At 45.1% G+C, this 123,045-nt stretch overlaps 2 protein-coding genes across 3 annotated transcripts; one reads left to right on the top strand and one right to left on the bottom strand.

Moving 5' to 3' along the window:
- Window positions 1-19,010: 19,010 nt before the first annotated feature.
- Window positions 19,011-70,350, bottom strand: RPRD1B (regulation of nuclear pre-mRNA domain containing 1B). Its single transcript, XM_082746317.1, has 7 exons — window positions 69,753-70,350; window positions 65,037-65,166; window positions 57,693-57,826; window positions 48,909-49,021; window positions 47,006-47,132; window positions 41,347-41,522; window positions 19,011-21,663 (listed from the first exon to the last, which is right to left on the bottom strand). Exons 1-7 carry the CDS (start codon window positions 69,901-69,903, stop codon window positions 21,514-21,516), a joined length of 981 nt encoding a protein of 326 aa, XP_082602443.1. The 5' UTR covers window positions 69,904-70,350; the 3' UTR covers window positions 19,011-21,513.
- A 14-nt stretch (window positions 70,351-70,364) lies between these two features.
- TTI1 (TELO2 interacting protein 1) lies at window positions 70,365-118,287 on the top strand. Of its 2 annotated transcripts, none has more exons than XM_082746314.1 (8): window positions 70,365-70,440; window positions 87,661-89,984; window positions 94,988-95,185; window positions 99,323-99,471; window positions 102,130-102,270; window positions 104,637-104,841; window positions 105,134-105,221; window positions 106,490-106,799. In XM_082746314.1, exons 2-8 carry the CDS (start codon window positions 87,695-87,697, stop codon window positions 106,503-106,505), a joined length of 3,087 nt encoding a protein of 1,028 aa, XP_082602440.1. In that variant the 5' UTR covers window positions 70,365-70,440; window positions 87,661-87,694; the 3' UTR covers window positions 106,506-106,799. The 2 variants fall into 2 exon arrangements, with proteins under 2 accessions (XP_082602440.1, XP_082602439.1); XM_082746313.1 differs by lacking the exon at window positions 106,490-106,799 and adding an exon at window positions 117,571-118,287 and having other exon boundaries at window positions 70,366-70,440.
- The last annotated feature ends 4,758 nt before the right edge of the window (window positions 118,288-123,045 follow it).

Here is a 123,045-nt window from a genome sequence, read left to right as displayed (position 1 = left end):
TTCTATTTTATATTTTTTTCTCTTAAAGATAGTCCCCTAGGGGCGCCTGGGTGGCTCAGTCAGTTAGGTGTCTGCCTTCGGCTCAGGTCCTGGTCCCAGGGTCCTGGGATGAAACCCCAGGTCAGGCTTCCTGCTCAGCGGGGAGCCTGCTTCCCCCTCTCCCTCTGCTCTGCTCCTGCCCTCTCTCACTCTCCCTCTCTCTCAAATAAATAAATAAAAATCTTTTTTTTTAAATTAATTTATTTATTTATTTGACAGAGAGAGAGATCACAAGTAGGCAGAGAGGCAGGCAGAGGGAGAGGAGAAAGCAGGCTCCCCGCCTAGCAGAGAGCCCGATGAGGGGCTCGATCCCAGGACCCTGAGATCATGACCTGAGCCGAAGGCATAGTCTTAACCCACTGAGCCATCCAGGCGCCCCAATAAATAAAAATCTTAAAGAAAAAAAAAAGATAGTCCCCTCAAATCAAAATTAAGACCACAATGTGATAATACAGTCTACTCACCAGAATGGCTAAAATGAAAGGAGTTACAGATACACAATCCCTCCTTCTGTCTATATTACACACACACACATGCACACACAAAGTGTCCATGAAGATCTGGAACAAAAACTCTGCTGTGTGGCCGGGAGAGGGGTGTAAATTGGTAGGACCACTTCGGAAAACAATATACAGAGTCTCCTGAAGCCAAACATTTCATTTGTTCCAGTGAGGTGGCAGTTCTTCTGACGGATATTTACCCAACAGAAACGAGTCCACGCGTCCTCCAAAAGACATGTGCGAGAATGGCTTTTTCTCATCAGACCCCAAAGCCGAAAACAACCTAAAGGCCCAGCCCCGGCGGCACAGACATCTAAAAGGTGGCTCAGGGGCTCTGAGCCCTCACAGAGGGATGAGAAAAGAGAATGTCTGGCCACAGGCAACAGCTTGGTTGACTCTCGTAGACGTATTAAGCCAAAGATGCCAGACACAACGTACGCACTGAATGATTTCATTCATCTGAAGCGCAATGCTGGGCAAAACTCCGCTATAATCTAAGAAGTGGTTGCCATTAGCGGGTCCAAACTAGAAGGGGCCTGGGGGGCAAGTGTCTGGGTGCCAGTAACGGTCTGATTCTTGAGTTTGGTGTCAGCGTACCCGGATGTGCTCAGCTTGGGGGAATTCATCGAGTTATACGCTGATATGTGTAACTTTCCTATGTGTACGTTATATTTAATGACACAATGGCAAAAGCTTCAAGGCCCTTAAAACTTGTATCTGCCCTTGAGACCAGAGAAGGAATTTATCCTCTAGCAGTCACTGGCCCTGCAGGGCTGTGAGCAGCGGGTGACAGTGACCTCCTCAGTGTTTCAGGAAGCTCTCTCCAGCCACACGGCAGGGAGCGGGAGCACCAGGGTAGAGACGTAATCGGGGATGCAGAGTGGCTCAGGGCAGGTGGAAGGGCGGAGGAGTCTTGCTTGGTGGGACTTCAAGGGCAAGGCAGGCATCGGGGAGGTGGAGGCGGGTGGAGGGATTGTTGGGGCGAAGAGGAAACTGGACTGGAACAGGGACAACCGTTGTGAGGGGCTGAGGGGTAGAAAGAGGTCTGGGCTCCGATGATTTCACAAAGAAGGGGGTATCCTGGCACCGCCAGGCCAGGCTCCACCTGGAAGCCAACTCCCCCTTCATTCCTTCCCAGGCCTGGCCAGCCCTGATCACACAAGCTCTAAGGGCCCAGAGCCAGCTCTTGGCAGCCACTCAGACCACCTGCACCTCCCAACCCCGCCGAGTCCTGACAGTTTGTCTCTCTTCAGTTATGACTCTGGGTTTTCCTTTTTTTTTTTTTTTTTTTTTTCCTGTTTTATTGATCCAAGCTTTCACGAGGGCCTTCTCGGGGCAGACCTCAAGCTTGACGGTACTGTATCTTGTGTCATTGAGGCCTCTGCTGGCCCTGGTGAAGTGGGTGGCCCTGACCCATTTTATGGATGAGGACAGTGAGGCTTAATGAGGTGAAGTGACTTGGGGGCAAGATCACCTACCCAAAAAGGAGCAGAGCTAGATTTTACAATGATGCCAACAGCAGCTGCTATCTCTTGGCGCTAAGAGGGGCCAGGCCTCTGCCAAGCACCATGCCTACATTTACTCCTCCAGTCCTCACAATGACACAGTGAAGGAAACTGCAATTATGATCAGCCCCTCAAAAAACCTGTTTACGGAATTCTTGCGTACGGGTGCAGAAACGTACACAAATCCTAACAGCCCGATGGGTTTCCACAAAATGAACCACCCAGGAGACCAGCACCTAGGTGAACAAAATAGAACAAGAGATACAACACCAAAAACACAAGTGCTAAAAGAAAACCGATAAATTGGACTTCAAAAACATGTAAGACTTTTGGGTTTCAAAGGATACCAGCAAGAAGGTGAAAAGACAACACTAAGTTGAGGGAAATATTTGAAATCATATAATTCACGAGAGTCTCATAGCCAGAATATATACAGAACTCTTATAACCTACGAATAAAAAGCCAAAGAACACAATGTAAGAATAGGCAAAGGATTTAAATAGGCATTTCTCAGAAGATCTACAAATGGCCAAGAAGCACATGGAGAGAGGCTCGAAACCATCAGCCACTAGGAATCGCAAATTGAAATCATAGAGAGGCCCATCTCACACCCACCAGAGGACTGGGATCAACAAGACGGGTGTGAGAGAGGATGCAGAGAAATTGGAGCTCTCGTAGGCGGCTGCTGGAAATGAGGTGGTGCAGCTCCCTTGGAAAACAGTTTGACAGCTCCTCCAAAGGTTAAACATAGCTGCCCTTTGACTCAACCATTCCACTCCTAGTGGGATCAGAAAATAAAAACATACCTGCATGCAAAAGTTGAACACAGATACTCATGGTGACACTATTCACAGTAGCTCAAAAGTAGAAATAACCTAAATGTCCATCAGCTGACGAATGGATAATAAAATGTGGGGCATTCATATAATGGAATATTATTCAGCAACCAAAGGGAAAATGGTGCTGATACACGCTATGACATGGATGAACTTGGAAAACTTTATGCCTACATGAAAGAAGCCAGTCATAAGAGATTATATATTGGATAATCCCATTATACAAAATGTCCAGAATAGACAAATAGACAGAAAGTAGATCAGTGGTTGTCTAGGGTCACGGAGTAGACCAGGGAGGGGGTGGGGTCAAGAGGATAGGGAGTGACTGGTAATGAGTACTTTCTTTTTTGGAGATGATGAAAATGTTCTAAAATTAGGTGATGGGGATGGTTGCCCATCTCTTAGATAGACTTTCAAACCACACTTTAAGTGGATGAACTTTCTGGTATATAAATTATATCTCAATAATGTTGTTCAAATATAAAAAGATATTCCATACCTTTATTCATGCTGCTCCCGTGCCTGAATTTTTCTTACCCTCTTCTGTTTCTCTGAATGTCCAAAAATAACTAGTTTCCAAGGTCTAGTTCAGTGCCATTCCAAAGATTGCCTGGATCCATTCCCATCAGACGTAATTTCTCTCTCCTCAGAACTCTTGTGACAATTCACATCATTCACTCGGCAATGATTTACAAAGGCACGTATCTGGTGTCTGGCACTTATTACATTTCACGTGATTATTTAAGTACCCATGTCATCCCGCTATTATACTATAACCTTTCGGAGAGAAGAGACTGTGTCTGGTTCCCTTCTATGAACTCAGCACTCAGCCATGTGACTGGCACACATGGAAGTATGTGGAATTCATTCTAAATTTCCTTTTCTTCCCATTACCTCTTCCACTAGGAAACATAAGGATATAAAATGGTGGAAAGTAAAAGGACGGAATAAAATATAGCTTGCAATTGTGCCGTGACTATAGTCATATAAAACAAAAGAAGCTTTGTCATTGAAAGTCTTACGAGATACGAAGGGCACTGTATGACAAATGTTCTAGTAAACTATTTTAATTTTATAAACACCTAATGACATAGTTCAAAATGGACGAAAGAGAAATGGACAGACCTACTAGAAATATTCACATCCAAATCAGAATGGAAGATTCCAATATCTCTCTCTCAGAATTTGGCCAGACATGGAGGCAAAAGGTCAGTGTAGAGATAGTTTATGCAATGGTGACAAAAAAAATATTAATACAACAAAGGTTTAATTCTTACACAAAGTGTGGTGGTCAGGTAATTCTTAGGGCAGTTTTCCCCCATGAAGTGACCTAGGAATCTGAGCATCTCTTACCACATGCCTCTATCTTCTCAGTGTGCTTCTAAAGAAGCAAAAAATGTGGAGACAGCGCAGTGGTTCTTAAGTGCCTTGGCTCAGGTTAAACATATCACTTCCGTTCACTTCTCTTTAGCTAGAACTGGTCACATGGCCTCTCTTGTCTCTAAGGGTATGGAAAAGTGTAGTATGCCTATATCCATCCCCAAAAGAGAAGAATCAGATAGGGATGAGCATGAATAATCTTTACTCAAAGGACTTAAATAAATGATACATACAGATAACTGTATCCAACACCTTATTTTCAAACACATAAGACAATTTACAAAATTTGACTATGATCTAAGCTATACAGCCAGTCTCACCAGATTTCAAAGAACCAAAACCACATAGAGCATATTATCTAAACTGCTGTTTCTTACAATGAAGTTATAAATCAATAATGAGATAATTAGAAATTTTCCATAGAAATTTAAAAATATACTTCTAAATAACCCATGGGTTAAAAAAAGAACTGATCAAGGAAGCTAGAAAATATTTATATAGAGTCATAATGAAGAAAATTCATATCCAAATTTGTAGGTGTGGGTAAATCAGTATGTGGAGAGAAATGTATAGTCTTAAGCACATATGTCAGAAAGGAAGCTGAAGACTGAGAAACACTGATGCCAAGATACTTGAATAGTATCTTGAGAAAGAATATCGAAAGAAATCTAATAAAAGTAGGAAAATGTAAATGTTAAAGGCAAGAACAGAAATAAATAAAATAAGAAAGCAAAGATTAAAACAGAGCTAACCCAACAAAGACAAAGTTGGTTCTTTGAAAAGACAGACAAATTGATGAACCCCTGAATGAAACTGGTCTAGAGAAAGACATAAATGGTGCCCCAAAACCCCAATATTAGGGATAAAAAGTGAGACATCACTACAGATACTGCCACCATTAAAGGAAAAAAGAGGATGTTTTCAGCAACTTTGAGTCGGTATGTTTGAAAATGTAAATGAAATGGGCAACATCCTGGAAAGGCAAAATATACCAATTTTGACTTGAGACAAAATAGAAAACCTACATAATCCTTTAACAATTAAGGATATTGAATCAGTTGTTCAAACCCTTTTCCATACAGAAAACTTCAGCTCTAGATGGCTTCACTGACAAGTTTTACCTGACATTCAAAGAAACTATTTCTGTCTTTGACAATCTCTTCCAGAGAGTAGATAAAGGGAGTGAGTAATCGCCAGTTCACTTTATGAGGCTAACATAACCTGCATACCAAAACAGGACAAAGATATGGCAATGAAGGAAAATTACAGGCCAATTTTACTTGTAAATAGAAATGAAAAATCAGGGCACCTGCGTGGCTCAGTGGGTCAAACCTCTGCCTTTGGCTCAGGTCATGATCTCAGGGTCCTGGGATTGAGCCTTGCATAGGGCTCTCTGCTCAGCAGGGAGCCTGCTTCCCCCACCCCCTCTCTGCCTGCCTCTCTGCCTACTTGCCATCTCTCTCTTTCTCTCTGTCAAATAAATAAATAAAATCTTAAAAAAAAAAAAAAAGAAATGAAAAATCATGGATAAAGTGTTAGCCACAAAAATCCATCAATACACAAAAGGATATCACAATTGAAATGGACTAATCCCAGGAATACAAGGTTGGTTTAACACTAGAAAATCCGTTAAAGTTGGGGCACTTGATGGCTCAGTCGGTTAGGTGGTTGACTCTTGATTTCAGCTCAGGTCATGATCTCAGGGTGGTGAGATTCTCTCTTCCTCTGCCTCTGCCCCTCCCCTTCCCATTTGTGCTTGCTCTCTCTTAGAAAAGAAAAGAAAAGAATAAGAAAATCCATTAAATGAAATGGAATTCAGGTTAATTCAGCACATCAACTGATTAAAGGACAAAACCTGCATGCAGAAAACCATTTGATAAAAACTTGACACTTATTCATGATTTAAAACTAATAAAAAATAATCTAGGAAATTATGAACAGAAGGAATTTCCATAATTTGATAAAGATATGTCTGCAGCTAACACGGTAAAATATTACAAGTGTTCCCTTTAGAGATCAGAGACACGGCACCCATTTACTCAGCATTTACTGGTGGTCTTAGCCAATGGAGTAAGGCAAGAAAAAGAAATGAAAGAAGTAAGATTTGGAGAAAAAACAAAACCATCATCATCCCAAAGTAACATAAGTATGCATAAAAGAAACCTCAAAATATGCAACTATGTCATTTAAATTGATAAGAAAATTAAGAATTTTTATTGGAATAAAAAAATATATATTAAAAGTATGTTTTTATATAACAACCCACTGAATTACTGAATGAAGTTGTTGGGGGCAGAAAGCTCTTTTGGGCATTAAGAGCTGACCCTGTGCGAACAGGGTACACTGTATGGGCGTGAGCTCCCTGTTACTGGAAGGGTTCAAGCAGGAAGAGGAAGGGCTTTGTCCAGGGGGGCTGGGGAAAGAACCTGGGCTCAGGGTGAGAGATTTGTCCCCTGCCAGGCTGAGCCTCAGCTGTCTAAACAGTCCTGGAAAACAGCCTGTCTTCTTTCTTTTGGTTCCTCCCTCTGTCAGCTTAATCCCTTTGGTAAACCCAGTAAAATGAGCCAGGATTTACAGCTCCGGGAAATATATGCTCGGCAGTTTCTAATCTTATCACTGTCCACTCCCTCCTTCCTAGGCTCTACTTTCAGAGAAAACCCACAACAGCTACATCTCATCCTCTTCCCCTTGCCCCTGCCATACCAGACTTATCTTCCTACTTCAAGTTCTCTGTTCAGATCACACATTCTGAAAACACCCCGCTCCCTGGTTTGTGAAACAGAATTTTACATGGTCCCTTAATTGGCACAACCTGGGAGAGGAGAGCTGCTCTGGGGGGGGAGTCCGATGGGGCCCTGCCTCCGTGGTCCTCCCGCCTTATTCCCTGAAGCAGCTCCCCCAGCCACTGAGGCACCAGATTCCTCCTCACCACAGAGCCCCGCCCCCGCTCCTCACCCCGAGGAGACAGTGGGTAAGCACACACTTGGAATCAGACAGACTTGTGCTTTCCAGCTCTGTGACCTTGGACCTGGGTTCTCCCCCTTGCAAAGGGGTGGAGCTCATAGGCATTCCCACTTCAGCAAAGGGTGAAACCAGGCAATGAATATAAGGGTTCATCACCCAGGGGGGTGCTCCATGCACCTGTGTGGTTATTGGCAGTCTCTGGGGTCTGGGGGAGCCCCTCAGCACCTCTGTCTGGACTCATAAGGCCCCATTGGCTCTACCTACAGCTGGCAGGTCACGGACAGAGGCAGGAAAACAAGGCTGTTAATAAATCTGTCCCCGCCAGGGGCCCCTGCTCTGACAGGAGCTCCGCAGGAGGCGTGAGGCCCAGCTGCCTACAGACCCAAATGTTGGCTGAGCCACTAGATAAGTCTGTAATGACCTGTCCCTCATGCTGGAGGCATTAACCTTGCTGCTGGCCTGGACGCCCGGGCTCTGCCGTTAACCCTACCCTTCCCAGCCCTAGGGAAGCCGAGGGCGCAGCCTCGATCAGGGAGAGCTGTTATCGATTACCCACGGCCACCTAACGAATGACCCCGTGATTCAGCAGCTGGAAATAACACCCGATTATTAAGTCTCAGCTTCTGTGGGTCAGGAATCTGCAAGAGGCTACACGGCGTGGATCTGACTCAAGGTTCTCCGTGAGGCTGCCATCAGCCTCAGTGGTGGTCATCTCAAGGCTTGACTGCGGGGGGGATCAGATTCCAAACTCACTTCGGCAGCTGCTGGCAGGCCTTCGAAGACCCTCGTTGCCTGGGCCTCTCTCCCCAGCGCCAGCCATGGAGAGACGGAGAGAGCGCACCCAACAGAGGTCACCGTACTTTTATAACCCAGCCTCTTCGCCTGTTACGTCTGACATAGTCTTTTAGCTGAAAGTCACGAAGTGTAATCCCCAGTCAAGAGGGAAAAGTACAAAGTTGTGAAAACCCAGAAGCGGGGGGCAGGGGGGCAGTGGGAGCCGTCTCCGAGGCTGCCTACGTCAGGGGCTGCTGCTGGGACGTGCACGTAGGTCCGAGGCCCGCTCTCCTTCAGGTGCACCTGCTCGGACCCCCAAATCCTTCTTCCATCTTACACCAAGCCTGGAGGACTCAAAATCCTAAAGCACTCTCAAGCCTGACCTCTCCCTCTCTCTCTCAGCTTTCATGGTCCCAGGCGGGTCCCCAGCACGTCTCCCCAGGCTGTTGTCACTCGTCACTACCTCCTCGCTGGTCCCTTGAATCTCTTCCGCTCCGCTCAGTCCCCACCCATCCCTTCCACCCACCCCCTGTCTCTTCCCAACAGTACTCAGAGAAGTCTTTTCAGAACGCAGATCGGACCCTGTGTTTCCTTGCTGGAAATCCTCCAGAGGCTTCCCACATGCTCGGCACCGGGATCCAAGTCTTCTTGAAGAAGGACAAGACTCTGTGGGGTCTGGCTCGCTCCGAGCCTCGAGAGCCTCAGCTCCAAGCAGAGCTGGCTCCTTTCGGGGCCTCTGGTCACAGGCTTTGCTCATGCTGTTCCCCTTCCGGCTGTGCTTTTCCTGTCTCCTTCACCATGTTCGTCCCTCAGCACCCTTTGGGTCTTGGCTCGAGTCACTTCCCCGAAGAAGCTGTCCCCATCCCACCCTGACCGGGTTCTGGTCTCCTTCTGCAAACTTGTGCCCTTCTCAAGGAGCTCTGCTGGGCACACTGTTCCCTTCCCCGACTGGTCGTTGTCTGGCCCCCAATATGGGAGGCAGCACGAGGGCAGGCTTTGCTGTCTCCTTCCCTTGTGCCCGTCACCACTGGGTGCTTAAGAAAAAGCTGTTGAATTAAAAGAAAAAATTAAAGTATTTGTGTTAATGATAAAACTACAACTTTGGACATAATTCACTAGAATCATACAACTCCAAGGCTCAATTGGGCTCAGAAACCGGCCAGCCTACCATTTTGAAAGAGGAAACTGAGGCTCGGAGACAGGGACATCTTCTCAGGTCAGAGTGGGTGAGAGCAGAGAGCAGAAGCCGGGCCTCTGGTGTCACCCTCCACCTGCCGTTCTCCGTCTGTCATGGAAACGCCCCTTGCCTTCTATCACCACCTAAATTCACCACTGGTGCCTCAGGAGTGCCAACCCATCATCCCCATCAACCCTAAGCCCTTGGCACAAAGACTCAGGAATGCGCTGGCAAAGCCTCTTTCCGGTAAACTCTTTTCTTAGCTTTGGAACTCCTCTCCTCCGAGATGCACACCCAGGCCCGAGGATAACCATTTCACCCCAAATGAACCGCAAGCCCTACTTTTAAACATTCTCCTTCTGGTTCCTCCCAGGAACCTGAGACCATGTGAACTATCAGGGACCTGAGATGTTCTGGGTCTATTCCAGAAGGGGAAACCAAGGCCAGAGAAGGCCCAAGACTTTCCCAAGGTCACACAGGACAGCAGCAGGGCTGGGACCAGAACTTGGGCCTCCTCACCCTCAGGCCCTCGCTTCCTTCCATCTCCAGAGCAGGATCAAGGTAGCGGCGCCTGCAGGCTTGGATCTCACGCCTACAGATGCCTCTTAGAACAAGGATTCTTTCTCGGCCTGTGGTCGGCTCTGCGGTCCTGTCACCCCTTGTTAGCAGAGAAGAACTCTCTACTTGCAAAAGCGGAAAACACACTGGCATTCTGAAACAAACATTCTAAAACAAGTGATGTTGCAAACCTGTATGGCAAACACGAAACACGCTGGCAAAAAACAAACAAACAAAACCCTCCAACTGGTATTCAAATTAATTGCCAACCTTTAAACATGGAGAGATTTTTACAAACAAATCCAGGTTTCCACCTTCTCTTAGAAAAATCAGACAATCTGGCCATCGTGGTGCTGCCCCCCGCCCCCAGCCTGCTGACGCTCGGCTCAGCGGCCTAGCGGTTATCACACACACGTCTGGCCATGGCTGGCCACATCTTCCCTTCCACGGCCCTCCCCGGCCTTGAAGGCATTCAAGTTTACTGCCTTTCTGCTGCTGGGTTGGAGAACCCCTTCTGTGAGCATGGCCCAAGTAAGTGGTCACATAGTCACTGTTGGATGCCTCCAGGGACAGAGGGGTCACTACCGGTCTGTTGCACAGCTGGTCAAAGAGCCCCAGTGGGAACGAGAACCGTGGCTTATTTGAATCCATGTTTAACAGGTCACGCTATGATTTAATAAACTTTGAAGCACCTGCTAACCAGGCTTCTCCATGCTTGTTTTGGCCAAGGCACATACGAAAGCTGCTCTTCGGAATGACTTCACAGACTTCCAGGCCACTGAAATGAAGTGCAGATGCCACGGGATTATGGGCAAATGCGGGGCCAGGTCTGGATGTCCCTTTTGACGTTTCAAGGGCAGCCACCGGCAATATCAAAAGAGGGTTTGAAGGTCCATCCTTGGGTTCTTGAGCAACGACAGCTCTCAGACAAAATGCCTCTCCATGACCTTGCCAGGGGCTGAAACCACCACCTCCATGTTTCATAATCCACGGAGACAGAGGGGGGCTTCCTACAGCAATGTCAGCACCCTGAACACTTCATCAGGAGGCAGCCCGGCAAATCTGGGCAGACGCTCTTTGGAGAGATCTTGGCAAGCTTCAAATGTTGGACCTTTAGAAGAGCACCACTTATCAGCCGTCAAATCTCAAAGCCAACAGAAATACTAGAGTCCGGGACTACTAGCTCGGGGAGGGGCCATGCCTGGATCATCTCTAACCACTCTCTAACCTTTCGCTGAGAAGCGCCTGACAGGACCCCAGACAAGAAGGGTCAGCCAGCCTTGGCGGGGCCACCAGTCTTCCTGATGATGGGTCAGAAGTTCTCTCCACTGAAACATCCTTCTCTTGTCGCCAGTTTTATCCCCAGAGTAAGAACCATTTTTAAGCCTGTATTCATCCACAGCCCCTCAAGGACCACCACACTTGCCCTCCCCCATCTGCAAGCTAAATTGTCCCAGGTCACCCACTCCTCCCTGGGAGCGGGGGGGTCTGCCCGCCCTCCTGCAGCTACCAGGGCCGCCCCCCAACCCTGCCCACCAACTCTTAGCATATTTTCACAACAGCTGTGGCTTTAAGAGGGCGCAGTTCTTGCCCCAGGACCTCTGGGGAGAAGAAAGGCCAAGTCCAGCTGTGCCATATCCCAGGCTCGCCCGCCCAGAGTTTGTCCAGATGGTTTCATATCAGCACACAGCTTTTGTTTATTTAGCACATACTCATGTCGCTCAGCTGACTTTAGCAATATTGATTCATTAAACCGCCCTAAACATCTGAGATGGAGTCTGTTATCGTCTATACAATACAGATGATGAAATCAAGAGATCAAGACATAGGGAAGTGGAGTCCCTCGCTCAGGGTGCCAGTGAGGTGGGGGAGACTGGAGCCTGGGCCTCGAACTCAGGTCGCCGGAGCCTGGAGCTAGGGCTCGCTGCCACCGCGTGCTGCCTTCCTTCCTTGAGGCTGTCATGTTGAGCTTTGGGGTGAAGGCCTCCGGGGAGAACTGGAAGTACTGTCTTCCTGATCGGTCAGACTCATCCCGAGATTGGAAGGGACTTGTCTCAGGTCATTCCGCTCTGCAGTGATGGAGCTGGGGCTTGAACCGGGTTCGGAATTCGGGGCTCTTGGCTCCAGCCGATGCTGGATGCTGGATGGACTCATCAGGTTTAACCGAAGTGGAATCTGCCAGGGTCGGGGCGCCTGGGTGGCTCAGTGGGTTAAGCTTCTGCCTTCAGCTCAGGTCATGATCTCAGGGTCCTGGGATCAAGCCCTGCATCGGGCTCTCTGCTCAGCAGGGAGCCTGTTTCCCTTCATCTCTCTCTCTCTGCCTGCCTCTCTGCCTACTTGTGATTTCTGTCAAATAAATAGATAAAATCTTAAAAAAATTAAAAATTTATAAAAAAGTAAAAAGAAGCCGCCAGGGTAACAATAGTACAAAGAACCTGTCGAGGGAAGTGAAATGCGTTCTAATCTGGCTTTGAGTCCACATAGATCTCCCCAACGAGCCCCTGGGCCAGGGACAAGAGGAGGAGTACCTAACGCAGGCAGCTGATATTCTGAACGAGCATATTTCAGGAACTAGATGGAGACTTCATGAATTCATAACCCAGCAACCCGGAAGTCATCACGCTCTATCACGTGCACGTTACACCAGTCCCGATGTGGCACGAAGAGCCCTCATAGCCAGTGCTGGGCAGCGCACCTTGTCTGGAAGGATCTTTCCTGTCCAGTGGACTTGATGCATACTTGTTTGTTCTGCTGAAACATGTGCACCATAGGATGGGCACCTGGCTGCTCTCTGCTCCCTCCCTGGGAGGGAGCAGGGTCCCCTGCCTGCCGCACAAGAGAGTCCTCTGCCTGCCCTACAGACTCTGGGGTGAGAACCGCAGGCTGGGGGCAGGGGGGAACTGATGGTCACTATCATCAGATGTTGTTGCTTTGTTGTACGTTATGAACCCCAAATACATTCTTATCTCTGTTTCAAAAATTCTCTTTTGGAGATATTTAAACAAAAAGAAAACATGATCTATTTCCCCAGGCGGTTTTCAGTGTTCTTCCCTCCTTTCTGGGGATCTGGATTTCCATCGGTTATCATTTGTCTTCTGTCTGACGTTGCCCAGGTCTAGCGGTGATTAATTCTTTCACCTTTTGTTGCACTGAAAACGTTTTTTATCTAGCTTTTATTTTTGTTTATTTATTTATTGTTTATTATTTTGAAAGACGTTTTTTGCTAGGTCGATAGCAGGCCCCCCCACCCCCCAACACCTGTGGGATGGCGTGGGTGGTTCTCTTCTGGCTTGCGGGCTGTCTGAGAATTCACTGTCGCTCTGATCTTTGTTACTCTGTGTGTCTGTCTTTCTTCTTCTTCCTTTTTTTTTTTTAATCACTGGCCCGGCACCTTGACTATGATGTGTGTTAGCCTGTGCAGCTCGTTCAGGGTTGTTTTTCTCGAGGTGCTGAGCTCCATAGAACAATGGCTTTACAATTTTCATCCTAGTTGGGGAATGGCCATTAGTTCTTTCCTCTTTGCCTCTTTCCTTTCCTTCTGGTACGTATCTTGGGCAGTCAGTGCTGTCCCGCAGGCAGCTCTGTTTCTTTCTTTTTCTGGTATTTTCTCTCTGTGCTTCATTCTGAATAATTTCCATTACTGTGCCTTTAATTTCACTTTTTAAATTTCTTTTTTTTTTTTTTAATCTTATTTATTTGACACACAGAGAGAGATCACGAGTAGGCAGAGAGGCAGGCAGAGAGAGGTGGGGAAGCAGGCTCCCTGCTGAGCAGAGAGCCCCACATGGACCCTGGACCATGGACCCTGGATTGGTGGGACTCGATCCCAGGACCCTGAGATCACGACCTGAGCCGAAGGCAGTGACTTAACCCACTGAGCCACCTAGGCACCCCACTTTTTAAATTTCTTAATTAATTTCTTAATTTCTTTAATTTCACTCTTCAACTCCACATTTTTCTTCTGCGGTGTCCCATCTGAGGTTATTGCCACTCTGGTCAGTTGAATTTCAGATACTGTATTTTTCAACTCTGGAAATTTGATTTGGATTTTAAATATATATGTCGGGTGCCTGGGTGGCTCAGTTGGTTGAGAGACTGTCTTCGGCTCAGGTCCTGCTCCCGGAGTCCGGGGATCGAGTCCCACCCACATCAGGCTCCCAGCTCAGCAGGGGAGTCTGCTTCTCCCTCTGACCTCTCCCCTCTCATGCTCTCTCTCTCTCTCAAAAAAGTAAATAAAATCTTTAAAATAAAAAATATATATATGTCCTCTGTCTTTCCTCATTATGTTCATATTCTCCTTTATATCCTTGAGCATTTATCATGTTAACAACAGCTGTTTCAGCTCTTTGTCAACCAATTCCATCATCTGTGCCATTCTGGATCTATTGGTTTATTTTTCTTCGGACTCCGGTCATATTTCTTCTGCTTCTTTGCATGTGTGCTGATTTTTTTTTTTTCTTTTTTTTTTGGATGCCAAAGAGTGAATTTTACACTGTGGCGTGCTAGGTTTTGTTGTATTTCTTTAAACAGAGCTGGACTTCGTTTTTGCCAAGCCGTTCAGTTACAGACCAGCTTGAAGCTCACTACCAAGCTTTATTTATGGCTGTCTGAAAGCAGCTTTTACTCTAGTACTAATTTAGTCCAACTACAAAGGCATGACCTTAGTGCAGATTCTGGCCAGTGCTCTGGGTTATGATGAGGCCTCTCTGCTCTGCCTTGCAGAAACTTCAACTACTCCCAGACCCCTGTGAGTGGCAGGAACTAGCTGGGCCATTGCTTTCTGTTTGTTCTTCCCTTGGTCACACCAACTTTCATCCCACACATCCTGCTCAGAACTCCCCAAGGGGTCCAGGAAACCCTCTGCAGATTTTCGGAGCACAGTGTCTGTACAGCTAACTCCTGTTAGTCCTCCCCCCCAGATTCTAGCCACCGCAACCTTCCTGAACTCTGATGTGTGCCTCCTCATCTCAGTGATACAGGGGGCCTCTGGCTCCCAGCAGACTGGGAACACCCTCCATAAGATGGGGGCACTCACCTCTGCTTATCTGTTTCCCTTGTCTCGGGAACTCACAGTTCTGTGCTTCCTGATAGCCGATGTCTGAAAACATTTGTTTTACATATTTGAATGGTTTTCCAGTAGTTACCATGAGGGCAATTCCCATAGCACTTACTTCTTCATAGGTGGAACTGAAAATCTCTACCCTAGTTGTTTTCATTTGGGGTTGAACTCCAAAATATCATTTAACGAATAGACGGTGACTTCATTAAAGGTCACTAGAGAACTTTAACAACATTGTGTTTGGAATTCCTGAGTATTCTTGAGTTTTACAACTCTACCAGGAAGCCGGTCTCTGTCAGGAATTTATGAAAGGTTGAGCTGGGGGGGTATCTGGGTGGCTCGGTTGGTTAGGCATCTGCCTTTGGCTCAGGTTATGATCCCTGGGTCCTGGGATCAAGTCCCACATGAGGGTTAGGGTTAGGGTTAGGGTTAGGGTTAGGGTTAGGGTTAGGATTAGGCTCAGCTGGAAGACTGCTTCTCCCTCTCCCTCTGCCTGCCACTCTGCCTGCTTGTGCTGTCAAATAAATAAGTAAAATCTTAAAAAAAAAAAAAAATGGGCAAAGGACGTGAATAGACACTTCTCCAAAGAAGACAACAAGCACAGGAAAAGACGCTCGCTGCCATTAGCCAATGGAAAATGCAAATCACTTCATACCCACCAGGATGGCTACTATTATGGGTTGAATTATGTTCCCTCCTTAAAAAGATAGGTTGAAAGCCTAAGTCCCAGGATCTGTGACTGTGACCTCATTTAAAAATAAAGGCTTGCACGTTTAATCAAGTTGAGGTCATCAGGGTGGGCCCTAAAAAGAGGTAAATTTGGACAAAGTCATAGGGGGGATATGGCCATGTGAAGACAGAAGCAGGGATAAGAGTTATGTTGCCACAAACCAAGGAATGCCTGGAGCTACCAGAAGCTGGAAGAGGCAAGGAAGGAGCCTCTCCCAGAGGATTTGGAAGGAGCACCGGCCTGCAAACATCTCACAACTGTTAGACAATAAATTTGTTGTTTTAAGCCACCTGGTTTCTGCTACTTTCTTGTGGAGCCCCAGGACAGATACATAGGTATCATTTTAAAAATGGAAAATAAAGTGTCGGAAAGGGTGATGGTTAATTTTATGTATCAACTGGGCTAGCCCACAAAGCCCAGCTCTTTGGTCAAGCATTATCCTGGGTATTTTCATGAAGGTGCGTTTAGGATGAGATTAACACTTAAATGGAAGGATCGGAGGATCCTCTATACGGGTGGGCCTCATCCAATCAGTTGCATGACTTAATAAATAAAACAGACAGACATTCCCCTTGAGCAAGAAGTGCTGCCAGCAGACAGCCTTTGGACTCATATGCCGATCTTTCTTGGGTCTCCAGCTGCTGGCCTGCCCTACAGATTTGGGACTTACCAAGCCCCACAACTGCATGTACCCATTCCTTAACATTTCTTTCTCTCTATAGGCATACCCCCAGCCCTCAGCTTTCTCCTCCTCAGCACTACACCTGAGCAAGGACTGTCGCTCTTGGTTAGGATCTGAGATGACCCCTTGTCAGTTCTCTTGCATACAGAGCCCACATCTGGTCCTTGAGAGACAGACAGGCATCCCTTGCCCAACAAATTCTAGAAGGGGCTGCACACAACCCAGGCACCTCTCCCTTGCTCCATCATCAAAGCACCTTCCTACTGACATCCTGTCCTTTAGTTTTTTTTCCAGGCAGGGGTCTGTCCTGTGCACTGGATTGTCACCCTAGAGGAAACACATTATTAAGCTCCACTGAAGCCCTCTTCCCTAGCCTGAAGGTAAGTAAGGGGCAGCTGGCAGCCCTCTCCCTTGGGGGACTCAGAACAGCAATGGCTCTCTTCCAAGAAATCCACACCCCAAGTCCCCCACCTTCAACTCTAACTCCTGACTCTTTTATACCCTCCACGTGAGTGAGAAAGTTTAGTGGGCTACAGGTGTTTTACCATCTCCACTGTAAACACAGAATATGGTACAGGCATGTGGGATTCCTCGCCGCCTTCCAAAACCCATCTATTTTAACATCTTGTTGTATGAGCGTTTAAATACCTACATTATTCTTGAACATAGTACAGCTACTATTGAACCCCTAATTTATTATCCCAGACGTGGCACTAGGCCCTTTAAAAAAAAACTCCTCATTTGAAGTTACGAATAGGTATGTTCGTAACCATTTTACAATTCTACAACTAAGAGTTCACACAGATAACTGGCGTTCCAAAAATTTGCGGAGCGCATTGTGTGAGCTTTAGTGAGACTCTCGGGAGGAGGCAATGCTCTCAAAACCTGGGTGGAAAGGACTTCAGAGGTTACTCAAGTCAACTCCTCCCACCCCCATTCGTTCCCTTTAAGCAGCAGCTAAGGTTAAAGCTAAAGGTTAAGGTAAAGGCTGGGGGACTCAGCCAAGGTCATCACAGTGAGAGATCAGATGCAGGCCATCACTTGTCACAGCAGCCTCTGATTTGTATTAAAAAAAAAAAATTGGATAAATTCTGATTCATACTGCTAATTTTAATGTTTATCCAACCAGTGGTAGAAATTAAATTTTAATGCAAAATAACTATTTCAGAGTCTAAAAAATTGAACCAACTGGGCTTTCAACACTACGTGAAGCTACGCGAATCCCAATCTACTATACAGGAGAATAATGGATTCTTAATTGAATCTGTGCCTTAGAGTGGAAGAATGATTTTTAAATGAAAAACCCCACGGAGGTGGTGATGAGAAATGAGTTTAGCCAGATGAATGATTCTGGCAGAAAATAAGACAGCAAACTAGGCTGGAAAATAGCTTTTTCTTAAAGATCTTGACTACACCAAATGCAGATTAATTTGTGTCCAGTCAACAGTGTTTTATTCCCATCTTCCTAGTCCCGGTCCTGTCTTATGTTCTGATCCTTATAGACGGCAGTCTCCAGGGTTCCGCATATGCACCCCTCTTTTTTTAAAGCAACTGTATATAGCAGAGTGGTGGTATTATTATCCTATCTAACGAATGCTCCTGGGAACCTAGGATTTGCCATTCAGTGTTCTCAGACTTCGGTCCTGCGCTTTTCTCCTGCAACACAACCACCCCAAGATTTTAGGGCTGGCAGAGAACCCAGAAATAATTTAGTGCAATACCGTGTTTCAGAGATAAGAAAACGGAGACCCAGGGAGGGAAGCACGTGGCCCAGGAAGGTCACGGGGAGAGTTAACGACTCTAATCACAAAAGTTAAGCATTTTGACAGATTCATGAACTCTTAGGCAGTTCCATCTTCAGCTGAGAATCTTTCAGTCATATTTTGTAGCCTGAAGTGCTAATTAAACCCGAGGAATTATGGACTTACTATTTATAGGTAGGAGTGGAGGCATTAAGTAGGCCATGAAACCTGCGGACACAGGAGATTCTGTCTCCTGAGACTCATGTGTCACAGTCAACCTTTACATTTTAAGGCAGAACTTCAGCAATGCACGGTTTCAACTCCCCTGATTCTGGACTTGGCCTTGAACCGCACTTTAGTCTTGAAGGACCACAGCTACTGCAGCCTTCTTGCATTCCCAGACGGGGAACCCCACTTTTTCTGGCCAATATTGCCATCACCCAGTGGAGAGGTTAAAATCAGCCTTTCAAACCGATCAGTTATTTAGAAAGGCTGTATTTTCAAACTGTTTTTCATTATTTCAAGTTCTTGCCAACGATGCTCAGCCAATGTGCTTTCACTGAGATGAAAGGAAAAGAGAAAGGAACATACCACCTGGATTAATGATTACCTCACATTTCTTCTTCTTTTTTTAACTGTTCAGAGCAGCTTTCATTGGATTGCCAAAATCAAATCTCTCTCTGGAGGCCCAGCAGTGTGAACAAAAGTGCTGAAATCAAAGAACTTCCAAGTCTGAATCTGTCAGAGACTCTGGTACTGGGGAAAAAGTCATTTAACCTCTCTCCATCGGTTCCCACTTCTGTACAATGAGGATAAAACTATGGAGGTACCTCTCCGGGGCACTGTGTGGATTGGCTAATTAAAGCTAATTAAGCCCCTGGAAAGAACTAGAAAATACTATGTAAGTGCCGAGTATTTATGGGCCACTAACAGTCACAAAACTCCTAAGGGACAAGATTCTGTGCAGACGGCGCGATCCCTATTGGTGGATCCTAATTACTGGCTGCTTAGGAGGAAAGCAGCGGGTGTTCTATAACAAGGCAGGGAAAAGAAACATCACACAATGTCGTTCAACAACACCATCTTTATTCAAAAATATATATCTATGAGACATTTCAGAATATACTGCTGCCGCCAATGACAGCCTATACTTCTAAATAAAGTCCTAAATTAATATACAAATTTAAGCTTTAAAAATATTCTTTAAGAAAACAAAACAAAACAAAGAAGAATGAAGACTTTCTGAGGAATATGACCTAAAGGAAAGGTCCTTTGAGGCCTAGGGATGCCCTAAAGAAAGAAAAAACACAAAACAAAACCACCCACCCCACCCCACCAGATCACCTCATACATACAAGGAGAAGAAAGGTTCATTTAAATTAAAAGAAGTAATAAGCACAGTTGGGGAGGATAAGGGGAGAATTAAGATTTAAAAAACAAAAGTATTTCATTAAAAAACAAAACAAAGCCCCAAACTAACTTCCTCATAGGAAGTCCACTAGTAACAGGTGTTAGGAGGCCAACACATTCATTTACATAATTGCTACAGTTTCATTTTTTGCTCTTGCTGTATTCATTATGCACCAATTGCTGGTCAAACTCAATCAGATAAACATAGCAGTGGGTGAAATCCATCACGTTACAACACTTTCATCTAGCTGATCAGAGCAAATATCTACTATACCCTTTTGATTCATGGCTAGTAAAATTTCGCTTCCTCGGCGAAAGCCAGAGAATGTCCGAGATGGGTCCGTTCCAAAGCAAGCTCACACGCGGGACTAAAGAGCGCACCAGATGGGGAGTGGGGCGCATGTGCACACACAGCGAAGACTAGACTTGATCTTGCGATTTTAGTAAGGTCACCTACTGCCCTATGGCCTCTGGGAAGAAAAACTTTATAGTTACAGAGACTCATTAATTTAATAATGACAGGACAACAGGCAGTGTCAATAAGCAAACAACACACAGTCCATATTCAAATCCAAAACACAGCTCAAATGCTACTATGTTCTACACAGAGTTAAACTGAACACCTGCTACGACTTTCCGTTTCCGTCGTTCTCACTTCATGGCAGGTGGGAGAGCTTCTTAGAGGAAAGCCTGCCACATGTTTAAAACACAGGCTATGTTTCAACATGTTTAACATGTAAAACCACAAGTAATTGGCTTTTTGGTAATCCTGAAAATAGCAACTCAAAATAATGGAGATTCTGCGGCCCCCACCACTGAATTCCTTCTTACAGCTTCTGGATTTCAGCCTCTGGGCTCTACTCCTATTATACTACTGGGGCAAATTGTTTTCTGCCCTTTCCAATGTCAAAAATAAGCCTGCCAAATCAGAATGATTTACAGCTAGCAGGCCTAACCTTCACTAAAAGCAAGGTAAAAATACTCTCTGACTACGATATATAGTCATAATGTCAGCTGGCATGATAATGGAATTAAAACCCCAAATTAAAAATCCCTGACTTGCCCCCTTCCTCTGCCCGAGATGAGCTATCCTGTGACGGCCCATCAGAGGACCCCTCCCTCTTCCGGGCACAGGGGCGTGCGGTGGCCAGGGGCGCGCGCACACACACACACAAACAGGCACAGTGTCGTATTCGCAAGGGACATACTCAAGTTTACTCACCATACTGCAGACACGCGCGCAGCGAAGTAAATGTTAGTGTGAGCCCTGCTCCCCGAAAGACATGGGTTGAAAAAGCAACACCACCTGTGCAGAGCCCAGACTCTTAGTAAGTCTTAAGCTTTTGGGGCCCACCAGTGCCATTTCTAATAATTGCCTTCACAACCAATCAGGGCCAAAAGATCAGGTTTTTAGGAACGTTTTCTCTGACAGTGGGTGGCTGGGCAGGTTGTTTGTAGGAACCTGGAGCAAATAACTTATTTTTAACTCATGCTTGTGATCCCTGTTACTCTTGTTTCTGAACTGTGGCTGTGTTCCAGATCAGCTTTAACTCTTACCGCTAGATGCCCTAGTCTGCTCACAAAACAAGCGCACCTCACTTCTGACTACCCATCACTAGAAGGAAGGGAAAGGAAGGATGAGATTTGGCAAACTCTTTATGGCAAAGCTGCTTGACGGTTGTGCCTCCAACCTTTGGGGTAGATGGTAGCCAGGAAAAGTCCATGAGTCCAGCGCGAGTCCTTCAGTGGAGGCCCGGACTGAACTTGAACAAGTCCAGCTCAGAAAAGAGAAGTTGCTTTCATGACACAATGCTGTCATGAGCGACAAGATTCTTCTGAACGCTTCCAGAAGGACACATGATTTTCGTAACTTCTTGGGTGTAAAGAGAGAGCTAAGAATGGAAACCCAACAGGGGCATGAAAACATGAAGTGGGAGAGCTTGTACTCCTTGCCCATACGAATCTAAACTGGACTCCACTCGCCACTGTTCTGAATTGTGCTCGAGAGAGGACGGAGAGGAGGATCAGAGTCTGTGGTTCTTGAGGCTGCGGGAGCGGGATGGAGGGACAGAACCAGGGGCCACAAGGTTATTTCCAGCCATGATTTGCCCTCTTCTTTCTGCTGGTCGAGATGGGATCTGGGGCATGACACCTGTCCTAGTCAGTTGAAAACAGGTCACCAGCAGAGGGCAGCGGGGCCAAGCCTCCCGTGACGTTGGGCAGCAATGAGAGGTCTGGCAAACTCTGAATATGGGACTTCAGTTCCTTGCGGACCTGGGTGACCCGAGCAAGCTTCTGTTTATATTCCTAAGGAGGCAAAGAGAAACAATGCAGTTAAGTCCGTGTGTGCTGACGGCCCGGCTTAGGGAGCCAATAGAGATACTCTCAGCTTCTTGCTCTACGTTCCTCCCAGCAGACCACCCCTCCCCACTTCAGCCAAACTACAGTGTTTGGGTTCTAAAAAGGAAAAAAACTCGACATAAAAAAGGAAAGCAGAGTTCAATACCGGCAACAGTGAATTAAATGGTATTTAGCTTCACACTTGATATTTGGAAGGAAAAACAGTGACACTTCGTATTTGCATTCTCTTAATTGGTTCTTATCTATTTCAAAACACCTTATAAAATAAAATACAGATTCTCAGGCTTTCCAATTATCTTGAGTGCTCCACCTAGACATCCCTAGAAAACTCGATATAAAGCAATACTTAGCGTTAAACTGAGAGAGTAATCCAGTATCAGCGAGCACCACAGAAGCTCGAATCCCCACTGCCACTGCCTGCGTCCAGGACTTCGTCATTCCACGCCTGAGCAACTGCAGCGAGGCCCAGAGGAGGCCTTCTGCGAGGCTCCCCCAAACATGCCAGGCTTATCTTCTGGAAGGCCAGCTTTCATCAAGCTACTTCCGTAAGAAAGAGAAGTGGGGCACCATACTCTCTCTGTGACTGCTCAGAGCTCCAGATCTGCTAAGAATAGCTCCCGCCTGCATGTATTTCCTGGAGCTTCCCAATCCCCTGTGCACAGGCCACTGCCTGCGTGCGCCATTGGTTTGGGGTTCTCCTCAAGCCTGGAGGGGGATCTTTCTTCTCCTGGTCTCAGGGAAGTTCTGCCTCCCTGTCTCCCCAGGAAAAGCTTTCCTCCTCATCCAGAAGACCGGTCCTGGAGCCCTCCCGCGCGCAGCGGTGCGTCTGAGCCCCGAACAGGCTGCTCTGAGGTGCTCTCTTCACACAGGTTAGACTCCTCGGCTCCTCTAAAACAGGACTTCCCTGATGACAGGAACCTGGTGCACTATTTTCTTTCCTCCCAGGGAAAGGCACCCTTGGTAAATCTGGCTGCAGTAACAACTCTGAGCCTTGTGAGGTGTTTATGGCCCCTCTTGGGGCTGGTTTTTTCCCTTAAGAACAGCTGTGTCACCCTCCTCAGTCTTTCCACAGAGACAGAAAGTTCCTGAGAATGGATCCCTGTGGACTAAAGCCTCTCCTGCAGGCATGTAACAAAAGCCCACAGAACAGGCTATGAGGCAAAGACTGGGTTAGTTTTGGCTCTGGCTGTAACTTGCTCTGTGATTGTAGGTGTGGCCTTCCGCTTCCTTTGTCCTCACCTTCCTTATCTGAAAGTGAAGGAACTGGCCCACTCACAAGATTGTTCTTCAAGTTCTAGATTCCTTTGTACCAGATATGTTCTACACACTTACAGAGGCAGAGAGTTTGAGGGCATATGCTTAAGCACTCCTGGGAAGAGTGATAAGACAGGAAACAGGTTAAATGAAGAGGTCAATCTGTAGACAAAGTCCAGGCGAGGACGGGGAGAAGAGATATGGAAGCACAGGCAGGGAGGCTCTGTGGCTACATTAGTGCCAGCAGTCAAGAGAGCTGCTCACACAGCCATGGGATGAAGAGACAGGGGCAGAAAGTGAGCTCTCCTGGCATCCCATTTCTTTCCTTTGTAGACCTAACGCAACTAAAATAATGGCTGACATAAATTATGATGATACCCCCATCAAATTAGTGAGCTTCAGGAGGCTAAGACCAAACCCATCTGCTTTACCCATCATCCACCATGACCAGCAGTACCCTGGAAAAAGTAGGTGTCCAACAGTTGCCCAATAATTTAACAATACATGAAACATAACATTCCAAGCACGTCACATTAAGTAATCAGCTTTCATTCTTGAAACTGGTAACCACTTTCAGGTCTGAGGATCTAAAATGTCAAGATTTCCTTGCTCTTCCCTCTGCAAACATTTTTTTCCTTTGGTTTTTTATACTTCAAGGGAAATTAACAGAGAAGACTAATTCTCTATTACTGAACATGGATTCACTTAATAAACTTCTCCTGATTCTATGTACAAAAAAGGAAAAATAGTTACTAAATAGTTATCCCTTGCTCTCTACCCAAATCCTCTGACCAAATGTGAGAGACAAAAACCACCCTGACTTGGAGCCATCACTCCTGGCAGCTACACAGGACTTCAAGTGAAGGCATTCCTTAAGAACAGTCTGAAGATCATGAACGGACCGGGGATCAGAATCCAAGGCTCTGGACTCTGGAGTTACGCTCACACTAACTTAGCAAGTCCATCTGAGTTTAAAAGGGAAGGCAGGTGATCTCATTAGATACCACCTTAAGTTCAAATAATCTTCTCCTAGGCAATCTTTTAAAAACATACAAACAAACAAACAAACACCATTTGTTCCTGTCTGGAGGTCGGGAGGTTGGGAAGAGGGAGGCTGCAATTATATCCTAAATATCATCAAAGAAACTTCATTTTAATTTTAAAGGAAACATGTTCCCCATCAAAGTCCCCTCTCTGGGCCAGTCTAAACGCTGATAAATCCCGTACACACCTCCTCATGCACTGGGCTACTCTTTCCACAGGGATTTCTACTTTCAGAGCAGGTGCATGAGCCTAGGAGGAGGACATCACTACAGAAAGGACAAAAGTAGGACTGTCAATGAAAAAGATTAAAAAGCAGGGAGTTTACATTAGCAGACAAGACAATGAAATACTAATCAGGTGTAAATCTAACAAAATATGTACAAGACCCATATGAGGAAAACTACAAGACTCTGACACAAACAAGAACTAAATAAATGGGAGATATTCCATGTTCATGAATAGGAAGCCTCAATATTATAAAGACGTCAGTTCTTCCCAATTTGATCTACAGATTCAGTATAGTCACAGTCAAAAGCACAGCAAGCCATTTTGTGAATACAGACAAAGTGCTTCTGAAATTTACATGGAGAGGCAAAAGACTCAAAATTGTCAACACAATATTGAAAGAGAAGAACAAAGTCTGACAACATTCAACTCCAAGACTTACTATGACGCTACAGTAATCAAGACAATGTGATACTGCCCAGAGAACAAATAGATCAATGCAACAGAACACAGAGTCCAGAAATGCACCCACATCAATACAGTCAACTGATCTCTGACAAAGGAGACAAAGGCAATACAGCAGAGTGTTTTCAACAAAAAAGTTGGAACAACTGGACACTCACATGCAAAACACCAAATCTAGACACAAATCTTATACCTTTACAAAAATTAACTCAAAATGAATCACTGGCCTAAATGGAAAACACAAAACTATAAAACTCCTAGAGAACAGGAGAAGTCAATCTAGATGATCTTTGGTCTGGTGATGACTTTTAAGATACAACACCAAAGGCCTGACCCATGAAGGAACACACCAAAGCTAGACAGTACTAAAATTTTCTGCTTTGCAAAAGACACTGTCAACAGAATGAAAATGACAAGACACAAACCAGGAGAGAATGTTTTTATAAAAGACAACATGTGTTATCAGAGGAATGCAAATTAAAACCAGATACCACCACACATCTATTAGGATGACCAAAACCCGAACACTGATGCCACCAAATGCCAACAAGAAGTGGTGCAAGAGGGACTCTCATACATTCTGGTGGGGATACGAAATGGTACAACTGTTCTGGAAGACAGTCTGGTGGTTTCTTACAAAACTAAACCTACTCTTACCATACAATCCAGCAATCATGCTCATTGGTGTTTAACTCCAAAGGAGTTAAAAACCTGCACCACACAAAAACCACCACTTAAATGTTTGTAGCGACATTTTCCATAATTGCCAAAACTAAGAAGCACCCAAAGCTCTTTAGTAGGTGAACCGATTAATAAACTCCAGTACATCCAAATAACAATTTTGTGGCATTAAAAAGGAGGGCTTTATCAAGTCATGAAAAGACATGGATAAATGTTAAATGCATATTCCTAAGCAAAAGAGGCTAATCTGAGAAGGCCACATACTGTATGAGCCCAACTATATGACATTCTGCAGAAGGCAAAACTATGGAGATAGGGGTTGTGGGGACGCACAGGCCAAGCATACAGAATTTTTAGGGTAGTGAAAATACTATAATGATGGACACATACTGTCATACATTTGTCCAAACCCACAGAACATATGACACCAAGAGTGAGCCCTACAGTATGGACACTGGGTGATTAGGACGTATCAGCAGAGGTTCATCAATGGCAGCAAATGCACCACACTGGTGCGGGGCTGTGGGGATGGGGGGGAGTATATGGGAAATCTCTGTACCTTCCTCTTATTTTGCTGTGAACCTAAAAATGCCCTAAAATATAAGCCAAGAGGTCTAAATGCATCAGCAAGGGTAATTCTGAACATCCAAATACAGGTGAAGATGGGCTTGAAAACTGTTAAAACATGCAGCTGGCTTAGCTGAGATAGCTGAATGACCTAGTTTAATGCTTTGAGGAGAAACAAGTAGGTAAGAATTCATGGCAAACTCTGACTAGGTCAAACTGAATAATGATAGTAATTTTAAAGTCCCCCAAATAGATCAGGTAGTAACGGACTCTGATCTCCAACCCATCTTTTTTTTTTTAAATATATTAATTTAATATATTAATATTTTTTTTCCCAAAGTCATCTATAAACGTCACCACAGACAAACAAGAAAAATCAAGATTGAATCCAAACAAAACTATCCCCCAACACAATTCCAGCTCTCACTCGCCTTCCACCTCTCCCGCTCCCAGACCCTCACTGGTCAGGCAGTGGCACTTCCTTCCCCACAAGCTGCCTTCCCAGTTTTTCTCTTTGGTTCAGGACAGGCAGGGGAGAGAGATCATGAGAACCCAAGAATCTTTCTTCTCAACCTACCAGTCTGTCTTCTAACAAAAGTTTGGTCCACAAGCTCTGCTGGTACAAGGTTATAAACTGTGCCCTCAGCAGAAATCCAGCTTCTTTTCATGGTATCACTAAAATCAACGTGATGAGACCTGTTCAAAGTCTTCTGACTCATTTAAGTACACTATATCCCACAACCTCTTTAGTACATCGAGTACCACTCAGCCTGAGAAATGATGTGGCAAGGCGGTCACATGCTCCTTGTTTAAAATACCTGACACTTGTGTGCAATAGAGGACTAAGCCTTTACTCTAACAGTCAACGCTACCCCGCCTGGGAGAGGAATGCGCAAGATCGGGACCTGCACGATTTCTATCAGTAGGATGGCAGGGCTGCCTGGCCTTCTCCCTCTCTCTTTCTTCCTCTCCATCACAATTCACCATGGCTCCTCTTTGTACTCTTGTCTTCAGATACTTGCCGTTCCCCCACTACCTATCTTCAGCAAGAGAAGAGAAGGCAAATCCAAGTGGTCCTGTGGCTAGTCTTTTCCTGCTCATGCATAATCTATACGAGGCTGGTGGCAGAGACGAGGGGCCGGGCTACCACTCGGCTGCACGCACCTACCGCAGCAAACCCTACCTCTCCCACGAGACTGCAGGGAGCCGTGAAACAGGCGAGAGTTCTATCAGACTTGCTGCTGCTACCTTCTGTGTCAGGATCCTTGAGAAGGGGAGAGGGAAGTGGGCACCTGTGATAAACTGCCTGGGTTTATGTGACTGCCAAGAAATGTTTAAAACGCAGAGGGTGAGGCCCAGTGTGCAGTTCTGAGATAATGCCTAGGATTTATGGTCCTGGCAAAGCTCTGGAATCCTGCCCCACAGACTCTTGAACTTGCAGCAGAAAACGCGTCCAACACCCCCTGCTTCCTGTGGATCCAGCTGACACTGTGCGAACACAGACCATCATGGAGCGCTGAGACAACCGGCTGAAGGGAGCAAGCCCTCCACATTCTTTGCCTTTTTTGGTTAAGAGCAGCAGGCCAGACCTGACATGCTGCAGATGAGCTCTGAGATAAGAGGGTTAGAAATGACAGGGACTGACACTGTGGTGACCTTTCTACAGGAATTTCATTTTCAAAACAAAATTATAAGCTTCTCCTCTAACCAACTCCTATAAGAAATACTGATCAAAATGTAAACATTGTCAGATCTATTTTTTTTTCTGGCCAGGAAGTATTTATGTAAGAAAAATTAAGTTAGAAAGAACATCACAGGCAAGGGCTTGATTTGATGAGACAAGATTTCCAGTATCAAGACCAATGTTTTCCTTTATCTGGCCCTGTTGAGCTATAGGACATATGGTATATAAAAACCACCCACTGCTCAGCTACTCCCAATTAAGAGTCATAAAGGGTTATTATGCACGAAGAAGTTTATGAAGGGCCCTGTTTTAAAGGTGACCCGCCATACCGAATTTAAGTCAAAGAACTGCTTCATCACATGAAGACTGAGAGCCATGCAGAAAGGGGAAGCTGCCCCTCACCCTAAAATGATTTCACACCCTGAAGTCAGACCTCTTCATCCAGCCAGGAGGCTTATTACTTCTCGCCAATAAAGCTCAGAGGAGCTACACTTAGAAATCACAGCCTCTACTTAAACTACAACACTTCTCTTTCTTTCCGTCGTTTTTTTAGGGAAAACACAGACATCTTCAGACTGAAATGAGAATGCCGCTCTTAACCTCTCTTCAAGAATCTACGCAGGAAGAAAAAGCCGTAAGTGATGGGCACCTCTCCCCCAGCCAGCTCCCTGCTCCCACATGACTCAGTGGCAGCTGCAACATTTCAAAATGATACATTCTAGGGTGTCACAGCAGGGTTGGAGCTGCTGAGTAAGATGCTGGGGAAGACAGAAGAAAAGGAGGAAGTTGTGGCTCCAGCTCCAGTGCTCACGGCCTCTCGTCTCCATTACTAAACCCATAAAAAAGGTAAACACAAAGTATTTCCCAGAAGGGAAAATGACAAAATGGCTACAATTAGAGGAATGTTCTCTGAGCGATCCAACCCATCCATTGGAGAAGTCAAATGGGAAGGAGCTTCAAAAACTTGCAACTATACCACAATGTGTCTTCGGGGTATTTCTTTCTCCCCAGCAGACCCTCTACACAAAAGGTTCAAGGGAGCTTCTACTGCTACAGCAAAATCTCCCTTTTTTTTTTCTTTAAAGATTTTATCTATTTATTTGAGAGAGAGAGAGAGAGCATGAGAAAGGGGAGGGTCAAAGGGAGAAGCAGACTCCTGCCGAGCAAGGGGCGTGATGCAGGACTCCATCCTGGGACTCCAGGCTTATGACCTGAGCCAAAGGCAGTTGCTTAACCAACTGAGCCACCCATGTGCCCCAGAAACTCCCTTCTGGCAGGGATTTGCAGAAGCAAGAGAAGAAGAATAAAAAGACAGTGTCCATATATAATTAAAATTAATAAAAATGAAACAAAAAAAGTGAATTTTAGGACTGGGCAAATTTCCCAACTTTAATGTAATCATAAAGCTAAATATTTACGGTTTAACGGATGTCCATAAAATGCTTTAAAAAGGATTTATTTTGGGGCATCTGGGTGGCTCAGTCAGTTTAGTGTCCGACTCTTTTTTTTTTTAAGATTTTTATTTATTTATTTGATAGAGATCACAAGTAGGCAGAGAGGCAGGCAGAGAGAGGGGGGGGAAGCAGGCTCCCCGCTGAGCGGAGAGCCCGAAGTGGGGCTCGATCCCAGGACCTTGAGATCATGACCTGAGCTGAAGACAGAGGCTTAAACCACTGAGCCACCCAGGCGCCCCTAGTGTCCGACTCTTGATCTCGGCTCAGTTCTTGATCTCAGTCATGAGTCTGAGCCCCGCAAGGGAAAGATTTAAGAATGCACCTGGGTCCTCCAAAGAGAGAGAGAGAGATTTATTTTAAAAATGTACCTGGGTTCTCCAAAAATGCTTACATGCATACCATGGGTCCCTCATTACATAAAACCAGGTAAAACCATGATACTAGTACAAGAAGAACTATTTACTATTTATAGTTAAGTATTTCTCTTTGGGGCGCCTTGGTGGCTCAGCTAGTTAAGCGCCCGGCTTTTGATTTCAGCTCAGGTCATGATCTCAGGGTTGTGCGACTGAGCCCCACATCTGGCTCCAAATGGAACGTGGAGTCTGCTTAGGATTCTTTCTCTCCCTCTCCCTCGGCCCCTCCCCTCCATTCGTGCTCTCTTTCAAAAAAGTAAATGAGTTTTGGGGTTTTTTTTTTAAGTCAAATGTCAAAAAATCTAAGTTTTATGCAAATAACAAAGCCCCCACAAGCTGGCCTCCTTAACAACCATTTTTATGGAAAACCAGGTTACCGATGTTTGCACAACATCAGATATGCAGGCCTTCCGATCGTTTCTCCTTCTGAGCCAAATGCTGACAGCATCAGTCTTCCTGGAGGGCAGCTAAGAAGCAAAGGGTAGAAAGGCAAAGGACAGTTCCCACATGGAATAATTTTAGGCAATTTTTATTATAATTTTAAGTGCTAGTGGGTCTGCCTGGGGCAAGGCAGCGTGTAGATTACTGTACTGCAACTAGATATAGTTTTCTCTACGAGGAATGAAAAGAGCAATTTCTTTCCATAAGCAAAAAAGAAAGAAAGAAAGAAAGAAAGAAAAACAGGAGGGAAATAACGTTTCCTGGCTCCTCCAAAAGACTAAGGGTATATCGCCTCTCTCCCACCAGGAGGTTGCTGTGATGGAAAATATGGAATCAGAAAATCCAAGTTCAAATCCTATTCTACCACTTGCCTGTGGTGCACCACAGAACACCTTGCTGAACGAGGCATCCTTACATTTAGGATGGGAACGGACACCCTGCCTGCACCAGAGGTGATGCCAGATCTGAATGAGACCAGGTACACGCTAAACTGTTCAGTGTGAATCAGCACATCTCAGGCGGAAAAGAACCACCACCACTCCCACGTTTTTGTGTTATAAGCAGTCCTTAGTCTTCCTGACCTACATATTCAGAAAAGCCATGCAGAACGGAAGAAAAAGAAAAGTGCCAATGGGATACAAAGATCCATACTCTTACAAGCCATGTCCTGAAAATTTAGCACCTTTACTAGAAGTTGGTTTGAGCCAATGAAAGAGCCTCTGGGGGCACCTGGGTAGCTCAGTCTGTTAAGCATCTGACTTCGGCTCAGGCCATCCTCTTGCGGAGCCCCACACTGGGCTGCTCTGTGCTCAGCAGGACCCTCTCTTCCTCACCGTGCTCTAATAAAATCTTAAAATAAAAAAAAAAAAAATAGAGCCTTCAACCTCCAAGCCCATGGGTAGAAAAGTAACATACTGGGGCGCCTGGGTGGCTCAGTGGGTTAAGCCGCTGCCTTCGGCTCAGGTCATGATCTCAGGGTCCTGGGATCGAGTCCCGCATCGGGCTCTCTGCTCAGCAGGGAGCCTGCTTCCTCCTCTCTCTCTCTCTCTCTCTCTCTCTGCCTGCCTCTATGCCTACTTGTGATCTTTCTCTGTCAAATAAATAAATAAAATCTTTAAAAAAAAAAAAAAAAAAAAAAAGAAAAGTAACATACTTTTCTGTCTGGGTAATACTGAAGTCCAGTCCCATCACTCTAAAGGCCGAGAGAGAGGAAGAAATATGTCTAAGCAATAAAATCTAGATCTCACAGGAGCATCATCAATGTGAAAGGAATCCCCCTAGCAAAGACACAGCGTCTGACCTAGCCTAGAGATAAACTCAGTCGCAACCGTACCTGCCACCTGAGATGAAGACACTGTGTCGAGCATGAGAGGGATGGGGATGACACAGTGACAATCCAGACAGGATTTTATGGTCTGGTCAGGGAAATAACGAAATCATCCATAAACAGAGTAACAAACCATGTGGTGCTCTGTAGGAAGAAGACAGGGAGAAAGGACAGTATTCATGGGAGGAGGGAGGGAGAAACCTGGTGTTACAGGGTAGGGTCTCGGGGAAATATCGTTTGACATGGAATATAAATGATGAAACAGGAATCAACAAGGTAAAGAGCAGGAAGGAAAGCGGGCAGAGTGTTCTAAACAGGGGGAGCAGTACATATAAAGTCGGAGACCGGATAGGCCAGCACAGACAAAACGCAGTGGAATGTTAAGAGATCGAGCTGATGAGGTCAGCAGGGGCAAACCATGCGGGGCGGGGGGCGGGGGGGGGCATGGAACATGCGGCAGGAACGGGCAAGGATTTGAGCTTATATTCCCGGAGCCAGGGGCAGCCATTTAAATGTCTATACAGGGGAATGACCTGCTCAGAGCTCCATTTTGGAAAAGAATCACAGGGCTGCCATGTGAAGAATGAGTCACAGAACACAGAACAAACACAGGCAGGTCTGCAACGAGGCTACTACAGGTGAGCAGGGGAGGAGTGGTGGCAGTGGGGGCTAAGGTGGTGGGTGTGGAGACACACAGGAAGAGAAGGGGACAGATTCAAGAAAAACAGAAGTGAAAATCAAAGAGGCTGTCAGGCAGCGGTGCAGCACAGGGGCTGAGGGAAAGACTGGGACAAGAAGAGGCTGAACTGACCCATCTTGGAGGCCGGATGGACAGGGAGTGACACTGGATGAGCTCCGGTGTCCACTTTTGACAAATGGCCATGCCATTCTCCAAGAAAGGGAAAGAGAAGGAAAGGAAAGGTTAGAAGAAGAGGACAGTCTGTCTTGGCCATATGACATCTGAGATGTCTGTGGAAGTAAGATATATGGGTCTGAAGCACAAGGCAGGGTCTGGGCTAAAGATCTAGATTTAAGCCATCAGCACGCAGGTGGGAGCTGAAGCCACTTTGTGTGTCACGCAAGGACAGAATGAGAAAAAGGCTAAAGGAATACCAACATATATAGGGCGGGGTTGGAGAAAAGCTTACTAACACACAAAAAAATAAAGACTGGAACAGAACCCAGAGAAGGAAAACACATAAAGGGTAATGAACAGTTCCAGAGCTCCAGAGAGGCCCCAAAAGAGCAAAGGAAACAAAAGACAGTGGGGGGTGGGGATAGGTATCTTGGCATCTGAGTCTGGACCCAGTGGTGGCAGACTCTGAAGATGGCCACTTGAGCAGAATATAGATATGCATGCCAAGCTGCAGTGGGTTCAGAAGTAAAGGCAGCGAGGGAAAATCAGCTACGTGGAAAGGGACAGTAAGAGTGTGCCCATGTGAACGTTGCTGTTCTGTTTAATATTAGAGAAGCAAAGCATGCTACCTGTGGAGAAGAGCACCTGTAGCCAGTCTACTGGAGAATTCTTTGCCAGAAAGGAAAATAAAGTGCCCCTGAAGGCTCCATGTGATAAGGAAAGGCAGGTTCCAACATTTTCAGGGTAGACAAGTATTAGTAGAGCCCATCTGCCGCAGGTGAGGGTAACGTCGCTGTTTTATAAATGACAAACCACCCCAAAGATTAAAGGCTTCGAGGACCACTGGCCTCAACAGAGAATGCCAGAGAAAGCCTGGAATGTTGACTACAGATCCTCATCACTGCTCTGTAACTGGGGTAAAGGATACCCACGGGAATAACTCCCAGCAAGTCTATGCAAGTCTATGCCTCACAGAACAGAAACATGATGAGCAAAATAAAAGGACCCAGAAAAGCACAAATACATCATCCCAGACATTTTGAAGAAAAAGTGGACCGAGTCCATTAATCACATCCAAACCCCAAGAATGCTCAGAAGGCTGCTGGTAAATTTTTGTTGAGTGTAAAATTGCAAAGTTACCCTGCTTAAAGTTCTCCAAGTACTTAATGAATGGATTAAGCAAGAGAGTTGTCCACACTTTTTCCTGAAGGTATTTAAGGAATCTGAATAAGGGCAAAAACAAGGAGGCTTGCGAAGTCGTAATGACAGCTGGTATCTTCCCCTCTTCACAGGAAGCACGTCACACCTTTGGGAGCTCATGGGCTTCATTTGCAAAGGTTTCATTCTGCCTCCTGATTACAACCACGAACACTTTTAGCTGTAATCGTAGGAAAAGACTTTCTAATCTTAATTCAAACCCTGTATCTTATAGAGGATAAAAACAGAAGTCAGAAATGGAACTTCCAAGATTGCAAAGTATGACACAATCCAATTTTATTTTCTACAAAAATTGCGAATTGAAGTGGGTAAAGGCCTACCTTACAGTAGTAGGAACATTCCTAAAGACTAAAATAGATCTCTGCTCAAAATGATACGCATCCATTGAGTCAGACATTTAGACACTAGGGCTCAAATTTCTGTAATCTGAACCTGCTCTCAAAACGATGCTCCCTCAAGTCAGTGTTATAATAAGAAGTAGCTGCTATTTCTCACGGCTGTTTCATATGTAAACATAACTTAAAACCCAGAAGAGAGCCCCATTTGTCTAACTAAACTATTCAATGCTCATTTCTTCACAAAACAATGATTAATGCTTAACTTGGGGATGGATATCTGTACGTCCTATCTATCTAGCTCTACAGCTCTATGAAGTGCCAGGCTGCCTCAGATGCTTTGGAAGAGCAAGAACTCCTAAGGTAGGAAAGCATATTAGTGGCAAAGACCTTGAAATATATAAACTTAAGCATACTTAAAAGACAAGCAGGCATCTACACATACACACATAATCCATTTTTTGAAACTTACAGGAAGCAAATACTCCCATACTGGAAGTTAGCCCAAAGTAAAAACAAAAACAAAAACAAAAAACCAGAAAACCAAAAAACATACTCAATAAAAATAATAATCACTGATTATCTAACTATAGTGTTCAAGCAACCATTTAAAATGTTTACACAAGTTTCTGTTAATAAGTTAAAAAAAAAAAAAAGCATGACAGAAAATTGTCCATGTATTATGATCACTTTAATTTTAAAATTGTAGAAAAAGGGTGCCAGGAGGGCTCAGTTGGTTGAGCATCTGGCTCTTGGTCTTGGTTTGGGGGGTACTGGGTCATGGTCTCAGGGTTGTGGGATCAGGTCCCGTGTCAGGCTCTACACTTAGCTCGGAGTCTGCTTGGCCCTCTCCCTCTGCTCCTCTCTTGGCTCACTCTCTCTTCCTCTCAAATAAATAAATACGATCTTTAAAAATATATATAAATATATATATATGGAAAAATAAAGGAAATATACCAAAATCAAAAGTTCTCTGGGTAGTGAGATTATAATTTTTTTATACTTATTTTCTAAGCTTCTCTGTGATGTGCTTGTAATAAGAAAAACAGAAATAAAGAACCAATAGTTGAATAAGAATGAATGTTCTAGCAGGCAGCAGTGACTAGGGGCCCAGATGCTGTTTTGACTTAACATGTATATGCACTTTGTAAATACAAAGAAGTAGTGCTACACACACCAGCTGAAACTCAGCAGAGCTATTTTGGAAAACAGGAGGAATCGCCAAAAGTTGGGCTATAAGTATGGAAATGATGCTATGACTAAACGTATGGAATTCCAGCTGGGAGAGCTTTGAAATCATGTCACTTCTTTAATGTGAAGCCTCAAGTGTTGGCGAACCATGCCCTTAGGTCGCCAAGTAGAGTGAAGTACATTAGAACGGTTATAATGAGGCATTCTCCGCCCCACTTCACAAGATAACATTTAAAAAAAATACACACATGAGCACCTACCCACTCCCCTACCCATGTGAGTGCGTGGGTGCATGCAACCTCACAGATAAAAGCTCCAGCTACAAATCTAACCTGAGTGCAAGGGTTGGCAGCAACTGAAAAGAACGGAAGGACTTCGAGGACACAGCCTCTAAACTCCAAATTACTTGCAGAACCACAAAATTCAAGAAAAGTCCCCACTTGTTGGAAGGAAACTTTGTAGGGGGAGGCTCCCATCTCAAAGCAGGGGTGAAAAAGCAGGGGGCGAGCCACGAGCTGCTGTGTGGGGAAGGATGTGAGCGCGAACCCTCTGTGGGGGTCCCTGGAGCAGCGTAAGCAGACTGACCTTTTCAACAATGGCTGGAACAGCCCCTGGTGTTGACAGCACTGCGACTCTAGGGAGGAAAAGAATCATCTGCTAAAGAAGGGCAGCGAGTGTAGAGGGCTGCGAGCAGGTGGGGCCAGGCTAGGCAGGGCTGTGGGAGGCAGTCTAGGTGGGGGCCTCTCGGCTCCCAGGGGAACACTGCAGGTGATGACTAGGGTCAGGAGTCAGGAGATTAGGGTTTTGGTTCTCACTGACTTCCTTTGTGACCCTGAACTCCTCATAGACATTCTGAGCTTTGTTTTCTCATCTAAAATGAGGATTAGAGGGGCGCCTGGGTGGCTCAGTGGGTTAAAGCCTCTGCTTTCGGCTCGGGTCATGATTCCAGGGTCCTGGGATCGAGCCCCACATCGGGCTCCCTGCTCAGCAGGGAGCCTGCTTTCTCCTCTCTCTCTGTCTGCCTCTCTGCCTACTTGTGATCTCTGTCTGTCAAATAAATAAATAAATCTTAAAAATAAATAAATAAATAAATAAAATAAAATGAGGATTAGATCACCGGCTCCCATCTGCCCTTACTGGAATGGACAATGAGACACTGCCTTTGAATATCGTGAGAAAAAGAATTTACTCCAAAGTTGACAAAAAATGGATTTATCTCCACCTATTGCCTATCCCATTATTGAAATAAATGCTTTTAACCATATGTACCCTGCAGGGAGGGGGCCGATGCTGCCAAAAACAACAGATGGCCATCAGTTTGGTTTAGTACCTTCTCAGCTGCAGCCAAAGAATTTCTCAAGTTGTTATAACCAAACTGCAAACAGAAATACGAAGAGTCACAAGGCAATGTTAGATCCTGGGCCATTTCCCCCTTCCCAGCTGTGCTGCCTGAAGTAGAAGGCTCTACTCCCGAGTATTCGTTATGGCCAAGGGGGAGGTGCCAAGCTGGGGAGAAGCAGCAGCTCCAAGTTCAATGAGCCAATCACCCTCACGCCTCCACAGCATGTACAGTCAGTCACAGCCAGAAGGGTATGTAGAACCTTGGTGGCAGAGCTGGCTCTCTCAAACCTTGAAAAGGTCTTCTCAGAGGCCATTCGGAAATGCTTCATTCAACTATTTTAATCCCCCTACAGAAGATGGCATTCTTCTAAAACAAGGTTCTTGGGGATTATTGCAATGATTCAACTTTGGCTGCTCTTCTGTGTAGGATGCCTTCCAGTTGCTGGCCTGATGGAATCAAATTTAAAATAAACAAAACAACAACAAAGGAAAACACAAACCTGGTGGAAAGTTACCAGATGTCTGCCTTGGATTCTATTCCTGGTCTGTGGCAAACTCCCTTCTCTGAGTCTGAATTTCTTCAGAAGTCAGATTCCACGATGTCTAAGGTTCCATCCAGCTCAACAGTTCTGTTAACGACTTATATCCAGGCCTCAATGTGCCACTTCATTTTGAGCAAAGAGTGAGGCTGTCTGTCATGGCTGTGCCTTGGTGGCTTTGCTGAGCACACATCCATCTGTATGCACGCTCCGTAATACACAAAGCTACTAAAAGGCGGCACACACTAATGCCCTCTCCTGTGGTCCCTGGTATTCATGGCACCTAAATGGAGCCTTTGTATTGGCAAATGCACCAGTTAGCGGGCCTCCTGCATGCTTTCTTAAATTCTGCAGCAGAAATTTTAAAAGATCTAAGTAAACAGAAAGAAATCTTGTGTTCATGGATTGGAAGTTAAAAATGTTAAAATGGCAATAGTTCCCAAAACAATCTAGAGATACAGTGCGATTCCTATGAAAGTTCCAATGACTTTTTTTTTCCCCCAGAAATGACAACCAAACACTAAAATGTGAATGAAAATAGCCGATATATTATGGTAGTAAAACAGCGAGTACCTGCTCCTTTTCGATTATTTCCTCCATTGTTTGTACAAATAGATCTCTGTTCCCTCCCTCTGTTCATTCCCCTTCTCCCCACATGCCCTGATCACTCAGACGAACACACCCACATCGTGCTTTTATCCAAACTGACAAGACAGGAAGTCCATCTGACCCATTCTGACATGGTTTATGAGCTTCTAAACACAACTGGAGTAACAGTCACCTCTGTCTACCAGAAACAAACTTTCCCTTTACTCTAAGATCTGAAGTCTGAAGGCTTTTCTGGTGCCTTTGGCCTCACCTTTTTGATTTAGCTTTCTTCTGTACCCTCCAAACTTCTCAACCACTTCGAGGCGACCATTGTGCTTCCTTCCACATGCCCTCCTTCCCATTTCTAGATTTTCCCACATTCGTGACAAAAGTGTTGCAATAGATGTGAAGCGGCCCCCTTCTAACCCTGCCTGGAGTTTAAGGGGAAGGCTGAAGGCCAACGTCACTATATGTCCAGAAACAGAGGCAAAAAAACCCAAAAGAATGGGTAAAAAACAAAACCCCGTCATCTCAAAATGAACCATGGCTCTACTTAAAGGGGGAAAAAGCACAAACGAGAAAAGCCATAGGAGTTTCTATCAAAAAGTCACCTTTCTTTACCACAAATTAAATCAGACTTGTCAAACCTTTTCACCCAACCACAATAAATAAATAAATAACCACCAAAAACAAAGAAAAAGAGTACATTGGCTGATGGAAATTCCACACACAAATATTTATTGAGAAAAATTCTGTTCCTGGCACTCCAAGAGCCTAAGACCACAAAGGCCAGCAGACTTCAGAAGATCTGCTGAAGGGTATTACAGGGTTCAGAAACTGCCCATGTGTTTAATAATTCTCTCATATTGTAAATAAACTTCTGACCAAATTAGTGTTGTTATTACTCAGACAGTGAGCTATGATATTCCCCTTACTTCTCACATTCTAACTCTCCATTCACTGCTGTTTCTCCCCCAGTAGAGTGTGAGCTCCTTGAGGGAAGACAGCACACCTTGCTCATCTTTGGACATCTGGCTGGCGCCGGCTGTGTGGACTTTATTCAGGAATAAGCAGCTCCTTAAATAGTACAGAGCCTGGTTCCCATTGGAGCACTGGGGCACTTCCCTCCCACTGCTTCTGGTTTTTTGTTTTTTGGTTTTTTTCTTCACACATTTGTCTGCTCCGGTCTGGCTTTCCCATTTATAAACATATTTCTCTTCTTCACTTGCGATATTTCCTTTTACGAAAAGCCTTTTATTACCTTCCAGGAAGTTAGGATTTGACCTTAAACCACAATCAGAGTGGCCCACTGCCTCCTTAATCTACATTATGTATAATCCCCTGGATCGCTTTTATGTTCACTGAAGCTGTTCATGACTTCCTTGAGGGCAGAAACACAATCTCTCTCTGTGAGCCGTAACTGCCCCCTCCTACATGCCAGCACCTAAATCATCCTTGGCTCCAAATCATCACATTCCCTATTCCAAAGCTTAGGAGCCACCCAGAAATCAAACATAAGATTCTTAAGTGAAAGACAAAAGGGTATGCTTGTTACATGAAGGAAGAGATGAACTTAAAAAGGGGAGTGAAGAGGGGGAGGAGGCAAACTTATCTGTTAACAAATTAGAACTTTGGGAAGAAAACAAGCTCTCAAGCAAATCATTACATTTCCAGAGTTCTAAGAATTCCATGTTCATACATTAAAGGTAATGACAGGATTAAAAAAACAAAAGATTTGATTTACATTCTGATATGGCAATTTTAAAACAAGGACTACGAGTGTTATAGTGAATGTTAAAAGGACAAGCATACTTGAGGACAGCCCTCCTCAACAAGAGACTGCGAGACCTGAAAATGATTCATAGTGGTAACGCATCACCTTCCAAGCGGCACATACTTTTCAAGTTTTGCCTTCGCCATAAGGGTATGGTAGAGTGAGACCAGTCTGTTCCCAAATAGGAGAGAAAAATCATAAATTCTAGAGAGCAGCCAGCAAACATGGTTAAAGAAAAAAACAAGCCAGGGGCACCTGGGTGGCTCAGTGGGTTAAGCCTCTGCCTTCAGCTCAGGTCATGATCCCAGGGTCCTGGAATGGAGCCCCACATTGGGCTCTCTGCTCAGTGAGGAGCCTGCTTCCTCCGCTCTCTGCCTGCCTCTCGCCTACTTGTGATCTCTGTCTGTTAAGTAAATAAAATCTTAAAAAAAAGAAAAGAAAAGAAAAAAGAAAAAAACTAGCCAGATCTCAACATCTTACATTGTATCTAGTCTTTTGTTTTTAAACAAGCAAATTTAGCTTCATTTTTACAGTGAATGGTTTTATTCAAGTGGCTAAGTGACATGGTTTGAGAAAAGAAAGGACCTTTAGCTCAGAATCTGTACTTTCCAGCAATGGTAGACTCCTGTTCTGATTCTTTTTTTTTTTTTTTTCTGTTCTGATTCTTAAGCAATGGAACCCCCAATGCCCAGATGAGCACAGGAATTTGGACTGTAGCTACAGAACAGACCCAAATCTCTAATCCATCTCCGTGCTTAATGACCTTTCATAGCATCTCACAAACCACTGGTTCCAAAGAAACCAGAATGATCCCCCAAGAAAACACAGGGAGCCAAGTGCAACTGTGAGGAAGGGAAATAAAGAGTTAATCCACTCTACCAACCCAATCTCCTTCTCAAAGACTCTGTCCTCTATGGTAGCTTGCCACGTTCCACCCAACAACAGCTGCTCATGATAATCAATGTCTGACAGATCAGAGAAAGCCCTTAATGTGTCGCCAAGGGGCAGTTCAACAGATGGCATGGTGACTTACAACCAGAATCATTAATTACACTCTCTTATTAGTCCCGGGGCACAGTGCTGAAAATGCTTCCTCAGTGAAAGATGAGCATTTCAGATAAATGACCGTCTGGTATTGCCTGTGAAACTCCCTTTAGGATTTCTGGTCAGTGTCGATTTCTAAATCTAAGCCATACTACTTTCACGACCATTTCCCACCTTCCACTTCCAGACTGGCTCATGAAGTTCCCCCAACCCCTACCCAGCCCTGCTCTCGAAATCACTGCAGGTAAGGATAGGGTCAAAAGTGCCCGTCGATGCTTGCCCTCCTCAAGTCGCTAACTGCGTGGAAAGGCAAAGACGGTAATCTCAGCCACAGGACTAGCTCCGTTTCCCTCCCTCTGTGTCAGAGAACATGTTTCTTGAGTACGGGGGTGGGTGGGGAAGGGGGGACTATCCCCTCCCCCGGTACCTACTCTGGGGCTTCCTGTGATATAGAACAGATTCTCTGACTGAAAAGTGTCCTGACCCCTGAAACCGCTAGCAGCTTGGGGCAAGCAAAGGTTCCCAAATGTCCACACCGCTGGCTGTGTTACGCAAGCACTGATGTAAAACCACCATGTACTTAATTAAGAAGCCAAATAAATGCAGGTTAAGGAACTAGTTCTAAAGCCCCTCCCCAAGGGCATTCAGGCTAATGTCAACTCCGGGTAGAAAGTAGCACCTTCTCAGCAGTTTGAGAACTGGACTCCATAAGCACTATTGTGAAGTTTTAGAACTGACTGCAGACAGAGCTGACAGGCAGACTACTTTCTGGCTTTAACTACGGCTTACGGGTCAGAAATTTCAATATAACCTAAAAGGAAGACAATTTTAAGTATTTTCCAAATCCTAACAAAACACATGCTTCGGTTTTGCCAACCACCTGTTCGTTTTGTACCTCGGTTTACAATTTTTAATGTGAGTTCAAACTAAAGTAGTATTAAGATCCTAAATGCTTTAAGGTTTCAATGCTTCTTGTATTCCGGTTTGTTCTTTCTTGGACACACAAAAACAAGACTTGTTTTCAACTTGGTTCAAATGACTACAATATCTGGTGGATCTTCTCAACTCATTAGTTTTTAAAAGACAAAAAAAAAAAAAAAATGTTAATGAAAGCACAAAGAAACCTCTTGCTGTGGACTATAGGAAGGGAAACTTGGGCAGTCTGAGTCTGCCTCGGCAGGTACTCACTTCTAGTTTTTTCTCCTTTTCTGACAGAACATCTTTCTGGTTCTGGGTGTACTCCACCAGCATCCGAGCCAGCTGGCGCCGGTCTTCCAGTTCTGCCGCCAGACGCCCGTTATATTCTGCTAGTAACAGACATGCTTCATCTACCGTTTTTGAAAGACGTTCAGCTGCCTCTTTGTCTATGTACAAATGAGACCAAAAAACAGAGACAATATAGAAATCACACAGGCATGATTGCAAACATTTCTGGGGGAGGCTAACAGTTTCTCTCCCAATGTAGAGAGTCCAAGAATAAGCCAGAACCTGTAGACAAACAATGGATGGGCTGACAGAGAAATCCAAAGGCACTCACTCCTGTTAACAAGACAGGACATCTCTGAATTACCCGATGTGAGGCAACTGTAAAAGGAGGGGAATCTTGCAAAGGATTTCTAAATGCCTATTCCTGAAAAAGCTCTACAGACAAAACAAGCAGAAAGAAATATTTAAGGTCATAGTCATACATGAAATAATTTTTCCTTGCCTCTGAGAGTTTCGAAAGCGTTTTCATACTATTTTGTTAAGAATCCTTCATATGTTCTTCTGAACCACAAAAGCAAGCACTCATTTCTTGGGTATGGAAACTAAGACCAAATAAAAGCTATAGGACAAGTTTGATACCATGTGGTTAACAGAGGATTTGGGACTCAAAACCATGTCTGTAAAATGGATCTAAAATGTCTCTAAAATAGGACTCTGCCCCTTATACCATGTAGGTCTTGAACCTGGGCAGGAGCTCTCTTCTTCCATTCCAGAAAATATGGGGTCTGATAAGAACTGACCTTCTTTCAAATTCTTTAAACACGACCCACAGAAACACTCTTTAGGCAAACACATAAAAAGAAACAAAAGTTTCATAAAACAATACTTATCCTTACTATGTGCAAAGTGTTCCATCTTCTACTCTGCGTTTGTCTGTCTGTTTTAATTTTCATCATTACTTACCAGTCTTATTTCACATCCAATTAATGAGTTGTAACTCACTGTTTGGGAAAAAACTGTGCTGACGTATCAAAGAATGAAAAAATTAATTTCAGGGGCGCCTGGGTGGCTCAGTGGGTTAAGCCGCTGCCTTCGGCTCAGGTCATGATCTCGGGGTCCTAGGATCCAGTCCCATGTCGGGCTCTCTGCTCAGCGGGGAGCCTGCTTCTCTCTCTCTCTGCCTGCCTCTCTGTCTACTTGTGATCGCTCTATCAAATAAATAAATAAATAAATCTTTTAAAAAAATTAATTTCATGTGGATCTGGTGAAATTAGAGCTCTAATAATATGTACATATACATGTACATATTATATATATACATACACACACACAGACACACACACATATATAGTATTTTTAGAAAGGCTTTTAAGGGTCAAAAGAGTAGATCAGTGCTTTGAAACGAAGAGCAAGGGCATCCCATTCCCTCTTGCTCACTCCAAGATTCTGCTGCTGTGACTGTCCCTTGTGACTCCCCACACCTCTCAACTTCCTTCTCTTCCTCCACCAGCACTATCATCAGCATACAAATACGCTGCTCTACCTTCTGTCCACATGTCACTCTCTAGCTACTGCCCATTTCCCTGCCTCCTTTTCCTGGTACCCACCTGGTACCCTGGTATCCACCTACTCTCCTACCATTGTAACTTAACCCACTCCAATCTGACTGCTATGCCCCAAACCATCTAATTAGCTGAATAAATATGTGGGCTTCTATTATGCCCAACATCATTCTAGGCTCTCAGAGCAAAAGGGGACACAAAGGACAAAAACTCTCTGTCCCAAGGAGTTTACATTCTCAGATAAGAAGAGAAATAATATACTATATTTTACTTGTTCATCAGCTGAAGATCAGAATTCTAGAGAGAAAAAAAAAAAAAGGCAGAGGAGAAAGCATGGGGCATTCAGAGGGAGAACTGGACTTTTAAATGTGGTGGTCAGGACAAGCTTCCCTGAGATGATATGTAAACCAAGGCCTGGAAAAAGTGAGAACAAGCCACATGAATGTGACTATCTGGGGAAGATCATTCCAAGCACAGGAAACAGGAAGTACAAAGCCCTAGAAGGGGAAAGTGCCTGGCAAGGAGCCCATATAACTGGAGTGCTCTGAGTACTGACTTCATTTGAACAGATCATTCTGGTTATTCTAGTTATGTGAAGAACAGAGTGATGGCTAGGGGTCATTTGGGGAAATAAGGAGGAAGCAGGGAGACCAAAGAGGAAACGACTGCAATAATCCCAGCGAAGATGCTGGTGACTTGTGCCAGGCAGTAGCAGTGGAAGTGGTGACCATATCAGACACTGGGGTCAGACACTGGTTTGGGTCCTGATCAACAGGAATGATGAGAGGCTCATCTACCGATAAGGGGAAGACCGTGAGAGCAATGGATTTTGGAGAGAAGATGACAAGTTTGGTTTCAGACAGGGCGAGTATGAAATGGTTTTTGAGACAACCAACTATTAACACTGAGCAGAAGGCTAGATGTAGGAGCCTCAAGTTCAAATGACAAGTCAACAACAGAGATATAAATGAGGGAATGATTAGCCTAAAAATTATTTAAAGTTATCAACCTGGATAAGAGGAACTGTCAGTGAAACTAGAGAAGAGCGCTGAATACTAAACATTAAGAGGTAACAGAGGAGTGAAGAAACTAGCCAAGGAGACTACAGAGCCACAGCCAGAGGGCGGTGAGGAAAGCTAGGAAAGAGAGTCCTACTTTCCTGCTGCTGCCGCTGCTGCAACAGATTTATCACGAGTAAAGTGGCTGAAAATAACACAAATGTATTATCTTAGTATTTATTATCATGGCCTCTTCCTCCACCTTCAAAATGCATCTCAGCAAAGACTGTTTCCAGGGTTCTATCTCCTTCTCTACTACTGCCTTTTGTCCTCCCTCTCAGAAGGACCTGTGACTAGACGGGACCCTCCTGAATCATCCAGGATACTCCTCCCCACCTCAAGATCCGTAACTTCATCACACCTGTAAGGACCCTACTGCCATGGAAGATTACGCACTCACGGGTTCTGGGGATTAGGACACAGATGTCTGGCTCGATCGGGGTGTTTTTATTCTGTCTCCTGCACCAAATCAGAAGAAATGACCAACTGGGCCGAACGCTAGCTACTAAGATCAAGCCACGACAACCACAAGTAAATACTGGGTAAAATTCACCCCTGGACTGGCAACATGGAAGGAAATCATCAACACTGATCAGAGCAGCTTCAGTGAAGTGGAACCACACGAGGATGGGAAGAAGGGAAAGGGAGACAAATAAGCACAGGCAGTCTATTTAGAATGTTTTATTACAAAGAACAGAGAAATAAGGCAGTAACTAGAGGAACATATGGGTCAAGAAAAAAAGTTTTTCCCATGTGGGAAGGAAAGTACGTGTTTTTGTGCTGTGCAGCAGGAGCCAGTAGAGGGAAAACATGGACAACTGCTGGAGCACTGTCCTTGAGCAATGAGAAGGAAAAGGGCTGACAAACAGGCAGGGGGCTGGTTTAGAAAATGGCACGTTCACCCACAGAAGTGGGAAGAAAAGTCAGCTTATGGGTGGTTACTTGTTTTCCCAGCCACATCCCCCTGTGCGGGTCCAGGAAAGAACAGAGGCAAAGCTGGATTTAGGAAAGGTGGCCAAGAGAGGAAACTAAGTTGTTACTAAATGGGTATAAAGTTTTAGTTTTGCAAGACAAAAAGAGTTCTGGAAATTGGCTGCATAATAATGTTAATGTGCTTAGAGCTTCTGAAGTGTACACTTAAAAATGGTTAAAGATTGTAAATTGGGTGTATTTTATTGCAATTAAAAATCAAAATAAATTTCTTTATTAATTTAAAAAAAGTGAGGCGCCTGTGTGGCTCAGTTGGTTAAGGTCCAACTCCTGATACAGGTTATCATCTCAGGGTCATGGGATAGAGCCTTACATCGGGCTCATTAGGGAGTTTGCTTGAAATCCTCTCTCCCTCTTCCTCTGCCCCAGACCCCCCATGCCTCCCCCTGCACTTACTCTCTCACATGCAAATAAATAAGTAGACCTTAAAAAAAAAGAAAAAAGCCTATAAGACATGAGTCCTTTAGGTCAGTGAAAACAGATAAATAAAATCACATACATTACTAGCTTTTTGTTAATTTGCTCCCAACTTTTACAGACTATAATTCTGATAGTAAGAATAAATGAGTTGATCACTATAATAACCTCAAAAGTTGGACTTAGCCAAGAGAAAAGCTGGAGTTTTGCCAGAAGACTAAAGTGAAGAGGAACGAGGAAAACCAGAGACTGAGGGCATATGTAAGGGAGCGATTATAAAGACTCTGTGCTAAGTAGAGAAGAAAGTAAGGCCAGAGGGGAGTGGAGGCTGAGAAAAGGTGGAAGGACTGACCGACAGTAGGGTCCAACTGCCAGAGCTGGGGAAGGAAGAGTGAGCCCAGATGCTGCCTGTAGGATCTAGACTGCCTCCGAGTTGTGTCCTGCAGCTAAGCATGCTCCTGACCTGAAGTCTTTACTCGGCCTGTACCCTCTGTCTGGGTGGCACTTGCTTCCCTCAGATATCCTCACGGCTTGCTTCCTAATCTTGGGGGCCTCTGATCAAAGGTCATCTCATCAGAAAGGTTTTCCCCAACCACCTTTAAAATACAGGTGTGCCTCGGAGGTATTGCAGGTTCAGTTCCAGACCACTGCAATAAAACAAATGTCACAATAAAGGAGTCAAATGAGTTTTTTGGTTTCCCAATGCATACAGAAGTTATGGTTACACTATACCGTTCTACTAAGTGTGCTAGAGCACTATGTTTAAAAAAAAAAAAGTATACACTGTAACCAAAAAATACTTTGTTGCTAAAAGATGCTAACTATCACCTGAACTTTCAGTGAGTCCTAATCACTTATCACAGACCACTGTAAGGAATATAGTAGAAAAGTCTGAAATATTGCAAGAATTACCAAAATGGGACATAGAAACATGAAGTGATCAAATGCTGTGAAGAAAATGGAGACGACAATCTTGCCTGAAGACACCTAACCTCTCAAAAGCCTCTATTTCCTTCTATGAAATATGGGGATATACAGTCAGGGACCTCAAAAGGTCATCACAAAGAGAAGTAGCTGACACAGAGCATTCTCTAGGAATACTAGCTCGTGTTTCACTCCTTCCTTTCAATTTCCCATGCACATAGCGGGAATAATGTCACGTGTCCCTCCCTGTTTAACTGGCAGTGATCATCAAGAGGGCAAAATGACATGACTAACACTATACACCTGGCATTCTTGGCATTAAATACACTGTCATTTATGGGGTGTGTCTGTGTGCAGTGTATAAATCACAAAGCACTGAACCGTTAAGATTTGTTAGTAAGATGATCATGAATTTAATGTCTTCTCTCCTGTCCCCCAAATCACATACAGTTTGCCCTGTGTTTTCAACAGACCTTACTTAAGAGTGCCACAGGTTGTGGCATGCTGCATTCTGCTTAGTTCCTAGAATCACTACTCAAGCATGGACTGTTTCAACAGCTACGCTGTTTGCAAAACCCAATACCACATTGAAGAAATCTGTATCTGCAGATACAAGCATGACCTAGGGTTTGATGCATTAGAGAAATGTCCCTCTTCCTTCACCTTTTGACCAAACTCTACCCTTCTCACCTGTTATTTTTTCCAACAGAGAAACATCCTGCACTTCCTGAGGCAAAGACGCAATCTTCTGCCGGACCGTAGCATCCCCTGATGCAGCATTTTCCAGGTCCTGCAAAGCTTTGATCAGTTCCTCAGTCTGTACAATAAAAGCACAAACAACACTGTCCATTAAGACATACGGGATTTAAAGAAAGGTAGACAGAATTAAACAGAAAAACAAAACAACTGTTCCTGACATTTACAAAAACACTGTGCTCGGTACCAGTCTATACTGAGGTCAGTGGTAGATTGGACAATGGATTCTAAGAGAATGTACACAGTCAATTTTTCTAAGTCGATAGCAGAGCGTGAAGAAATTCTACATAACCTGGAAAAAACCCCAAAAAACAAAAAATCCAAGCTTTTTAAAGGAGCATGTTTTTGGCAACTTTAAAAAAAAAAAAAAAAGGAGCCTGGTTCATACTGCTTAGTTTCAAATAATGTTATGATTCCTAATACAGAATGGTCTGGTCTCCAGTATAGCATAAAGGCGTGTGTACCAGATGTTGAACAACTGTGTGCTGATTAAATGAAATGACAATGCCTACTTCAATTCTTTCTTGGATTTGTTTTACAAAATGAGTGTCACAAAGAGGACAGTTTCCATTTTTGGCAGCCACTCCCCAAATTAAATGTGTCAAACTCATTAATTACAAACAAAGGGGAAAAAGACGAAGAAAAGAGCAAACCAAGAACGCATACTTTGTACACTAAAAGGATAATTTTAAATCATCAGAAAACAGGATGCCTGGATGGCTCAGTCAGTTAAGCATCTGACTTCGGCTAATCATGATCCCAGGGTCCTGAGATCAAGTCCCACAGAGGACTCCCTGGTCAGCAGGGAATCTGCTTCTTGCTCTCCCACTGCCTGCCACTCCCCCTGCTTGTGCTTGCTCGCTCTCTCTGACAAAGAAATAAATATAAAATTTAAAAAAATCAGAAAACAATGAGTGCTGACAGGTTCGCCAGTTGATCATGACCCAGGAGTAAATAAGTGGCAATGTAGACAGTAGTCCAATTACTCTAAAAGTTAATAATTCAGGCTGGCCCCCTCGGAGGTTTTTAAATGCACAGCTATATGGCCTAACACTGTTTTCGCTTAACCCCCCATCTCATTCAACATTTTAACATAACACAAACCAGAAATGCTTCCTATTTACATAGGTCTTAGCCACACCTATGTTTGATAAAGTAAAACTTTTAGCCAAAATGAGAGGCCATGTAACTCAGTAAAGAGCACGGTCTCTGAGGTCAGTCACACCCAGAGTCAAATTAAGACACTGGGCAAGTTATTTAATATCTTCTTGAGTCTCACTTTCTTTGACAGTAAGTAAAATAAGTTAAGTAAATAAGTAAATAAGTAACAAAAATTAACCAATCACACAGAGGTCATGAGCCAATTTATATGAAGGGCTAAACAATGCAAATATATAATCAAAAACTCATCTCTATTTTAATACTTAAATAGGTGATTGTGTAGCAAATTTGTTATAGCCACACAGACTATCCTATAAAATAACCATGCTACAGGAGAAAAGCTATGGCAGAGGGCATTCAAATATCTTTGTAGCATTATCTACCCTTTCACAAATATCTACTTTTTTGGAAGTATTTTCAAGTCCTAGGAGTAAAACAAAACCAAGTCCAAATACTGTGAAACACATAAATCCATCCAGACTCATGGCATGCAAAGACAAAGGCGAGCTGCTGTCTGGCAAGCTTTACTGGGTGGATCTTGTGCCCAGTTGCCCTAAGAGCTGCCCTCTGGTGGTTCCCTACTGTTGGTCCCTGGCGCCACCCTGTGGCCGTAATCTTCAATGAGGGGACCCTCCACCAAGCCACTGTGTCCTCCTCTCTGGGAGTTCTGACATACCAAGAGGGGTCCTGCAGAAGGATCTTGGGGAGAGTAGCTTCCAGGGTAGTCATCATCCTCCTCGTCTTGTATCTGCTGAAAAGTTCGCTTCAGAGATTTCTTCTCCTCTGTTGCTAGAGTGAAGGAAAAGGGCACAAAATTTGGGTTAAGAGGGCCCGTGCAGGGAGGAGTCAAATGCTATGCACAATGGGCCACATGCAAAAAAAAGGGCAAAGGGGTGTACATTTCCAAAGATGGCTTAATGTTAACCTAGATGTTAGTTATTTTAAATTGATCGTAGTTCCCTACATTACTGAAGAGTCAAAAAATGGTCTCAGGTCTATCATCTCGGATTGACTCACTGGAAAAATACTACCAAAAACCATCATCTAAAAATGAAACTTACCAAACTTAATACATTTAAGTAAAAAGCTTATCTCTTGAAAATATGTTAACAAGAGACTCAAAGTGGTAAGAAACCCATGAGACAATATAATGAAGCAAGCCAATGTAGGGAAGGTGCGTAGAAAATACACTGCATATAAAATAAAACACTACACGCTCTGCGAGATATGTCAGAAAGTAAAAACAGGTATTCCTCACTTTTCTAAAGCTTGCTTTTATGAAAGACCTACAGTAATAGTACCGGTTTTCACTAACCAAAAGAAATTCAAAGAGGATTTTCGCTTTCACAAAGAAAGGCACAAAGTGCAAAGAGTGGTCAGCATGTGTGCTGCAGGGAGTGGCTATGGAGGTGGCAGGCACCCCACGCGGCCGGTGTGGCCCTGCTGAGCTCCTTCCCAGTGACTACACTCAGCATCAAGCCACCAGAGCTCTGAGCTGTATCCATGAGCATCTATGCTTTATCTTGATTTATTTTGTGCATCTGTTAGAAAGATGTGGCCTAAGGTATCAGAAAAGCCTGAGAGAGGTTATTTTGGGGTCTGGGAATGCTCAAAAATTTTTCCATATAAATTAATGGTAACTGCTTCTTCACTTTATGCCATTTCAGCTTAGGAGAGGTTTCATAGGAATGGTCTGATTTCAGATAGCAGGGAAAACCTGAGGTAGAGAGAAATCTATCAATAAAATTACATCAGAAATTCCACACATTGTTTCCTTTAAACTCTCCCTTTAAAAATAAAACTAACCTTATTTTATCTTAAAATTAAAGATAACCATTGCTGAGAAATATGACTGATACAATTCAGAGAAGTTACTTTAAGTTGCTATTTTAAAATTAACCGTTCTGAGGCAAACCGTTTACATTACATTTATTATTTGTATTTTATGTTTTTAAATGGCTATGAAAATGTGCCCATTCCAAAACCGTTCCTTTTGTATCAAATTGGACAATACAGGGGCACCTGGGTGGCTCAGTTGTTAAGCATCTGCCTTCGGCTTAGGTCCTGATACTCCTGGGATCGAGGCCCGCATGGGCTCTCTGCTCAGATGGAAACCTGCTTCTCCCTCTCTCACTCCCCCTGCTTGTGTTCCCTCTCTCGCGGTGTATCTCTCTGTGATTAAAAATAAAATCTTAAAAAAAAAAAAACAAAAACAAAAAAACTGGCCAATACAAAATAAATGCCAAACATCTGTGGGATATAAGTCTAAATGACAGAGTTAGGCTTAGGAAGTAAAGAAACGATGGTAGCGTGTGGCAGGCACGGCAACAGTTTCTGTGCAACTGAGATATGGCATCTCCAGCTTTGCAGGTGAGAAAATGGAGGCCCGAGAAGTTCAAAACTCATCTAAAGGCAGGACTTTCAAAATCTGTACTCTTTCCACTGTAGTCAAATTCTTCAGCAGCACACACTCTCTCATCTGTCAAAGGAGGAGTCACCATGCACCTGCCTCCGAAACTCTGAGTTATAAACAGAATAACGTACACTTCTTAATTAAACATTTTCTCCTGGAACCAAGGATGTAGCTCCTGTTCCTACGTTACACATTAACTGACCAAACTGCTTGACATGAAAGCCAAGTCAGTACTTCGGGTCTTATTTTTTCTTAGTGCTTTATTCCTCTGTTCCACTAAATAAAGGAAAACGGCAACATTTGCATCAAGGCAGCCCTCACTTTGCGAGATTCTAGTATACACAGATTTTCACCAAGGTTGAAACAACACCAGTCCCCCAACACCTTGGTTCAAATTGCAGTTATGGTGGCATATTCACCCCGAGTAACTGCATGAAGGACAAACTTTGCTGCTAACTTCGCTCCACAAATCACTGAGTAAATAATAGAAATGCATCACGATCAGTGACGACATCGCGCCGTTCAGGTCACTGGATGGTCACTGCACAGCTGTTATTTCAGTTCACAAATAAACAGCAAAGTGGTTGTGTTGTCTCCCAGGGATCAAATTCACATGACATTTCATTAAAATGAATAATCAGAACAGGGAATTGAGTGAAAATGACAAAGATGAAAGAGGAACCCAGAAACTAAAACTAAAGCTTGTGTTAGAAGTGAACGGAATATAAAGGGAGCTGCAGAAGACTTGGGGGGCTGCGGGGACACCGGCTTGCCACCCATTCCCAGAAACTCTAGGTCCCCAGGCAGAATCACCTGGTGAAAGCCAACTTATCAACATAAGAAATCGGTTGTGATGACAAGGACGACCGTGTCCCGAGGAAGTGATACTGACAAAACTCTTCACATTATAGGAACTCTCCAACATACCTCCTGACATGGAGAGCACGAAGGGTAAACCACTGAAAGCCGATCTAAACATCCAGGATGCTTGCTCTGTACCATGGATTACACCAGAAGGCAAGCTCTGGTCACTCCTATCGTGCAGTTCATTTCAAAGAATAAAGCACTTTAATTCTCAAAGTTTCTAACGTTTTATGTTCTAGCATGCTAGGTAATGATCAGTGTTGCTATCTTTTTTGTTCCCTATGGATTTGTAATCAACCATGAGTTTTCAATTCTTTGATAAAAAATTTTTTAAAGTCATGGAACAATCGTAACTCTTCCCCTCGATTATTAAGATCATTTTGCATGGTTTCGGCCTACATAGTCATTTTTACAGTCCTGCACTATGCAAAACAAGGACTGCTATATTTGTACAACAGAAAATCTAACAGTATATAATTTGCATACGAAATATCTAACAGTACTTAGCACCACACTAGCTGCCTAATTAATGTGCAGTGTGTGTGGTATGACCCTCACTGACACTTAACCACCATAAAGCATCAGAGTGGCAATGTGTTAGGAGTAGCCACTAAAATATAAGCATGTAAGTGAAAACAATTTTTTAATATTTTTTGTCCATTTCCAAGCACCCAGAACAATGCTCATGAAATAATTGTTAAATACACTAAAGAAGGTAGAAAATTACAAAACATGAATCCTTCAGTTTCAAACTCTCACACAGAAGCTATTATATATAAAAACCGCACAGCACTTAACACCTCAGGACCCGCAGAATCACTGAATTTGGGCAGTTGAAGGCCTTAGACAGACCTAGGTTGTTGCTTTCCTTTATGAGCATATATCCAGGCCCACAAGCTGCAGTCTGTCCAAAGTCAAGGAGCTCATCAGTCTCCGTCTGGGCCCTATAGCCAAAGTCACCCACCCCCTAAACGGGAGTACTTTTTACCACTTCCTACTGGCACTCACTCATGGCATTACAAGACTGAAATCAAACTAATGAAAATAATGCAGGCCCATTTCTGTCTTGGCCATCCTGATGGAAGTGGGTGTAATAAGAGAGAACCACCGTCATCCTACTTCAGTTCTCTCCTATTTCCACTGGAAATGAATTATTCATCATTTTCTTCATAAGGCTTCTCCTTTCCTGAGCTACCTACTTACACTATGAACACTTCCACTGGACCCATCTTCCAAAAACAATGCCTTGGAGACCACCAGAATCTCTCCTGAAGTTCCAACTTCCAGCAGATTCTACACTTCTGAGATGTAGCTTACAGATCTCTCCTCTCTGTTCCTTCCCATCACCTCTTATCAGAAATGTGCCCTTTTCCATGCCTTATGCAGACCACTGTCCCAACCGGTCTCCCTGATGCTAGTCACTCCTTTTCCAACTTAGCCTACACTCTTAAGAAATGAATTGCCTGCAGGCCTCTACTCAAAAACCCAAAATGGCCTCTCATGATTTACAATGTCCAGCTATGCTCAAAGTCCACCTGTAGTTAACAGCAGCAGTATCTTGAGCCAGCATCTTCCTCTACTCCTGCAGCACCCGGCCCTGCTATGCTGTATGGCGCCGGCAGGCACATGCCTTACCTCTCCGATTGAAACATTAAGTATCTTATTTCTTTGTATCCTTAGAATACCTAGAAAAGTGTCATTAGGCCTGAGTTGGAAACTTCTTTTTTTTTTTTTTTTAAAGATTTTATTTATTTATTTGTCAGAGAGAGAGAGAGAGAGCGAGAGCAAGCACAGGCAGAGTGCAAGGCAGAGTCAGAGGGAGAAGCAGGCTCCCTGTGGAGCAAGGAGCCCGATGTGGGACTCGATCCCAGGACGCTTGAATTATGACCCGAGCCGAAGGCAGCTGCTTAACCAACTGAGCCACCCAGGCGTCCCAATTGGAAACTTCTTGAAAGCAGAGGTGGCACAGAGTCTGGAAAATACCAGCGCTATACCAAAAATGACCATATGCCTCCATTTACACAAACAGGACAGCCTGCTCTGTTAACTGTCCCCTGACTCATTTGTACAAAGTCAGCAATTATAATGGCCAGCATTCTCAATCTAGTCAGGCAGCTATTAAAAATAGCCAAGGAAGTCTGTCAATCCCACTTCTATCACTCAATTTAAGATAAGGTACCCTCCCACTATCATTTCAGCTTCTGACCATACCATTTAAACTTGCTTCTTGACTCAACCACTCTGTTTATAGTCTGTTTATAAATTACAGGTGGCCCCAGTCTGCCTGTCCTCATATTGTACACTCTCTACTCTATCCTCCAACCTGTTCCTGTGTCTCTAGCGGTCTTATACTCAGCTAACATGCAAGTAATCCTGGTTCCCTAAGCATTTCTAATATGCCTCTTGGATACCTTGGAATTTCAGACACTACAGCAGACTACAAAATTAACTTTGAGGCAAAAAGTTGGCCTGAAGGTTCCTGAACACTTTATAAAATGCAGCCATCTACTTGTAAAGCTAGGTCTTTCAAGAAATCCACTTGAAATTTTCTGGGATTAAAAAACGAACAAACAAACAAAATAAAACAAATAAATAAAAATAAAAAAAAGAAAAGAAAAGAAAAACCCCAATACCCACAGGTTTTATATTACTTTTATTAATGAGAAACGAATCGGGAAATTTTTTTTTTTTTTTTTTTGACAGAGAGAAATTACAAGTACACTGAGAGGCAGGCAGAGAGAGAGAGAGAGAGAGAGAAGGAAGCAGGCTCCCTGCTGTGCAGAGAGCCCGATGAGGGACTCGATCCCAGGACCCTGAGATCATGACCTGAGCCGAAGGCAGCGGCTCAACCCACTGAGCCACCCAGGCGCCCCCGAATCAGGAAATATTGTTTGCAATAGCTCCTGCATTCTTTGTTCTCTCTCTACCAAATAAAGGCAACTGTAAAACAGAACACATTAAACTTTACTCACGGAAAGAGAGAGCTCTGCAGCCAAGGTCTGATGCTGGATGTACCGTTCTGAAAGCATTCCACCAGTATCATCTCAAACTGAGTGCCCAGCGCCAGCACCAGACTTAAACCTGGGGAAGCTGGGCCTAGAGCTTGTGCACTTAACCACTATGTGAGCTAATCTTGCACAAAATCTGGGGGACTAAAAATTCTAACAACCCTCCTCCTAAGTTTGCCACTGGATCATTGAGAAACTCAGAATACTGAGTATCAGAAACAGGCAATAGGGCTCAAATAAAAGTCATGTCATCACTTCATTATTAACATTTACCCATGTTATCTCAAGTAATCTCAGGACAACACTGTGAGGTGTTATTACTAATAGCCATATGGCACAGTGAAGAACCTGAAGCTCAGGGAGATCTAATGCTATGCCCAAGGTCACACAGCTTAGAAGTGACAGAGCTGGGAGTCATCCTCTGAGACCTGGTTTCAAACCCCTGCTTGGAAGAGTTAAACTAAGTATACTAAGGCCCAGGAAAGCTGGGTGACCTGCTCATGAATTCATACCCTAATTCAAATCTACTGAATCCATGTGCTTCCAGGAAAAAAATACGGTGTGAAGAGCACAGGCTTTAAAGTCATATAGACCAGAACATGAATTCTCTACTTATTAATTATATCTGTTTGGACAAAATTAACTATACCTTTTTGAGCCTTAGTATCTTCATCTGAAATACGAAAATAATACCAAATTCATAGAGGAGTTGTAAGAATTTAAAATAAATTAACATGAAAAGCAGCCAACAGGCAGGCTGGAACATAATAGGTGCTCAATAATTGCTATTTCCTTTGCATCTACCTTTCTTTTCTAAATCCTTCTACAACGTAGGATACTATGTCACTCACGTATGACTTAAGTAAATAATGAAATTCCATTCAGTCCAGTGATAGAACGAGTATGCCCAAGAACAGACAACTTAGGAATCCTGGGTCCTATACAAGGGGAAATGGGTACGTACACCCAAGTTCCAGTTTTCTAAAACGGTATTTTTAAGCTCGTTTATTCTCTACTGTCAAAGTTCCACAAGAAAATTTTTATTTCAAAAGTAAATTCTAGAGTTGTCTCAAGACAAAGAAATATCCATGAGTCAAACCTGAAATATAAAAGGACTATATAATTTTAGAAATAAACTTCTGGAGAACTCATCAATATTGTCAAAGGACTGACGTAAAATATTATGGTAACTCAGGTCCAAAGAAAATGGCGAGGAGACAGATGGAATTAGCTCAGACTAACACACATGTTGGAACCTTTGGTATATGTTTCCATCTTTACAGCACAAGGATAGAGAAATCACCTTACATCAGCTTTATCCTCCACACGGAGGAATACTGCCTCAATGGCTGTTAATGTCTAGGTGCTCAAAAAAATCAGAAACCCAATGGAGCTATTTTCAAATCTACCACTGCCACAAACTCCCCAAATTGCCGGACTGCTCCCGAGGGGCGAAACTATTTCCCTACCCTCTGCTCAGTCCTATAGCATCTAGCATAGCCATTTACTCAAAGCACATGTCTGGCAAATGCTTGTCGAATTGAAATTCAACACTTAGCTTCCAACATTGTCTTTCAGAGTTCCCCTACCTGCCCAAAGGTGTTTTAAAAAATCAGCACTGTTTACCAATGAAGTCTCAGAGTAGAGAATGCTGAATAATTCTCCAACACTGTCCAGAACACCTCCAAAAGATACAATACAAACACGACCAGAATCCAAAGTAGGGAACACTTTGCTTTTCAGAAGCTACATCCAGAGTGACTTCAAAACTGTTTCCCATCAACTCTAAGTAAAACAATGACCTACAGGGGCACCTGAGTGGCTCAGTGGTCATAATTTCAGGGTCATGGGATCGAGCCCTGCATTGGGCTCTCTGCTCAGCAGGGAGCCTGCCTCCCCCTGCCTCTCTGCCTACTTGTGATCTCTCTCTCTCTGTCAAATAAATAAATAAAATCTTTAAAAACAAAAACAAAAACAAAAACAAAAAACAATGACCTACAGTTGAAAGCACTTACGTCCTTCTTACAAAGCCTCTAACCTGTAGTTTTACGGGAAAGTTGCCCCATCTTAAAATGCATGTAAACTCAGACCTGGAAGATCTCATGAAAGGTACAAAATAAAGGGTTGCTGAATGAGTGATATTATCAGGTAAACTAACCATGGCTAAATGCCATAGCAGAGGCATATACAAAGTACCAGAGGAACATGGAGGGAAGGGCTACATGTGCCTAGACAAGGGAAAACAACAAAATGAGAAGAGCATTCCTAAAGACTGAGTTCACCACGCAGTGAAAACAGCAGAGGAGACTTTAGGCAGAGGTAACACCAGATGCAAAGGAAGAGGTACCCTGAGAGCACCCAGAAAGGAAACTGCTGGGTATGGCCAAAGACCATAGCATATGTGAAGAAATGGAAGAAGAATCTGGAAAAGTATATGAGTTCAGATTACAGATGATCCTAAGTACTACCTTAGTACTTAGACTTATCCTTCTAGACAATGAATTCGTGTGCAGTCAGATCAAATTTGTAGCTCAGAAACACACCATGCCAACTAGAATTAAACCGCGCCAACTAACCACAAACCCACAAACCAAATAATGTTTGATCTGACTTCTCTTTAAAGAAAAAGCAGCTCTTAAGAGGACTCCGTGAGGTCACACACATACATGTACATACTTCTAGAGGATATTCTGGGTTCAGTAAAGACCAAAATCAATTACAGACAGCAAGCTGACAAACATCAAAAGCATGTTCCAAAACCACACCGATATTTATTGAAACCAAGCTCTAAAAGGGCTAAGGGACATATTCAAGACCCCAGAGTGGTCAGTGGTAGGGCCAGGGCAAAATCTTAGTCCAAGGTGCCTCCTAGCTCCCCAAAACTAAACAATGTTGTTGTTTCTTTCCCTTGTGCAAGGAAACTCTCTGCCAAGGCAGAAGAGAGCCACAGAGAATACACAGCAAAGTTAAGGGTGTGAGATGATGGATAGCATGAATACTAGAACCAGGCTTACACGCTGCGAGCACTACATAAATTCTCACCATCATTTATGATCATCTCTCTGAAGAATCATACAATCGCTGGTGGTTCACAGCAACCCCCACTGCAGCTTTTCATATGTGATTCGAAAGTAGGCAAAGACCAAGAGCTGTAAACATGTGGTGATGTTTCTACCTTTGGGGGGAGGGCTCTTGGAGTCCTCCATAGACAGCTTCAGCTGCTGTATGAACTCGCCGCCATACACACTTCTTTCTTGCCAGATGTTCAGCAATCTTTCTAAAGGTTTTTTACAGCCTTCATCTGCCTCTCTGCCCAGAAAAGACGAAAAGATAGATATAAGCTTAAGATTTTTTGTGTTTAATTAGGACAGACCTACTTTAAAAATAACAACTGACTAAATGAGTTACATATTTAAACACAGATGGAAGAGTACGACACATTGTGATAAACAGATACCCAAAATTTGACCCAAAACTACATTCTTCCTGTGGTGTATAGGGAAGACAGAGGGAGTATGTTATAGAAGTAATCTGTCCTTATCTCCTTTGAAAGATGGGGCAAATAGGGCAAAAAGCCAATCGCTGATTGTTATAGAGAATTATCAAAAATCGATCATTTCAAATGTGACAGCTTGCTTTATAAGAAGACATTAATCGAAATGTAGGGCCAGACATTCTGCTGGAAATTAAAGGGGGCCAAAACCTTTAAAGGTAGGAAAAAAAATGATTAAAAAAAATGGGGAATAAATTCACCATGACCCATCAATGCTAGCACATCAACACCTCTACATGTCTTACAAATACAATCATACACACATACCAAGACTGATCTCAACTGAAATTAACTACTTCATCATTATTTTAATTCTGGGTTAGGTATGTAGTCCCCATTCTCACAAAGGTGTCTAGTGGGTAATCTTAGAACACACTGAGCATAACATAGCCCTTTGTAATTTATATCTGAGAGAAGCTATACCGTTTTTTTTTCTGACCTAACTGTGCTCTGGAAACAGAGTATTTTCAATGAGATAACTAGCACTAGCACTCAGTGTGCAATAGCTGCTTACCAGAAAACAACAGACACCAAGTGGAAGAGGGTGGGAAGACTTTCTGAAAGGAAAACAAATTCTCTCACCATCCATGGTGTTACTATGACTTGTTCAGGTTTATAAAGCTGTCTGGATGTCAGTGATCTTACTCTGAGTGACTGCCAACAAGAAGGGATACACTGACACCTTAGTTTCTAAGCCAAGATCTTTAACAGGAACTTCAAGAAGAAAGAGGTACAAAGGAAATATGCCCTGATGGCACTTTTCTAAAATTTACAGTAACACTCAAGGTAACCTAAGGGTTCAGCTTGAGCTGGTCAGATGCATCATTTAGGAAATAGTAGTGGCAAATTTTACTGCATTGGAGTCAAAGTACTAAATCGGAGCACAAAAAAATTTTTTTTTTTTTTTTTTGTTGGGTCACACTTTTTTTTAGTCAGAGGTGAAGGGGGAAAAAGGGGAAAAAAATATCAATGGTAGTTTATAAAACTTAGAGCTAAGACTGAATCATTTGATACTGGTGATAAAAACACTCCACCTCCAAAATATATCTAGAAACAAACTGCTTTTCACCCCTTCCTCTCTGTCAAGCTGGTCCAAGCCACTATTTTCTCTTGCCTGATTTCTGGTCTCCCTGCTTCCACCCCTATCCTCCTATAAACTAATCTCAAGCTTCAAAAATTCTGTTGCATCAAGGCAGATTATGTCACCCTTTGGCTCAAAACTTGCAATGGTTCTTCTCATTCTCCCCCAAAATAAAAGTGAAAGTTCTCATAAAGCCTACAAAGCCATTCTAAACATTATTTCTCTGGCCTCACCTAACCTCTCCCTTCTTCACTCCCTAATAGTTACTCTGGCCCTCTTGACTCCGGGCCTTTGCCTGGAACCACATTTCCTTACAGGGCAGCATGGCTCAAGCACCCCTTCCTAATTTCCCTATTTAAAATTAATGCTCCCCACCCCTATGCTTAATTTTTCTCCATGCAATTTAGCTTCTGATATGCTATTCAGTTTACTCGTTGTTTAGATTCTGTTCATCTGAATGCACCTTCCGCAAGGGTAGTGATCTGTCCTTTCCCCCGACACACACATGGCTACCCACCCTAGAATAGGCATAATATTGGCCTCTTTGTAATCTTTCTAGAAAATTTTTAGTTAGATTTCGATAGGCCATACAATTAGTTACCTTTCAAGAATCATCTTCCCACAATAAAGCCATTTGAATCATGCATCAGCTAAACATTCATCTGCTCATTCAATGAGGTTTATGAAATACTGTGCTTGTAATACAAAGAACAAGGCCTAGAGCCTGACCCAACAGCCCCTTCCTTTTCCACACCTCAACCAGGGCATTCAAACATATTTATCCCTTGCTCAGAACTTGCTCTCTCTCACACATGTGCCTTTGCTCATACTATCTCCTCTCCTTTGAATGGAACCCCTAAAGGAGAACAAGATGAAGAGGGAAAATTTGGGAGCAATGCAAGTGGCTTAAGTAGATACAGGGTATGTGGAAATAGCAGAAGAATCTGGAGGGACAGAGTAGAATTAGATTATGAGGGCCCTGAACACCATATTTAAGTATGTGGCCTTTATCCTGAAGGAAAAGGAAAGTCTCAAATGTATGTCTTAGAAAATAACTAGTATAGCCAAATAACAACTTACCAAAACTTAACTGGTTGATACTTTTAATATATAACCTGTTCTCTGCAAATTCTCTGTTCACTTAATATAAAGAGAAACCTATCATGAAAGGGTGGGGGACATAATGCAGACTAAATATTTGGGACTCGATTTAGACCAAGACTGATTTGGAGTAAAGATTCAGCCACATTACTGTATGCGATGGAAACATACACAAACTGATAACAAATGACACAAAGTCATTTTCAAAAGGCTTTTACCATGTAAGGCAAAAGTCAAATAGGAGCTCGAGTTTAACTGGTGAATGTAATTAGTCAGGATAGGCTAATTCCTGGAGCAATATCATAAAAGTCAAAGTTTTGCCAGGTAGGTTTCAAAGCTACAGATAGAACAGTCTAGAAGTCTTTTTACTCATGAGGTTCTGCCTTAAGTAGCTCCAACGAAATGAAATCCCATTAGCACTTGGAAGTGGGTACAACTAAAGCAATAAAGTAGTTTTATAACAGACGGAATTATCTTTCCAGGTTGCACTAACTCCATCCTGAACTGAAAAATCTTTAAGCGATAAAACACCAAAAAATCCTTGCCATTAATCAGTGAGTAAACAGAAAATGATAAGTATAACTTAAACACAATATAATTAATTATAAATTCAATCACTGCAAAACTGATCTGAAAAGTATAAACTGCATATTATACACACAGAATTGCTGCTTGAAGTGCCAGCTGAGGCCTCACCAAGCTTACTTGGGGGCCTTTTCTTCCTCTCTAGTTCTAATGGCATTTCCTTGGAACACCCACTATAATTTGTGTGTTTCTGTCTTATCCCATGCACAGTAGCCCTGTGATAAGCCTACTAAAAGTAGGAATTCTTTCTAAATATCCCCAGCACTTCCAACAGAGCCTCCAGTGAAACTGAAGCAGAAATGGTCTGTTGCCAACCATGCAGAAAAGAGCGTAGCAAGCCTGAGACTGCCACCCTTAGAAAGGCCTGCTCACTGCACTGGCCCTTGGCTGGCATCTTGAAACTTGGGTTTCAGAAGTGTTCCTCCAGTTTCCTAAGTGATAATCAGGGTGGTTTACTGTGCCTAGACTGTTTGTGCAAACAATATAATTTATGCTGAATACTTGCTTTCTTTCTGAGAGTTGGGAATTTTGGCAGAGGGTACCTGTGGCCAACGCCAATAAAAACCCTGGGCACTGAGACTCTAATGAGCTTCCCAGGTATACAACACTTCACCCATGTTGTCACTACTCAAAAATGGAGGAATTTAGTACTTTTGTGTAACTCCACTGTGAGAGGACTCTTGGAAGCTTTTATGTGGTTTCCTCTGGACTGCACCGATTCAACTTTTTCCTTTGCTGATTTTGCTTTGTATCCTTTCACTGTTAATAAATCGCAGCCACAGACACAACCATATGGTGAGTCTTGTGAGTCCTCCTAACAAGTCACCAAACCTGGAAGTGGTCTTGGGAATCCATGACACAATAGTAAATAAGTGTGTATATGGTGATAACTCCAAATTTATGTCTCCAGAAATTAATTTCCTACTAAGCTTCAGACTATCTATCTACATCTACCTATCTGGCATCACCCCCTTGGGAAATCTACTAGCCACCTCAGACTTAGCATGGTCAAAACAAAACTCCTGACTTCCTCTACCACATCTTTTCCCCAAACTTCATCTCAGCATATAACACCAGCAACCATCCACTTAGTCATGTCAAAAACCTAGAAATAATCTGATTTCTCTTTCCTTCATTACCAGTTCCACTAAGCTCTCCCAACTCCTATCAGTTTTAGTGGGGAGGTGAAGCAAACCCATTCACAAAGTAAACATTTCATAATCTGGAAGCTATTACTATCTTCTCACTGCCCTGAGTCCTATCCAATGTCATCTCTAGGTTGTAGTAGAGCAATACCCTTCATATTCCCTTGGCCTTTATAATTCATTCTCCATACCAAGCCACAGGGACCTCTCAGCAATGTGATGGAATATATCGTTCCACTGCTTAAAACCTGTCACTGACATCCCTTCAGAATAAATTCTCTCCCATGGCTTTTAAGACACATTTGACTGGCACCTGCCTACCTCTCTGATCTTACCCAGATACAGCTTTTCCCTTTGCTCAACACATCTGTTTTAACCATGGTGGCATTCATTCTGATCCTCTTAACATGCCAAGATTATCTCTACCTTAGGTTCTTTTTAATAGCTGTTTGTTCCTACTTCGCATGATTACCTCAAATGTCATTTCCTTAGAGAGGCCGTCTTTCACCACACTAGAAGAGATCCAACTCCAGAATGTCCTTCTATTTCATTATGTTCATATTATCACCCTCTGCAAGTATCTTGCTCCTTTATTTGTCCTTGCCTGCCTTGTTCACGGCTGCTACTCTAGTGTCTGCATCAGTTCTTGGCACATGGAAGGCACTCAAATATATGTTGAATAAAAAACAAAGTGCACACAACTATCTCCAAACTCAGGAGAAAGTAAGAAGGCATCTGCGTGGAAAAAAAGTTCAAAGTCGAGGTAATTAAACTACTATTCAAATTAAATCTAACCTATGAGCTTGGTGGCTTCCTCTGACTTGAGAGGTTTGGTTTGGGTTTTTTTTGGGGGGGGGGTGGTGAGAGAGGAGGTAGAAAGTTATCATAAAAAGATTCCTCATCAACTTTGGTCAATATTAATGGGTCCACTACCTTTGTTCATCAACTGGGCACAGAAAGCCAGAGAGAATACTTCTTACTATGGAGAGGGTACATCAGGAGTGAAGTCAAGTAGCTGGCTTTTCTAACAATGGCAGGAGGAAAGGGCTTAGAAACATGGGGATCCTGAATCTAATACCAAAAAAGGACCTTGAGAGAACAAGAAGAATGCAAAATATTTAAAAAAAAAAAAAAAAAAAAAAGGAATTAGAGCTTTTTTTTTTTCCCTTCATTGAAAAGGACCAGGTTTACTTTCCACATTAATGCCATACACAGAATCTGCCAAGACATTTTTACAGCGCCTCCTAGATAGGCTTTAAGATGTTAGACCAAACAGAAAATGAATTTTCAATCCCAGTACTGCCCATTCACATTCCCCTTCTCCTATTCCTTCCTACTTACCCTTTCTGGTTTGGTGGGCAGTTAACGATTATTGTTCAATTTTAAATAAAAATGCTTTGTGTACTAATCCTACAGGAAATTATTTTAGTCAATTTCCTATACCCTAATTAATTGATTTAACAAATATTTACTGAATCCTTACTATACCAGGGTGGACCACTCCTATACCCTAATTAATTCATTTAACAAATATTTACTGAATCCTTACTATACCAGGGTGGACCACAATGTTGCCCAATTCCTGGAACACCAATCACATCAAGGCTACATAAATGGTATTCCCTAAAGCTTGAAACCTGACAGCTCTATGCCAGACACTTTACTAGGTGCCTGGGATACTGTGAAGAACAAAAAAGAAACGGTCCTTCTTGTCACAAAGTTTACAATTTAGCATAGTTCTATAACTGAGCAAAGACTGGGGACTGGGCACCATACTACAAGTTTTCAAACAGACTGGTGTACTTCTGCCCTACAACAACTTTAGTGAGGTAAGTGGTGTTGTCCCCTTCTAACCAGTTAGGAAACTTGTAACTGAACTGTTAGTAAAAGCTAAGTAATACGTCCAAGGTCACTGAGACAGTGCTGGAGGCAGAGCTACAGCCTAAGAAACTGAACCACATCTCCTCAAAACAAGAAAATGCCCAGCTCCAATTTGAGATGGCTATCCTAGCAGTCTGTTCAGGGTTCAGGACTGTTTCCAGCTCATAATGCATTCTGCTTCTTCAGTGTCCATGTTCATCTCAAGTTAGGGCCAGCTACACCGCTGACAAACAAAAATCTTTTTCCCATCTTTAGAAAATTAGGTATCATTTCTTTCTTTCAGATTTTTCATTTTATCCTTCAAACTTTCCAAATCTTTCATGGAATGCTGGGCTCATTGATACATTTGAGGCCTTTCACATAGACTTCAGATCTTAGAACAACTTTGTTTAATGAACTGGTTTCCTTTTTTTGGCCTTCCCAATTTCCTTCTGCAAAGATGTTTATTATGTGTTTACTAAGTAATATTCTAGTGGAAAATAGTTTTTCTTTGCTCCTCCTGGGCAACTAACTTGTGTCTACAGAAAAGTAATTTGTTTTTAAATAAATAAAAGTGATTTATAGAAGTTTTAATCAAATGAATTTCATGTGATATTAGTTACATGTGTGCTCTATACTCTGGTCTTCTTGTTCACAAAACACAATAGTGACAGAGATTTAGTATCTACTTTCCACACTGGCAATTATTATCTTTGCAGTTACAGTAATGACCACTATTTTTAGTAAACGAGACATCTAGACATCTAGAAGGAAACAAGTAAAAATGAAGGCATAACCAACTACTATCTTGCTATTAAGGTTTTGTTACTGGAATGTTTCCTGTTACTATTTAGCTTTGTGTTCCGACCATAAGATAATGAGACAACTCAGCCAAAACAAGGAAAACACCATATTCAAGAAATGAATTTGATAAGTGAATACAGCTAGGAAAAAAGGTTCTACAAGTGTTAGACTCAACCCCTTCAATACATCAAAATGTTTACACGTCTGAGACAGCTAAAGGGCTCAGCAGAATATAAAACTGTAATTTGGCCTTTCCAACACTCTGTAAAGCACACCCCTGTAAAATATAAAGTTGTCAATTTGCAAAGGCTCTCCCAGAAAAGGAAAGAACAGTAAGGAAGAAAGGGTAATGCATTTAGATACCAAACCAAACAAAAAATCCAAACATACCTGGCAACATGAGAAAAAGCATCCACAAGGACAGATTCAAATTCTCTAGTGAATTCAGGTCCTTTCCTTTTACTGTTTTGGATGACATCATTGGCTAAGTACAGAAAAGTAAGCTTTCTATTTGATTTGGCTGGAAAAAAAGAAAAAAAAAGATAATTTAATTTACACCAAGGAAATTCTCAATGCACAATTCTTCTGCCCTAAGCTACTCCTAAAGAATATTAAGACAAGTATTATTTACTTGAGACCAGGCTTCCTTTACAATTGAAACAACAACTTAAATAACTTGTTGACATCACTAACAAAAAAGGTTTGAGAATACAAGTTTGAAAAACAAAATAAAACAAGAATGGGCCATCTTCATTTCTGTAATATTTTAACCAGAATAACTGATGGTAAAATAAAGATAATCCAAAGAAAACTCCTAAAGGATAAGCAGTCAATATCCTCAAGAACACATAATAAAACCAAGGTTTATTCTATTGCAAAGATGAGCATTTTTAATTCACTATTAATTACCAAATACTGCAGAATGAAGACTGAGCCAGGTTTCAGTTTTAAAATAGATTCTTGTAATTTATGTTCCTACACTGAGAATTTCTCTGAACATTCCTATAACAATCACCAATGATAGTAACTCTACGATCCAGATAAATCTCTAAATGCACCAATGGACGTTTATCTCAAATACAAATATATATTAATACTACATTATTATTGAAAATTTAAAGATGTCTGAATTCTGGATATGCAAAATTATGGCTCCCACAGAAACCATAATTCTTCTCTCTTATACATACTAAATGTAGTATTTCCTATTACTCTGTATGGCATCATATATTAAACCATAAAAACCTCATGTACTATGTCTGAGTTACAGTTGCTTGGGGGAACATTACTGAATTTCCTGGCTTCTATGCACATAACTTCTCAACCATAAAGTTACATCACTATCATTTTTGGTCCCAGTTTTCTTTTAAAAGAAATAAATAAGAACACAATCAGACAGTCCAAAACACTAAGTTTTCTCCAATGCTAAAATACCTAAAAAACTCAAGCAAGCCTTATATCAACCTTTACATACCTGAAAAACTAGTCCTTAACTCTATTCCTCTCAGAAACCACTTGTTTCTTTTGATATGCACACAGCATGTATAAATTCTGACACAGCAGGCATAAGATGTGACATTTTTAAAGGTAGCTACAGAAGAATAACCCAAGTTAAAAACAAGATTTTTAAAAGCATTTAATAGTTTAAAATGATGACTTAAAGTATTCATAAAATTAAATATGGATATCTTGAGCTGTATTAACCTTCTGGTAATAACCTAGTTTACATGGCTAACTGACGATAATATTTAATCTTTAACTATTTTAATTATTATTCAAAAGCAGATCAAAAGTGTCAATAGTTACAATATTCTACCATTGCTACAAAGGTATCTTATAGCAAAGGCTTTTTTTTTTTTTTAAGTAAACCTTGTCTGGGATGTTGCAACAAGTAAAACTACTTGTCGATAATGTTATGAGTTAACAGTTTCCAAAGTACAACAGAACTTCACTAAGTGATGCTTTACAAATGCCATATATTTCATGTTTAAAAACCCAGACTCCATTGTATAAAATATCAATTTCGACAATTAAGACATGATACGTTTTTTTCAGTGCTGCAAACATGATAGCCAAGAGGCCAGAGAGCCAAAGTTTTCACTATCTACAATGCCAATTAATTTTCATCATCCTCAAACTTTGCAATGGGGTTTTAGTTAAAATTTATCCCTCTACATCCAGCATCCTGAAGCCAACATGAGTACCACGTGTGTAAAGGTGATAAGACAAAGCCCAGAGCACTTAAATACTCATACCCTCTACTCTAGTCCCAGGTGACAACTCACTTAGTCAGATGTCTTTCCAATATGACACAGTAGATCCTTTCACTCCCTATCTATGCCCATTCCAAATGGGATGGAATAGTTGCCAGGTAAAATTTATATAACTAGCTGACAAAAAAAACTCAATTTGTTTAGCTGGTTTTGACATCTAAAAAAGCTGGGGGTCGGGGGGTGGGGGGGGAAGGCCTATTTAACTGCATTCAGGCCAACATACAAAAACATTACTAAAAAATACTCATCCAAGGAGCATTTTACATCAAACTTCCCCATAAAGAAAGGAAGTTCTACCTAAAACAGAGCCCAAAGCGATAAATTAAGAATTATTCCTAGTGGAAAGACAGTAAGAATAAAAGTAGCATTGAATAAAAGTAGCATTTAAGCAAAAAATAGTCATTTCTGTAAACCCCGTAAATGTTTTCAAGACGATTCAGACAGAGTCTGTAAACATCTTAGGGAAATTTGAACATAATGGCACAAAATCTTTTTCCACTTCTGTGTGGGAGCATTCTCTATTCATCAATGAAGACTGGGTTATTAGGAAGCTGTATCCTGATGCTTGGAAGAGCATCTCTACCTTGGCACTATCCAACATGGTAGCCACTAGCCACATATGGCTATTGAACACTTGAACTAACACAATCATTTAAAACTTTTGTTCCTTAGTCACACATTTCAAGTGCTCAACAACCACATGTGGCAAGTGGCTACCTTGTTGGGCATTACGGATATAAAACATTTCACAGAAAGCTGTAGGTAGTGCTGTTTGGATCCTCTACTCAACCATGAAAATGACACTGAAAACCACAATCAAACTCCTAACCTATTTTTAAACTGTGTTAAAAGGTACCATGCTAAATGCTATGGGCATTACAAAGAAACAAGAAGACTCAGTTTCTCACACAAAACACAAATCTAGTGAAAACACAGAACTACTAAGAATGAATAAATGCTAAATTACTGTGGGATGGGGTGGGATACAGTGATTAATTCTCACCAACAAAAGTGCTATGGGTTTGGTTGGAGTCAGACAATCACTTTAACTTATTAAAGGGGACTGAGGCACTGGGTACTTGAAAGCACAAATTTTGGCATTGGAGGGCGCTGGGCTAATACTCCAGCCATACACCCTAAACAAAGCACTTAATCTCTCCTTATCTTTACATTCTCATCTATAAAATGGGAGATAATAATGCTGGTCTCCTTAAAACATAAGGTTTCAGGAAACTAGGATCATGAGATTAGGGTTAAAGGAGCTTCACAGATGAATGCAGTCTCTGAATTGTTATTTTCCATAACTCAAATAGGGTACAAGGAGGAGGATTTGTGGGCTCTAGGCTCTATTCCCCAACTGCCCAGAAGGGATCCCTATCTCAGAATGGCACATGCTTGTGGAAAGGGGAGTCTGTGCTAAAAGGCTAGAACCAGGTCTCCTCAAAGAATCTTGGATTTTCCTGTCTGACAGCCTGATGTAGTCTAGCCTCACTAGCTGTAAGGCAATGAAAATACCACTTAACCATTCAGGTGGGAGTCTCCATCTCACAGATGGTGGAAAACACACGTAAAGTTACTTCCTATATTATAAAGGGCCTACTACACAGAGGCTGCCCAAAGTGGTTCTAAGCTCCATTTCCTCAGCTTTCTGCTATGGAATCATTAAGGGAACAGCTGTGAAGGTGCCTACCTTCCCTAACATGAAGGCAAAGACCATGCCTCACACTGAGTAATCAGTAGTCCCATTTCACCATTATTTATGAAACGCCTATACTGTGCTTGACACCATGCTGGATGTTCGTTTGGATTATCCTGTTTACTCCTTACCACAGCAAGTTGTTTGAGCCTCAGTTTTTCCTCATCTGCAAAGTTCCTACTCCAGAGAACTCTGAGAATTTAAAAAATGACAATGTATGTAAAGATATCAGTACTGCACCTGGCACATAATTAAAGGCACAGTAAATACCAGTTTTCATCGCCTCCATTTTATAGGTAAGGAAACTGAGGGTCAGAGAGGCTAGGCTGCTGGGGTCAGTGAATGGCAAAGCCAGGCTTAAATTCCAGGCAGATGGCCTCTGGAGTCAACGTATTATCAAGCATCCAATCCAGTGCCTGGCACATAACCGGCTGAGCTCAATGAACGCCTGTCGGATCCCAAGCAGGGTCTCGAATCAATGAAGGATGCACTAGAAGAGGAGCCTGAGAGGTAAGGTCTAGGTAGTGTGGCCCCTTAACCTCTCCATATGGGGGGTAACCGTACCCACTTCACAGAGCCATTCTGAGGACTAAAATGTGAGGATATTCATAAAGGTCTCAGCATAGTGACTGGCACAGAATAAAGGCTCTGTAAGTGGCAGCCATCCTTGTCTCGTTTTACAGATGAGAAAACAGAAGCACAGAGATGAAGAAACTAACCCAGTATCACTCAGCTAAATAAGTGGCTAAGCCAGGACTCGATCTAGGCAGTCTTACTCCAGAGTCCTTTGGCTCTTATTCCAAATGCCCAGCAAAGTGCCTGGCACACAACAGCCTAGGGCCAATGCCCTCTGCAAAGCTGTCCAGATAATAGTCACAAGTGTCAGGAGTAGTCTGCGGGGGGGGGGGGGTGCTGAACTGGGAGTCTGGGAACCGCAGACAAGTATCCTAAACCTTCCCAGGCCTCAGTTTCCTTTTCCGAGAAATGGGGATAACACTGTCCCCAACCTCAGAAGCGCAATCAGAGGCCCGGGCTTGGAAAGCAGGCTTCAACTAAGAAGCTAGAGGAGCCTCGGGAATGGGCTGGGGAGAGATCAATCCAGGGGAGGGCCCAAGGGGCTGCACTGGGGGTGTTTACCTTTGCGGAGCTCGCGGTGCCACACAGAGACGATGGGTCCCGCGTGCTTGCGGTGGTGGATGAGCCACAAGGACAGGGTCTGCACGCTCTGTTGAGAGTTGCTCAGCTCCGAGAGCTTCTTCTCCAACGCCGACTCGGAAAAGGAGGACATGGTGGCGGCGATGGGGCCCTGCAGGGAGCGGCCTGGGCCGCCCAGTGCGGCGGGAAGAGCGACGGCACGAGGCCGGGGCCTCACCTGACTGCCTGCGAGGCTCTTTACAGACTGACAGACTGCCAGGGGGGTAAGGAGGGGGAGGGGATGGGTCTCCGCAGTAACAGCCGCCCGCGCCGCCGCCACAAGATGGCCACCGACCTCTCACCCCGCCGAGAGCAGGGTCAAAGGGGAAGGGCCGGAGTAGCTGGGCACCCGGAGGTGTCAGAGCTAGAGAAAAACGCCCCTCCAGTGGCGGTGGCCTCCCTGAATCTCGCTCAGGGTACTTCGAAAGGGACAGACCGGGAGGGAAACGCAGTTCGGCGGCCTCCGGAAGGCGCTTGGACCGCTCGCGCCCGCACGCAGGCGCAGTGAGGCTCACCGGAACCGTTTCTCCCGCTCCGGCAGAACCTTTCTGGCGCTGTACGGCGCGCTAGTTAGCACGCCACTTCCGGCGGGGTGGAGGAGGCGGGAGAGAGGGAAAGGCTGGAAAACGAGGTAAGGGAAGAGTGGCGGGAGCAAGAGGGAACCCAACAACTGGGACCCCCTAAAGGGGAATCTCGAGGGGACGCTGATGCTGCGTGATCAGGATATACGGGAGGGGGGGCTTTCTCCCTCATCTGGCAGACCCCAGTCCGAACTCTTCTCTGTACACGTCCTGCTCTCTGGCTGTCCCCCCGCCCATCCCCCGCCCGCCAAAGCTTCCTTTTAGTTGTGCCGAGCCACCCACGTGCACTTTTCACGCCTTGGCTCTTGCTCTGTTTTTTCTCCAAAGGTGAGGCCTCCCCCCCCCCCCCCACTTCTCACCTGGTGTGCTCCCACTCAGCCTCCAGGACCACCCTTTAATATCCTGTACTGACGTTTAGTCGGCGACAGCACTGCCATAAAACACACCTTTGTGCCCTTAATTTGGTTGTTTCATTCAGGGAATTACACGCTGCCCTTGCCCTCTGGGGAGTCCATTTAATCGTTCTGAAATTTAAGCAATGTGTTAACTTTTTTGAGAGTTGGGGCAGGGAAGTCAATGGTTCCCTTGACCTTTAAAACGCCGTTTGAGACTGCGACCTCTTTACCTATGTTTAATAAAAAGTTTTAAATTCCAGTTATCAAATCAGAGAAATTTGTCTTTCCAGCTGCTGTGGGGTTGGTAGTAGGGAGTTAGGTTATTGTAGACAGCAGTTTCAAAATTTCCCGATTATCATGGCATTTACCAGTTAGGGGCAAACTCCAGTTAAGAGACATTTTCCTAGTTGATGACTATTTTTTCTCTCACTGCATCATATTGTAGTTCTTTGCCTTGATGCTTTCACTCCTCTTCCAGACTAGAATCATCGTAATCAATATCGTAGCCAATATAGTGAGCAATTTCTAAGGGCTAGACATTGTTTTCACATAGTAACACATTTAATCCTCTTGACAAAGCTATAAGGTAGTTACTATGTTATTCTCATTTGAGAATAACTCTCTATGTTATTCTCAATGAGGAAATGGCACAGAGAAGTTAGGCGATCTACCCAAGATCACATAACTAAGATTAGAGGGAAAGGACTGCATCTTAAGCATTTTTCTCATCCCACCACATTATTCATAGCTGATGGAGTGAATTAATATTAAGAAGGTAAATGCCCTAAAATTACACAGTCAATATCTAGTCATAATTTTAACCGAGGGCCTTTGAGCCCCAATCTTGACCATGTTTCTATATTAAGTAGCACTGTCATCTACTGAACACTTAACACCAAGTCACTCTGTATTAAGCACATTACGTACTTTGTTTTATTTAATCCTTAAAATAGTTTTGTGTGATGAGGATTATTATCACTATTTGAAAGATGAGAAAACATAAAACATAGGTGAGTAATCTGTCCAATATCACTTGGATATAGAAAATGACCGAGCTAGGAGTCAAATCAAGGTTATCTGATGTCTGATCCCAAAGTCTTCACTTCTGAGTCACAGATTCATTCTTTCAGCTAATAATTTTTGAGCACTATGTCTCAAGCACTATTTTAAGCAAAAAGAATCTGTGTCCCCAGAAGCTTACCTCCTACAAGAAGAGGTAGATTTAAAAAAAAAAAACAAATCACGTATAAAACAAGTTAGAAAATGATACCTAATTTAAATAAAAATCAAGGAGGATGAGGAATGCATTTGTGGGAGAATAGGAGTCTATTAAATATGCTGGTTAGAAAAGGCCTCATTGGCAGGGTGACATTTGATTAGAGCCCTGAAAGAAACGAGAGAACAAGCCATATGCCGTATGGTAGAATGTTGTTCAAGGCAGAGGGAAAACTAAATGCAACTGTTAGACCATTGTTGGCATTTTTTTTTAAGATTTTATTTATTTATTTGAGAGAGACAGTGAGAGAGAGCATGAGCAAGGAGAAGGTCAGAAAGAGAAGCAGACTCCCCATGGAGCTAGGAGCCCGATGCGGGACTCGATCCCGAGACTCCAGGATCATGACCTGTACCGAAGGCAGTCGTCCAGCCAACTGAGCCACCCAGGCATCCCCATTGTTGGCATTTTTAAGGAACAGCAAGAAGGATGGTAAGGCTGGAGTGATATGAACCAGAAGGCTGGGAATGAGCTCAGAAAAGTAGTCAGGGACCACATAACATGGACCATATCACATGGGGACTTGTAAGCCATAGGAAGAATTTTGGATAATACTCTGAACAAAATGAGAGTTCACTGGATGCTCTTGAGCAAAAGAGGAGCATTGTTGGCTCTTAGGCCAAGAACAGTAAGGCTTCAAGGGTGGAAGCGGGAAGAGCAGTTGAGCAGCTGTTGTAATAACCCAGGTGAAAGGATGATTCAGACCAGGGTTGAGGTGGTGAGAGGGGGTCAGATTCCGGGAATAGGAATCCCAGGATTCTGTCTTTAAGAGGTAGGACAGTATTTGCTGACAAATTAGGTAGGAGATGTAAAACTCTAGGTGGCCCCAAAGATTTCAGCCTGAGCAACCATAAAAATGGGACTGTGCTTTTTCTGAATTGCAGAAAGAGATGGCTTAGGGAGTAAAACAGGAGTTTAGGTTTGTACATGTCCACGTGGAAATACCTATCCAAGTAAAGGCTTCTCTCATAGGCAGTTGGATTTATGGGTCTGGAGTTCAAGGAAGAGACATGATAGAGTTAAACATATAAATGTGGGCATCATAAGGGGGAATAGCTGTAGAAAGAAGATAGTTTGGGGCGCCTGGATGGCTCAGGTGGTTAAGCGTCTGCCTGGCTCAGGTCTTGATCCCAGGGTCCTGGGATCGAGCTTCTCCCCCCACCACGTAGGGCTTCCTTCTCAGCAAGGAGCCTGCTTCTCTCCCTCTCCCTCTCCCCCTTCTCTCTGCTTTTATACGTGCAAACATGCCCATGTGAGCTCTCTCAAATAAATAAATGAAAAAAAAAAAGAAGAGAGGCCCAGTGACTAAGTGCTAAAACACTTCAACATTTAGAAGTCTGAAAGATAAGATGATGACAATCTGATTTTTCTTCTTCAGCCCATTAATATTAATTACACTGATTCATTTTCAAATATCGAGTTAGCCTTCCATCCCTAGCATAAACTCTGCTTTCTCACGGCATATAATTCTTTTTACATGCCGCCAAATTTTATTTTATAATCTTTGTTTAGGATTTTTGCATCTGTGTTCAGGAAGGAAATTGGTGTGTAGCTTTTTTATTTACATATTGTCTTTGGTAGGTTTGGTATCAGGGTAGTACTAGCTTTATAAAACAGGTTGAAAAGATTTCCTCCTTTTTCTAGAAGGTTGGGTAGGATTGGTGCTAATTCCTTAAATGGTTGGTAGAAGTTCCCAGTGAAACCTTCTGGGCCTGTGGATTTGTTTTCTTTTTCTTTTTTGAGTTTTTAAATGACAAATTCAGGTTTTAAAAGTTGTAAGGCTGGTCAAAGGTTAAATAATTTTTCTCATATTACGTAAGCTGTAGTAGTTTTTGAGGAATTTGCCATTTGGTCTAAGTTATCAACTCTATGTGTGAAGTTGTTTGTGTTGTTCCTGTATTATCCCTCTTGTCTGTCTTTCCCTCTTGTCAGTCTTGCCAGAAGTTTGTCAATTCTACTATCTTTTTTTTTTTTTTAAAGATTTTATTTATTTATTTGACAGACAGAGATCACAAGTAGGCAGAGAGGCAGGCAGATAGAGAGTGAGAGAAGGAAGCAGGCTCCCTGCTGAGCAGAGAGCCCGATGTGGGACTCGATCCCAGGACCCTGAGATCATGACCTGAGCCGAAGGCAGCGGCTTAACCCACTGAGCCACCCAGGCGCCCCTCAATTCTACTATCTTTTTGAAGAACCAGTGCTTTGTTTCATTGATCTTTCTCTATTTTCTCTTTCCAATTTCATTGATTTCTACTCTGCTCTTTATTATTTTCTTCCTTCTGCTTCCTTTGGTTTTATTTTGCTCCTCTTTTTCTAGGATCTTAAAGTGAGAGTTTAGATTATTGATTTGAGACCTTCCTCTTTTCTAACATGCATATTAACTACTATATAAATTTTCCCTTTCAGCATGGCTGTAACTGTGTCCCGCAAATTTTGATATGTTGTATTTTTACTTTCATTTCTGTGTATCTTTTTTAAAATTACCCTTGAGATTTCCTCTTTGATCCATGAATTATTTAGAAATGTGTTGCTTTGGGGCTCCTGGGTGGCTCAGACATTAAGCGGCTACCTTAGCTTCAGGTTATGACCCTGGGGCCCTGGGATTGAGTCCCGCATTTGGGGGGGTGGTTCCTACTCAGTGGGAGCCTGGTTCTCCCTCTCCCACTCCACCTGCTTATGTTCCCTATCTAATAAATAAAAATTCTAAAAAAAAGAAAAGAAAGAAGGCAGGAAAGAAAGAAACATGTTGCTTAGTTTCCAGGTCTTTGGAGATCTTCCTGTTATCTCTCTGTTGTGAGATTTCTAGTTTGATTCCATTGTGGTTGGGGAAGCTGCCGTATTCACTGTGTCATGGCCTGAGATATGATCTATTTTAGTATAATACTCTGTGGGCACCTGAAAATGTATTCTCCTGTTGGGGGTTGGAGTGTTCTTTAAATGTTGATTAGATCCTGTAGACATAGGGCGCTGTTGAGTCCTGTTATCCTTGTTGATTTTCTACCTGTTTTATCAATTGTTGAGAGAAGAATGTTGTAGTCACTACCTGTATTTGTGGTGACCACCCCTGCTTCTCCTTTCAGTTTTTTTTTTTTTTTTTTTTTTTTTAAAGATTTTATTTATTTATTTGACAGAGAGAGAGATCACAAGTAGGCAGAGAGGCAGGCAGAGAGAGAGAGAGAGGAGGAAGCAGGCTCCCTGCTGAGCAGAGAGCCCGATGCGGGACTCGATCCCAGGACCCTGAGATCATGACCTGAACCGAAGGCAGCGGCTTAACCCACTGAGCCACCCAGGCGCCCTCTCCTTTCAGTTTTAATGAATTTTTGCATTACACATTTTGGGGTTATTTTGTATTTGTATTTTGTGGTTGATTTGTGTCTTAACATAATCCACTTAGTATTGCTATGTCTTCTTTTTTTTTTTTTTTTAAGATTTATTTATTTATTTATTTATTTGACAGACAGTAATCACAAGTAGGCAGAGAAGCAGTCGGGGGAGGGGACGAAGCAGGCTCCCTGATGAGCAGAGAGCCCAATGTGGGCCTCCATCCCAGGACACAAGGATCATGACCTATGCCGAAGGCAGAGGCTTTAACCCACTGAGCCACCCAGGCCACCCTACTATGTCTTCTTGATGGGTTTACCCGTTCATGGTTATAGAATGTCCTTCTCTATCTCTGGTAATCATTGATTTTTCAATTCTAAAATTTCCATGTGATTTTTCTTTACATCTCCTGTTTCTTTGTTGAAGCTTCCTATTCTTTCATTTACTTCAAGCAAGCACATAATTGTTCCTGGAAGCATTTTAATCATGGATGCTTTAATAACTTTATCAGATAATTCTCACATCTCTGTCATCTCAGTGTTTGATGTATTGATTTTTTTTTTTCTTTCAGTTTGAGACCTTCCTGTCTCTTGTTATGATGAATGATTTTTGATTGGACATTTTTTTAAAGATTTTATTTATTTATCAGAGAGAGAGAGGGGGAGAGAGCGAGCACAGGCAGACAGAATGGCAGGCAGAGGCAGAGAGAGAAGCAGGCTCCCTGCCGAGCAAGGAGCCTGATGTGGGACTCGATCCCAGGACGCTGGGATCATGACCTGAGCCGAAGGCAGCTGCTTAACCAACTGAGCCACCCAGGCGTCCCTGATTGGACATTTTTGCATTATGTTCTGACACTCTGAATCTTATTTAAGTTCTCTGTTTTAGCTGGCTTTCTCTGATACCACTTTGGCAGGAGAACCAAGTGTAGGTAGAAGTTTAAAGTCTTCACTCAGTCTCCTTTGACACCCAAGGTGAAGGGCTCGTCATTACTTCCCAGTAGAAGTGAGAGTTCCAGTACCCCATTTGGTATCTACTGTGCTACACTAAGGGTGGCCTCGTTGCAAAAGGGTGGACAGTAGCAAAAGTCCTGACTGGCCATAAGCCTCCTCTGACACTACCCTGAGGGTGAGGGAAAGGAGTGTATATTCTTTTTTTTTTTTTTTTTTTTTAAGATTTTGTTTATTTATTTGACAGACAGAGATCACAAGTAGGCAGAGAGGCAGGCAGAGAGAGAGGGGGAAGCAGGCTCCCCGCTAAGCAGAGAGCCCGATGCAGGGCTCGATCCTAGGACTCTGAGATCATGACCTGAGCTGAAGGCAGAGGCCTTAACCCACTGTGCCACCCAGGCGCCCCTATATTCTTGATATACACTCTTTTCTAAGTTAAGAACCACTTTTCTAGGATGTACTGCCTACCAAAAAACTTCCTGTCTGGTAGAAAGTATAGGCTCATAAATATTAGTGTAATACAGGGCACCATTTAACAAATATTCTATAGAGGACAGCTAGAAATGAAATGAGCCTAAAGTACTTTGGGGAAGGATTTTTGGGAAGTCTTGATTCCTTTCCTCCACTTCTATTTTGTATATTCCTTTGTGGTTTTTGTTTGCTTGTTTTTAAGATTTTATTTTCTTTTTTATTTGATGGAGAAAGAGATCACAAGTAGGTAGAGAGGCAAGCAGAGAGAGAGGGAAGCAGGCTTCCCGCTGAGCAGGGCTCGATCTCAGGACCCTGAGACCAGGACGTGAGCCGAAGGCAGAGGCTTAACCCACTGAGCCACCCAGGCACCTCTCTCCTTACTGTTGTGTTGCATACTCCTTCCTTGCAGTGTTAGACCCTCTAGGTAACTTTGTATCTCCCTTTCCTTGTCCAGAACTTAGCCTGGTGCATGACACATAGTATATGCTAAGGAAACATTTGTAGGTAGAAAAAAGAATGAGTAGGAAGCTACAAAATTTCACGTGTACTGGAGGTTTAAGGTTTATCCAGCCTCTCTTACTCATTTATTAAACAAACAGTGAGTGGGAACTGCTTGGCAGACACTGTACCAGATGCTGGGAAAAATCACAAGGAAAGCTGTAACACTAAAAAGTATCCTGTTCAGTTGAAGAGGTACACAAATAAACCAGTCACTTCAACCCAAGGCAGCAGCCCTCCAGTGCACTCTGCACACTACTGCCAGATGGATCCTGAGCGAATACTCCTTTCATCACCTGGTGCTTCAGAAGACAGAGTTTGTGTAGAATGTGTACAGTGTGGGATTTCCATGCTCTGTGGGGGGGAGGGGCATCAGACTGACCTTGCAAACATTTATTGATTGATTTATTTATTTATTTAAGATTTTAGTTATTTATGTGACATAGAGAGAGAGATCACAAGCAGGCAGAGAGGCGGGGGGGGGGGGGAGTGGCACAGGGAAGCAGGCTCCCTGCCGAGCAGAGAGCCCAATGTGGGGCTTGATCCCAAGACCCTGAGATCATGACCTGAGCCAAAGACAGAGGCTTAACCCACTGAGCCACCCAGGCGCCCCAGCCTTGCAAACTTTTAAAATAGATTCACAAGCATACCTACCATCTCCCCTACTCCCCCACCACCCATAGATTCTGATTCAGTAACTGGTGTAGGGCCCAGGAATCTCTGCTTCCATTGATTCCCCCTTGATTCTGATAAACAGACTGAGGGTAGCCTCTGGTCTAGGGGAAAGTGTGCATTCAGCCTTTGAGATGAATTCCAGGTCTGACATCACTTGCTGTGTGACCAGGCGTCACTTCACCTCTCTGAGCCTTGAGTTACTCAGCTGGTGGATGAGGAACTTTTATTACATAAAATACCTAGTACATGCTTGTCATTTGGTGGGTTTTTTTCCCAGCAAGTATTAATTCTCTTCCTTCTGTTCAAGAACCTGTATTAGCAATTCTTATGTCTAAATGCTTGTCTGTGGAATCTATGCCCAGTTTTTTTTTTATCCATATGCTGGTTATTCAGAGTTAGAACTTTCGGGAAAAAGTCTTATGTACCAAATTTATGTTAGGTTGAAGAAATTGAAATTCATGGAAATTGTGCTGCCAGGTGTAGAGCGAGGACTCGAATCCAGATAGTCACATTTGTGTTCTTATTCTGTCCCTGTCCTAGAAACAGCCTAAAAGTAGCCCAGCCAAAGTCTAGAGCTATGATTGCCCCTTAAGAATGAATCTAGGGACACATGGGTGGCTCAGAGGGTTAAGCTTCTGCCTTCACCTCAGGTCATGGTCTCAGGGTCCTGGGATCAAGCCCCGCATCAGACTCTCTGCTCAGCAGGGAGCCTGCTTCCCCCTCTCTCTCTGCCTGCCTCTCTGCCTCTGCTTGTGATCTCTCTCTCTCTCTCTGTCAAATAAATAAATAAAATCTTTAAAAAAGAGAGAGAGAGAGGGAGACTCTAACAGGATCCTCCCATAAAGGATGATGTCGGCTACCTGTAGGAATTACCCAAGAGAAGAAGAGTATGGCAGTTTTTACCCAGAATCCAGTTCAGGCACAGCTGATCTTAAAGCTCTACCAACAAGAGAACCAGAGCTTAGAATATGGCTGTTGACTCAACAGGCATTTATTCAATATTTGCTGTGTGCCTGAAGCAATAAACAAACCTGTCAATTATCACTCTTCTAGAGCCTATATTCTAGTGAGAGGAGGGAGACAATAAATAAACAGGTAGATAATCTGGTTTTATGGATGGCGCTAAGTGCTCTGGAGGAAAACTTTAAGGTCAGGATGAGGAGATAGTGCAGGGCTGGGGAAGAGGGAGGATAGATTATAGTTTTAAACAGCAGTGATCAGAGAAGGCTCACTCAGAATTCACGTTTGAGCAAGCCCTAAAAGTGATGAGAGAGCAAGTCATGAGGAAATAATGGTAGAAGAGCAAGAGCAAAGGCCCAGGGTTGAGCATGTCCGCCCTGGATGAAGAGTGGCTCACTTGCTGTGATGGCATCTCTATCTTGTCTCTACATTTACAAGGTGCTTTGGTTTTTCTTCTTCCTGGCCTTTGCTTGTAACAGCTGTTTTACCTTGAGCAGCCTTCCTGCACAGCTCTAAACATGGAATCCTCAAATTCCAACACAAGTCCCCCTCCCTCCACGAATACTTCCCTGTTGAAATTCATTCTTTTTCCAAATGTCTTTTGTACTTCTTTCCTTTTTTCTCCCTTTTCCACTTCTTGATTGTGTGATATAGTAAGTGCCTTGTGGTCTACCTTCTTATCCTTTTAAGTGTCTGTAAGGTATAGCATCTTTTCCGGTGCCGATTACCCCATTGGTCTTCACCACCTATATGCCATGGCCCGGGGATGGTCTCTAGCCCATCCGGTGACAAGGCAGAGAGAGAAGGGTAAGACAGGGAGAGGCGATGGGTTCACCCGTGGACTACGATTGTGGATCTCTTCCCTTGCCTCTCAGTGACGCTTTCCGTGACCACAGCTTGGGTGTGCTGAGCTAGAAAATAGAAAAGACATAGTTGCCATCAGCAATCAAGAACTGGTTATTCAGGCTTATGTTTATTGAGTCACTGTCTGCCACAGTTGAACTCTGGGTGGTTTTCTCTACTCAGCCAGAGAATCCACCCTTTCTGAATGCCTCATCCCCAGCGGGCCAGAACGCCCCTGGAACCATCAGTTACAGAAACATCGAACTTTGCAGCACCACTTTCAGTAATCAGGGCTGCATTTTATAGGAATAGAATCTGAGACTCCTCAGTCTCTAAATCTCTAAACAATTTCTTTTGTAATTGACATATTGTCACACAAGTGTGATTTCATGGCCAACCCATAAAGGTATATGATTGCCTTTTATAGTCATGTCAAGCAGCAATTTGGTATACTCTCTTCCCTGCAAAAAGCTGGTTTATATATTTCTGAGTCTATAACCTGTTCTTTTAAAGATCTCCAATTATGGTAAATCTTCATCTGTATAATACTCCATTGAGAGATTATACTACAATTTATCCATTCTCCTGGAGATGGGCATTCAGGGGCAATTGTGGATAGTATATTCTTGAACACACCTTTTGATATGTTTATGTATGTATTTCTGTTGGGGATTTATTGAAGAGTAGATACTAGGTCATAGGGCATGCATGTGTTTACCTTTAGACTATTAGATCCTGCTGAAGAGTTTTCCAAAGTAGTTGTACCAGTTTACATGCCTACCAGCCTTGAATAAGAGTTCTAGTTGCTTCATTTCCTTGCTAACGACTAGTATTTTCTTTGTCTTTTTTTTTTTTTAATATTTTCTTTATTTATTTGACAGAGATCACAAGTAGGCAGAGAGGCAGGCGGGGGGGTGGGGAATGGGGGTGGGGGCGGAAAGCAGGCTCCCTGCCAAGCAGAGAGCCAGATATGGGGCTCTATCCCAAGACCCTGGTATCATGACCTGATAAAAGGCAGAGGCTTTTAACCCACTGAGCCACCCAGGCGCCCCTCTATCTTTTTTTTTCCCCCCTTTTTTCAGCTTAGCCCTTCTGGTGGATGCATAATGACATTTTATTGAAGTTTTGAATTGCATTTTCCTGACTTAATGATGTGGAGAGTCTTTTTTCATACGTTGATTAAGCATTGGATATCCTCTTTTTTTGATATGTCTGCTCAAGTCCTTTCCCATGTTTTTCCTGGGTTGTTAATGATTTATGAAAAATATTATCAATATGAGTGTTTTGTCAGATATATAGCAAACACCTTTCCTCCCTTTATGGGTTGTCCTTTCCCTGTCTTAATGGTGTCTTTTGAGGAACAGAAGTTCTTAATCATAATGTAATCCAATTTATCCTTTTCTTTCTTTCTATTTCTTTCTTTTTTTTTTTTTTTAAATGGTTGGCCCTTTTCTATATCCTGTTTAAGAAATATTTGCCTACCCCAAGACCATAAAGATGCTCTTTTCTGTTTTCTTACATTTTCTTTACATTTCACATTTAAATCCAGTGTCAGATGGAATCAAGACATACATATTTTTTCCTATGGATAACCAAATGACACAGCACCTTCTGTTAAAAAGACTGTTCTTTCCACCAGGTCATTTCAGCTTTTGCCTTCGTGAGGTATGTGGATCTCTTGCATTTGAGGGGGCTATTCTGTTCCATTAGTCTGTTTTTCGATCTTTATGCTAATAATGCACTGATTTTACTTACTGTACATGTACCTTAAATCAGATAGTGAAATCAGATAGTGAAAGAACTTACACTACCACAACTTACCAATCTAATTTCTCTTGAAGATTGTCTTTGCTGGAGTGCCTGGATGGCTTTCTGTCAGTTAGGCGTCCACCTTCAGCTCAGCTCATGGTCCCAGAGTCCCAGGATCGAGTTCCACATCAGGCTCCCTGAACAGCGGGGAGCCTTTTTCTCCCTGTGCCCCTCACCCCACTTGTGCTCTTTCTCTCTCTCTCTCTTTCAAATAACTAAAATCTTTTTTAAAGCGGCGGTGGGGAGCACCTGGGTGGCTCAGTAGATTAAAGCCTCTACCTTCGGCTTGGGTCATGGTCTCAGGGTCCTGGGATTGAGCTCCGCATTAGGCTCTCTGCTCAGCAGGGAGCCTGTTCCCCCCCCACCACCCCCTGCCTGCCTCTCTGCCTACTTGTGATCTCTCTGTCTGTCAAATAAATAAATAAAATCTTAAAAAAAAAAAAAAGGTTGTCTTTGCTATTTGAGGCACTTTGCATTCCCATATCAACTTTAGAGTCATCTTGTTACTTTCTACAAAAATCCTGCTGGGATTTTGATGGCTACACCAATGATTTTCACCCAAGGGCCATTTTTACTTTCCATGGGGCATTTGACAGTAGCTGGAGAAATTTTTGGTTGTTGCACTTGGAGGAATGCTACTGGCACCTGGGGACAGAGGCCTAAGATGTTAGTAAATATCTTACAATGGATAAGACAGCTAACCACTAACAAATGATTATCAAACCTAAAATATCAAAGGTGCCACCGTTGAGAATATCTGCATTAATGTAATCATTGTTTCAGGGAGCTCTCTACCATTTTATTATTTGTTTCCTATAGGACCACTGGTTTTGCTTCTCTTTTTCTCATTTTTTACCTTTTTTTGGATAAATTTAAAAATATTTATTGTCCTGCCGTCTGAACTTATTAAGTATATATTCTTTTACAATACTTTTGGCGCTTACCCTACAAATTTCAGATTATTGTACGACCTCCTCCAACTACTAGACTTTTAATACACGTAGCTCCTTTTACATCCCTCCCATGCACCTTTGTTTCTACATTATTGTCTTGCACTTTGGTTTTATGTCTATACTTAAATTGCAACAGACATAATCATTTTGTATAGTTAGCATTATTTTATACTGGTATATTCCATTGTTCTTCAGTCCCTTCTACAAAGCCGTGCTTCTGTCTAGGATTATTTTTCCCTTTATTTTTTTCCTTTAGTGCAGACCTGATAGCAATGAATTCCCTTGGTTTGTTTTATTGTTGTGTTTTTAAAGATTTTATTTATTTATTTGACAGACAGGGATCACAAGTAGGCAGAGGTAGGCAGAGAGAGAGGAAGGGAAGCAGGCTCCCCGCTGAGCAGAGAGCCCAATGTAGGGCCAGATCCCAGGACACTGGAATCATGACCTGAGCCGAAAGCAGAAGCTTTAACCCACTGCCTGTAACCCCATTTGGTGCCCCAAATTCGCTTAGTTTTTATCCAAAACCATCTTTATTTCACCACGTTCAATTGAACGCTGGCTTCATAGGGTATAAAATGCAAGCCTCATAGTTATTTTCTCTTAGCCCTTTAAAGATGTCCCTCTCCTTCTAGTGTCTTCCAGATTTCATCGTTTCTGTGGAGAAGTATCTGTCAGTCTTACTGCTCCATTACTTTTAAGATTTTTCTTTTTAGTTTCAGTTTACAACAGTTCAGCTGTGATCTGTGTGTGTGTCTTTGTCTTTGTACCACCAACCTGGGTTTGCTGAGCTTGAATCCGGGGGGTTGATCTCTTTCATGTGTCTGGACATTTCTCAGCTGTCTGTCCCCCAGCAGCAGCCGTCTCCCAGAAGCCGTGTATTTTGAGAGCTCTAAAAACTTCAGGTTTCTCCCCCCTCCACCCCACATAACAACATTTTATTTATTTATTTATTTTAATATTTTATTTATTGACAGAGAGAGAGAGATCACAAGTAGGCAGAGAGGCAAGCAGAGAGAGAGGAGGAAGCAGGCTCTCTGCTGAGAAGAGAGCCTGATGCGGGGCTTGATCCCAGGACCCTGAGATCATGACCTGAGCCGAAGGCAGAGGCTTAACCCACTGAGCCACCCTGGCACCCCCATAACAACATTTTAAAAGCGTTGTGGTTTCTCTTTCCTAAGTGACAGCCTTTGGCCTGGGCCACACTGCAATCCTGAGCTCATGTCAAGGGTCGGCAAATGCAGCAAGGGCAATAAAACAAAATGAAGTGAAATGAAAAAACAGAAAAATAAAGAGAAACCGCTATCAACCGATGACTCACTGAACATTCCCCCCCTGGCGAGAGTATCCATCCACCTAGTCCCTGTTGCTTCCACAACTACTTATGTTTTAAGAAATTGTTTTTGTAATTTATCTGGCTTTTTGTAGTTGTCAGCAGGAGTATTAGCCTGCCAGGACCCAACCAAATCCAACTTCAAGGCAGAAGGGGCCCGATGTTTGTCTTGTGCCAGATGCCTTTCTGGGTTCGATGTACAGGATTGCCCCGTCTAAAGCAGCTAAGACAGAAGGATAAATCCTGCAGCAGACGGAATTCCATAGCAGCAGTGTGCATGGAGGGGACTGAAACGGGACAGAGGAGGCGAATGTGAAGGAATGCCACCTGCTCGGGAAATTGCAAGTTTTGTCATTTCATGTGGCTGCAGTTCCAGCTGGAAGGGTTGAAGCTGAGGTTGCTGAGCTAGGCAGGAGCCCGATGGCCAGGGGCCCCATGTGCCATGGTGAATAGGCGGGCTAGGGAGCGCGGTTGAATTCTAAGCAGCGAAGAGTGATCAGATTTTTGTTTTGAAAGATTACGTACACGTTATTGTGAAATGTGGACCCAAGAAGGGCGAGCCCGCGAGGCCAGGGGCCCTGGAGGAAACAGTTCCAGGCAGTCCAACCTTCAATAGATGGTTATCATCAGCAACAGATTTTAAAAGATGTTGAAGGGGTAGCATTGATGAAATTGAAGAGAATGGGGGCATTAAGAGGGAGGCGGGAGAAAGAGAGGCTAAGCTTTCTAGCTCAGGGGAAGGCCGTACATCACCAGGGGGGCACCGACAGTCGAGCTGAGTTCAGTTTGGGATGTACTGTGTCTTCCCACTTCATTGGCTCTATAGTTGTTTGTGTCATAGAATCTGAGAGCGTAGTTCCGGGGGGCCCCAGGTGGTGTTCTTGAAACTCCTGAGCTAGATAAGAGAGATGTAGAGCCCCAGGCCATTGCCTCCGCTCGGGCTTCAACCAGACCCTCTGATTTATTCTACCTTGGGTGGGCTTCCACTTCAACATTCTATTTGAAATAAGTTTTCCACACTAAGAGAATGCTAACAGGGTTTCCTTCCTTGTTCATCTTCCCGTTTTAGGTCTCTGTTTTGAGTTGTTCATTTGAATGGAATCCATTCTCAAGTACTTTCCTTCGGAGGGTGTGTGGGTCGTGCCCTCTCTGCATCCTTGCTCTTGTTCATACAGTCTGACTGGTGTCTCTCTTGGCTGTGTATAGGACTTGGGGGCCACAGGCCTTCCTTTGCAGGCAGTAGATGCTATTCCGTTGTCTTCTGATGTCCCTTGTTGCAGATGAGAAAGCCAGAGCTGGTCTTCTTCTAAGTTATTTGTTTGTTTCTTCCTGAAAGTATGTATAATTTTCTTCTGTCTCTTTTAGCATAGAGGAATTTTACCAGAGTGTGATTAGGTGTGTGTCCTTCTGTCTTTTCAGTCTCCAGGTAAATCTTTCTGCAGCTCAGGGAAATGTTTCATTTGTTTATTTGTTCTGGCTCCTCCATCTGGTCCTTTCTCTCCTTCCAGAATTCCCTGCTATTTATTTACGTGTTGGTTCTCCAAGTCTCATGAGTTCCGTCTCTTTGTATTTCTGCTCTGAGTTTTAAAGTAGCTGTCCTTGATCTTCCAGGCCGCTGATTGGATCTCGGTAATTAACCGTCTTTTTTTAAAAAATACCATCACTTGAGCTTTTTCGGTGTGGAAAATTATGTTTTTAAAATCCTAAAAGATATCATTTGCCTTGTGATCAGACTTTTTTATTGCTCTTATTATTTTTTCCAATTTTTGTCTGTCTCCCTTAGTGGTTCTGTTAGTCTAAAACTCACCACCTCAGACAGTGCTCTGCTTGCTTTTCCTGCCTCCGACTCCTGGGTTGCGTTAACTGGCTATCTTCCTTCCCTTCTGGTGTTCCAACTACAGGACCTCAAGCAGGGGACGGCACAGCGGCCTCTAGGTCACGTGTGTGTGAGCTGGTGCCAGTGGGATGACAGTAATCCCTGGCCAAGCCTTCTGCCATCAGTAGCCTGAGATAGGGCAGATTTGAGTTTTCTCCCTTGGTGGGGGTCACAGAAACCAAGAGATATCCCCTAGCAAGCTTCACAGTGACCAATATTGTCCTCCCTTGCAGAATACCATGAGGCTCCGTGGACCAGACTCTCTCCTGATTGTTGCCCTGGAGCCCTCTCCTGACCCAGGAGGAAAATCCAGCACTGACTCTCTCTCGCTGGGCTGAGCAGGTCTTGCCCACACCCACCAGGCACCACTTGCCCGTCAGCCCTGTAGTCAGTGGGGCTCTGGAGGGTTCATCTGGAGGAAGGGGCATCATCTGTTCAGAAGCCCCCAGTAAGTTGAGCCAAAAGAGAGAGAAAGAGATTGGGAGACACAGACGGACTGACAGACCCCACCAGACTAGACGATCTCTAACCTCCCTCCAGTGCCAGCGTTTTACAGTTGTACTCGTTTATGGTCTCCAGCTTTAGCTCAGTCCTCAGTACCCTTGGGCCACACTTTTATGTCTTCCCAGCATGCTCTGCTTCCCCAAAGGGAAATATTGGAGACTTTTATTTCTCTCCTCAAACCCTCTGTTTACCCCGCCCTCCCCCTTCTTGTTCACTGTCAGCTTATGACTTTGAATTTCTCCTCACAAAGGAAAGAGACTCTCCAGTATTAAGTTGCTCAGTTCCTTTGCTCACCTATAAACCTATCTCCTTCCACTGCCTGCCTGCTGGCCCGTCTTTCCATCCTGCTGGGTTCTGTCTTCACCCATGATTTCTGTGACGGTGTGTGCTCCCGATTTTCCCCTTTCTCTGGCCACTCCCTCCTGTCTTGTTCTGCTCTTGGTCTCACCCAGCTCTGACTCTTCTCCCATATCGTTGGCTGCCAGGGGGCCTTCTCCGTGCATAAAGCTGATCCTGTAACTTCCACTTAAAACCTCTCCATGACAGGAGCAGACAAAATGAACCCGTGATCATAGAAGTCAGAATAGAGGTTACCACTGGGCAGGGGAAATCAGAATCAACTGTAAAAGGGCTTGGGGGAGCCTTCCAGGGTGCTGGAAATATTCTGTCTTGTTTTGGATGATCGTTGTGTAGATCTCTACCTCGCAAGAATCCACTGAGCTGTACATTAAGACTAGTGCATTTTACTCTATGAATCTTATACCTCAACTTGAAAAAGAGAAAACTGGGATGCCTGGGTGGGTCAGTCAGTTAAAAGTCATGATCATGAGTTAAAGGTCATGATCCCAGGGTCCTTGTCTAGAGTCCCACACGGGGCTCCCTGCTCAGTGGGGAGTCTGCTTCTCCCTCTGCTGCTCCCTGCACTCTTGTGTGCACATGCACTCTCTCTCTCTCATAAATAAAATCTTTAAAAAAAAAAAAGACAAAACTTTCAGTGGCTCTCCACTCCTACCACAGGTTACGAACCAAACTCTGTTAGGGTAGCCTACAGATTGCTATTGTTCCTCCCTCAAGTCTGGCTTAAGCATCTTCTTCCTGTGACCCCTCCTCTGGCTTTTGCAGACTTCTGACGCATGCGTCCCCCGCACTCACCCAGGACCGTGAGCACCGGCTGGTCCCAGTTCTTAGCAGCCTGTGTCCTAACCGTCAAGCTGCTAACCCTCCCTGGACTGGCCCCCACCCCCACCCCGAGAAGAGCAGTCAGCCACCTCTCTCAGTTCTGCTGCTCCCCAGGCGCCTCGTGCACTGCCTGGCCCAGAGGCCCCCACGAAGTGTCTGTGGTTGAATGAAAGCAAGTTCGCCTTGTCTTTGCTCTGAGCTTGACCTTCACTGAAAAGCCTTCTTCCTCCGGCCTGCAGGATGCTTCCGCAGTGAGAAGGAGGCTGCTGCGCGATGGCCGTTTTCGACACTCCCGAGGAGGCCTTCGGGGCCTTGCGCCCCGTCTGTGTTCAGCTCACCAAGACGCAGACGGTGGAGACGGTGGAGCGCCTGCGCGCGCAACTGCAGGCGGTGAGCGACTCGGCCCTTCAGGAGCTCCAGCAGTACGTCCTCTTCCCGCTGCGGTTCGCGCTGAAGACGCCGGGTCCCAAGAGAGAGCGCTTGATCCAGAGCGTGGTGGAATGCCTCACGTTCGTCCTCTCTTCCACCTGCGTGAGGGAACGAGAGCTCCTCCAGGAGCTCTTCTCCGAGCTCTCCGCGTGCCTGTATTCGCCCAGCGCCCGGCAGCCCGCGGCTGTGTCCGAGGAGCTGAAGCTGGCCGTGATCCAGGGCCTCAGCACGCTGATGCACTCGGCTTACGGGGACACCATCCTGGCTTTTTACGAGCCCTCCATCCTGCCTCGGTTAGGATTTGCCGTATCTTTACTGTTGGACCTCGCAGAACAGGAGAAATCCAAGCAAATTAAAGTGGCTGCCTTAAAATGTCTGCAGGTTCTCCTCTTCCAGTGCGACTGTCAGGACCACCCGAGGTCCCTGGATGAGCTTGAACAGAAACAGCTGGGGGATTTGTTTGCTTCTTTTTTACCTGGAATCTCAATGGCACTGACCCGGGTGATCACGGGAGACTTTAAGCAAGGGCACAGCATTGTCGTGTCTTCCCTAAAGATCTTTTGCGAGACAGTGAGTTTCATTATGGCTGACAAACATCTCGAAAGGACCTCCGACACCCAACCAAAGCCTGCCTCCGTGGAGCCCAGAGTCGCAGAGCTGATGGTTCACAGGGAAGCCAAGTGGGTAAAAAACACCAGCGACAAACTGATCGTCCTTATTAAAAAGATAACTGAGTGTGTTTCCATCCATCCACACTGGAAGGTGAGGCTAGCCCTGACAGAACTCATCGAGGCCCTTCTCTTGAAGTGCAGTCAGTCCCTGGTCGGCTCGGCCGGACACCTTCTGAAGGCTTTGGTGGGTCTAGTAAATGATGAGAGTCCCGAGGTCCAAACCCAGTGCAGTAAAGTTCTGAGACATTTCGCAGATCGGAAAGTAGTGGTCGGCAACAGAGCCTTTGCGGACATCTTGTCAGAAAACCTCCATTCCCTCGCCACATCACTGCCCCGCCTCATGAACTCCCAGGATGATCAGGGCAAATTGTCTACTCTCTCCCTGTTACTCGGTTATCTGAAACTCCTGGGCCCCGAAGTGAACTTCGTCCTCCGCTCTGCGGCCCATCTTCAGCGCCTTTCCAAAGCGCTCATCCAAGTGCTGGAATTGGACGTGGCCGACATCAAGGTCGTCGAAGAGCGGCGCCGGCCTTCTGGTGGTCTGAGCTCGTCTCCGGAGAGCGCGGCTCTGCTGCAGAGGAGGTACTTCCGCTTCTTCACTGACGAGAGGCTTTTCCTGCTTTTGCAGCAGCTGTGTCAGCTCCTCGGGTTTTATGGGGACCTCTATCTGCTCGTCGATCACTTTATGGAGCTCTACCACGAGTCCGTGGTTTACCGGAAGCAAGCTGCCATGATCCTGAATGAGCTGGTTGTGGGGGCTGCTGGGCTGGAGGTGGAGAATCTTCATGAAAACCACATTAAAACAAGCCCGGAGGAACTGAAAGAGATCGTGACCACTATACTTGAAGAATACACGAGCCAAGAAAACTGGTATTTGGTCACCTGCATCGAATCTGAGGAAGGGGGAGAGGAGCTAACAATGAAGCAGTCAGGCCTCCAGGCCATCACATCTGCTGCACACACCTGCCAAGTCACATCTTTCCCAGCCTTCTCAAAGCCAGGTCCCACTATCTGCTCCATGAACAGCAACATCTGGCAAATATGCATCCAGTTGGAAGGGATCGGCCGCTTTGCGTATGCACTGGGAAAAGACTTCCGTCTGCTCTTGATGTCAGCCCTCTATCCAGTCCTGGAGAAGGCTGGGGACCAAACCCTGCTCATTAGTCAGGCAGCTACCGGCGCCATGCTGGACATTTGCCACGCCTGTGGCTACGACTCTCCGCAGCACCTAATCAGTCAAAATTCGGACTATTTGGTGAATGGGATCTCTTTAAATCTGCGTCATCTGTCTCTGCACCCCCATACCCCAAAGGTCTTGGAAGTCATGTTGTGGAACTCGGATGCTAGCCTGCTTCCTTTAGTGGCAGATGTGGTTCAGGATGTCTTGGCCACTCTGGACCAATTTTATGATAAGAGAGCTACTTCCTTTGTGGGTGTCCTCCATGCCTTGCTGGCAGCATTAGGTACAGTCAGAGCCCTTTTTAATGCTAATCTAGGGGAAGGCCTGGTATCCTTGTTTGCCTAATCTTCTTTTTTGTTTGTGTGTGGTGATGCTATGGAGGACATTATTTGAATAGTTGTTGGTCCAGCCCTACAGGTTATGCCAGAGTTCTACTGCCCTTTTTTTTTTTTTTTTTTAAATGTGTGTGTATAACACACACTTAACCAGGGTCACACAGGTAATAAGGAGTAAAGTCAGGAATTGTGACAGTCTTGTTCTTTTCTGTATCCCAAACTGCTTCTGACAATACGTGGGGTTGGAAGTATCTGTGCTAATAGAGAACGGGAATAACAGGAATTACTCAGTCCGCAGATGAGCTAGAGCGTTACAGCCCACTAGAACTTTCTGTGATGATGGAAATATTCTGTATATGTTCTGTCCATTGCAGTAGCCACTAGGTACACATGGCTAGTGTAGCTGAGGCACTGAATTCTTTATTTTAACTTAAATAGCCACATGTAGCTAGTGACTACCATACTAGACAGAGGTCTAGAAACATTTTTTTTCTTAAAGATTTATTTATTTATTTGACAGACAGAGATCACAAGTAGGCAGAGAAGCAGGCACGGGGGCGGGAGTGCAGCAAGCTCCCTGAGCAGAGAGCGGATGTGGGGCTCCTTCCCAGGACCCTGAGACTGTGACTCGAGCTGAAGGCAGAGGCTTAACCCACTGAGCCGCCCAGGCGCCCGTAGAAACGTTTTTAACCTTTTAATTGTATGAGGTGGTTTGAGTTTCTCTCCTTCCTTTTGATCCTGTTGGGTGTCTGTTGGAGGTGTTAAAAACCATTAAAATGGCAAAGTTTGGGACAATAAGAAAAAGAATCTCTCAATGAGATAGTCGGTCTTTGAATGAAAAAAATAACGAGCTATCCAAAGACCGTATCTCTAGAATTTATTCTAGTACCAGGAGCCTCAAAGGTACATGGAAATGTTCCTGACCTCATTTTGTCAGCCAAGAAAGCCAAGATCATGTAAGAAAGTTTGTCGCAGCAAGGACGGGCGGCTGGGACAGAGACCGTCATCTACCCTATACCTCACACTATTTCCAGTGTTTGTTCATTCATTCGTAAACACTCGCCGTGCCGTCTAAATGTTCTTTTATTCATTCCTTTGCTAAAGCGCGGCTGCCATGTGCCAGACATTGTGCTTCGGCATCAGGATATAGCAGTGAGCAAGGCAAATACAGTCATGCAGTTTTCTTGCTCCTGCAAAAGAGATGGCAAGTAAATTATTAAACACGTTCATTTCAGAGTCTAATAAGCACTGTGAAGAAAACAGACAACCTGACGCCAAAGGAACACGGCTAGGATACTTTCAGTCGCGTGGTCAGGGAGGGCTTCCCTGAGGAAGCAACAGTGGAGCTGAGACCTGAAGGCTGAGAAGGGCCCCCCGATACATGTGGAGCTGTCCTATCCTTTTTATGTTTTTTAAGAACCTTCAGGTCAAAGAAGCAGGTGCAAAGATATGGAGGAAAGAAAGGACTTCAGAGCCTGGGAGAGAGGCCACTGTGGAGAGAGTGATACGAGATAAAGCTGGCAGGTGAGGCGAGGCAAGGATAAGCCCTGTGTGGCCTTTTAGACCAAGGAAAGGAGTTTGGATTTTATTTTGCAACGACTTGGAAGTCTCTGGACTGGCCTACTCACTGAGACGTCAGCAGTGACTGAGAAGGATTGGGTATTGCCCTCGCGGCAGCGCTGCTGAGACTGGCTAACAGCTTCCATGGTCTGAAGCTAGCGCAGACTTCCACTTTTAGTGCTTTGGAGAACTAGACTACGCGTCCGTTTGAAATTTAAAACTATATTAAGAGGGGCACCTGGGTGGCTCAGTGGGTTAAAGCCTCTTCCTTCGGCTCGGATCATGATCCCAGGGTCCTGGGATCGAGCCCTACATTGGGCTCTCTGCTCAGCAGGGAGCCTGCTTCCCCTCCTCTCTCTCTGCCTGCCTCTCTGCCTCCTTGTGATCTCTGTCAAACAAATAAATAAAATCTTTAAAAAAAAAAAAAAAAGCTATATTGAGAAAAGGCCTATTAAGTATATGCTCTCAGGAGGTAACTCAGTTGGGGCCTTGAAAATTGAATTGTCTTGGGTTGCTGATGTCTTTGGTCACCTCGAAAGAAGAAACCCTGTGTAGCACTTTATTTTTATTATTATTTTTTAATTGAAGCGAAAGGGGAAGGATCTCCACTGTAGAGAGAAAAGGAAGATGGTTAACATTGACTTGAGGACATCCTAGGGAAAGAAGCAAGATGGAAGATGGCTTTCCTGAAAGCGTTGAAATCACCCCAAATATACTTGCATTTGGAATGGTGAGCAGTGCTGAAGGAGAGTTGGTCAGTTGCACGTGAATCACTCTGTTGCTGTTTCTGTTTGCCTTCAAGTTGTCTAACTGATAGCCACTCTCTTCTTTTTTTATTTTATTTTGAGAGAGAGAGAGAAGAGGGGAGGGGCTAAGGGAGAGGGAGAGAGAATCTCAAGCAGAGATTCTGACGACCCTGAGATTTTTTTTTAAATATATTTTATTTATTTGACAGAGAGAGGATACAGCAGGGGGAGTAGCAGGCAGAGGAAGAGGGAAAAGCAGACTCTCCACTAAGCAGGGAGCCCAATGCAGGGCTTGATCCCAGGGCCCTGGGATCATGACCTGAGCCACCCAGGCGCCCCAACCCTGAGATCTTGACTTAACTGCTGGCTACTCTTTTAAAATGGGAATGGAAGTGTGGTCTCAGAGACCGTCTAGAAAGTCTTCAGAGGACCCAGCACATGTTTCAGGAAATGGAGTCACCCTAATTAGCAGTGTTCACTGGCTAGAAAACATTGAGTGCCACAGTGAGGGCAGGAACGATCAGCGTGGTTACCGCCGAGCACCTCCGGCCAGTTGCTGAGGACCCATAGCAATGAGAACAGGGTAGCTTTGAAAGCAAGGAAGAGTCTGTGCCACGCACCTTGGCACTGAGAGCCTGTGCCACAGCCACATGTGGACGGCTGCCACCTGGTTTTCGTGGCTGCCTAGGATACTGTTGTGCAGCTGTGCACAGTTTGCTTAAATGGTCCTTTCTGGGTGGAGATTTCCACAAAAAAAAAAAAAAGAAAGAAAATGCTGCAGTGATTGTCTTTAGAGGTCATTTTGAACATGTCAGAGTATATCAATAGAGTAACTTCCTAGGAAGGAGTACTGGCTTAGAGGACAGTACATTTAATCTGGTTTTGTTTTGTTTTGGTTTGTTTTGGTTTTTTGTTTTGTTTTGTTTTTGTAATCTCTGTACCCAATGGGGCTCAAACTCACAACCCTGAGATCAAGAGTCATGTGCTCCAGACTGAGCCAGCCAGGAACCCCACATTTCAGTTTTGGATGGAGACTTTCAGGGTGCTCTCCAAAGAACTTGCACCCATTTAAACTCCTGTCAGCAGTGGAGCAGAGAGCTGATTTTTCCACACCCTCCTCTCGACTGTATTCCTGAGTCTTTTGCTAATCCTTGCTTATCCAATAGGACAAAAATAGCACCTTATTATAGTTTAATTTGCACTAAGAGTGAGGCTGAGCTGCTTTTCCTATGTTTAAAAGCCATTCATAAGCAAAGACTTCAGTGTCTGGTACTAGCCTCAATGTAGAAATCTTTGCAGCGTATCTACTTTGATCATGGTAAATGCTAAGTCCTGATTTTAACAGGTCAGGAATGCAATCCCTTGGAGTCTGCTAGGGCCCGACCTACGTGCGGGGGTGGTGCATTGAGGAAATGGCCTAAGTGGTCCCCTCCATGTAGAACCTCTAGGCTCTGGAGTCAAAAGACTCTCACCCAGCATTCGTTCTCTGTGGTTCCCCTTTGCCTGGTCCTGGCATCTCCCGTCTGCTGTTGCTCTGTGCACGCGCTCCTTGACAGAAATGAGATTAGCGGGGGCTAAAGGTTATCGGAGGCATTTTTCCTGCTGTCTGTAAAAGGGTGAACATTCACACTGGGGTTTTCTGGGGTTTTGTGGTTTTTGTTGTTGTTTCTTTTAAGTGTTTAGAGCCTTTTTTGAAATGAAGCCCTAGGGGAAACCCAGTACATAAAAAGAGTTGAAATCAGAGCTGCTGGGTTAGAGGGGGGTCAGACGCCCTGGGCCCACCCCCTTTAGCATGCTGTCCCTCGGGGCCCTCCCTGTTGTGGCCCCGAGACTCTCCTGCAGAACCCTTAGGGCTCCTCAAGGCACAGTTTGAAAACCACTGACTGGTTCAGTGATGTTTAAACCTTATTCTGTGGTGACACATCAGAAGTATTGGAGCAGCCTGAAGAAGGAAAAGCTTTGGAGAGAACATGTATCAGAAATACAGATGAGGGGCTGTGTCTATTCCAAGACTATAGAGCCGGTCTTCTGCTAATGAGGAGTGCACCCTGTACTCAGAATTCTGTCACTTGTATGTATTCTCTTGCATATTTTCTCATTCAGCATATATATTTGGGCACACCCACTCCATGCTGGGCATGTTGGATTCCAGTGGCAATCAGTGGAGTGTAGAGTCTAGAGGGAGATGCAGACACTAAACAGTATACTCAAGATAAAGGTAATTATACATCATGATGAGTTAATATGAAAGGAGAGAAGATAGTACTCTATAAGAGAGCCTTTAGGGACCTATATTGGATTGGGAAGCCAAGGGATGGCTTTTCTAGGCAAGTTCTATGTATATTGAGACATGAAAGGTGAATTGGAATTAGCCAAATGTGATGTCGTAGGGAAAGTAGTCCAGACAGCAAGAAGAGTATATGCAAAACATTCTGGGGTCGGAAAACACCTGCCCCATTAGAGGAATGGGAAGATGCTCGGTTCACGGGCAACTGGGAGGAGCTGGAAGAGGAGGTTGGAGAGATGGACGGAGGGACTGGATCGTGTGGGGACATGCAGGCCATGGCAAAGAGCTTATTCTGCTGCTAGAGTGCTAATGCCTATTGTCAATGACTGTGGTGATCATTATAACACTTTATTTTCAGCCCAGTGGTTCCCAGACACAGGTGATCTCGGGCAACCCCAAGAGCAGAGTGCAGGGGAGGAGGGAAGTCATTTGAGCCAAAAACCAGCAGCTCCTGAGAATACCGCCACAGCAGAAGACATTGAACAATTTTTGCTGAACTACCTCAAAGAAAAGGATGTGGCAGATGGCAATGTCTCAGATTTTGATAATGAAGAAGGTAACTGTTTATTTTGGCTTAGCCAGTTTTTTTCTTTTTGAAGCAGATTATTATAAGAATGAGATCGCATTACAAAACGTTTGGAAATCAGAAAAGTCGCTCCTAACCCCACCATGCTCAGCAGAATCACCCTCTTTTTTTTTTTTTATTTGAAAAGTATATTTCATTTATTTGAATGTATAAATAAAAGTCTGGGCTATTGTCATCTTTCAAGAATCATGCCCTAGGTGGTGCCCAATTTGGGGATGCATGATTTTCAGCTGCAGGCCTACCTCTGTCTCTCACTTAAACCAAGCTACCTTTTCCCTCGACTGTATGCTGAGTCCTTTTACTTCTGATTTCCTGACTCCCCTGTGGGCCCCTAGCAAATCACTGTTAACTTGTGTCAGATCAGTCCTGAGCTGATCTGATACATACTCCTCCCTGAAACCAAGGTAATCCTTCTAAAATGCAAGTCAAGGATAAACTAATGATCAGGACTGATTTTGCTACCATCCTGCTTTATTCAGTTCAATGACTTCCTTTCTTTTTAAAAACAAGGTCCCTCCTCTGGTGACCTAAAGATCCTTCAGAGAGACACTGAGGATTCCTTTGCCTTCTTTCCTATTTCATCTCTCGTCACTTCTTCTTCTTTTTTTTTTTTTTTAATTTTTAATTTTTTCAGCATAACAGTATTCATTATTTTTGCACCACACCCAGTGCTCCATGCAATCCGTGCCCTCTCTAATACCCACCACCTGGTACCCCGACCTCTCACCCCCCACCCCTTCAAAACCCTCAGATTGTTTCTCAGAGTCCATAGTCTCTCATGGTTCACCTCCCCTTCCAATTTCCCTCAACTCCCTTCTCCTCTCCATCTCCCCATGTCCTCCATGCTATTTGTTATGCTCCACAAATAAGTGAAACCATATGATAATTGACTCTCTCTGCTTGACTGATTTCACTCAGCATAATCTCTTCCAGTCCCTCCCATCCATGTTGCTCCAAAAGTTGGGTATTCGTCCTTTCTGATGGTGGCAAAATACTCCATAGTGTATATGGACCACATCTTCCTTATCCATTCGTCCGTTGAAGGGCATCTTGGTTCTTTCCACAGTTTGGCGATGGTGGCCATTGCTGCTATAAACATTGGGGTACAGATGGCCCTTCTTTTCACTACATCTGTATCTTTGGGGTAAATACCCAGTAAGCACCCTCATTTTTTGTGCCATCTTATCCCATTCTTTTTTGTTGCAGATCTATTGCTCTGTGGTTCCAGCTACAGTTTAAATACATTATACCCTTTTTGCACTTAGCTATATAATCAGCAACTCTCCCACGTTGCTATAGAGTTTTCATAATTAATGTTTTAATAGCTGCTACTAAGTACCCATTCCCCTGTGGGAAGTTCGAGTTGCTTCTAGCTTTTCACTCTAATAAACAGTGCGGCAGTGGATGATTCTGTGCACGTGACATTTTCCCTTTTTTTTTTTTTTTTTTTTTTTTGCATATTTCTTTATAAATCCCAGAAGTGGGATTTCTGGGTCAAGGATATGAACATTATTTTATGCTTGCCAAATTGCCTTCCAGAAAGGTTGTGTCAATTTATACCTTCCCTCAGCAGCGCGGGATTAACACCGGTGGTACCACAGCCTTGCCAACGTTGGCCATTCTGACTTTCACTTCTTGCTGAATTAATAGATGGAAAATGGTTCTCGATATTTGACTTTGTGTTTCTTTCGATTACAGGCAAGGTCAAACGTTTTCCTATATGTTCCTTTCCCGACGATTTTTCTCTTGTGCCCGTTGTCTGTTCATATGCTTTGTCCATTTATTTATTGGCGGGAGGAGATTTTAGTGTTTTTCTTTCCTATTTATATGATAAAGGAGAAGGGAGTTCAGGCTAGTCGAAGCTCGGGCCTGTTGTTTTATTCACAAGCCCAATCTGGAGCTTCAGGTCACGGAAGGATTAATAAATTGTTAGAATCTCCTCTGCAAATATAAAATGCCAAGTCATAATGAGCTCGGTGGTCTCAGAACTATCCTAAATCGCACTGAGTCCCAAATTAGTTTGTTAGGGTGGAATGGAGCAGGATTCTTTTTCTTTTTTGGTGGTCTCCACTCCGAGACTCTGGTGAACTGAAACCAGTACTTCCAGGATAATAGGAAATAGTCTGTTCAATGCATCTAACTACTGCCAGTTCCTTTAGTGTGTCAGGGAATTACCACAGGGCCCGGGGAATGATTTATGCGGAGTGGAGTTCTTGCCCTCCCCAAGGACAGTTTTCTGATCAGACGTCTATTGCGAGGCCTTTTCTTCTCGGTTTTATTTCTTAAGCCAACCCAGTCTTTCTTTTCCTGACCTGCACCCCACACCAAAACCCAGAAACTCAGAGGGAGGGGAGGCATCATGATCCCTCGTAATCCGGATTTGCCATTCTTGTTTGAAATTCTAGTATTGTCTGTGAATCCATTCTTTCACGATTAGGATCTTCTGGTTCTAGTTGATGTTGGCTAGGAGCAGACTGAATGAATCAACCTTTCTCCCAGTAACGGAAAAATCCACATCCCTCAAATAACATTGTGCAATAGGTGAATTTCAAACAACAAATCCTCCTCTGGGAAGAAAAGCACAGCCTTATCATTCTTATAATTATCATTCATCAAGTTCACACCACAGACTTGGCATTATAAAGAATGTTTGGCTTGATGTTGGTCTGACATGTGTTTTTTGTTTTAGCCACAATGAAAGCACCTCGTGTATCTGAGGACCCTTTCTTCAAGAAATCCAAGCATTCTACAAATGCATTTTCATTTATCTTTTCAGCATCTGGTAGAGACAGGTGTGGCCTCTGCTATAAGATTCTGTTTTTTCCAGTAGAGGAAACAGAAATGGAAAAAAGTGAAGGACACAACGTTCAGCTCAGTGGAAATGAGCACAGCTAGTAATGGGAGCTTGGTGGAGGGGCTGCATGTACATAGAGGAAAATTTTCCAGGGTAGGGATTTTGGCCTGGGTTTCATGCAATTCTCAGGTCTTTTCATTGTTGTTTTAATTTACAAACTTTGCCCTATCGTGTGCAACACAGCACTCTAGGCAGTGGAAGAATGCTGATAGCTGGTGGCATTCATCTTACTTAACTCTCAAGCAAATGAGGTGTGCGTGCTTTATACCTTTTTTCCGGATGAAGTAGTGTAGGATGAGAAGGTTGCTAATAGGGGTGCAGTCAGGACTTGAACTGACCACCGTTGACCAAACCCCCTCCCTGGGTATTCTACCAGGCTGCCGCGCTGGGATCTCTCATGCAGACATCAGTAAGGCCTGATCTTGGCCATCGAAAGATCCTACAGGCTGGTGGAGACAAACGAGCCTCTTAGTCAAAGAATGAACCAAGAAGAAAGAAAGGGTAAAGGTCAGAGCAGAGGCCAGCTGGGGAGCTGCCAGTCTCGGGTATCCAAATTAAAATGTTGCCCTCTTACATTTTTATTTGAAATACTTATTAATGGAAATTTAGAAAAGACAGAAGGTATAGGAAGAAAATCAAAATCCTACAGCCAGGGTCCTTCCTGTTAAGCGAGAAATTTACATAATAATCTCCACCTGTGTATGCAATTGTATATACTGCTTTTCTCTTTTCAACATAATATTCTTTCATAAACATTCTCCCCTGTTGTTAAAGCCCTCGGTAAACACAAATTTGGGGGCCCCCATGATAACATTATTGTATGGACGTAGCATGGCTTATGTAATTATTCCCCCTTAGGTGGCAATGGAGGGGTTCTCCCCACCCCCACCCCCAGTTTATATAGTTAATGCTCTAGTGAATATCCTTTTTTTTTTTTTTTTAAGATTTTATTTATTTGACAGAGAGAGGTCACAAGTAGGCAGAGAGGCAGGCAGAGAGAGAGGGGGAAGCCAACTCCCTGCTGAGCAGAGAGCCCGATGCAGGGCTCCATCCCAGAACCCTGGGATCCAGACCTGAGCCGAAGGCAGAGGCTTTAACCCACTGAGCCACCCAGGCGCTCTTACCCAAATTTTTTATGGTTTCCTTAGGATCAGTTCCTTGTAAACGCCATTCCTTGCGTCTGAGGTTGGGAGAGCACATTGAAGTGGGGCATCTCTCATAAAACACTGTCCCCAGTTATGCTTTTTCTCCAGAGGAGCAGTCAGAGCCTCCGAAGGTGGACGAGAATGACACTGGTCCCGATGTGGAGCCCCCGCCGCCAGTGCAGATCCAGATAGCCAAAGATGTGATGGAGCGCTGCATCCACCTGCTGTCCGATAAGAACCTGACGATCCGCTTGAAGGTCAGTGTGCAGCCCTCTCCCCGCGTTTGCACGGCAGCAGGACCCCGGGTCGCTCTGGCTGCCAGGGACGGCATGGATGAGCAAGAGGCTGCCCTTATCTCCCGGTCCATGTGTTGTGGCCAAGGGAAGGCATCAGGAAGAATTTATCTGTGGGATGACAGCCTTATGGCCTTCTGTATCAGCTCAGATGCCAAAAGGGAGCCAAGTCCCCTTTGTGGAACTAAAAAAACACAAAGTTTTGGACATCCGTTGACTCTCCAAGGGAAAGAAGGCCCTATGCTTTGGAAAGGATATCATTTTCTAAAGTGACTTCATGTGGGAGGCGGGTTTTGTTTTTTTCTTTTTGGGAGGCGGGTTTTAATCCTTGGGAGCAGTCATTCTTCCACGCCTGACTCTGGCCCCTATCTCTGTGTCTGTTTCCATGTTCATCCCCGGAAAAACACTCACATTTCTTAATTGTACTTCCTCACTTCCTCGTTTGCCGGCAGTTTCCCAAGTATCATCCCCATCAGCAAGGACTTAAACGATGCAATCGTGAAACTGGACAGTGGGGCGACTGGGCGTGGGGACAGGGCTTTCAGAATCACCTGGGAGAAGCTTTCACAGGGAGGGGCCTGGACCTCCCCACCCCCGAGCAGATGTGAGAAACACAGCTACCTCAGTGAGTTACTATTAGCCATGAGAGCACGCTGTCCTGCTCGGGGTGGTGGGCTCAGAAACCCCACTCCAGGATCATCTCAGATCCCGGGGTCTGTGCTTTGTGGAATGCACTTCATTTCCTCAGAGAAGCTTCTTAGCATTCATCTCTTGTTGCATGCAGCAAGTACTGTTTGAGTGCCGACTGTATGCAAGGCTTGATGGTAGGTGTCTAGGCAATACATTAGCCCGAGTGTCTTCCCTTTCACGGAGGCTCGGTAGCAGCCGTGTCCACACCGTGTTATTGAGATCACCGGCATTGGAGTCAGACCTGCATATCTGAGTTCACATCCTAGCTCTGCCTCTGTGACTTTGAGCAAGTACTTCACCTGTTTAAGCCTCTGCTTATTCTGTAAAATGGGCGTGATGGGACCTGCCTCACTGTGTTGTTGATTATAAATACGAAGCACTGAGCCTCGGCTATAGCCGAGTGTGTGTTGCGCTCTGCTGCAGGTCAGGCAGAGGCTGTACAGACTAAAGTGAAGCAGGCGTCCCTGTCCTCGTGGAACTTCCTGTCTCTCGCGGGGAAATACACAAATACACACCTAGAAGGCGAAGAAATCTCTGCAGAGAATAAGCAGGTTCTGTGATAGAAAATAGTAAACCCCCATCCGTGAACGTGCATTAGGAGCCTTCTCTGTGCCAAACCCTGTTGCAGAAGACAGAGCTTCGGCCCCGGCTTTAGCCAGGTCATCAGGGAAGGCCTCTCCCGAGGTGGTGATATTTGAGCCAAGACTTAAAGGCTCAAGAGAAGGAGCCAACCATGAGAAGGGGCCAAGGCAAAGAGATGAGCGTTTTAGGCAGAAGGAGAAATGTCTGACTTGGAATCAGGAGTGTCTGATGTAACTTGCCCAGTTAGTGACAGAACTCACTCGAAGCCCACAGTAGCAGCACCCTTTCTGCTGGGCTGCCTTGCTGTGCGGTACACGCCCAGGCTTCTCTTCCTGCCCTGCCTGCCTCTTTCCCCTCACGCGCGGGCCCTCTTTTGTTCTTTGTTGCTGTTCCGGCCTCCGTGTGACCAGCACATAGCTGACATCCAGTGGGGTTTACTGCTCTGTTAGCAGACCTCAGTCTCTCTGACTCAGCCGTGCACCCTCCCCTCTGCTCTGTGAAGGCCAGCCCATCTCTGGGAGGAAAGGCCACACTGCTCATCGTCCTGACCCCTGCTGGGGATACTGAGGCAGGCCAGTAGTAGTCTCCCTCTGAACTCCAGGTCAGGACCTGTATTCTCGGGGAGGGTAAACAATCCAGTTTACGTCTAGGCCACCCCGAACCCTTCTGAGGTGGACCTATACCTCGGCTGCCTACTTGGCTTCTCCATGTAGAAGCAAGGGAACATGCCCTCACCCAGCCTCTCAGCCTCTCAGCCTCTCAACGCCCTCCCCTGCCTGCTCCTGTCTCAGCCAGCGGCACCTGCATCCGTTCAGTCGCTAAGCCTGACTCCAGGCAGTCCCTGTCAACACCTCTCTTTATAACCCCGATGTCAGAGGCCGTCAGCGTCTACACAGCTTGTGTACACGTTCAGTACACACACACCTCCAGGACAGACCTCAGACCCCTTCATGCTGCCACCACCCCGCGGCCACATTCCTGCCCTCTCCTGCGGGCATGTGCCTGCTTGCTGGGGGGCCCACTCTCATCTCTCCTGCCCCTCCCCCACTCAGCAGCCAGAATGACTTTTTTCAAACATGAATTGTATCATGGCCCTTTGCTGCTTAACCCATTCTGATGGCTCCCCACTGCACTCGGTACGAACTAAAAAATTCTAACGTGACACCTTCACGGCTGGGCCCCTCTTACTCCTCCTGTGTTGCGCTGCCCACGGCCCTGCCTTAGTGCCCTGAGCCCTGCTCTGGGTCTTCCTTGCTGCCATCTCCACCTCTAGGAACTTCCAGGAACGCTCTTGCATGCTTCCCGCGACGAACTCCCGCCCTGCTGAAATCACATCCTCTCTCCTTTCAGGTCTTGGATGTGCTGGATTTGTGCGTGGTTGTGCTGCAGTCGCACAAGAACCAGCTCCTTCCCTTGGCTCATCGGGCCTGGCCCTCGCTCGTGCGCCGACTCACCAGTGACGACCCCCTGGTGGTGCTCAGAGCCTTCAAGGTACCATGCTGATGTCCCACCGCGGTCAGCCGGGCGAGTGGGGGTCGCCGGCGCAGAGCGCGGCGGCGTCTTTGGGAATCCCCGCTCGTTTTAGCTGGTCCTCGAAGGAAGCAGAGCAAAATAAGGAAGGCACAAAGAAGAAAGTAAAAGTCAGTCCCCTCTTGAGTTAGGAGCAGAGGGAACTAGCAGATGAAAAGGACTGCCAGTATTTACTGAGCACCGTGTGGGCTTGGCGCTGCTTCCCACGCAAACACATCTCCTCACAACAGCTTTCCAAGGTAGTTTCTGCTCTCCTCATTTTTTTCAAAAGATTTTATTTATTTATTTGAGAGAGAGACAGTGAGAGAGAGCATGAGCAAGGAGAAGGTCAGAGGGAGAAGCAGACTCCCCATGGAGCTGGGAGCCCGATGCGGGACTCGATCCCGGGACTCCAAGATCATGACCTGAGCTGAAAGCAGTCGTCCAACCAACTGAGCCACCCAGGCGCCCTGCTCTCCTCATTTTTGACAGAGGAAGAAATAAGCTCAGAGAAGTCAGGGATTTTCTCAGCATCACACAGCGGGTAGGTGATAGAACCCAAATCTGTGTTTGTGCTCAGGTTCTTTGCACTGCACAGGAGTCAAGATGAAGGGGCCTGGGTTCTAGCAGTGAGCATCCTCTGCCCATCCAGGTGACTCTGGGCAAAACCCACAGCCACCCTTTTCCAAGTTGGCCTTAGGAGCCCGTGTTCCACCTTCCTCATAGTATTGTTGTCAAGGCTACAATGGGACTGTTTGGTGAAATGCTTTGAAAAGTTAAAAGCCATATATATGTGTGTGTGTCAGGTTTCATTCTCCCCGACTTAGTTTGGCTTATATCAGCACATGTATTTTGGCTTATTTATTTATATTCTTCCTTATTCTGAAAAGCACTTAAGGCAACCTACAGAGATATATTTCCCAGGGCAAGCTAACATAAATTAGGAGTAGGCGAGCAAGATGAAGCAAAGCAAAAAGATGTGTAGGGACATAAAATGAAACCAGGAATGCAACCAGTACACTTGGCAAAAGTATCTTGGTTTTCTGCAAGATTCTTCAGCATATACTGGACCAAAGTAGGAGCTTATGTTTAAAACATATAAAATTGTTAATGTTTTTTTTTCTAAAGCAAAATATACAAAACCACACACATACACACACACAGGGGAGGAGGGAGACTTAGGAAGAAAGACAGGGAGGTCTTGCCAAATCTTATGCAGATATGCTGCCTTCCTTTGTGGAAATGAATAGGTAATCTGAAATGACAGCAGGCGTAGAAAAAGGGAGAAATTGGGGCACCTGGGTGGCTCAGTGGGTTAAGCCGCTGCCTTCGGCTCAGGTCATGATCCCAGGGTCCTGGGATCGAGTCCCGCATCGGGCTCTCTGCTCAGCGGGGAGCCTGCTTTCTTCTCTCTCTCTCTGCCTGCCTCTCTGCCTACTTGTAATCTCTCTCTGTCAAATAAATAAATAAAATCTTTAAAAAAAAAAAAAAGAAAAAGGGAGAAATAGAAACATGTTTGCACCGTAACTGAGGCCGCTTTTCCACCCTCAGAGATGCTGGGGACATCCGAGGCCTGGAGGGCCTTGTGCAAGCCAGCTGAGGGCCCTGTGGAAAGGACCTTATTCTCCGCAAAGTCGGCAAACACTCTCCGTGCTGGTTATGCCTTGCTTACCAATTTTTAAAGAAATTCCTATTATCCTGTATATTCAGCCTTGTGCAACGGGGCAAAACATTTCAATATGTTCTGCTAGAGAAAGTTTAAAACAAGACGTGTAAAGAAACCGCCCGTGGTGGAAGATGGGACGAGGGTGACGTACATGCGAGATGGTGTGGTGGGACAGGCAAGGCTCTGCTGGTGCCCTGACCGCTGGGCCCGTGCCTGGACCCAGGCGAGGGACCACAGCCAGCCACTTGCCCCCCCAGGGCCTCCGCACAGCAGCCGCTGGGCCTCACTGTGTTTGTTCAGCTAGCTGGAGTTCAAAGCACAAGCCTTCTCTCAAGGGATGTTAGGAAGAGTCAAGAGATGATCTATGTGAACTGCTTTAAGCTCTTTTTTTTTTTTAACCAAAAAAGGGAGGAAAATCAAGGTATTAATCATATTATCCATCCAACCCTAGATTCCTTTGAATTATTCCCCGTGTAATCTGTATTTATGGATAGAAGCAGCCATGCCTTGGGAGCAGAGACCTCCGAATTCATAACTGTCAGAATCACAAACCATGGGCAAGGAATTAACAGCAGTAATTCTATTTTTTTTTTCCCCCAAGAAGAAATTGAATTACCACACATTCCTTAGCTCTGTGCTGCCTGGCAATGTGCAGTCACCAGAGCCGGGGCTGTTTCTACAGGTCTTGCGTACCCTGGGAGGCAAGTGTGGCGACTTTCTGAGGAGCCGATTCTGCAAAGACATCCTGCCCCAGCTGGCCGGCTCCTTAGTCACCCAGGCTCCCGTCAGCGCCCGGGCCGGACCGGTGTACACGCACACGCTGGCCTTCAAGCTACAGCTGGCCGTTCTGCAGGGCCTGGGCCCCCTCTGCGAGAGACTGGACCTCGGTAGGTACCGGCCACCCTCCCCTCGGGACACACAGCCTGCGTGCGATCTGGACAGCACCGTGGCACCCAGCACCCAGTTGTGCTCCCACCTCTCCCCTCGTGGGTACCTCCCTCAGTTTTACTTTGCTCTCATTTTCCCTCCTGTCTTGATGTGCTTTTCTGACTCACGGGACGGAGTCAAGAGCCCGGGGCCTCTCGCCTCACTGTTCCAAATCCAGCAGACGGCAGTCGGTTCTGCTTGTCCCAGATGAAGTCTGAGCCCCGATGCTTGTTTTGTTTCTCCCCTCCGCAGGTGAGGGTGACCTGAATAAAGTGGCTGATGCCTGCTTGATTTACCTCAGCGCCAAACAGCCCGTGAAATTACAAGAGGCTGCCAGGAGGTACGTCTGCTTGATCACCCGCATCTCTTTACGTTTGCTCTAAATTATAGATGATTTGCTAATGGCGAGCAGAGTCAAGGCATCTCTGCTCTTTTTTCTCCTCACTCTTTTCGCCGGGTTAAGATGGTTTCTTTAACTGGGCCAACTCTAGAGATGGTATTTTTACTAGACGCATTTCTCTTTGCAAGTAACCTTTTCCTCTGCTGCAGTGTCAGCAGCAATTCCAAAGGGGCAAAAAGCAGAAAGGTGGTGTGCAAACGGGACAAAGCAGTTCTCCTGGGAGGAGAGAGATCTGGTTCTAGGCCCTATTCTAGTGACTGAGTGACTCTGGCACCTGTCTGGACCGCGGCTCCTTCTTCTGCAAAGCATAAGCATTGGGTTACTGATCAGGCACACCTTGACGCCCCACAGCATCTCAGTGGACATCAGGTGTTCTGAACCCTTGCACATTGTACACAAAATGGGGCGTGTACAAGCAGACCCTTAAACATTCCTTTTTCTGGATCAAGTCCATGGCATTTATCAGATGAGAGTAGGCATCTGTGAACTGAGGGACATAAAGAATCACTAGACTGATGGTCTAAAGGGCCTTTTCCAACTCTGAAGCGAGGTGATTGTGATTTCTAAGAGTTTTACTTATTCTCAAGTAGCTGTGCCACCGCTAATGGGAGAAACTATGTCTGGTTCCTTGAGCCCCAAAGGATTTTTCTCAAAAGCTAAAATTCTGAGTACAGCAGCATTCCCCAGACTTGAGACCAAAAATGCACTGTGGCCCCCTTGCTCCAGCTGGATGGAGAGCTGGGGCAGGGGGCCAGAGTGGGCCTGCCATCCCACAGTGTCTGCTACTGGAACAGAAGTTAGCTTCCCTGGCCTGGCCTTGTGTACTCCCCTGGGTGCTGTTGCTCCCGTGTCCCAGGGCAAATCAACAATCCCTCCCACCTCTCAGGCTTCTAGAAACAAGTCCCCGTTCTTCCGTGGTGAGGTAGGAATCCTCCCATTCCCTGAAGGCCTGCAAGGCCGCCCAGACTATGAAATGAGGAAGCTACTTGCTCCCTTATAAACCTTGCACTCTCTGGGAGTGATGGAAATATCCTTTTGGATTGATTTATTGTCCCTTGCAATTTTTTGCTCTTGATTTCCCCAGTTCCCTTTTTTCTTTCTGTCACTTTCCCGTCACTTCCCCTAGGCCCAGAATCAGTCATGGTTTCTTGAGCACAGGGGCGCATCCCAACCAGCTTCTTACCCTCAGACATTCTTGTTCCTTCAAGAACCAACTTCAGGTGAAAACAGCCCTTCCCCTCCGGGTGGTGTTCCAGAAGCTGCTCTCACACTGATTTCAGGTACAACTCAAGAAGGTAATGAATTCATCTTGAAGTAAATTCTCTGTGTGCCTGTTAACAACCAAGAGTCACAAATATCTGACTTTCCCATTCTCTGTCCCATTCTTCTTTTCCTCCACCCACCCCATACCCGTCCTTCCAGTTCAGACCCATCAAACAAGCTAATATTCGCCATTCATTATCTTTTCATTTCTAATTTTCTTTTGTGCCGCTAAAAGCAATTAAACCTGGAATTGGACCTTGCTGAGTCTTGAGTTGGTATTCAGGGTGCCTCTGGAGGAGGAAAATGCAGCCAGACCACTTGACTGCTGCGCCTTTGTTTGCTCTAGCGCATTCCATTCGGGGTTGAGTCAGATGACCTCCCTCTTGCCAGCCTGGGAGGGGAGGAAGTGCAGGGTTGATTGGTTCACAAACACATCATCTGCAAACTTATTTTGAAGCCAAGGGAAAAAAAAAAAAAAAACAGCGTTGTCCTTGATCAGGAGCTGATTTGGCATCTTGATTCAGAAATTAATAAGCTCCGTAAATAGGAGAAGAATCCGGAGACAATGGGAAACCTGGTCTCTTTGTGAGCCTCGTTATTGAAGGAAGGGAGGGCGGTGGGGAGGGGGTGGTTTGGTACTGAAACACTGCGTGCCTGGTCCCCTGGCTCAGGGAGCGCTTACACCCCATATCCATTCCAGAAGGGAAGCCTGTCCACCTGACTTACAGACTCTGTCTTCAGACTATCCGCATCTCCTCGCCGGCCCCCTCCCCCCACTCCTGCCCCTGTGTATCCCCCACGCAGCAGGCACTGACGCCCGCCACATACTCATGGGAGAAGGGAAGGTGGTTGTGTTTGTTGTTTGTTGCCAGGGCCCAAGAGGGAGCCCCGTGGCTTAGTGTTCAGCCTCCGGCCTCGGCTAAGTGTTCAAAAGAACCAGTGAGAGAGCCAGAGCCGTCCACAGATGCCCTGGCTTCCTCGGAGCTAGTGAGTTGCCAATGCAGGAGGGATGTCTTTTCCGCGTGACAGGGATGGCCAGGGAGGGCCAGTGGCTGCTCTGAAAGGAGACGGGGGAGCAGCCGTGGGAGGGGTGGACGAAGTTGCCTTCCATCTTACCCTTCTAGGTTCTTTGGCAGACAGATTAACGGGAGGAAAACACATTTTTTATTTCATACCTGAGGGCACCTTATAAGAACATGAGACCCAAAGTCAAGTGGGGCAGTTGAGGCCTTTTTGCCACCCTGAGCTGAGGAATGGCCTAGGGGTCTGGGGCTTCAAGAGGGTGATTCACAGGACCTAAGAAGAGCAGGTGTTTGGTGATTAGAGGCTGGCCCAGCCATCCACATAGGTTAATCAGATGAAAAGTTATCTCTGGTAATAGCTCTTTCTGGGCGAGGCCAGATTCAGATTCAGATTCTTCCAGGCAGTTAAAGGAGAAGTAAGAGTTTTTCTTGAATCTGCCCGGTCTTGATTGCCTCCAGCTCAATCCACACGCCGAAGTGGCACTCTGCTCCCCTTCACGTCTCTTGGGTCCGGCGAGTGGGGGCTGGAGCCTCCGAGGGGCAGCCTCCTTGGCTAGGGCACAGAGACACTCACTCAGCAGCTCCGTGAAAGTTCCTCTTTGTGTGCATTACCGCTGGCTTTTTCCTCCCTCCTGTTTGCTTCTCCTGGCTCCAAAGAATGACCAAGACTGTGTTTGCTTTTTTAATTTGTCATATTAAATAGAGCCTTTGTGGCAGGCTTTTACATCCAGGCTGTAAACTCTAGAAATGGAAATTGATCAGGGGGTGGTTGATATAACCAAGGCTGTAAATGCTAAGAACAGAAATGCCATTCCAGTTTAATGCTTTTATCTAGCGAATGTGCCTTGTAAGGAGGGGCATAAATCTTGCAACTTGGGGGAGGGGCGGGGGGGGGTAGGGGTAGGGTAGAACCTCGCCGTATGTCACCACTAGGTGTCACTGTTAACTGAGTATGCAAGAAAATACCAGCTCCCCCAAAGTCCATCTAGTTAAATAACTTCAATGGATAACAAACGAGAAAATCCAATTTGGCATGTGGGAGGAGGGGTCAGCATATCACATGCTGTAAACCAGGCTGGGTCCCTGAGGGTAAGCATTAGCTTACAAAGAACAGGTCAGCCATGCCCCCCACCTCAACCATGGCAGAGGCCCACTCAACTGATTGAAATTCCCCAGTAGCCCTGGACGCCTCCGAGATCTCTCCCAGCATGCAGTGGGCCTCCACACTTCTGTGCCTTTCTGACCATGGAGCTCTTCCTTCTCACACTTGAAAGGAATCTGAGATGAGAGCACATACCCCAAATTTCTGTGTTTTTCCTTAAAGCCAGTAAAGTCTGTCAGCTTGATTCAACTCAACTCCGTTGAAACCACGCTCCTTGGGCCTATCTCTGAGCAGCGTCTGAGGCTCCCTGTCTTTTGCAGGGAGGTCTTAAATCATCCAATAAGCCTTCCATCCTGGGGCTAAAGGGAACAGACGAGGCAATACCTGTTTTGAGAAGATGAAGTCCATGCTCCACGGGTCTCACGATGGAAGAATAAGACTTTCAGGCCCCTTGGTCTCTACCCCAGGCCTGCCACCACCTGCCAACCCCAGGACCCAGGCGGGGATGCAGGGTACCAGCAGGTAGTGACTGGCCGGTGCCCCTTTGGGTTGTGTGGCTGCTGATTGCTGCAGTCCTTGGCATGGTGGTGGCCGGGGAGGGCATGCTGTGACCAGGGGGCTCTCTCCCAGCTTCTGCTGCCTAGCCGTTGTACACGAGGACAGAGGGCACCAGCCGTGGAGGTGAACAGACCTAGGTTCAGACCTTACTGGCCCTGGGACTTTGAGCAAATGACTTCCTTATGTCTCGTTTCCCTGCTCTGTAAACTAAGGGTGGTGGGAATGAATTGCATTTCTCTGTGAGGGAGGCCAGTCCGCAGGTCCATTCATTCTCCTGGCCAGCCGAGGAGCTGCGGCCTGCCAGGCACCGTTGTAGGCACTGAAATGAGAGGAGAGCAAGAGAGAGGAGGCGTCTGCCCTCACCGGGCTTGCACTCTGGAAGTGTATTTGTGTGTGTGTGCACGCCCCGGTGAGGGATATATATATATATGTATATATATATAAATGTGGCAAATAGGAGATAGAGCATATACACATCCTCTGAACATCTAGGCACTTGGGCGTGGTATGTCCTACTGTAAGTCTGCCCCATCTTCACCGAACTCCGAAGAGAGTTTTTTACCGCGGAATGATCTTTTCATGTTAATTGTGCCACCTCCCCCTACCACCCTCTGCGTGAGAAGTCAGGCCCAGGTTTCAAGGTTCACTTACTGGCTGACTGCCCCGCTTTCTTTCTAGCAGTAGGATCCCAGCCCATCAAAGAACCAGACGGTGCCTTCAAACCCTGGACGAGCGCGCGTTGGCACGGGCTCGTTCATTTCATCCCCGTCAGAGCCCGGCTCCTCTCTTTACCCACACGTGGGCCTATTATATTTGAACAGATCAGGAGCCACAGAGGTGATCCGTTAGTTCAGCTGAGCTTGAAATTAGTAGCTCATCCCCTCAAATGTTGTGGGCAGTGTGTTTGAGCTTGGGCTGCAAAGCTGTTTCCCCCTCAGATCACACCCAGCATGGAAATGAAGGCGCTCCTAATATTTTTCCTTTTGACATTTGATTAATAGTTGACAAATCCAGACCCAAGTAGTTAGCTTTCCTATTATCCATCTTTTGACAGGCATTGCTGCTTTTCTTTTCCAGGCTCATTGTTCTAAAAATACACTCAGATCTGAAGCTGTTCACCGTGCATATACAGGCATGATTTCCTGGTGTCAAAGATAAGAGACATCTGCCATGCAGATTATAAACAAAGTGGGCTGCTGGGTTTCAGATCTGAAGGCAGGGACCTCCGTGCTACTTAAGCCAAATGTTCCCTGTCCTTCCCCTGCTTCCTTGGCGCTGTCTTGTGATTGATAATCTGCCGGGGTCTAGCGTTTTACCACCCAGTGGAAAGGCAGGTGCGGGGCGTGCCTGCGTGTCTGCACACCGCACTGGGTTGGGAAGCAGGATGCACTTGATGCTCCAGGGGGCAGGACCACCTGCACAAAGTGGATTTCACATGTCAAAAGCCTTGGCAGACCACAGGGCACCTGCTTCATCACTTCGCAGGGTCCGTGGTCTGTCCTAAGCACCTAAGAGGCCGCCGTCAATGTCGTGACCTCGGTACCGAGTAAGGTAGCCAGGAAAATGGCCTTGATTATCTTATTATATGTGTGTTTATTCACAAGATTTTTTTTTTTTTAAATTAAGAAGCCAAGTAACTGTGTTGAGAGTTGAAAGATTGCAAAGATGTCAACCAAGTTAGAGGGGGCCTCGCGTGGCTACTCGGTGGCGGCATCACCAGTGAGCCAACCAGCTTACGTCTCTTAAGTCTTCGCTCCCTCATCTGCAAGACTAGAGGGAGCATATCTGTTATTTTCCACCTAATCAAATTATTGCCAGGATTCGGTAAACTCATGCTTATTATTCTTCAGCACAGAATGTCAGCACAGAGGAAAAAGTAAGTAGTCATTGTTAGCATTATTACCTTCCTCCTGATTCCAAAAAAAGACCCAGGTCATCTTATCAGTTAAGTGTATGCAACAACAACAACAAAAATAACAAGAACGGAAAAAAAAACAAGGTGAAGGCAAAGCAGAGGTTGCGCTATAAAGTGCGCACTGAGAGCTCCGCGCCCTTGCTGGAGATGGGCCTTCAGTGCGGCCCTCGTCTTCCTCACAGGCAGAGCGTCTAGTGCACACCTGCCCAGCATCCCCAAAATAAGAAAAGAGAGCTTCGCAGAAAGAGGCACAGCTTTTCTTGGTTCTGAACCCTAAGAAAATTTCTTCAGGGGTCATCTTAGAACACGGGGGACTGTTGTGACTAATGTCTCTAACGTCCTTGCAGTGAATGCACAAGTACACTTCCTCGAGTGGCCGCTTTCCTGCATCCATCAGCAGAGGCTGCTGGCTTAGTGCCAAAGCGTGGGTTCCAGGAAAACAGACTGGGGGGAGGGGGACCAAATAGGTAGGTTGCTACAAAGATGTCTTTATCTTCAAGGGTATGCACCTTTGGGGCGAAAGGGTGGATGTGGAGCAGGAATCACGGTATGGGGCCTGGGCCAGACACCCCCACCCCCAACCCAGTGCTCTGGCACAGGGCCCCTTTGAAATCTGCACCTAGCAGAGGCCTGGCCAGGGGTGGGGATATTGCGGTAGATCTAGGCCTGCGGGGGGCCTGGAGGCAGGAGAGGCAGCCAGATGGAAGGGGCTGCTTTTAAATCCTGCCCCAGTGGGATTTAAACCCTTCTAGGTTCTGGCTTATTTTTGAATTGTCTGTGACAGATTGGTCCTCTCAGTGCCATATCTTTTTAAATATGCACAAAGCAATGGAGTCATTCCGCTGCATTTATGATACTTTGTCTTGTGGTACTTTGGGGGTGCGATGAGCAGCATAAGCTGCTACTGGTGTTTATGGTTTTAAATTCTGTCCCCGTTGCATTTAAATATTTTTATTATCAGTCTCTGTGTGAGTATGCGAGGTGGAACCAGATGGATAGATGGATGGTTTTGAACAGGTAAATGTAGTTAAGTCTAACGAGTACATACAGCCGCAGAGGCAATTGGTAGTATTTATTTGGAAAGTAAATCGTTGCTCCAAGTCATAATCCTCCATTTCCAACATTTAGAAACAAAAAAACGACCTCCTCGCAGGAGAAGATAGCTAAATTGAATAGCAAGAAAGGACAGGCTTGAAATACTGGTTAACCAATGAACCGAGACCTATTAGAGTAAATTACCAAGATAGAAACATCACCCCACTGCTCGCTGGCTGGGACACGTCGACACCCCCAAGCATCCATTTGTTTAAAAGGAAACACACAGCCTCATTGGTAGCATCGGCGCGCACCGCGCAGCGGGAGAAGAGATGGCCAGAGAGGAAAAGACTGTACAAGTTCTGCCAGGAAGGAATAGCAGGGAAGCCAGAATAACTTTGTGGGTGTGCCTGCTTTCCAACAAGTGAGTTTGTTTCCCGATTACATTTCGTCATGGCCGTGTAGAGACAGCCTGTATCGCGTTCCTGAGACATCGCCGAATAACTTCTTTAGAAGCCCAAAATAAATAAATAAACAGATCACAAGGCCACAAGTCCTTTACCACTGGCACTTATGTAGACAGCTCATGAGAGCGTTTTATAAATCCAGAAAGAGACAAGGAGCAGCACATCCCTCCAGCAAGTAACTGACAGAGAAAGAGTAGCCTGTCACCCAGGAGAGCTGGAAGCCTGCATTTTACTTACGGTTTATTTAGCCTCCCTGGGCCCGGATTGGCTGGCGGTTTTCTAGAGCTGTGTTTGAGCAGATGCCGGCTAGACGGAGGTGGTGAGGATGCGCTCTGGAACATTTGCATCTGCAGCAGAGCGGTTTCTGGGGGTGTTGCCACATTTCAGGGCGTGAAGGAGCTGTGCTCCAGTGCCCGTGCGTGGGGATCCCTGTGGACCGTGGACGCAGGAAGGGGCCTTAGAACTGGTATTTGCAGAGAAGCAACTTGCCGTGCCCCTTCCTCAGGCGTCCTTCCCCAGCCCCACCCAACATGTGCACTGTGGGCCTCTCTGCTGGGTCCCTTCTCCCTACCAGAGCCGGAGCCCGGAGGCTGGAGCCTTCCTCGGTCCGTCTTTGTATCCCACACACCCGGCTCAGTGCCTGGGCTGGAGCAGGTGAACCACAGGGAGGTGGGACCCAAGCCCTGCTGACCGGGTTCTAGGAGCACATTTCCTCCTGCCCCACCCCCCACCGCCAGCCTTGTCACTCGGGGCAGGCCATGATTGACCATGAAGGGATGAGCGGCTTCCATTGGTTTGGTGTCTGGAGTTTATTAGGGACTTGCTGATGCCCGTCAATTGTAGATAGGGCTGGAGTGCAGGGAAATGGCTGCCTGCACGGAGCGAAATTCAATAAAACCGCATTTTAAGTGAAAAATCAGTATAAACACCAGGCTTCTTTGCCATGGAAACAGAGGTTGCTTAGAAACTGCCTAACGGCGAGTTCTAAATTTTTTAAAGTCAAGTTATCATTTAAGCTACACGGCCCTACAGGTTATTGAGAGATAATCACTCGCCTCAGGACACTCGGAGGCATGAGGCACAGCCGAGTGCCTCCCGAAACTCTGGGGACCAGATAATCTCTTGATAACTGTGCTCCCCGGAGCCACTGATTTGGGCCTGGGGGAAGGAGAGAGAAATTTTTGTTCAGAACTTAAATGGTGTACATACATATATTTTTTTAAGTGTCTCTCTTTGGTTTGAGAAAACATGGAGCCGGCCATTTGGTACGTTCAACAACCATCTCTGCCATGTCTCGTGATGTATTAGGAACATTTTCCAGGCAGTTACCCCGGTCCCTTCAAAGCGGAGGTCCTCTCTTTGTCTTCTGGCTTTGGATTATGCAAAAGGGCTTTTAAGGTCTTCAGCCTCGGGCTCTTCACGTTCTGGGAACCGCCCCTTCCCAGCTCAGGGTGGGCAAGAACTGGCCGCAGGACAAAGTGGCAGCCGAGTTTGGAGCAAAGCTGGGCCCCCGAGCTCTCAGACAAGACCTCCCGGGCCTCCATTCCCCTCGCTGGAGGGCTTAAAGCGAACAAGGGTTCGGGTTCAGAATGTGTCCGTGTTCAGAGTTCAGCGGGTTGCGTGCCTTTTGCCAAGCCAGAGCACGGGTTACACCTGCCAGCACCTGGTTGCCCAGCATGGCATCCGCTGCCAGCCTCGAGCACGCAGAGGACGAAGAATATTGCCTTTGTTTCTTCCCGAAAATAACAGGCGAAAGGAAAGCACCATTTGCGGAGGACTGGGACCCCCACCAAGTCAGTATGAGGGAAATTGCGAGTGAAACAAAAGACAAATGTTTTGCCCTTTTCGGAGTGTCTAAGAAGTTTCCGCGGTGTGGCGGCGCTGCAGAGGTTGGTAGTGATAATTATTCCTTAGACACACACATACCCTCTGGAAGGACCAGTGTTTTCATTATGCACTTCAAAGTGTTTTCCTGCACCTCATCTCCTTAGAGCCTCGCCACAAACTTGGGAGGAGGGCGGGGCGGGTGTGATCCTCTTCCTTTGGAGAAAAAGGAAACAGGTTCACGGAGGCAAGATAATTTGCTCCAAGCCCCAGAGGCAGGAGAGGGAACATGGATGGCTGCCTGCCGTTCTGGGGAGTCTGCCCCTTGAAGAGCTAAGAAAGGAGACCCAAAATAATTCTTGCAAGAGTTTGGCTCTCACTTAATACAAGAAGGTGGGCTTCGTACACACATTCTTTCTTGGCCTCCCTGTGAGCCCTGTATTTGGAGCTCTCACAGGGTGGGGCGCCTGGGGGGCTCAGTTGCTTAATAGACTGCCTTCGGCTCAGGTCATGATCCTGGAGTCCCAGAATGAGTCCAGCATCTCATTCCCTGCCCAGCGGGGAGTCTGCTACTCCCTCTGACCCTCCCCGACTCTCATGCTCTCTTTCCTTGTCATTTCTCTCTCTCTCAAATAAATAAATAAAATCTTAAAAAAAAAAAAAAAAAAAAAAAACTAGTTCTCACAGGGCAAGGAGAGTGGCTTCTTCCCTTTTCCTTTCCTGCCGGCGAGTACAACATCTGCATTTAGCATGTTAAAAAGGACTCAGAGTGAACATTGCAACATGTTCTTGCTGAGTTAAGTCAGAGCGGAACCGTGACTGAGGTGGGCCACAGCCTCACTTTGCTGTTGCCCAGATCAAAATATTCCTTAGTGCGCCAGGCTGTAGCCTGAGAAACCGTTCCAGTTCTGGAAGGGGGGAAAAAAAAAATCAAATGAAACGATTTGCATTCTAACCGTCTTTGGCACCAGGGAAAACTGTCAACTGTGTCACATGTAAATAGAAATCAGCTTCCCATTTTTGGTGTGTTTTTTTTTTTTTCATAATTTCCCTTGCCACTCTAATTATCAAAGATATTTTTGTTTTTAAACAAAAATTGTCTCCCACGCAGGCCCCATCTCCTTTCTGCGGCGAAGTGGAAAGGATGAATTAGAATATTCTAATCACTTCTCCGGCAACCACCGCTGAGATTATAAGCACAAGATTATCCTAAGTAAAGAAAACTTAAATTGTTTGGGCACAAACCAGGCCAGGAAAATTTTCAAAGGGCCCCCTCCCACCTGCCTCCCTTGCCTTCTTAGCAGATGTCTATTAAACCCAAGGAAGAAAGCAAAACTAGCTCCCCCCACCCCAGGTAAGACCCAAATCTCCGAAGGGCACAGGGTTTTCAGATTAACAAAAATAAAAACAGAATTTAGCTCCATTCAGCAAGCATTTAAATTCCTGATGGTTGTTCAGCAATATGAAAGAGGCTTCTCGGTCATCAAGAATAAAATGTGATTCATCAGATACGTACCGTCCACCCTCTTACTTGGTACATACGGATCGCCTGGGCTAGACACTGTAGGGCTGGATCTGTGTTTCCTCATTTAAACCACAGCAAAACTGCAAATTAAGTACATCCCTTGTCTCTAGAATGAGGAGACTGAAATCTCCTTGATTTCAGGACTCGAAATCATCTCCCACAGCTACCGAGCAGAGGTGGCCGAGATAACGTGAATCCCGTGGGGAGCCTGCACTAGACTGTTCTTGGGAATGAACAGTCGACCTCTCCTTCAGATCCTTTCATAGGGTGTAATTTTCCAGCTGTCTTAAGCTATTACCATGTAGTGTCATAAATCACTTGTTAAATATAAGAACCAAGGGCGTCTGGGTGGCTCAGTGGGTTAAGCGTCTGCCTTCGGCTCAGGTCACAATCTCCACGATCTTGGGATCAAGTCCCGTGTCAGGCTCCCTGCTCGGTGGGGAGTCTGCTTCTCCCCCGCCCTCCAACTCCGCTCTTTCCCTTTCTCACTCTCAAATAAAGAAAATCTTTACCAAAAATATAAATAGATAAATAAATAAATAAAAGAACCAGTGAGGTCAGGTGTTCGTTGAGAGCTTACCGTGTGTCATCCCAGGTGCAGCAGCAAAGCAGAAAGGCGTGGTCACAGCCCTCGGGAGCTATTTCGTGAGAAAGGGAGGTGGTCAGTAGACAGTAGGTGCTGGACAGGTATCCTGGAAGAGAAATAAGGGGCAGCCGCCTAAGCAAAATGGTTTAGGAAGGCCAGCCTCTCTGAACAGGTGATATGTGCCAACAGGGAGCTGCCCATCCAGGGGAGGGCCTCCTCCTTCCTGGGATGGAAAAGCCGGACTCTGAATCACTGAGTCAGCCAGGTGGGTGAAATTTGTGGTGGCCCTGGGCACATGGTTGGTCATGCAGAAATGGCATATGAGCAGAGGAGAGTGACCCCAGAGTCATTTGGTTGGTGATCCCAGAGTTCAGGCCAGGTTGAAGAACCTCACCCTTAAGTGGGGCATATGGTGTCGGGTGACCCAGGCCCTTCAGCTCTGTCCCTGTCGTGTGTAGGACACCAGTGCACTGGCTCAGTCGGTTCCTGCTGCAGGAGAGTAACTGGGTCTGATCCTGGCGTGAGCATGTCCAGACCACCAGGAGCCCAGGGCTCTTGGTGGCCAGAAAGGGCTGAGCTGCAGAGTTCAGCCGCAAGCTAGTAGCCCGGGGATGAGGACCCGGGGACTCAGGAGTGCAGGCTTATTACCCTGTGAGCCTGGAATGAGGGGTGGGTCCTGTCAGTTTTCTTTGAGAACTCTTGCTCGACACCCCAGAACTTGACTGGTTTCTTTGCCAAGAGCTTGTTTGATGTCAGTGTTGTTCTGCTCAGACTTTCTCCTCGACATCAATGGATATGATGTGGGACCATCCTCGTGGCCCTGTCTTAGGAACGACAGTGGGTTTGCTCTGATGTTTGAAGGGATTTGATGTTATTATCAGGTTCTCCCCCCAAATAACCCACTAAGCAGCTTCTTCGGGAGAACAGTGGCCACTCTCCCCTCTTTCTGCTCCCTTGAGACACCAGCCACCCTCTTTTCTGTCTCTCCACAGGGTTTTCCTCCACCTGATGAAGGTGGACCCCGACTGCATCTGGTTTCTCCTGAACGAACTTTACTGCCCTGAGCAGCTCACACCTCCCCACCCGAGCCTCCACCCTGTGCAGCTGCGGGGGACCGCCGGGCAGGGGAACCCCTACGCAGCCAATGTGCTCCACCTGCTCCAGGAGCTGCAGTGACCCCCCACACACACACACACCTGGGTGCAGCAGGTTGGTACCTCCGTCCTGCAGGCGGGGAAGACCCCACCCTGGCCCCAGGCGGTGGCGGAGAAGACTGCGACAGTGGATCCGACCGCCAATCGATTAATAAATTGATCGATCACACAACTGCTTAGAAACTGGATGGAAGGAAAGTGGCTGACTGTTATTTATACTTCATACCTGGTGTTTTCAAATGACATTGCCTGGCAGCTCTAAGGGTTTAACTCCTTCCCTTACCATCTCCTCGCCCCCGGCTGCCCTACAGGCCATCCCCACCACATACGCCCCGCACAGTGAAAAGCCTAGGGGCACACGGAGGGAAGCCTCTCCTAGGCACCGAGTGAGTCTCCTGAGCACCCGAGGGCCATGTGGAAGTACCACGACTCAGGGATCTTCAGGATGCAGCCCCGCGCACTCCCTCTCCTGGAGCAATAAGCTGGAGCTGTTACTGGAAGAAACCTGTCAGTTTGGAAGAAAATGAAATAAAGGTGCTTCTTGGATGAAAACTATGATCAACAGCTCACTTTAAAGTTTGTTATTTAAATCGGGTGCTTTTTAAGAAATGCGTTTATGTTCTTGAATGGGTAACAGAGAGCCATGGCCTAAAAATCCAAGCAGGACAAAACAGAAATGGTGAAAAGTTAGTCTCCCCAACCTTGCTCCGCAGACATCTGGTTTCCCTCCCCAAAGACAACACATGACAATTTTTTGCATACCTGTTAAGTGAGAGATTGATTCGTTTTTACTTTTTATTATGGGCAGTAGTACACAGCAAGCCCCCTGTACCTGTGAACCAGCGCCCCAGGTACCAGCACATGGCGAGCTTTGCTTCATTCTGCCTCATGCGTTTACCTTCGCAGCTCACCCGTCCCCTGAGTATTTTGAAGCACATCCCAGATGTCCTGTCTAAACCTTTTTTTAAAAACGTACAACCACAGGGCACCTGGGTGGCTCAAGTCACTTAAGTGTCTGCCTTTGGCTTGGGTCATGATCTTAGGGCCCTGAGATCGCGCCCCGTGTTGGGCTCCATGCCTTGTGGGGAGTCTGCTTGAGATTCTCTCCCTCTGCCCCTCTTCCCCCTGCTGGTGCACTCTCTCTCCCTCTCAAATCTTTTTTTAAAAATAAATAAAATGTACAACCACAATAGCATTATCACACCTAAACAAATTAGCAGCTGTCCTTTCATATTGTTCGCAGGGAGTGTTTAAATTTCCCCAGCGCATTGACTCAGGATCCAAATAAGGTATATACACTGCTGCTATCTCTATGTCCCTTAATAAATCTCTTGTAATTTCTAGATTCCCTCTCCACCTCTCTTTTTCTCACCCTGTATGTTTTTTTTTTTTTTTTGAGGAAACAAGGTCATTTATCCCACAGCAGTTCCCACAGTCTGGATCTACTGATTACATCCCTGTGGGGGTCATTTCATGGGCTTCTCCTGTCACCTGTATTTCCTGTAAATGGGGAGGCAGAACAAGAGGCGTGATCTGGTTTGGGTTTTTTGTTCTTGTTGTTTTTGGCCACACTCCTCCGTAAGTGGTATTACTTACTTCCATCAGGAGGTGTATATTTGCTCTCTTATGAGAGCAGCGGTCCTTGGCGATTGTCACCTGGACCCACTCCCTCATTAGGACACGCGGAGAAGAGCAGTTTGGTCCCACCGCGCCGGCGGCTTGCTGTTCGCGAGAGTACTTACGTGAAGGGAACATTCCTTCCATCAGCTATGCAGTAACCTTGAAGGAGTTTGTGTAGAAAAGCCAGGATAAATACTTGATTTTTTTTCAGCTAAGGGATTTAAAGCACAGATTATGTAAATGTGGGTCTACCCCCCCCCCCCCACACACACACGCTAAAGGATCCTAGGAGTGACGAATTTCCTCACCATATGCATGGTGAGACTCCATCCGGAGAACTCCTCCTGTGCTGTAGATAACCCCACGCTCTATAAAACCGAGAAGGCAGCTGGCATGGGGATATACTGGCGCCCCCAGCCAGTTCTGGAGAGGCCCACTCATCTCCTACTAGGGTCTTCTCTGCAAGGGCATAAGATGTCTAGCTGGGACCGCTGGTGGCAGCAGCCTGGGTTCTGGTCTGGCTCTGCCACTGAGTCATCGGAGGCCTTCCCTCTCCTTGGGCCTCAGTTCTCCTCCCTGTAAAGTGGAAACCATGCACCAGAGAGACAGCTTAATCTGGGGGATCCTGGGTCTCTCCAGGAATCTGATGACATGACCTGCTTCCCCAGAAACGTTCCTCCTCTTCCCCACCCCCCAAGACTGCAGTCATCCACTATCTCATCTCCCGCTGGGTGGGTCTGCTTAGCTGACCTCACAAATTCTATGGACAATTCTAGAGCCTTCATCTATGAGCCTGCAGGGACCCCAAGTTACGAACCCCTGGAAGAGAGATAATCACTTACCTCTCTTCTAGTTTTAAGATTCTGGGATGATTTCCTTGGGGAAATGCCTTCTAATTGAGAGGACTGTAAGAAGATTCACGGCACTGTTCCCAATTCCACGGGGGACACAAAGTGCTAGGCTAATTGAATGTCTAGGTCCGGACAAATGAAAAACAGGTCAGAGAGGTGGTGGGACTTACCGAGTATTACCTGGCTTCCAGGGTAATTCAAGTAGTCTGCCTTCCCAGGGTGCCTGGGCATGGCAGGCCGTAATGGTGTACCAAGAGGCAAGGAAACACACACACACATCCTGCACCATGGTGCAGCTTGGGCCCTTGGGAGGCTCTCCGGGAGATAATCCATGTGGGAGGATTTGCCACAGTCTTCCAAAAACCCATCTCGTCCTCAAAGAGTAAAGTTGCTTTTGGATTCCTGCAGGCAGATTGTTGCGCTTGATTTAAAAAAAAAAAAAAAGAAAAAAAAAAAACTAATTAGAGTGCCTCTCCAGTCATTATTATATCCAGGCAACTTTAATTTGAACCCATCCAGCTGACTCATTCTAGTCCTTGTTTACGTGGGCTTCTCAAAATGATTGCTTCCCCCTGTTCAACCCAGCTGGTGCAAGTGAGGGTTTCTCTTTTCATTCAGGGTTTCTGAGTGTTGGTTCGGCTGGAGTTAAGGGTAGGTACTGAAAGGCCTTGAGTTTGAGGTTCAGACATTGAGCTCTGACCTGCAGGCAGTGGATGCCTCCTGGGGGGGTTCAGGAGAGCACAGAGATGGAACTGGGGTTCCTGCACAGGGTTGGGCGTGGTCCTCAGGAGGCTCGTATTGTAGAAGGAGCTCAGGTGACTCAGAGCTCCATCGGCACTGGGCTTGGTTTCGGACTCTGCCCCTTAGTGCCTGTGTGACCTTGGGCAAGTGACTTTCCTTTGTTTTCCCTTCTCTAAAATGGAACCGCTGCCTTTGCCTCTTTGAATGGCTTCAGAGGGAAGAATGAGTGCTGTTGTGTACACAGTGCCCATGGTTTTGATGCTCTGCATCCCTTCCCTCCGTCCAAACCTACTGCTCACGGCTTTGGCAGGATACAATACATTTTCCTCTGGACAGTTCGCTGAAGGAAGAGATGGTTAAATCTCGGAGCATAAGCCCCCCTAGAAACTAAGGAGGACCCTGATGGAAGATGGTAAGATCCTGGTAGGACAGGCAGACTGTTGGCAGGAAGAGAGGATGAAGGGCAGTCCAGGCAAGGAAAATGACATGACGAAGGTATCCGGGCATCCCTGCCAATATCTGCATTCATCAGAACTCCTTTGGTTGCAACTGACAGGAGACCCGACTGAAACTGGCTTGAGCAGAAAGAAATGTCCGGGCTCAAGTAAGCAGCAGCACACCATCACCACCCCCTGCTCCAGATCCCACAGCCAGGCTCTGCATTTTAGCAGCCTTTCTTTATCAAGTGTCAAGGTCGACCACTAGTTCTAGGCTGAGGTTCTCTGAGTTGAACAAGTCTAGGAGAGTGTGCACCTCCTTCTGGCAGCTCCAAGCTCAGATCCTAGGATTAGTGCCTCCCGCTTGCTCAACAAGTCCTTCGCCCCAACCCAAACCAATCCTTGTGCATCCAAGCAGCTTTCGGGAAAGTTTCTCTGCACAGGGCCAGGTGGTGAATATTTTAGGCTTTGCAGGCCATAGGATCTCTGTGCCATCTTCTTGGATTTTTTTTTTTACAAGTTTTAAATGTGTAAAATCCTTCAAAAATAGGCCGTGGGCCATTCTTTTGCCCTTGGACCTTAGTTTGCTGGTTCCTGATCATTGCATTCTGCTGGCAGGCCTAGAGACAGGTGCTCAGATCTGCTCACCCAAAGCATATGGAGGCAGAGCTAGGGTGGAGTGGTTTCCTCCAAAAGGAAGCACTGCATTTGGTGGCCAGGCAGTGGGCAATGGTAATAGACAGCCACCACCCCATGCCTGTGGCAGGTGACCGGTGTGGCTCAGCATCCTGGGCGGGTATGTGTGAGCAGGTTGTACTCACTGAGGCCATATTTATGAAGGGCATTGAATGCCAACCTAGGGATTCCAGCCTTAACAGATCAAGTGGCCTTGGAAGGTTCTTGAACAGGTGAGTAATGCTCTGAAAGCAGCATTTTAGGAATATTCATCTCGCGGCAGCATCCAGGAGCAATCGGAAGGAGGAGAGACCAGCGATGAGATTGTGTTTTCCAAAGTCCCAGGACGAGAAAATGTACCTCTTCCATCAACCCCAAACTGTTTGACATGCCGTGGTTCATGGGCAACTTGAGGCACATAAATATGTGCTTTAAAGTTTAAAAGTAAGAAGTGAGATGAATGGAGCCTCTGATGAGACTTCCTCCAGCTCGTGCCGGAGAGTTGAGAAGCCCTAGAAATGATTTTCCGCAGCTCCAGCCGTGATGAACAGCGCGGGGGCCCCTCTCCCTTTGTGTGACTTACCCCAGCCTCTGTGTCAGGCTTGATTGGAAGCGAAGTGCCCATACTGCCTTTCCTCCAGAGTACGGAACAGAGGCCAAATTTCGGAAAATAATTCTGAGTGATGGCTGACTCTGTCGAAGCGTTGATTGCTTTATAAATGGCATTCTCCTCTCTGTGCCCACCCCCGCCCCCCGCCACCACTGAAGTTTTGGAGGCAGCGGCTTTTCAAATTACGCTTGAAAAGCAGCCTGATTTCCCACAGGAATCATCTCCTAGATTAGGAGCTGTTCTACCTTTTCCGACAGTTTTACCCAGAGTACAAAGCCTGTCGGCAAAGGGCGAGGAGGGAGCGATGCTGTCCTCCCTTCAAAGCCTTCAGCACAAACCATTTATGAAAATGTCTCTCACTGCAGCCATCTCCGAGCCC

The sequence above is a fragment of the Mustela nivalis genome, assembly GCF_964662115.1.
Source record: "Mustela nivalis genome assembly, chromosome: 8".
NCBI lineage: Eukaryota > Metazoa > Chordata > Mammalia > Carnivora > Mustelidae > Mustela > Mustela nivalis.
Note: the sequence above shows the minus strand (reverse complement) of the source record. Positions and strands in the feature narration are given on the sequence as shown.

Coding starts and splice junctions, on each gene's coding strand:
- RPRD1B (XM_082746317.1), bottom strand. CDS start 69,903: ATGTCCTCCTTTTCCGAGTCGGCGTTGGAGAAGAAGCTCTCGGAGCTG. Junction 49,022..57,692: donor CAAGAGCCCTCCCCCCAAAG/GTAGAAACATCA, acceptor CCTTCACTCTAG/CAACAGAGGAGAAGAAATCT. Junction 47,133..48,908: donor CTTCTGCAGGACCCCTCTTG/GTATGTCAGAAC, acceptor TTTATTGTACAG/ACTGAGGAACTGATCAAAGC.
- TTI1 (XM_082746313.1), top strand. CDS start 87,695: ATGGCCGTTTTCGACACTCCCGAGGAGGCCTTCGGGGCCTTGCGCCCC. Junction 102,271..104,636: donor TGGTGCTCAGAGCCTTCAAG/GTACCATGCTGA, acceptor CTGTTTCTACAG/GTCTTGCGTACCCTGGGAGG. Junction 104,842..105,133: donor CTGCGAGAGACTGGACCTCG/GTAGGTACCGGC, acceptor TCCCCTCCGCAG/GTGAGGGTGACCTGAATAAA.